At 38.2% G+C, this 105937-nt stretch overlaps 2 protein-coding genes and 1 pseudogene across 3 annotated transcripts; all 3 read left to right on the top strand.

Annotated features, from left to right (window-relative positions):
• The first annotated feature begins 5001 nt into the window (after positions 1-5001).
• Positions 5002-18978, top strand: RWDD2B (RWD domain containing 2B). Its single transcript, XM_054468958.2, has 5 exons — positions 5002-5187; positions 14093-14319; positions 14407-14474; positions 14591-14953; positions 16065-18978. The coding sequence occupies exons 1-5, from the start codon at positions 5121-5123 to the stop codon at positions 16297-16299; spliced, it is 960 nt and encodes a 319-aa protein (XP_054324933.2). The 5' UTR covers positions 5002-5120; the 3' UTR covers positions 16300-18978.
• A 4200-nt stretch (positions 18979-23178) lies between these two features.
• LOC129022684 (large ribosomal subunit protein uL14-like) lies at positions 23179-23778 on the top strand (annotated as a pseudogene).
• Positions 23779-28335: 4557 nt separating this feature from the next.
• LTN1 (listerin E3 ubiquitin protein ligase 1) lies at positions 28336-92844 on the top strand. 2 transcript variants are annotated; one of them, XM_054468957.2, is made up of 30 exons: positions 28336-28568; positions 34457-34660; positions 35153-35251; positions 36464-36694; positions 39025-39077; positions 40088-40268; positions 49586-49759; positions 50288-50478; positions 51433-51568; positions 53848-54657; positions 55122-55163; positions 60289-60478; positions 61305-61544; positions 62468-62621; positions 63533-63677; positions 64061-64247; positions 67618-67777; positions 68728-68832; positions 73362-73504; positions 74685-74820; positions 75021-75165; positions 76364-76577; positions 77066-77303; positions 77638-77712; positions 79570-79756; positions 84256-84427; positions 85619-85839; positions 88284-88478; positions 89652-89819; positions 90468-92844. In XM_054468957.2, the coding sequence occupies exons 1-30, from the start codon at positions 28389-28391 to the stop codon at positions 90528-90530; spliced, it is 5439 nt and encodes a 1812-aa protein (XP_054324932.2). In that variant the 5' UTR covers positions 28336-28388; the 3' UTR covers positions 90531-92844. The 2 variants fall into 2 exon arrangements, with proteins under 2 accessions (XP_054324932.2, XP_063515897.1); XM_063659827.1 differs by lacking the exons at positions 28336-28568; positions 34457-34660; positions 35153-35251; positions 36464-36694; positions 40088-40268.
• Positions 92845-105937: the final 13093 nt, after the last annotated feature.

Genomic DNA, 105937 nt, shown 5'->3' with positions numbered 1-105937 from the left:
GGGGAACGCTTAAATTTGTTTCCCTAATTCTGTCCTGTCGACTTCTAAAACTGAGTACTTAAGTTGTCTTGAATTTACCTTCCTGCACCATGTCAGAATAAAAAACGCAGCGAGTGATTTTTTTTTTTTTTTTGAGAAGGAATATCCCTCTGTCGCCCAGGCTGGAGTGCATTCTTCTGCCTCAGCCTCCCGAGTAGCTGGGACTACAGGCGCACTCCACCACGCCCGGCTAATTTTTGTATTTTTGGTAGAGACGGGGTTTCACCAGTTGGCCAGGCTGGTTTCGAACTCCTGACCTTGTGATCCGCCCGCTTCGGCCTCCCAAAGTGCTGGGATTACAGGCGTGAGCCACCGCACCCGGCCGCGAGAGTGAATTTTTAAAGCAAAACTGAAAGACGGTGTCAGATAAATTGCGGGGGAGGAGGGGATTTTCAAATATTTACTGTTCATTCTTTGAAAATTTGTAAGTGCGAGCCCTGGCGCGGTGGCTTACCCCTGTAATCCCAACACTGGGAGGCCGAGGCGGGTAGATCACCTGAGGTCAGGAGTTCGAGACCAGCCTGGCCAACGTGGTGAAATCCCGTCTCTACTAAAAATACAAAAAATTAGTCGGTCGTGGTGGCGGGCGCCTGTAATCCCAGCTATTCGGGAGGCTAAGGGAGGAGAATCGCTTGAAGTCTGGAGGCAGAGGTTGCAATGAGCCAAGATCACTCCATTGCACTCCAGCCTGGGCAACAAGAGCAAAACTCCCTGTCAAAAAGAAAATATGTAAGTGCACACTTTGTGCCAAGCCTTCCCTCAAATGAATTAAACATAGGCCTCTCTGCCCTGGAGTCTTAGTTTAGTAGAGAAGATAGTAATCGCTACCGTGGGGGTCGGGGGTTGGGGGTCGGGGGAGTTGCAGATAGCTATAGAAAAACAGGTATGTAAACAGGTAATTCACCATAAAAGAACAATTGGTCATAAAATAAATGTCCATCCTTACTAATCAGATAAAAGGAGTTTAAGATGGTGGCATACTAACCACCAGAGTAACATTTGGTTAAATTTGGGGGAAAACTAGCTCTCTTGCTTTTTACTGCTGAGATAATATTTATTTATTTATTTATTTATTTATTTATTTATTTATTTTTTTGAGACCGGGTCGCAGTCTGTTACCCAGGCTGGAGTGCAGTGGCACAACCTCAGCTCACTGCAACCTCCATCTCCCGGGTTGAAGCGATTCTCCTACCTCACCCTCCCCAGTGGCTGGGATTATAGGCACATGCCACCGCACCATACCCAGCTAACTTTTGTATTTTTTGGTAGAGGCAGGGTTTCAGCATATTGGCCAGGCTGGTCTTGAACTCCTGGCCTCAAGTGATCCACCTGCCTCAGCCTCCCAAAATGCTGGATTACAGGCGTAAGCCACCGGACCCAGCTTAGTTTTATCTTTCTCTGTATTCTGACAACATTATGACATTAAAGTCCAAGAGATATTGGGCTGGTCCTTGTTTGGTCTCTGGTGATTTAGATGAGGCAGAACTGAACCCCCACGAATGTATTATCTCAAAAAGTTAGTAGCAGCTACTGTGCAAAGTTCGAAGGCCCAAGTCAAATCCTGGGCATATCCACGGATGTGTGGTAGGGCATAGGCTCCAGCTCTCATGCAAGAAAGAGCAGGAGTGGGATGAGATAATTTTTTAAAGCTTTCTTCTCGAAGCTCCGGAAATGCAGGCTTTTTGCCCCCACCCATTTTAAAACAAAGCCTTAGGGTCATTGTACCACGTGCTTCCTGTCTGAAAGCCTCTTCCCCCTGATCTTCTGGGGTTGGTATCTTATTGTCATTCTGTTCACACCTTATTTTTAATTTACTTATTTTAGAGACAAGGTCTGGCTTTGTAGCCCAGGCTGAAGCGCAGTCATAGTTCACTGTAACCTTGAATTCCTGTGCTCAAGTGATCCTTATGTCTCAGCCTCCCGTAGCTGGTACTGCAAGTGTGTGCCACCTCATCAGCTAACTTTTTTTTTTTTTTTGAAGTCACCGTGTCTCTACAAAAGCCTGCTGCCCAGGCTGGTCTCAAACTCCTGACCTCAAGTGATACTCCAGCCTCAGCCTCCCAAAGCACTAGGATTCCAGGTGTGAGTCACCACATCCAGCCTCTATACATGCCTTAAAAGTCACTTCCTTCCAGTTACAGGGCAATCTAAGTAACATAGTCATCTGATCACTCACATCACCTTACTTTACTTCTCTGCCCAGCAATTATCCACTATCTGGTAATTTTCTTTTTTTTTTTTTTTGAGACAGAGTCTTACTCTGTTGCCCAGGCTGGAGTGCAGTGGTGCAGTTACAGCTCACTGCAGCCTCAACCTCCCAGGCTCAGGCAATTCTCCTACCTCAGCCTCCTGAGTAGCTGGGACTACAGGCCTACAGGCAAACGCCCCTACGCCTGGCTAATTTTTGTGTTTTTTGTAGAGATAGGGGTCTCTCTCTGTTGCCCAAGCTGGTCTCAAACCCTGGGCTCAAGTGATCCTCCTTGGTCTCCCCAAGTGCTGGGATTATAGGAAGTAGCTATCATACCCAGCCATAATTTTCTCTTTTTTTCTTTTTTTTTGAGACACACTTTTGCTCATTGCCCAGGCTGGAGTGCCAATGCCGCAATCTCCGCTCACCGCAACCTCCGCCTCCCAGGTTCAAGCAATTCTCCTGCCTCAGCCTCCCCAGTAGCTAGGATTACCAGCATGCACCAACACGATGTCCAGCTGATTTCTGTATTTTTAGTAGAGACGGGGTTTCTTCATGTTGGTCAGGCTGGTCTTGAACTCCCAACCTCAGGTGATCTGCCCGCCTCGGCCTCCCAAAGTGCTGGGATTACAGGCATGAGCCACCGTGCCCGGCCCATAATTTTCTTTTATTTTTACCTTTATGTTTAGCCCTCTTCATACATACACAGAAATGTGCAAATATAAGCTCTTTGAGAAATGTGACATCTTTGTCTTGTTCGTGGCTATAATTAGTACCTGGAAGTGCCTGGAATATAGTAAGTGCTCGATAAATATTTATTAAAAAGAAAGTCCTGAGTAATAAAATGGTATATAAGAACGTTCACAGCAGCTTTATTTATAATAGCCAAAAAACTGAAGACAGCCCAGGTTTCTATCAAAACAAGAATGGAACTGGTATATTCATATGATGGAATACCACTGAGCAATCAAAAGAAAGTGATACACATGATATCAGATGAAAATATTACCCTGAGTGAAAGAACCCTTACACAAAAATATCTATTGCATGACTCCAACCATATGAAGTTCTAGAACAAGAAAAATAAGTATGGTGGGGGAAAAAATCAGAACAGTGGTTACCTTTGGGGAGGACTGGGTGGGAACTAAGAAAGGGCATGAAAGAACTTTCTAGGGTGATGGTAATGTTCTATACGTTAATATGGCTTGAGTTCCATAGGCGTGTGCATTTAAAAACTGACGTGTGTTTAAGGTATGCATTTCATTTTTACCTTAAAAAATCCTTAATTTGAACTCCAATGATGTGCATTAGAGGTGCTTAGAAGCATACTGTCTGCAGTTTACTTTTAAATGTATGAAAACAGATGGATTGATGAGGTATGTGACAAAGCTGGTAGAGTAAAATTCTGTACTCTCCAGGTCAGTGTTTTTCAACCTCAACACTATCAACATTTTGGACCAGCAAATTCGTTGTTGTCGGGGGATGTCCTGTTCGTTGTAGGAAGTTGAGGAGCATCCCTCTGCTCTACCTACCCCATGCTAATAGCATCCTTCCAGTTGTGACAACCCAAAATGTCTTCAGCCACTGCTAAATAGAGGGGAAATCCATCCTTCCCTTTCTCTTGAGGTCTGCTCCACTGTAAAATTTTCTCGACTTTGCTTTACACTTGAATTTTTTCATAATAAATGTTGGAGGAAAAAATAAATGATGACATTGAAAAACGCTCATGAAACACCATGCAGAAGATGTAGTTTATGAAGACCTACAATACATACTGTCATATTTTTGTTTAAAAAAAAAAGTGGAGGGGAGAGCTAGCAGCGATATTTAGTATTGCTAAATGTCAATGTTTACAAATCTTATCTACGACATTTCTAAAATGAATATTTTAAAGTGTATTGCATATAGTTGGATTGGGAAGAAAAACATTTCCAATTATTCTCCTGTCAGCATCTCCTTCAAACTACCCTTTTATTAACAGGGATAAATATGCATTCCCACGGTTCCTCTCAGCTTGGTTAATGGGCAAGAACACCTAAGATAGCCAAGGCCACCATGCATCCAGGCTCACATCTCCCTAATTGCCCTCCTCCATGATTCAGAGACAAGGAGGATCACCATCGTGTGGGAAGATACTAGAAATGTAGAATTTGGAACCCCACCCCTACCTACGGAATCCTGATCTGCATTTCAACAGGATCCCCGAACTATTCCTAGGCACATTCGAGTTTGAGGAGCATTAACGGACCAATTCTTTGTCCCTGAAAAGTGCCCGTTATAGAGTCAGCCGCTGGGAAATGACAACGGGGTTGGCATGGAGAGGTATTAAGTAGAAAAACTCCGGCCGAGGGCGGTGGCTCAGGCCTGTAATCCCAGCACTTTGGGAGGCCGAGGCCGGCGGATCACCTGAGGTCAGGAGTTCGAGACCAGCCTGGCCAACATGGTGAAACCCCGTTTCTACTGAAAAATACAAAAATTATCTGGGCATGGTGGTGGGCGCCTGTAATCCCAGCTACTCGGGAGGCTGAGGCAGGAGAATCGTTTGAACCCAGGAGGCGGAGGCTGCGGTGAGCCGAGATAGCGCCACTGCACTCCAGCTTGAGGGACAGAGCGAGACTCCGTCTCAAAAAAAAAAAAAAAAAGAAAGAAAGAAGAAGAAAACTGCGACTGAAAAGTACCTAGCAGGGACAACGCATTCCCTACGTCGTTCCAAGTGCAGACACCAACACCGGCGGACGCGGCTCCCGACAGGCGAGCTCCAGCTTCCGGCCCGCGGCCTTGGGCGCGCATGCGCCGCATGCCTTTTTTTTTTTTTTTTTTCCGGTAGGTCGCCAGCTGAGGCGGTTTGTAAGTTTTGGGTCGCAGTATGCTAGAATTTTGAGGCTCCCTTCCGATGAAAATTGAGCTGTCCATGCAGCCATGGAACCCAGGTTACAGCAGTGAGGGGGCCACGGCTCAAGGTGAGTCTCGCCTCAGCTAGCGCCAGTGGTGAGCGCCACGGGGGTTTCCCATGCTGCAGCGCCCAGTGCAACCCTTTGGGAACTTGCCCGGCATCGCGGCCCCGGTTCCCCTCACTGCATGCGCCCATCGGTCGGCTCGGTCCTCGGCGTTGCTTCCCGGCATCTGCAGCCCCAGTCCAGCCGGGGACCTCGCCCCGGGGGCAAGCACGGTGCGAGGGCGGCTGCGTGCTGGGCTTTCTTCCTGAGAGCGTCGTGGCTTAGGTCGCGGGGTACCCTGCTCTGTTCTTCAAAAAAAATCTGCAAGGAAAAGATATTATTCCACTTAGAAATCTCAAGTTTCAGTCTGCGTTCTCTTAAATATATTTTATGTTTTTAAAAAATAATAAAGGCGAGCTCTCACTATGTTACCCAGGCTGATCTTGAACTCCTGGGCTCAAGCAGCCCCCCTTTCTCTGCCTCCCAAAGTGCTGGGATTAAAGGCGTGAGCCACCGCGCCCGGCCACAGTCTATTATCTTACAGCATTCGCTGAAATCTTGAATCATAAAATTATCTTGAGGGTTTTTTGGAAGGACTGAAATCTCTTAAGCGAAAATAATTTGGCAGATAAATGACCTGTGACATCACTCCCGTAGTTGTCCGTTCAAGAGTCCCTCCGTCCCGTTCTTCTTTGCTAATTCCATTTCATCTTCGATACCTCCAATTCAATAGGACCCTCTCCCAACTTTACTCACTCCCTGGGAGACTTTAAACAAATATATAGCTCCAAATAAGTGTTGACTCCCAAGATTATATATCTAGCTGAGTCTCTCGTAGACTTCAAAATTGTATATCTAACTGCCTGCTAGACACCTCTATTTAACAAGTGTCTTAGTAGGCACTTCATTACTTGTGTCTAAAACCAAGCTTCAGCTCTCCATGACCATCAACGTCTAAATAAATGGCACATCCATACTTTCAGTACCTTAAAGCCTTGGAGTCATTCTTCCGTGTCTCATGTAATTCATCTGTAAATCCTGTTGCCTCTGTTCTCTGCATGTATCCAGAACCTGAAGCTCACCAACTTGACCACTATAATCCTATCAAAGCCACCATCCTCTCTCCCTAGTTATTGCAGTGTCTATATCTGGTCACCCCACTTTTCCTTTCACTTTTCTCCATAGCAGCAAGTGTGGGGATCTTCATAAGTCAAACCTCTGTTGTAGCTCTTACATGTCAGTCGGGATAAAATTCAAAATTCTGGCCATGCTTTACTAGTACCAATGTAAACTGCCCCACATTTCCTTACTAAACTCTTCTATTCCCCCTGTCCCCAGCTCACTGTGCTCTGGCCAGCTGCTCTAGCACTCTCCTGCCTCAAGGCCTTTGAACATGCTGTTCGCTTTCCCTCGAACACGCTTGGCCAAAAAAAACCACATGACCTCCTTTTTCAGTTCCTTAAAGTCTCTTCTGTACAGTCACCTTAGGAGAAAGGCCTTACCTGACAACCCTGTGTGCAGTCTCACCCCCTGCTGCCTCATTGTTTCCCTTATCCTTGTTTTCTTCTTCAGGTTTCTTCACAGCAGTTATTCACTGGGTATAAAAATTCTTTTTTGTTTTTTTTTTTGAGACAGTCTCACTCTGTTGCCCTGGCTGGAGTGCAGAGGTATGATCTTGGCTCACTGCAACCTCTGCCTCCCCAGTTCAAGCGATTCTCCTGCCTCAGCCTCCCTAGCAGCTGAGACTACAGGCGTGGGCGACCACACCTGGCTAATTTTTGTATTTTTAATAGAGATGGGGTTTCATCATGTTGGCCAGGCTGGTCTCAAACTCCTGACCTCAGGTGATCCGCCCACCTCGTCCTCCCAAAGTGCTGGGATTACAGGCGTGAGCCACCGCACCTGGGCTGGGCGTATAAATTTGTTTTTGATGTCATGGTATCCTCCCACCAGTAGAGTTGTTTTATTACTTTCATTCATTGTTATCTTAGTGCCAATGCTTGAACATAAGTGCTTGAGAAACATTTGTTGAAATGATGACCAATAATAATAATAGTAATAAGCGGCCGGACACGGTGGCTCATGCCTGTAATCCCAACACTTTGGGAGCCCAGGGTGGGTGGATCATGAGGGCAGGAGTTCGAGACCAGCCTGGCCAACGTGGTGAAACCCCATCTCTACTAAAAAACCCAGAAAACAGAGGTTGTAGTGAGCAGACTCTGCACTCTGGCCTGGGTGACAGAGCTAGACCCTGTCTCAAAAAAAAAAGGTTTTTTTAATTAATAATAATAGTAGCAAGCACGCATATAAAATTTACTCTGTTGCCAGGCACTTTCCACAAATTCTCATCTAATCATCACAGCAACCCTGTCATCCCAGTTATGGAGTTGGGGAGACTAAAGCACAGATAAATTAAGCCACTTGCCTAAGGTCGTGCAGTTGGTAAGTGGCAGAACCAGGAGTTTGCACCTTGGCAATCTGGTAATAGAATCCAAACGCTGGTAACAGAGCCACTCCAACAAAAAACAAAGTAAACCACTTCCTCTAATAACCACCCAAGGAGTTGTTTTTTATGTTTCTCAACTCCAAAACAGACTAGCAAATACATATATGGAATTCCAATAAGTCCAGGGATTTTAAGTATGTATGAGGATTTTGTTTAAAAAAAAAAAGAAGGCCGGGCGCAGTGGCTCATGCCTGTAATCCCAGCACTTTGGGAGGCCAAGGCGGGTGAATCACCTGAGGATGGGAGTTTGAGACTAGCCCAACTAACATGGTGAAACTCCATCTCTACTAAATACAAAAAATTAGCTGGGTGTGGTGGCGCATGCCTGTAATCCTAGCTACCTGGGAGGCTGAGGCAGGAGAATCGCTTGAACCTGGGAGGTGGAGGTTGCAGTGAGCCAAGATCGCACCATTTCACTCCAGCCTGGGCAACAAGAGCGAAACTCCGTCTCAAAAAAATAAATAAATAAAAAATCTGGAAAAAAAAAATGCGATTAAAGGAGGGAGGAATATTTGCATTTCCAACAGTTATTAGAAAAGGAAAACTTCAAATTAAACATGAATAGACATATTAATAAATATATGTTAATATATGTATAAATATTATCAAGACTACCCACCGTCTTTTATGATACTTTAAATGCTTATATTTAAACTACTTAAATTCAGGTGACTACATGGCAAAGCAAGGAATCCTTCTCTGTTCTGTGCAGAGGAGGGCTAATGTCATTTGGCCTAAAAAAACATGTTCTGGAGTCAGACAGAATACTGAACACCCCTCTTGGAAATTCACAGTTTAAGACTCTGAGAAGTCACAAATAAGAATTGTGCCCATATAATCTATTGCCTAATTAGGATTGCTTTTGTCTAGGATAAATACCTAAACCATATGGGGCCGGGCATGGTGGCTCACGCCTCTAATCCCAGCACTTTAGAAGGCCAGGGTAGGTAGATCACCTGAGGTCAGGAGTTTGAGACCAGCCTGGCCAACATGATAAAACCCTTTCTCTACTAAAAATACAAAAAATTAGCTGGGCGTGGTGGCAAACACCTGTAATCCCAGCTATTCGGGAGGCTGAGGCAGGAGAATCACTTGAACCCAGGAGGCGGAGGTTGTGGTGAGCCAAGATTGTGCCATTGCACTCCAGCCTGGGCAACAAGAGCAAAACTCCATCTCAAAAAGAAAAAAAAAAAAAAAAAAGCCTAGGTGTGGCAGCTCACGCCTGTAATCCCAGCACTTTGGGAGGCCAACGCGGGTGGATCACAAGGTCAGGAGTTCGAGACCAGCCTGTCCAACATGGTGAAACCCCGTCTCTACTAAAAATACAAAAATTAGCTGGGCGTAGTGGCGTGCGCCTGTAATCCCAGCTACTCAGGAGGCTGAGGCAGGAGAATTGCTTGAACCTGGGAGGTGGAGGTTGCGATAAGCCAAGATTGCGCCTTTGCACTCCAGCCTGGGTGACAAAGCGAGACTCCCATCTCAAAAAAAAAAAAAAAAAAAAATACGCATCATAATCAAACTTCTGAAAACCAAAGACAATGAAAAATTCTTAAAATTAGTGACAAAAATGAACCTTATCTATAAAGGGAAACAATTCAAATGAGAATGATTTCTCATCAGTAACCAGAGAGGCTAGATGAAGAGGTACAGCATTTTTCAAGTGTTGAAAGTAAATACCTGTTAAGCCAGAATACCATATCCAGTGAAAATATTCTGCAGAAATGAAGGGGAAATCAAGACATTCTAAGATGAAGGAAATCTAGGAGATTTGTCACCGGCAGACCTATCCTAAAAGAATGGTTAAAATAGGTTCTCTAAACAGAAAAGAAATAATAAAAGAATTATTATTAAAGAAATATAATTTAGACCTATTTTATTTTACTTTATTTTATTTTTATTTATTTATTTTTTTTAGAAGGAGTCTTGCTCTGTCGCCCAGGCTGGAGTGCAGTGGCGCTATCTCATCAGCTCACTGCAAGCTCCGCCTCCTGGGTTCACACCATTCTCCTGCCTCAGCCTCCTGAGTAGCTGGGACTACAGGCGCCTGCTACCACGCCCAGCTAATTTTTTGTATTTTTAGTAGAGATGGGGTTTCACCATGTTAGCCAGGATGGTCTCGATCTCCTGACCTCATGATCTGCCCGCCTTGGCCTCCCAAAGTGCTGGGATTACAGGCGTGAGCCACTGCGCCCGGCCATTTAGACCTATTTTAGGACTGTTAAGACTGAGATGCTCTCTGCTGTGGTTTAATGTGTGCCCCAAAGTTCATGTGTTAGAAGCTTTATCCCAAAGCAATAGAGTTGAGAGGTGGGACCTTTCAGAGGTGATTAAGTGATATGCAGGGATATAACAAAAAATGTAACATTCCTGTCATCAGCGTTTCAGAAGGAGAAGAGAAAGAAGGCAGGGTTGAAAAAGTTCCCAAAGAACAGAGCCCTCATGAATGGATTAATGGTGTTACTACAGGAGTGGGTTAGTTATTGTGGGAGTGGGTTCCTGATGAAAGCATGCGTTTGGCCTCTTCATCTCTCTTGCTCTTGCTCTCATTCTCTGTTGCCCTCTGCCTTCCACCATGGGATGACTCAGTAAGAATGCCCTTGCAAAATGCAGGCACCATTCTCTTGGATTTCCTAGCTTCCAGAACAATAAGCCAAATAAATTTCTCTTCATTGTAAACTACCCAGTCTCAGGTAGTCTGTTATAGTGACAGAAAATGAACTAATATAACATCCAATAGAAATATATAGATATAGTTAAATTTACAAATATGGGGCTCGAGAATTTGGAACATCCTAAGAATTTGAGAATTGTGGACATTTAATATTCAATAATACTTGGTACCATGAGACAATAGAGAAGATAAAGACATCCTCAACCAAACCTTAAGGGATGCTAACATTTTAAAGATCTTGCTTGGCAGTAGTATGGTATGGTATATAAATTATACCTCATTAAAGCTGTTAAAAAAAACAACTTTACTGAAGGGAAAATTCTACGTTATAAACATATCGTCTTTTTCTGTATTAATCTTTAATTTCAATGCAATTACCGTTTTTTCTTGTTTTCAAAACTTAACAAAATTATTCTAATGTTTACATGTGAGAAGAGCCAGGAAATACCAAAAAAGAATTCTAGAAAAGAAGAGTGATGGCTATGAAGAGACAGAGTAGGAGCAATTTACTAACCCATCATAGTGATTTCAAGAGTTGAGTATTAGTTAGCTGGATATGGTGGTAGCATGACTGTAGTTCCAGATACTTGGGAGGCTGAGGCAGGAGGATTGCTTGAGCCTAGGAGTTCGAGGCTGCAACGAGCTATAATCACACCACTGCACTCCAGCCTGGGTGACAGAGTGAGACTCTGTCTCAAAAAAAAAAAAAAAAAAAAAAAAGATTATTAGGACATGATGTTATAGACAGATCAATATAACAAAATGGAGAATCCAGAAAAAGACTCAAATACATATAGGCGCTTAACATATGTTGAAAGAAACATTTCAACTGTATTATAAGATATACTGGTAAAAATGGCTAGCTAACTGGAAACAAAAATAAGCTGGAAACTTCCATCACCTTTTAAACTGAAGTATATCCCAAATGGATCAAATATTTAAATGCAGAAATTGAAAATGTATTCCAGATAGAAAATAGAAGATTGTTTTTCTGTTTTTTTTTTTTTTTTTTTTTTTTGAGATGGAGTTTCACTCTTTTTGCCCAGGCTGGAGTGCAATGGCACGATCTCAACTCACTGCAACCTCTGACTCCCAGGTTCCAGTGATTCTGTCTCAGCCTCCCGAGTAGCTGGGATTACAGGTGCCCACCACCTCACCCAGCTAATTTTTGTAAAAAAAAAAGAAGAATTTTAAAATAATCTTGCAGTAGAGAAATCCTTTCTAATCAAGATATTTTAGGCCGGGCATAGTGGCTCATGCCTGTAATCCCAGCACTTTGGGAGGCTGAGGCAAGCAGATCACCTGAGGTGATACAAAAACAAAAAAAAATTGGCCAGGCATGGTGGCATGTGCCTGTAATCTCTCCCCTTGGGAGGCTGAGGCAGGAGAATTGCTTGGACCTGGGAGGCAGAGGTTGCAGTGAGCCGAGATCACGACACTGCACTCCAGCCTAGGCAACAAGAGCGATAACTACATCCCAAAATAAATACATTAACAAATAATAAAATAAAAATATAAAAATTAGCTGGGGGTGGTGGTGGGTGCCTGTAATCTCAGCTACTTGGGAGGCTGAGGCAGGAGAATTGTTTGAGTCCGGGAGGTGGAGGTTGCAGTGAGCTAAGATCACGCCACTGCACTCCATCCTGGGCACAAAGCAAGACTCCGTCTCAAAAAAACAAAAAAACAAACAAAAAAAATAAAACTTGAAACCTGTAAAAGAAGAGATTGATAAAAGGAACTATGATTTAGGTTGTTTATTTGTTTGAGACAGAGTCTTGCTCTGTCACCCAGGCTGGAGTGCAGTGGCATGATCTTGGCTCACTACAACCTCCACCTCTTGGGCTCAAGCAGTCCTCCCACCTGAGCCTCTCAAGTAGCTGGGACTTCAGGCACGCACCAACACACCCGGGTAATTTTGTTGTATTTTTTAGTAGAGACAGGGTTTCGTTATGTTCCCCAGGCTGATCTCGAACTCCTGGACTCAAGCTATCCATCCTCCTCGGCCTCCCAAAGTGCTGGGATTACAGGTGTGAGCCACCGTGCTAGGCCAAAAGGAAGTATGTATTAAGAATTTTCTTTTAAAGAAAAGAAACAGGGGACTGAGTACAATTGTAAACTTCTGTTCTGTATGGCAACTTTCTGGAAAGCAACTTGGCAATATCTATCAAAATTAAAAATGTACATGTTGATACAACAATCCACCTCTGTAAGTTTATTATTGAATACACAGTATTCAGTTTACCATACTATATATATAAAAAGAACTTGCATTACAGGATTGTTCATATTAGTAAAAATGTGGAAACAACCCAAGTGTCCATCAATAGGTAAAGAATTAAATAAGTTATGGCATATCTACCTGATTCAGTATAACAGCCAACAGTTACAAAGAATGAGGTAGACCACTATATGTTGACAGTGAATAGATCTACAAAATATATTTGGTGGGGAGGGAGATAGGAAATAGGAGGAAAAAGTATATATTATCCCCTTTGGATACATTTTAAATATGTATACTGTATATATCTCATATTGTACATACTTATACATTATACCAGCATTTTTCACATATATATATGTATAATGCTTAAAATGTTTTAATGTTAACAGGGGTGACTTAAGCTACAGGACAATTAACATTTATTTTCTCTTTATGTTCCTCTGCTTCTTAAAAACTAATAAATAGGCCAGGCGCAGTGGCTCACGCCTGTAATCCCAGCACTTTGAGAGGCCGAGGCGGGCAGATCATGAGGTCAGGAGATCAAGACCATCCTGGCTAACACGGTGAAACCCCATCTCTACTAAAAATACAAAAAATTAGCCAGGCGTGGTGGTGGGCGCCTGTAGTCCCAGCTACTCGGGAGGCTGAGGCAGGAGAATGGTGTGAACACGCCGAGGTGGAGCTTGCAGTGAGCCGAGATCGCGCCACTGCACTCCAGCCTGGGTGACAGAGCAAGACTCTGTTTCAAAAAAAAAAAAAAAACTAATAAATGCCATGCACAGTGGCTCATACCTGTAATGCTAACTTTGGGAGGCCAAGGCGGAAAGATTGCTTGAGTCCAGGAGGTCGAGACCGGTCTGGACAACATAGCAAGACCTTGTTTCTACAAATAAAAAATGAAGCCAGGCGTGGCAGTGCATACCTGTGGTCCTAGCTACTCAGAAGTCTGAGGTGGGGGGATTGCTTGGGCGTGGGAGGTTGAGGTTGCAGTGAGCGGGGATTATGCCACTGTACTCCAGCTGTGGTGACAGAGCTAGACCCTGTCTCAGAAAAAAACTAATAAAGATTAATATTTATTTAAAAAGAAGAAATTGACTATCCACATAACCAAACTCTCTGACTTACTCTGTTCATTCTAGGTTTCCAGTGTAACCAGTCATATCCTCTCTTCTGGCTACATTATTGATACAGCTTTTTGACTACATAATTGGTTTACTTTGATGAAATTGCCCATTATGGTAGCTCAAAATGTCCACTCAACTATCTAGACACAGAAGAATGTGGTGTCTACTTACTATTAAGAGTTTTTTGTATTTGTTTTTTAATAGATGGTCTCAGTATGTTGCTCAGGCTGGTCTTAGCATAGGACTTAGCATGTTATATCTGAAAGTAGAGTAATAGGGAAAGAGACTAATTAAACTGTACAATTTATGAAGAAACCAAATACAATTTTAGTAAGTACCCATGTTGATGTATTCATTTCTTCCAAGATTGCATATGTAAATTGTCTCTCTTATCTTTACCTCCTTAGAAACTTACACATGTCCAAAAATGATTGAGATAGAGCAGGCGGAGGCCCAGCTTTCCGAGTTAGACCTGCTAGCCAGTATGTTCCCTGGTGAGAATGAGCTCATAGTGAATGACCAGCTGGCTGTAGCAGAACTGAAAGATTGTATTGAAAAGAAGACAATGGAGGGGCGATCTTCAAAAGTCTACTTTACTATCAATATGAACCTGGATGTATCTGAGGAAAAAATGGTAATTCAGTTTTGCTTTTAGAGGGACTGAAACATGTTGAGACTTAAAACATTGGTTAGTGCCCTTTTTCTTCTTCTCTTTAATCAGGCGATGTTTTCTCTGGCCTGTATTCTTCCCTTTAAATACCCGGCAGTTCTGCCTGAAATTACTGTCAGGTACGTTACAGAAGCTCTGGCCAACTTTAGAGGTCAAAATTAATCTGAGAATAAAAGCAATTCTCGAATTTGTTTTCTGTTTCAAGACAATATTTTTCTTGTATCTTTTCTATTAGATCAGCATTATTGAGTAGATCCCAGCAGACTCAGCTGAACACAGATCTGACTGCATTCCTGCAAAAACATTGTCATGGAGATGTTTGTATACTGAATGCCACAGAGTGGGTTAGAGAACACGCCTCTGGCTATGTCAGCAGAGATACTTCATCTTCACCCACTACAGGAAACACAGTCCAGTCAGTTGACCTCATCTTCACAAGACTCTGGATCTACAGCCATCATATCTATAACAAATGCAAAAGAAAGAATATTCTAGAGTGGGCAAAGGAGCTTTCCCTGTCTGGGTTTAGCATGCCTGGAAAACCTGGTGTTGTTTGTGTGGAAGGCCCACAAAGTGCCTGTGAAGAATTCTGGTCAAGGTTTGCTTTTACATATGTATGTGACGTCATGTCAATAATGTTAATACTAAACAAGATATAGTCATGTGCTGCCTAGTGACGTTTTGGTCAACAGTGGACCACACATAAAACAGTGGTGCCATAAGATTATAATGGAGCACATATAGAAACCTGATATATGGCACTTGATCTTCCCACTACTGAATATCAGAGTGATATTCAGTAATGGTGCTGGGACATTTGGTTTTCTATATGAAAAAATATAAATGCAAAAAAAGTACCATCTAGGTTTGTGTAAGTGCACTCTATCGTGGTGGTACAACAACAAAATAGCCTAAAGATACATTTTTCAGAATGTATCCCCGTTGTTAAGCAACACATGACTATTAGAGATGTGGAGATAAGTATGTCCCAGGGGTTGTGTCTTTATGGGGATTCAATCTCAAGTTGATGGATATGGCAGAAATCACATGTAATCAGCATTTTCCCCCTCACCTGACAAGTGCATGTAGGAGACATTCTGTAAATATACACTGAATGAATTGAGCTCCTGCCCAAGACACTCTGACCCCATCCACTTCCATGGATCTGGTCCTTCCCTCATTTTAGTGATGCTGCAAACTGTATACCCTGTGAAGTAAGGAGCTTTCTAGAAGCATTAGAATTGCCACTAGTCTTCTCATTTCTCTACTGATATACTAAATGAATTTCTGAGAAGGTCCATAGTAGTTTGGGATTCAGTAATTCCTACATTTCTAAACTACTGATACAAGGCGGTAGTAAGGGCAACAGATGAGTTCAGGGATGGGATTATGACCAGAATCATATTTGATTAAAATAAATCCCTGTGAGATAAAAGTAGACTTCTTGGACAGGGTGTGATGACTCACACCTGTAATCCCAGCACTTTGGGAGGCTGAGGCCGGAGTATCACTTGCAGCCAGGAGTTTGAAACCAGCATGAGCAACATAGCAAGACCTGCCTCTACTAAATCAATAAGTAAAAGTTATAAACATTTTAAAAAGTAGACTACTTCTAGGAAAAGGCATTGATAAATCTGTTTTATAACTTCTGTTTTAAATGCTCTAGAATATACATTTTGAAAATGTTTACTTTGGAAATTTCTTTTCAGACTCAGAAAATTAAACTGGAAGAGAATTTTAATTCGCCATCAAGAAGACATTCCTTTTGATGGTACAAATGATGAAATGGAAAGACAAAGGAAATTTTCCATTTTTGAAGAAAAAGTGTTCATTGTTAATGGAGCCAGGGGAAACCACATGGACTTTGGTCAGCTCTATCAGTTCTTAAATACCAAAGGATGTGGGGATGTTTTCCAGATGTTCTTTGGTGTAGAAGGACAATGACAGCAAGAGTAGTTGAAAGTATCTTGCCACTGTTGGCCTTTTGATTTTTTTTCCCACTTTTTCTTGAAAGATTAAGTAATTTTATTTTAGTTCCATTCTGGAATGTTGGGGAGTGGGGGACAAGAAAAAATAGTATAGCTGAAAGGCATCTGTTAAAAATGTCATGATTGAAAGCAGAACTGAGTTTCAAATTACAACCTTAAAATTGTTGTTAGATATTTCTTCACATATTGGCTGCCCATTTTGAAAAAGAAATTATCCACAAAGGTAATGTTGGTGCTCCAATTTGCCAGCCATTCCCAACCCCCTTCTCCCTTACCTGCCTTCACTAAAGAACCCAGAAAAGCTAATTGCTCCCCTTTCAGCCTCTGTTGCAACTAACAACTCTCAGTGGCCTCAGGACACAGCTTTGGCCTTGGGAATTCTGGGAAAACTTTTACTTCCTGATTAAAGATACATATGAAGCTAGGCCACCTCCTCCTCCTCTTACTGCCATAAACACCTAAGTGATGACTGGAGCTGGAGGAGTTATTTGAACGATGACAGAAGGAAGGGCCAAGAGAACCACGAAGATGCCAGTTGCCATATTGTTGAGCTGCTGACCCAACACCAGCCGTTGCCTATCTCTAAACGTCTTATGAAATAAAACCAGTTTTGTTTAATTTCTAGGCTTTTTTTTTTTTTTTTTAAACAGACGGAGTCTTGCCCTGTCGCCCAGGCTAGAGTGCAATGGTGCAATCTCCGCTCACTGCAACCTCCACCTCACAAGTTCAAGCGATTCTCCTGCCTCAGCCTCCCAAGTAGCTGAGATTAGAGGTGCCCACCACCATGCCTGGCTAATTTTTGTGTTTTTATTAGAGACAGGGTTTCACCATGTTGGCCAGGCTGGTCTCGAACTCCTGACCTCAGGTGATCCTCCCACCTCGGCTTCCCAATGTGCTGGGATTACAGGCATGAGCCACCGCGCCTGGCCAATTTCTAGGCTTTTTACTAGCAGTTGAAAGCTAGTTTGTCAGAGTTTTTCAGAGCTTTAGTTTTGCATTTACCCCAGCCTTTTGATACACAAATAGGTGAAGTTTTTCTGAAGTGGAGTTTGCAGTTCATCTCTTTTTGTATACTCACGCTCTGCCCCTGCTCCTGGGCTTGCCTCAGACAAGGCTGAGGCATGAGTAGGGCTTAAACTTTTTTAACAAGCCTCAACAATTCATCAAATTGGTAATTTAGAAAATTTGTTTGGCAAATTGTATTCTGACATTTTTTGTTCTGGAAATGGCTTTCTGTACATTTATTTTTGCCAAATTGACCTAGCATTAAATAAACACACCACCCAGTTTTTGACGACCTCCATAAATCAGTTCCAAAAGCATTTATTATTTACTAATTTGCTAGCATGCAGGTTGATACCAGGTGTTGGATATTTCTTGACCAGTCAGACTTGGTTGAGGAATGGGATTGGGGTGAGAGACAATGCATTAAGTTAGTAAAAAGTTGTAGGCAAACTATGCTCATCACAAAATGAATCAGTAAGTAAAAGATAGCATATATTATGTAATACAATGTAGAAATCTGAAGGAATAAAATGGAAGAAGGCAATGTGGATAGATCTTAAATATAAAGGTGGTTAAACATAAATGAGAATCAGAATGGTATTTAAAGCACGGTGCTTGTATTGGAGCTAAATGTTATGTACCTCCCCGGATTTCCTCCCTGCTGCCCTGTCCTATCACCCTGTCAGTTGCCCTGGAAATCCCAGTTCCTCTGCTGCCACCAGACAGCCAGATGGACCAGTTGTGTGTCTAGTTTCTGATTCCTCCAGCGACTAACAGATTTGTATGAAATATCCTACAGAGAATGGAATCTGACATCCCTACCACCAAAGGGGGCAGATGATGCATATATTACTTTAAGCAGCTAAAGTGGCAGCTAAACTGCTAAAACTTTTTCAGTCTCTGTACATTATATTAAAAACCAGATTGCTATGTATAATATGCAGATTTCAAATGTCACATAAACACATAGAATGCAACAGAGCAGTTTTATAAGTTTTCTTTCCTGGGACATCTGTCACATTTAGACGTTTATGATTAAGTCATACTAAGCCAGGGAAGTACAGACTTTCCAATCTTGTGATGACCAACTTCCTTTGAGAATGGATAAATGTAGTTAAATGTTAGAAATGTTAGAGTATAAACAACATAGCTTTCTTAGGTTTCTTTCCCTTTTTTTTTTTTTCTGGAGACAGAATCTGGATCTGTCACGCAGGCTGGAGGGCAGTGGTGCAATCTTGGCTTACTGCAACCTCCACCACCAGGGGTTCAAGCAATTCTTCCACCTCATTCTCCCGAGTAGCTGAGATTATAGGTGTGTGCTACCACGCTCGCTATTTTTTGTATTTTTAGTAGAGACGGGGATTCACTATGTTGTCCAGGCTGGTCTTGAACCTTAGATGATCCACCTGCCTCAGCCTCAAAGTGCTGGAATTACAGGCGTGAGCCACCGTGCCCTGCCCAGTTTCTACCAATGATTATATACTTGATATATAAACATCCTTAAATATAAAATGTTCCGTATGATTGCACATAAAAAATTTGTTCAGCAACGACAATTTGTCAACATATTAATGTAATAAATAGTTTGAACTGGAATCACCTATAAAAAATGATAAATCCTGAAAAGAAACAGTTTCAAGTCAAATTATGTTTAAAAGTTACATTTTCTAAAGAAAACAAATATAGGCGGGGAATATTGGCCACATGCCTTTTTTTTTTTTTTTTTTTTTTTTTTTTGTTCTAAGACGAAGTGTCGCTCTGTAGCCCAGGCTGGAGTGCGAGTGCGGTGGCGTGATCTCGGCTCACCACAACCTCTTCCTCCCAGATTCAAGCAATTCTTCCTCAGCCTCCTTAGCTGGGATTGCCTCCTTAGCCTCCTTAGCTGGGATTGCAGGCGCGCGCCACTGCACCCGGCTAATTTTTTGTATTTTTAGTAGAGACTTAGGTTTCATCATGTTAGCCAGGCTGGTCTTGAACTCCCGACCTCAGGTAATCCGCCCGCCTTGGCCTCCCAAAGTGCTACTTATTTTATTATTATTATTATTGTTATTATTAAGAAAGATGCGTATCAGGGAAACTAAAAAATAACAGACTATGGGTGAAATTCCATAAAAGCGGCAATGCAGCCAAGGTTTAAAGGTATTTAAGGGCAGACGCAGAAATTACGTTCCCGCCCCACCCCCCCAGCGATTATTAGAACTACTTGAGAAAACTAAGTCCATAAAAATTCAGCAAAGGGGCACCACTTAAACACAATCTGCCAATCTGAAGTCATCAGATCGGAGAAGGAATGTAGGTCGTAAAGTCCTTTGCCATCCCTGCGAGGGACAGAGCTGGGCGAGGGAAGATTCCAGATCAGCTTGGAAGTGTCTCCTGGCTGCCTACAGACACTCGGGTATCGCAAGGCTCCCAGGCGCTCTGGGGCTGTCATTGACAGCTAGGCTTTCTCTTGTGACCGCGGCAGCTCCCGAGCACTCGCAGGCCTCACACGCAGCCTAAGAGCGCGGAGTGAAGCGTGCCGTGCTTCGCGCGTGCGCCTTCCTGGGCCGGCGTGACCCGGAAGCACTAGCTTGTAGGTTGCCGGGATGCTGTGAGCACGGGGACTTATGGGCAGGTCGCGTCACTGCAGCTGCGAGCGCTGCGTTTCGGATCTCGGCAGTAGCTTCCGACCCCGGGCTTGAGTCCTAAGCTGCGGACTCGCCTCCAGAGTGGGCATCTCGCAGGCCAGCCAGATGTTGCTTTGGGGCGAAGTTGGACTTTTTGTTTATTTTTTTGTTGTTGACGCTTATTATCTTTTGGAAAAACAGGCATCGATCCCCATTCTCGGGACTTCCCAGATGTTGCTGCAACTGGGGGATTAGAGGAATGGTGCAGCCTGGGACCCGGGTGGTGCCTTCGAAGTCCAGGGTGTTCCTCGATTTTAACCAGGGAATTACCAAAATCGAGGGTTTTTTCCCCACTGGGGCATTCGGCTTTTCGGATTTCGTAAACCTGCTTTCCCTTGTTCCTCCCACCAACAAATTATATATATTATTTATATGTTATATATAACGTATTACATTTATGTATTATATATATGATTACACATAATATGTATCATTATAGGAAGAGTAGAAATAACCGGATTTTAAAGTCACCCACAATCCCGTGTCCAAAAAGACAATATTAAATTTTGGTTTTACATTTTATTTTCTAGTATCTTATTTTTGCATGTGTGTATATGCGGGGTTTTCTTTGAAAAAAAAAAAAAACAAATTAGGCCGGGTGCGGTGGATTACGCCTGTGATCCCACCACTTTGGGAGGCCGAGGTGGGTGGATCACCTGAGGTCAAGAGTTCGAGACCAGCCTGGCCAACATGATGAAACCCTGTCTCTACTAAAAATAGAAAAAATTAGCCAGGTGTGGTGGCAGGCGCCTGTAATCCCAGCTCCTCAGGAGGCTGAGGCAGGAGAATCGCTTGAACCCGGAAGGCAGAGGTTGCAGTGAGCTGAGATCACGCCACTGCACTCTAACCTGGGTGACACAGTGAGACTCCTTCTCAAAAAAAAAAAAAGAAAAGAAAAGAAAAGGTGCAGCAATGACTAGCCTTGTGCATTCATTCTTTTCCCCCATCTTTAACACTTATTTTTTTAACAGAATTATGGACCGACTATAGTTGAAGATGGAAGTTTCGTGGGAAGGGATGATATTCAACATAGTTAACAACCAATATGACCTGATCACCATCCATTGGAATAGCCACATGTCTAGGGCTGGAATGGGGTTTTAGAAGCCTAGTAAATCAGCAATTAACACTTTAGCCAGGAATCAGGGGGAGGTCAGAAACGTCCTAGGGAAACGGCAAGGGCAATGAAAGAACATTTCAGAGGGTATCAGAGAATTTTACTATTTTAACAACCATTTAGTTAAATGGTGTATAATAATCATCAGCCCAATTTAAATGTTTGCTATTGAAAAGATAAGGATTATAATCTGATTATCTTGTCCTGTGAAATTGGAGGAAAACTCATCTGTTGAAATCAAGGAGGAAGGTAGAATGGTCAGAGTTTTGAAGAAGTGTTCAAATAATTAATTGCTGGGAGTCCTAAAACATTACGGAAGTATGGTACATTTGTTGGGCTGTAATGAAGACACAACTAAGGCATGGGATAATTAATTCTTAGTGGTCTAAAGCTTCTGTTGACTAAATTGTTTTCCAGGTAGTGTTCAACTTTTCTCTGGAAAAAAACAACCTGAAAACAAATAATTGGCTTTGTGTAGTGTTTGGTTTCTCCAGATGAATAGGCTGAAGGAGCAGATGTACAAGAGACTTTGTGGTATTGGCAAGAGAGTGATTGACACAAAAGATCATGAACTCTAAAGTGAACAATGAAGGGAGTAAAGAGAAAAGAGTCCTTAGAGTTAGGGAGAATATATAAGGGCCAATGCAAGGTTAAGATTTCCTTGAAGAATGTCTAGGTGGAAACAGTTAAATGAGGAATCTGGCAAGAGAGATTGTGACCCAAGAGTGGGGTGAAATTGGGAAAATTTAAGTATTAATATCAGGATGTGACTGTGGTGTGGTAGATGAAGTGGAATGGAGGAAAAGGATATGAGAGATGAAGATTTTTATAACCGAGAGGCCAAGCAGTGGACAGATATGCCACACGAACCTAATTAGGACTTTAAAAAGACCATCCAGGATGATGTTTGGAATGAGGGTGGAGAGCCAAGTGCTAAGTCTTTAGAGACTAAAAGGGAGTGACCAGGAGGCTGGTAAGAGGACAGATGTCAGAAGGTGTAATCTGTTGACAGCAGCCCGAAAAGAATGATTTATTGTTTTAAGGAAAGTGGAAGCAAAGAGGATCCTATTCTTATCTGCAGACCCCGAGGTAGGTAGGATTTTAGACAATAAACAGCACTCATGAGAGGCTGCTATGGAAGCACTGTCATTAGCTACACTGTAAACACGTGTTGAGAGTGAATATTGGCTAATCACGGAAGCTGCAATTCCAAAGAATATGTGGGAAGAAAGGGCTTTGTAGGGCACATAGGAGTAGGGGTTAGACCAGCAAGAAAGGACACAGTTTTTTGTTTTGTTTTTTTTTTTGAGACGGAGTCTCGCTGTGTCGCCCAGGCTGGAGTGCAGTGGTGCGATCTTGGCTCACTGCAAGCTCCACCTCCTGGGTTCACACCATTCTCCTGCCTCAGCCTCCTGAGTAGCTGGGACTACAGGCGTCCGCCACCATGCCCGGCTAATTTTTTGTATTTTTAGTAGAGACGGGGTTTCACCGTGTTAGCCAGGATGGTCTTGATCTCCTGACCTCGTGATCCACCCACCTCAGCCTCCCAAAGTGCTGGGATTACAGGCATGAGCCACCGTGGAAAGGACACAGTTTTATGTGGTAAGGAAATATATATACATGTATCTGTATCTCCTTCCTGCCTTCTTGACTTCCTGAGTCCAGACTCAGTATTACAGTTTCCTTCCAGATTCCGGAAATCTTTTGTTCATCAGTTTTAATTTTAGTTGTGTTGTTTTTGTCTTCTTCAATGTTTTCATCAATTTTTTTGTGTGTATGTGAATTTGAGAGGGGCTGCTAGAAGATGCTATTTTGAACTGGAAATTCACCTATATATTCCTCTAGTACTATTATGGTTATTTTCTTTTCTTTTAAATCCCTCTGATATAGTTTGGACATTTGTCCCCACCCAAATCTCATGTTGAATTGTGGTGAGTTACAGCTGGTGTATACTGAAATTATTCTTATTGTACATTTATTTTGTAATGTTAGCAAGCTATTATATCTTATTTTCTCAATTGACTCTCTATAGATCTCAGTTGAGAAACAAATGCTCTCCTGGCATATATTACCTATGTAGTGTTGCTGCTATTTAAATAAGAAGTTTGCTTAAAAAAAATTTAAAAATACTTTTTTCCTTCTTTCCAGCGTTCAAGATGTCAAAGCGAGGACATGGTAGGTCCTCTTGGTGTGAAATTCTGGACTTCCTTGGGTCTTCCAGTAGGAGCTGTGATCAACTGTGCTGACAACACAGGAGCCAGAAACCTGTATATCATCTCCGTGAAGGGGATCAAGGGACAGCTGAACAGACTTTCTGCTGCTGGTGTGGGTGACATGGTGATGGCCACAGTCAAGAAGGGCAAACCAGAGCTCAGAAAAATGGAACATCCAGCAGCGGTCATTTGACAATCAAAGTCATACCAGAGAAAAGATGGTGTGTTTCTTTATTTTGAAGATAATGCAGGGGTCATAGTGAATAATAAAGGCAAAATGAAAGGTTCTGCCATTATAAGACCAGTAGCAAAGGAGTATGTAGACTTGTGGCCCCGGATTGTGTCCAAAGCTCGCAGTATTGCATGATTCTCCAGTAGATTAAAAAAAAAAAGAAAAAGAAAAACTTTAAACCCATTAAAAAGTATTTGTACCCCCCCCAAAAAAATACATCTTAATAACAGTTGAAGGTAAAGTACCACTAAGTTTAATAAAGATTAATTAATGCTGAGTTGTTTTGTTTTATTTTGTTTTTGTTTTTGTTTTTGTTTTTTTTTGAGGCAGAGTCTCGCTCTGTTGCCCAGGCTAGAGTGCAGTGGTGTGATCTCGGCTCACTGCAAGCTCTGCCTCCTGGGTTCACGCCATTCTCCTGCCTCAGTCTCCCGAGTAGCTGGGACTACAGGCGCCTGCTACCACGTCTGGCTAATTTTTTGTATTTTTAGTAGAGACGGGGTTTCACCGTGTTAGCCAGGATGGTCTCGATCTCCTGACCTCATGATTTGCCCACGTCAGCCTCCCAAAGTGCTGGGATTACAGGTGTGAGCCACCTCACCCAGCTGAAATATATTTTTAAGCGCTTGATGTCTGATTTTCCTCCTCAGAAACTTGTCTGGATGGGTAAGATTATTTTAACATCAGAGTTCTGTAAGGCATGCCCAATATTTACTTAGGGAAAAAAGGCTATAATTCTGATGTGTAACTCTTAATCTGTGAAAATTAATATTAATAATTATGAATGAAGAAAGGAGAGTTTCAAATCTTTTTTTTTTTTTTTTTTAACTCCCAACCTGATTTCTGAAGAGTTTCTAATCTTGGCCTTAAAAGTATTGACATTTCTTTTTTCTTTTTTTCTTTTGAGACAGAGTCTTGCTCTGTTGCCCAGGCTGGATGTGACCTCAGCTCAGTGCAACCTCTGCATCGTGGGTTCAAGTGATTCTCCTGTCTCAGACTCCTGAGTATGTAGGATTACAGGCACGCACCACCACGCCTGGCTAATTTTTGTATTTTTGGTAGAGACAAGTTTTCACCATGTTGGCCAGGCTGGTCTCGAACTCCTGACGTCAGGTAATCCTCCTGGCTCAGCCTCCCAAAGCGTTGGGATTACAGGCGTGAGCTACTGCACCTAGCCGACATTTCTTGACATAAACTTTTACATTTTGACAAAAATTAAACATTATTTTTAATGTTCTTCTGTCCAAACCTTTTCTGCCTATCACCTACTGTATTGATAGAAACAATTATTTTCTGATTTCTAAAACCTTGTATGAATCAGTTAAAACAAATTTGCGGATATCTACTTTGGCAGGCACTGTTTAGAGTACTATGGAGACAGCCTCACCTTCAAAGGATTTACAGACTTGCTGGAAAATCTAAGCATGAGAAACTGTTAAATCAATGAGACTATTTTCAAGTTCCCAAAGCAGTAATATCCTACTGACTTCTGGGTAAAAAAATAAACCAGTTATAAGTTGATGTCCTAGGAAAATCGAAGAGAGATCTGTGTGGCCTGGAGTAGTTGAGGAACATGGCAAGAGGCATGCATCCCTGTTGCGAAAGGTGGAAAGTCTCATCAGAATACAAGGAAATGAAATCAGGAGATATTTCCAGCAAGAACAGACAAAATTTAGGAAACAATTAGTAAATAGGAGCACAGATGATCATGCCAGTCTTGTCCTTCAAGTTTTTTTTTTTTTTTTCCTGGGTAAGTCTGTACTGAAGTCAGGCTAGATTCTTGACTGTCCTTTCCAAAATCTGTGCTAATCCGACTCACTGTCTCTGTCCCTCTCTCGTCCCCATTTTGAATGTTCTCCCTTTTATTTTGCTTTTCCTAATGTTTTCCAAGCTTTGGGCTTTGGCTTGGAAAGCCTATCTGACTACTCAAGCACATGTAAATCTTCCCCTTCTGTAGCATTTTTGATATGTGACACCCACATTTTCAGTGAATGGCATGATATCTAGTAGTGTTTCCAATGTGTTAAACTGTTTGCAGCTATATTATATAACTCTCGAGAATGAGGACACTACAATTTGTATAACCAATGTACCATGATTTATGTAACCAATGATTTATTTTAAACAAACAATTTAATATTTGTTGAGTTTATTTATTTTTTTTTTTTTTGAGATAGAGTCTTGTTCTGTTGCCCAGGCTGGGGTGCAGTGGCACGATCTTGGCTCACTGCAACCTCTGCCTCCTGGGTTCAAGCAATTCTCCTGCCTCAGCCTCCCGCGTAGCTGGGGTTACAGGTGCGTGCCACCGTGCCTAGCTAGTTTTTGTATTTTTGGTAGAGACGAGGTTTCACCATCGTGGCCAGGCTGGTCTTGAATTCCTGATCTCAAGTGATCCACCCACCTTGGCCTCCCAAAGTGCTGGGATTATAAGCATCAGTCACTGCGCCCAGCCTGAGTTGATTTTTAATTACATAATTAATACATGAAGATGTTGTCCTTGTATAAAACAAAATCTTACAGATAAGGCTTAATTTCCTTTGACTATAACTCATAACGCTAATGTCTTTTCTTGCCACTTTTTCCCACAAAAACTACAATGATCAGACTGGTATGTATTCTTGCAGATCTTTATTCTATTTTTTTTTTTTTTTTTGAGACGGAGTCTCACTTTGTCACCCAGGCTGAAGTGCAGAGGCGCGATCTTGGCTCACTGCAACCTACACTTCCTGTGTTCAAGCAATTCTCCTGCCTCAGCCTCCCTAGTAGCTGGGATTACAGCCGCCTGCCACCATGCCCAGCTAATTTTTGTGTTTTAGTAGCAACGGGGTTTCACCATGTTGGCCAGGCTTGTCTCAAACTCCTCACCTCAAGCAATCCACCCACCTCGGCCTCCCCAAGTGTTGGGATTACAGGTGTGAGCCACCGCACCCGGCCTATTCTCTGTATTTATATAATATATATATGCATATATATATATATATAAAATTGTGTTGTGGGTTTTAAAAACAAATAGTATCATACTGTATATATTACTTGGTATTTGCTTTTTATTTAAGAATGTGTCTTACAATTCTTCCTATGTGTGTACAGATAAACCTTATTCTTCTTAAATGCTGCCTAATAGCTTATTGAATACATATAATTTATTTAGCAGTTCTCCAATATATAAACATAGGTTGCTTACAATTATCTTCCTATTATAAAGTTTTTGTGAACATCCTGTAATATGTCTCTTTGTGTGACTTTTTTCTGAGACAGTCTGCTCCGTCACCCAGGCTGGAGTGCAGTGGCGTGATCTCGGCTCACTGCAACCTTCGCCTCCCGGGTTCAAGACATTCTCGTGCCTCAGCCTTCCAAGTAGCTGGGATTGCAGGCGCCTGCCACCACGCCCAGCTAATTTTCGTATTTTTAGTAGAGATGGGGTTTTGCCATCTTGGCCAGGCTGGTCTCGAACTCCTGACATCAGTCAGGTGATCCACCTGCCTCGGCCTCCCAAAGTGCTGGGATTACAGGCGTGAGCCACCGCACCCGGCTTTTGTGTGCATTTTAAAATCAGGGTCTAGTCAGAAAAACAAATCACATTAGTTATTGACATATTTTAATATGGGAAATTGGTCAAAAGGAATTATAAAAGATAACAGGTAATCACTGCAGGTAGCAGCTACCAGTCCTAGAGTTAGGAAAGGATGGAACAAAAGAGGTGGTTGGAGTCATCAGAACCTAAAAGCTTGAAGGAGGGCCCTGAACACCTTAGTTCAGGCCTATGAAGAATGAAGAGAGGGTGATGGCTGGCTGTTACTGGATCTCTGAAGCACAAAGAAGGGATCCCACGGTGTTGAGGCTCAAACTTCTGAGGAGGTGGCTCAAACATTGGCTATCTCAGGAGCTCAGGGGAGGGGCCGCATGAAGGTAGAATTCAGATCTCTGAGGAGAGCACTGACTGCTGCTGTGATTTCTGAGAGGTGCAATAAGGCTGATTCTGTGATTGTTGGAAAAAGGATGGAGATTAAAACCACCTGCTGGCTAAAGCAATTGCTCCTGCCACTGTAAAAGGCAGCTGCTGCTGGCATGATGCTCACAGAATGGAGCAAGTCCCTTCTTCCTCTTGCCTTTGTTTCCCTCTAGTTCGTCCTGTTGGTGGAATCTAGCAGAAGCCCCCCAGTAACATGGAGTTGAGTATAAAAGGGTGACTGCGTGGACAAGAAACAATAACCAGCACACATTTACTTGTTTCTCTGGTGTGATTCTGAGTCGCACAATCAGTAGGTTACAGGATTTGTACATTTCAAATTTTAAGAGGGACTCCCACATTATCCTCTTTCCTAAACTGCACGTTAACAGTTTCAATATGAATAAAAGGCGACGGGGAGGGGAGATTTAGAGAGAATATTGCCTACAGCAGTAATCAAATTTTAACAAGACTTGGGAATACTGTCAAAATGCAGGATCTGATTCAGGAGTTCTGAGGGGCCCGAGTTGGCTTTTTCTAACAAACGCCCAGGTGATACTGATGATTGCATCATGCTGGAAGTCTAAAACATTCCTATCTTCCCACAGCCTCTACCATAACATTCTAATGCTACCCTTATGTGAAACTGCCCTCTGATGATTCACGCCAGTTTCCTACTCGCTAAGCAAGGAACAAACCTAGCTTCTGAAAACGGGGAGGACAGGATTTGGCGCCACGGGTCCAATGCTTGGCTTCCTATTGGCCAGGAATGACATCACTCAGACAGGCGTGGCTTTAGCTGTGACGTCTCCGGTGGCGGATGGTCAGGGACACAGGGGGAGGCGGGAGCGGAAGTGGGGCAGCAAATGGACAGGGTGGGTGGTGGAAAAGGGCCCGGGGGAAGTTATTACAGGGAGTCCTCTTCCGGCGCCAGAGGCCGGAAGTTGTGTCCCGGACGTGTCAACCGGGGTCTGAGTGCTCAGAGTACAGCTGCAACCGCGACCATGGGCGGGAAGAACAAGCAGCGAACTAAAGGGAACCTGAGGGTGAGCGGGGGTTGGCTCGGCCGACCCGGGAGCCTCGCTTCGAGGCGGCTGGCACCGCCCAGCGCGTTGCTGGAGGGTGTGTGGAGCGCGGCTGTGGGGAGGCGTGTGTTTCCCTGTCGAGTGTGACCTGTCTGTTGTGTGTGCGTCCCTGAGGGCGGTTTGGGTTATCTCTGAGCAGATTGGGGAATCGTGAGAGAAAAGATGTACCATGCCAGAGCTGTCCGCATCCGAGCACACACCCACAATATTCATGAAGAAATGATAATGTGTCAGGTTCACTGGAAGATGATCTGGCCGAGGTAGCGGGTTGGTTGGGGGAGGGCGGCGCTAGGAAGAAGGAGAGTTGGGAGAATGTTAAAGTGAACCTACTGTGGAGGTTACCGCAGATTGTGCCTCTCCTTTGCTACCTACAGTGGCAGCTCCTAAGCTAAAGCTCTTAGGATGGTATATTTGGTTTCTGGACTGCCTGTTACCCCTTTCCATCTGCAGTCCCATCTTCAGCTCCCTCCTCTTGGCTTACTTCATCCAGCCACACTGATCTCTTCACTGTGCCTTGACTACCTGGCCGGCTCCCAGCGCTCTTCAGTTAGGTGGCTCCAAACTTTGCTCTCGACACCTCAGTGAGGTCTCCCATGATCACCCTCTTGTAGCCCTTCCCCACTCCCTGTTCTTCCTACTTTATTTTACTCCATTGTATTTATGACATTTATTGTCTTGGTTCACTAATGTAAGTATTTTGAAAGCAAATGTTTTTATCCTCGGAGCCTAGAACAGACTGGCACCTAATAGACGCTCACTAAGTACTTGTTTAAAGACGACCTTAAAGTGGATTCGTGTAAAACTACACTATGAGGGGTTTTGTAATGGTATTTTTTTATGGCGTTAGATTTATTACAGCACAGTCCAATTTTATGAGAATGCTTTTTTTTTCCTGTTTCTGATATAGTTAATTCTAGTGATTTCAATGTCACCTTTTCTTAAATCTGTCACTTAATCTGTTTTGGAAGATAATAACAGTATTAACAATTATAGCAACCTATTGTGTTACTGTGCTAAGCACTTTACTTGCATCCTCATTTAATGTTTTTTATTTAACAGATTTTCTCAAATGTTTTATAGTTGAAAAGTTCTTATGAGGAAAAGTTGCAAGAATATTAGAACGACATCCCATATACTCTTTACCTACATTCACCAATTGCTAATACTTGGTTGCATTTGCTTTCTCTCTCTTAATTTATGTATTTTTCTGAACTGTATGAGAGTTAGTTGCAGAAGTTGGGACTCTTAACTCCTAAATACATCAGCATGTATAATTACAATACATCCTAAATACATTAGCCGTTCATTACAATGCCATTTTCTAGCCTGCAGCAATTATAATAATGGTTATAGCATGCAGAAACTTTGACTTTTGTGTAATACTGTAATCCAGGATACAGCCTTGTATTTAGACTTCTGTAGTTATCCCAATAATGTTCTTTTTTTCTTTTTCTTTTTTTTTTTTTTTTTTGTAAGACAGGGTCGCTCTGTCTCCAAACCTGGAGTGTAGTGGTATAATCATGGCCCACTGCAGTGTCAACCTCTTGGGCTCAAGCAGTCAGTCCTCCCACCTCAGCCTCCTTAGTAGCTAGGACTCCTGGCTAATCTTTTTTTTTTTTTTCGGGGACAGAGTCTCGCTCTGTTATCCAGGCTGGCGTGCAGAGGTGTGAACTTGGCTCACTGCAATCTCTGCCTCTCGGGTTCAAGTGATCCTCCCAGCTCAGCCTTTCCAGTAGCTAGGACTACAGGTACAGGCCATCACGGCTAGCTGATTTTTGTAGGGACAGAGTTTTGCCATGTTGCCCAGGCTGGGACTTTTTTAAAAAGATAAACTGTTTTAACATTTGAGATTCAGTCAAGGATCACTCATTCCATTTAGTTGCCATTTGGGTTTCTTTGATCTAGACAGTTTCTCAGTACTGTTTAAGCGGGGAGAGGAGTGTCTTTTTTTAACAAAATTTGGAGGAGCCTGGGCCATTTGTTTGATTAATTCAGATTCATCTAGTTGTTTCCTTATGATTAGATTCAGGCTAAACAATTTTGAGAAGGAATTCTTCATAGATGATGAGTCTTTCTCAGTGCATCACACCAGGGGCACTTTGCACCTGTTTGTCCCCTTATTGGTGGTATTTGTTTAATTACTTGGTTAAGGTGTTGTCCATTATAAAGTTATATTTTTCCATTGGCCAATAACAAATAATATGTTAGTTTGAAACTGTGAATGTCCTGCTCTTCCACAAACTTTCACCTAATGGTTTGAGCACCCTTTGATTCTTGCTGGAATCAGTTATTACTATGGTGATTTAAAAACTTATGCTTAATCATGAAAACAACCGAAGTAATGAATTAATTACTCATATCTCATTTTAAATGCGGTGAAACTGAGGTTTAGAGAAATTAACTTGCCTAAGCTCCTGTAGCCAGGAAGTTGTGGAGTTGGGATTTTAACTTTAATGTGGCAAAGTCTTCAATAGAAGACTTTGATACTGGATGTCAGGTATTCAGAGATAATAGATGTCTGCTGTTCTTGAACTGTTAGTTTGATGACATAAACACATATGTAAGCAAATGTTATATTAAAGAATTATGATGCAGGTATTAGAAGAAAGAATGTGGGAGAATGGAAGAGAATGGAGGAAGGCAAGTGTTGCAAACATGAGTTTGAAAGATGAGTAGGAGTTTGTCAGGCAGTGAAAAGAAAGGAAGCGTTTTCAGGTAGAGAGAAAAGGTTGTATAAAGATCAAATTGTGAAAGGCCATCACATAGATAACTTTTTTTTTTTTTTTTTTTTTGAGACGGAGTCTCGGGTCACCGCAACCTCCACCTCCCAGGTTCAAGCAGTTTTGTTGCCTCAGCCTCTGGAGTAGCTGGGATTACAGACGTGCGCCATCACACCCGGCTAATTTTTTGTATTTTTAGTAGAGACAGGGTTTTGCCATGTTGGCCAGGCTGGTCTCAAACTCCTGGCCTGAAGTGATCTGCCCAAAGATACGCTCAGCCTCCTAAAGTGCTGGGATTACAGGTGTGAGCCACCATGCCCTGCCTCAGAGAACTTCGAATTTGGTTTGGTACTAGGGCATGAATGATGGCAAGGTAATTTGGAGAAGGGAGAAGGAAGGGGCAAGGGAAGGAAAGAGTGGCAGGAGATAAGACTGGGAAAAGTTGAGGTTAGATGGTGAAAGGTCTTGTAAGTCTTCCTTGGTTTGGTCTTTGTAGACTCAGGATTTGCCACCACAAATAACTCTAGAAGCTTGGCATGAAAGAGTGTAGACAGAAGTAGGCATAGTACAAAAAAGAAAAGTGCCATAAATAGAATTGTTTCTTAATTTTTATTGAACTATGGGTATAGCACTTAACATACAAAGATCATAAGAGTAACTATATTTTAAATTTAAAGTAGACATTCAAAAAAGATGGTGCATTTAAAAGTAACTTGTTACTTTTAAATTGGAGACGGGAAATTTGATACCTTCTCTTTTGCCCCTAGTTAGCAGTCCTAATTCTGTTATTTCAGCCTCAACTCCTTTAGATTTTAGCAATAATTAGTTTTTTATTCTGTTTCATAATAAAACCATTTACACATGAGATTGTAGAAGATTCTGATATCCTAAAGTCATCATATTTAGTTTTTAGAATTGTAATGCACTAACTACTTCCTTTGTGGTTCTTTATTCATGTACCAATATTGAGAAAGGGGAATTGAATAATTAATATTAATTCATTTTAAGAAACTTAAAAAATAGAGAACAGCTGCTTTGCCTATGGAGTAGCCATTCTTTTATTCTTTTCTTTTTTTTTTTTTTGAAATGGAGTTTCGCTCTTTTTGCCCAGGCTGGAGTGCAATGGCGCGATCTCGACTCACTGCAACCTCTGCCTCCTGGGTTCAAGCAATTCTCCTGCCTCAGACTCCCAAGTAGCTGGGATTAAAGGCATGTGCCACCATGCCTGGCTAATTTTGTATTTTTAGTAGAGATGGGGTTTCACCATATTGGCCAGGCTGGTCTTGAACTCCTGACCTCAGGTAATCTCCCTCCTCAGCCTCCCAAAGTGCTCGGATTACAGACATGAACTACCGCGCCTGACCTATTTTCTTAATAAACTTAATTTCACTTAAAAAAAAAAATAGAGAACCTTTTTTGGAATTAGTCTTAAATGCTACAGGGTGAAAAAAAAAATGTATTGCAGGCCATCATTTTCTTTCCTGTTCACTCAATTCAGTTTAGGAAGTAGGCCAGATTATTCCTTGTCAGATGAATTTTCCAAACACACTTTTGCTAGGTATTAGCAATTTTTTTTTTTTTTTTTTTTTTTTGAGACAGAGCCTCACTCTGTTGCCCTGGGTGGAGTGCAGTGGCACGATCTTGGCTCACTGCAACCTCAGCCTCCCAGGTTCAAGCAATTCTCATGACTCAGCCTCCTGAGTAGGTGGGATTACAGGCACATGCCACCACGCCTGGCTAATTTTTGTGTTTTTAGTAGAGACAGCGTTTTGCCATGTTGCCCAGGCTGGTTTCGAACTCCAGGGCTGAAGTGATCCACCTGCCTTGACCTCCCAAAGTGTTGGGATTATAGGCATGAGCCACCTTGCCTGGCTGGTATGAGCAATTTGTTTTTTTTGTTTGTTTTTTTTTTTTTTGAGATAGAGTCTCGCCCTGTCACCCAGGCTGCCAGGCTGGAGTGCAATGGTGCAATCTTGGCTCATTGCAACCTCCGCCTTCTGGTTCAAGCGATTCTCTTGCCTCAGCCTCCCCAGTAGCTGGGATTACAGGCGTGCGCCACCACGCCCAGTTAATTTTTTGTATCTTTGGTAGAGATGGGGTTTCACCATGTTGGCCAGGCTGGTCTCGAACTCCTGACCTTGTGATCTGCCCGCCTTGGCCTCCCAAAGTGCTGGGATTACAGGTGTGAGCCACTGTGCCCAGCTGGTATGAGCAATTTGAATCACACATTTGAATAACTGTTGGCAAACATCTTTATAGAGAAATAAGAAATAGATGAGTTTAGATGGCTTGTGATGTCAGCTTGGTGGTCAAACTGAAGCATTTTCTGTTTAGATAACAGTAAGTTAATTTCTTTTAGCAGTTCAAATATTTTCTTTCTCTGTATCAACTAACCTCCTTTTAGTAGAAGACTACTATATTGTGTATCAGTCAAATAAACCACTAACTATGATTCAAAACAAAGGAGTCTATATTATAGATTGACTGTTGTATTGATTTTTATGGCTATAATAATGTAATTTTAGCCCAAAGACGTTAGGCTAGGTTTTGGAGTATGTGGAAATGAGTGTATCCACCCTCAAGGAACTCCCAGTCTAGAGGCAGCTATCATTAGACCTGGGCCATTGTGATTGTTTAATAAATATTTGTTCATTTAATGGGTGAATGAAGGGATGGGTTCTATTTATGAGTTAATTTTACATCGTTACATAGTATACATATGTGTATACATACTATTTATATGAAAGTTGGAAATGAAAAATTCATAAAACAGCATTTATGAAAATTTTACCATGTGATACATTCTGATTTTAAAAATTTTAATCAATTTCTTTAAAATTCTGTCATGGTCCATTATATTGATATCATGAGCCACTAATGGATTGTATCCACGGTTTACAAAACATTCTAATGTTTAGGAAACAGAATAATTTCTAGGATCAGTATTGATGGATTCTTGGCAACAAAACCATTAATCTTTGGGGAACCTTGCAATAGATGAAATTTTAGGCTAGGAAAAAAGAAAATAAAATAAAAGCTCATTCTGACCATGGGAATAGCCAAGGAATTACAAAGTTAAGTTTTGAACCCTTTCTGGACTCTGACTTTTTTTCTCCGTAATTTTATCAGCCTTCAAACAGTGGCCGAGCCGCAGAACTCCTTGCCAAAGAACAGGGAACAGTGCCTGGATTTATTGGTTTTGGAACATCTCAGAGTGACCTAGGCTATGTTCCTGCTATTCAAGGAGCTGAAGAAATTGACAGTCTTGTAGATTCTGATTTCCGAATGGTGCTGCGGAAACTTTCAAAGAAAGATGTCACCACAAAATTAAAAGCAAGTTTTCTTGTTTTCATAAAAATTATCAAGAAAATCCCTTTGTTAAAATAAAATGTTATTAGCATGTTTTATGTAAAGAAAAATGAACAATTTATTGCTAAGTTCTTTTATAATTGTACTTTTTTCTGACACAGAGTCTTAAACTTAGTTGATATTTATTTTCTAGGTTGTAAATTAGTTTGTTACACTGAACTTTTTTAAACTGCTTTGGAATTTTGGCTGTATAGTTTTTCCCATTAGGGAATGTAACTTTGACCTTGTAACTGTAAATGAGGTTTTTTTGTTTGTAGATGTTTTATTTTTTAAAAAACAACTGAAGAGTTTCTACCATAGTAGCCTGTGAAAGAGCTCTTCAAACTAGTCTCATATGGCATAAACAGAAATAGTGTATTCTCCTATTACATAAAATAGACAAAGCTTCCAGAACAGAATAATCAATAGCCAGTATTATGGTTGTTAATCCTAATGATGTTAATAACTTACTTTTAGGCTATGCAGGAATTTGGAACCATGTGTACAGAGAGAGACACAGAAACTGTGAAAGGAGTTCTTCCATATTGGCCTAGAATTTTTTGCAAAATTTCACTTGTAAGTATTAAAACTTTGCTAGTTTATTTCTGTTGTATATTTTTTGCTTGGAGTCATGGAGACTCTCAAATTTATAATGTTGATTTTTGGTGAGGGTTATTAAATGTTATGTCAGCATTGTTATGCAGATTGAATTGTTTACACTTGAGAAGAGCGTGGAAATAAAAAAAAGAGATTGAGGCCTGGTATGGTGGCTCATGCCTGTAATCCCAGCACTTTGGGAGGCTGAGGTGGGCAAGATCACTTGAGATCAGGAGTTCGAGACCAGCCTGGCCAACATGGTGAAACCCTGTCTCTACTAAAAGTACAAAAATTAGCCAGGTGTGTTGATGGATGCCTGTAATCCCAGCTACTTGGGAGGCTGAGGCAAGAGAATCGCTTGAACCTGGGGGGCGGAGATTGCAGTGAGCCAAGATTGCACCACTGCACTCCAGCCTGGACAATAGAGCAAGACAATGTCTTTAAAAAAAAAAAAAAAGGGATTGGATTGTGTTGGGTTATGAAGAATATTTAGGAAGTCTGTTTTCAGAAATTAGGTTGTTACTAGAGAATTACCCAGGTGCTTTCCAGTTTTAATAAATTTTGACAATGATTTTATTCCCTGTATATTTGCTGCAGAAGAATGAGAGTGAGTTGCTTAATTATTGAAGACCCAGCTTTTTTTTTTTTTTAATTGAGATGGAGTCTCATTCTGTCACCCAGGCTGGAGTGCAGTGGCGCAATCTCTGTTCACTGCAGCTTCGTCTCCTAGGTTCAAGTGATTCTCCTGCCTCAGCCTCCTGAATAGCTGGGATTACAGGTGTATGCCACCATGCCCTGCTAATTTTTTGAATTTTTAGTAGAGACAGGGTTTCACCATGTTGGCCAGGCTGGTCTTGAACTCCTGACCGCAAATAATCTGCCTGCCTCGGCCACCAAAAGTACTGGGATTATAGGCGTGAGCCACCAGGCTCGGCCTCAAGGCCCAACTTCGAATCTGTCTTGAATACAATCCTATCTCACTGGGAGAAGGGGAGAAAGAAAAATTAATAAATTATTTTACATAGTTTCTGATTTAAAAACCTCCAAATTACTGATTTTAAAAAAATGATTTCAGTTTAGCTTAATACATAGGTGAATTCTTGGTAATGGGTCATTATAGCATATCCAGAAATGTCTGTGATTGTTTTTATGGGCTAGAGCTATTTTAAATCACATTTATATTTTTAATAGGATCATGACCGTCGGGTCCGAGAAGCCACACAACAAGCTTTTGAAAAACTTATCCTTAAAGTAAAGAAACAGTTGGCTCCCTACTTAAAAAGTTTAATGGGATATTGGCTAATGGCTCAGTGTGATACTTACACACCAGCTGCATTTGCAGCAAAAGATGCATTTGAAGCGGCTTTTCCTCCAAGCAAGCAACCTGAAGCCATAGCATTTTGTAAGGATGAAATTACAAGTGTAAGTTCTGGAATCATTCTGAATCTATTTTTTTTTTTTTAAGTATTTAAGGGTTATAAGCATAATGACAGCTCTTTTACTTGGGATTGTAGGGGAATGAGTAAGTATAGTATTTCCAACTGAAGGTTGCCTTTTTAAAATTCTGTTTAGTAAAATAACCATTTTGGATCTTTAACAAAATTAACATTTTGGATTGGATCTTTCTACAGTATTTACATTTTCCATTTTAATTTTGAAGTCTTAATTTATTATATTTTTAAAAAGTAGACATGTTTTATATAATCTAAACAAGTAATACATCTAAAAAAAATCTAAAATTATTTTCTCTCATGTTTCCATATCTATATATATATACAGATCTAACTTAGTGTCTTTTTCTTTTTATTGGCTCTCTGGTATTACTATACATGGATGTACTATAGTTTATTTAACTCTTTTTAGATTAATATACATTTGGATTTTTTTCCAATTTTTATCATAACAAATGCTATTTCAGTAAACATTCTTGAGTAGATCTCTTCATACCCTTGTGGGAGTGATACTTACTAGAACTTCTAGTAAGCATATGTTGGGCCAAAGAATAAGAACATTAAAAATTTTTATAGATAGTGATAACTGGCCCTTCAAAAGGCCAAACAAATTTATACTCCCATTTTCAGATAAAGTTTCTCCACACTGGGCCAACACTTTTGCCATAACTTTCTCATAAAAAGTTACCAGCCATACCTATTTGTGGCTTTCAGTGTGTCTGTTTCTAGTAGTGTCTCATTTCTTCCCCCTTCATTTGCTATTCCCAATATATGGACTAGAAAAACCAGACAACAGAGTTGTTAGAATTATATTGAGAAATAAAAGTAGATGAAGTATAAGTGAGGAGGGAATTGATAATTTTTTGAAAAATCTATGCTTGCATTTATTCCCTTATTTAGTACTCCTATGTTTCCACAACACCCTGTGTATAACCCTACTTAAACATTTCCATCTGACCCTCTCTCCCTGCTTTGCTTCCTCCTTTCAATTAGCCATCCTTCCTGTGGCTCTCCATTACACTTTAAGTTCAAATTTCTTGTCTTGACATACAAGGCTCTGCATGATCTGGTCCCTGCTTACCTATCTAATCTCTTCACCCAGCACTCCCCGACACATTACTTGATTCTAGTACCCCATTTGGGTTCTTCCATTCTTCATTTCTCAGGTGTACCAAGCGTGTTTTTCTAGAGAGAGTGTTTGTAGCTTTAATCATATGCTCAAATGGAGTTTTCTAACCCATCTGTAACATAAGAATCATTGGTTGATTTAAAATGCCAAGTTATAAATGTTACAAGAGTGAAGTGTCATGAGTTTGGACACTAAGAGCTTTAGGAAATGGATTTTGAGACAACTAATTTGGCTCTTCATAGGCTTTAAAAAAATAAATTTGTTCTTGGCTTTGTCATGGATGGATAACTAATCATTGAACATGTGGATTATTTCTTCCATTTTATTTTCCTTTTAGTTGGCTATGTTACAGTTCATTACAGCTATTGGCATTGAACTGTCTCTAGTTCCAAACCCATGTATTAGAGAGGAGTTAGGCAAATGAAAATCAAAATGTCACCATTATGATAGTATATCATACTGTCTATAAGACATGGGCTCTGGGTCACACCATTGGTTCTAGACCCACTCTGCCATCAGCTAGCAACTAGGTATGTGACCTTGGGCAAGTTTCTGTGCCTTCATTTCGTATCTATAAAGCAGGAATTAACTTGTACTTCATGGAGTTTTGAGGATTAATTTAGTTAATGCCTAAAATGTGCTCAAAGCAATACCTGGCACATGCAAAAGCTCAATAAGTGTTAGTTATTTTTATTTCTGATAAAGCAGTTACTGGAACAGTGGACTCCCTTGCACTGCACCCCAGGAGGAAACAGACTTCCCCATATTTGAAAACCTCATACCTTCCTCTGTGATGGAGCAGAGCACAATGTATGGTGTTCTTTGTGGGCAAGCAGGCTTACAGAAAGAGGGGAGAGGAAAGCAGAGCCTAATTTCTCTCCCAGATTCACATTCACTTCATTGCTGTGTGCAAGAGAAATGGAGGAACAAGTGGTCAGGAGTATTTATAGGTGCGTGGGGAAGAAGTATCTAAAGCAGCTAACCTTGGGAATTGATAGGAAAAGGAAAATTGGTAAAATTCAAACCTTTCAGTTTTGCTATTTGATTCTGCTCTTAGGTAAGATGAGGTTTATGGGGATTTTTAAAAATGGATTTTATTTAACTAGGCTCTGTCTGTTCACCATTGACAGTTCAGTAAAACCAAAGGCTTTGGTATTTTCCCCCCTTTGTAGGTGCTGCAGGATCATCTTATAAAAGAAACACCTGATACACTCAGTGACCCACAGTAAGTTGTATTGTTTCATTGTAACTCATGTTAAGGATTTGTTTCACTCATAAGTAATCAGATGATTTCAATGTGACGTTTTGTTTTTTTTTTGAGACAGAGTCTCACTCTGTCACCCAGGCTGGATTGCAGTGGCGCAGTCTCAGCTCACTGCAACCTCCAGCTTCTGGGTTCAAGTGATTCTCATGCCTAAGCCTCTCAAGTAGCTGGGATTACAGGCATGCACCACTACACTTGGCTAATTTTTTTGTATTTTTTATAGAGACGGGGTTTCACCATGTTGGTCAGGCTAGTCTCGAACTCGTGACCTCAGGTTATCCACCCGCCTCAGCCTCCCAAAGTGTTGGCATTCCAAGCATGAGCCACTGGGCCTGGCCCAGTGTGACATTTTTAAAAAGAAGGAATAATATATGTAGAGATGAAAATAACATAATGCTATATGTGAGATGCCGTATTAAGTGCTTTTACTTGCAAGTTGTCCTGCTATTTAACTTGAATTACCTGGGAGCTACGCATTTGGTTGTATTAGAAAGAGATGTTTTTATATGTTTCCTGCTTTACTTTTTGACAGTTGTAGGAGGAAGTAGTTTAAGGTCTGGTTGAACATAGTTGAAGAATATAAATAGTTCTGTTGAAAGAGTAATAAAGTATTTTGTTTACTTCTATATTCTAATTAAAATTTTAAGAGTCCTTGAGGGAAAATAGTCTTAGATGGCTTGATATCCATTCCCTGGGATCACCCTTGTACATGCTACTGAGAGCGGTATACTTTCTCACTTATTGCAAGCCTTGGCTTTTCATCTACTTTCACCTTGCATTAGTAGTAAAGTATGTGATTAAATTTCTTTGTATGTTTACATTTTGAGGGGCGTTGGCACAGGGGAAATAGAAGATAGAAATAAAGCAACTTTGGTAGATATTTAATGATAAAACGTTTTAAATAGAACCACCAGATATATAGTTGGGCTAATTCTAAATTTTTTAATATATTTATTTTGTTTTATATCAAGAACTGTTCCAGAGGAAGAAAGAGAAGCTAAATTCTACCGGGTTGTAACTTGTTCCTTATTGGCATTAAAGAAATTGCTTTGCCTTTTACCTGATAATGAGCTTTATTCTCTGGAGGAGAAATTTAAGTCTCTTTTATCACAGAATAAGTTTTGGAAGTATGGAAAACACAGTGTACCTCAGGTATATTAATCTTTTTTATCTTAAGACATTTCTCTGATTCCTTACCCCCATCTTCTTAGTTTATGTTTTATGTGTATTGTTTATACTTAGAACTCTGCAAGCACATCTCAGTGGTAGGCTATTCATTTACTGAATTACCTCTCTTACTAGAATGTTACTCTGTTTTTACTTTTTTATTTAGTTTGGGCCTCAGATTTAGAATTATCAGTATGAATTACCATACTCCTTTGTTCATAGCACCTTAAAATTGGTGTGTGCAAGTCTCTTTTCATTTAATTAATTTATTTTTTCCCTTTTGTCTATCTCTCCATTCTCTACTTTCACTGGCTGACTGGTCTGCTATGTTTAATATATGTGCTTTTGTTTGTGCAGTTGATTATCATCATTCTTAGTAGCTACTTTCTATAAACTCATCATGAATACTGACTTAGTGAATGCTGAGGCATTGCCCTTACGGGAAATACAGGGTTAGGTTCTTGTGAGCTTCTATTCACAGCATTTTTGTCAGTTGATAACTGACATGACCAGTACATAACCTTGTTTTATGTGTGTTTCTGTTTAAAGACACCTTTTTTCATAGCTATTGTTGATTCATTAGCATTAAACTCACGGCCAACAGCACTAAAACTCATGCCTGGATAAAGCCTATCTAACTCATATTTTCTTTGTAAGGCACATCATAGCGTTCTTGTGCTTAGACACAATAGACAGCACTTCAGTGCTGCTGCTTGGAGGCCATTTAAAACATGAAATCACCAATCAAAAGCACAAAAATTTGAAAAAATACTGTGAAAAGGACACTTGTTTACAGTATGAGAGCTGAAATAAGGGAATGTTGCCTTGTTCAACCTCAGCTGGGAATGTGCACGTGGGTGACTCAGATATTTTGCCATTCTATGCATGTCCACAAATGACTGCAAGACACTGCAAGTTTTTTGTTTATTTTTCCAGATGGAGTTTCGCTCTTGTCACCCAGGCTGGAGTGCAATGGTGCGATCTAGGCTCACTGCAACCTCAGCTTCCTGGGTTTGAGTGATTCTTCTGCCTCAGCCTTCCAAGTAGCTGGGATTACAGGTGCCCGCCACCATGCCTGGCTAATTTTTTAATATTTTTAGTAGAGACAGGGTTTCACCATGTTGGCCAGGCTGGTCTCAAACTCCTGACCTCAGATGATCCACCCACCTCGGCCTCCCAAAGTGCTGGGATTACAGGTGTGAGCCACCGCACCCGGCCTAAGACACTGCAAGTTTTGTTTTTGGGGTTACAGATAAATTTTAGCAAGTAGGTGAACTGGCAAACATGGGATTTGTGAGGATTGACTGTATTTTTGAAAAATGTGCTTTTGTATGTGCTTGAGTTTTTAATTCACATAAATGATACTGTTATATTTTATTCCATTTATTACTTTTTCTTTATTGCTTTTTCAAAAAAGATCCCTCATGTTCCTGTATGTACATCTGACCCATGACTTCTACCTGCCTTGTAGTATTCAGAAGTTTGCATGTACCTGTTCATTTAACCTGCCCATTCCTCCAGTGATAGATCCTGATTGCCTCCAACTCCTTGCCTTCACAAGTAATGCAGCAATGAACATCTTCATTCATGTGTCCTTGGATCTTAAGAAATTATCTGAATTGCTGAGTCAGTGAAGTGTGTGCATACCTAATTTCCTAAAATAGTGCCAGATTGCTCTCCTGAATGGCTGCATTACTCTAGACTCAACCATCAATACATGATGACTCCTATACTGCATAACCTTATATTCTAGCCATCACTAGGCAGCATTCAGCTGCTACCACATAATCTTATATTCTAGCCTTCAGTAGGCAACATTCAGCTACTTAGTTTTTCATCAGCCTAATAGGAATTCAGGTGATATCTCTCTTTAATTGGAATTACTTTCCTTATTGGTGATTTTGCATCTCTTCAAGAATTTTTAGCGTTTTTGTTTTTGTGTTTCTTGTTCATTTTTCCTTTTTTGGAGTTCTCTTTTTCTTTTTATGCAGGAGTCCCTTTTATAATTTAAATATTAGTCTTTTTGTCTTTTTAAAAAATTCTAATCTCATGACAGATTATCTTTTGTCATTTTTAGGCAATGCAAAAAAGCTCCCATTCTGTCACCTCTCCCATGTGTCTTATGTCAGAAAGAAATCTTAATTTTCATGTGATCAAAGTCACTGATTTTTGCCTTATGAAGGCTATTCCCACCTTTAAGTCATAAAGATATTCTTATATTTTGAATTTTTTAGCTTTGTAGTTGTAGGCTTTATATGCAGTTTTAACTTTCATATAAAATCTTTACTTCATCAATAATCTACCTTTTCATTTGGTGTTAAGTATAGATCTGGTTACATTTTTCTTCATATATGGTGAGTCAGTTTTCCTAACATTACCTAGTAAACTGTTTATTTTTTTTCCCTGTTGATCTGTGGTCATGCCATTACAAGACATTAAGTTCTTATATATTGCTGGGCACAGTGGCTTATGCCAGTAATCCCAGAACTTTGGGAGGCCAAGGCAGGTGGGTCACTTGAGCCCATGAGTTCCAAACCAGCCTGGACAACATGGCAAGACCCTGTCTCTACAAAAAAATAATTAAAAAATTAGTTGAGTGTGGTGGCACACCCCTATTGTCCCAGCTACTTGGAGACTGAGGTAGGAGGATCGCTTGATCCCAGGAAGTCAAGGCTGCAGCGAGCCATGATTGTGCCACTGCACTCCAGCCTGGGGGAAGAGCAGGAACCTATTTAAAAAAAAAAAAATCATACATTCAGAAATTTGCCCTAAATTATGTTCTGATGCATTGGTCTCTGTTTCTTGTTATACCAGTGCCACTGTCAGTATGACATTATGATATGTCTTTTTTTTTTTTGAGACAGAGTCTTACTCTGTCACCTAGGCTGAAGTGCAGTGGCACGATCTCAGCTCACTGCAACCTCTACCTCCCAGGTTCAAGCAATTCTCCTGCCTCAGCCTCCCGAGTAGCTGGCATTACAGGTGCCCGCCACCACACCTGGCTAATTTTTGTATTTTTTAGTAGAGACGGGGTTTTGTCATGTTGGCCAGGCTGTTTTCTTGAGACAGAATTTCACTTGGTCACTCGGACTGGAATATAGTGGCACAATCTCAACTCACTGCAACCTCCGCCTCCCGGGTTCAAGCTGTTCTCCTGCCTCAACCTCCTGCGTAGCTGGGATTAGAGGCGCCTGTCACCATGCCCAGATAATTTATGTATTTTTACTAGAAACAGAGTTTCACCATGTTGGGCAGGCTGGTCTCGAACTCCTGACCTCAGGTGATCTGCCCGCCTCAACCTCCCATTTGGGATTACAGGCATGAGCCACTGTGCCTGGCCTTATGATATGTCCTAATACCTGCTCAGGTTAGTCACATTTTTTGGGTTGTATTTTTTTTTTTTTTTTTTTGAGATGGAGTCTCACTCTGTTGCCCAGGCTGGAATGCAGCAGCACGATCTCAGCTCACTGCAACCTCCACCTCCTGGGTTCAAGTGAGTCTCCTGCCTCAGCCTCTCGAGTAGCTGGGATTACAGGTGCCTGCCACCACGTCCAGCTAATTTTTGTATTTTTAGTAGAGACAGGGTTTTGGCGTGTTGGCCAGACTGGTCTCGACCTCCTGACCTCAGGTGATCCACCTGCCTCGGCCTCCCAAAGTGCTGGGATTACATGCATGAACCACTGCGCCTGGCCAGAACTTTATTCTTTCATAAAAATTTCAGTAAATTTGGGCTGAGCGTGGTGGCTCATGCTTGTAATTCCAGACCTTTGGGAGGCCAAGGTGGGAGGATGACTTGAGGCCAGGAGTTTGAGACCAGCCTGCGTGACATAGTTAGACCCCATCTAAAAAATGTAAAAAAATTAGCTGGACACAGTGGGGAGTGCTAGTAGTCCTAAGTACTTGGGAAGTTGTGGTGGGAGGGTCACTTGGGTCTGGGAGATTGAGGCTGCAGTGAGCTTTGATTGCACTGCCACTGCACTCCAGCCTAGGCAAACAGAGTGAGATCCTGCCGCAAGAAAACAAATTCCAGTACATTTATTGAATTTCTCAAAAAAGTCTAACTAGAATTTTAATTGGGGTTGTACTCAATTTATAGACCAATATGGAGAAACTTGCTTTCTTTATGTTGTTGAGTCTTCCTATCCATGAACTTCTCATCTCTTTCAATTTTGTTTTTGTGTTTTTTTTTTTTTTGAGACAGAGTCTCACTTTGTTACCCACGCTGGAGTGCCATGGTGTGATCTTGGCTCACTGCAACCTCTGCCTCTTGGGTTCAAGTGATTTTCCTGCCTCAGCCTCCGAAGTAGCTGGAATTACAAGTGTGTGCCACCATGCCCAGCTAATTTTTGTATTTTTAATAGAGACAGGGTCTCACTGTGTTGGCCAAGCTGGTCTTGAACTCCTGACCTCAAATGATCCACCAGGCTTGGCCTCCCAAAGTGCTGGGAATACAGGTGTGAGCCACCATGCCCGGCCTCTCTCAATTTATTTGGGTACTTTAAAATATCCTACAACAATTCTAAAAAAATCAACTTTATTGAAGTATAATTTGCACACAGTCCTATAAAATGCAGCCATTTTTACAGTTTAAGTTTTGACAGATGTATACACCTGTCTACATGTATATATACCCATATAACCACTACAATAAAGAAATATAACTTTTTTACCCAAAATGCGTTCCTTTTGTCCTTCCAAGTCATCCTCTGCCTTTATCCCAGGCAGTCATTGATTTGCCTCCCATCGCTACAGATTAGGTTCGTCTTTTCTATGCTTTCATATAAATGGAACTAGACATTACTCTCTATCTAGCTTCTTTTGCTTAGTGTAATGTTTTAAGATTCATTCATGTTGTTGCATATATCAGCAGTCCATTTTATTGTTTAGTTTCATATAGTTTTCGTGTGAACATATGTTTTTATCTTTCTTGAGTAAGGAGAGGAATTGATATGTCATATGGTAAGTACACATTTATAGGAAGCTACCAAGATGTTTTCTAAAGTTGTAGTACTCCTACCAGCAATGTGTGAGATTTTTGCTCCATATCCTCATGTTTCATATTGTCAGCCATTTTAATTTAGGTCATTCTCCTGGGTGTGAGATCAGGGATTGCAATAGCGCGTGTGTCAAATCTGGCATATCTGTTTTTGTTTTTTTCATCCGCATGAACACGAGGGAAACATCTATTTTTGTAAATAGTTTTATGTATTATCCATGACTACTTTACTTCTACAAAGCAGAGCTAAGTAGTTGCAACAGAGACGACATGGCCTGCAAACCCTAATATATTTACTCTGTATTTCTTTATGGAAAATGTTTACTGGCCTCTGGAATAGAGGTTTCTCATTGTGGTTTTAATTTGCACTTCCCTGATGACTAATGATGTTGAATATCTTTTAATATGTTTATGGGCCATTTGTATATCTTCTTTTTGGAGGTGTCTCTTGTAATCTTTTGCTTATTTTTTATTTCATATATTTTTTATTCCTAGAACTTCCACTTGGTTTTTTATATTTTCTGTTTCTTAGATGAAATTGTCTATTTTTTCCCCATTCATCCTCATTGTATTTTCCTTTACCTTATTGAGTATAGTTTTAATAGCTTTTTAAAATGCATGTCTGATAACATCTGGGTCATCTTGGGGTTGACATCAGTTAACTGTCTTATCCCTTATGATGAGACCACATTTTTGTGGCTCTTGGTATGTTGAGTAATTTAAGATTGTATACTGGACATTGTGAATGTTATGTTTTGGAGACTGGATTATTTTATATTCATCCAAATGGTATTTTTTTTTTGTTAGCAGGCAGTTAACTTGATTAGACCCATACCAAACCATTATGCCTGTGGTGGGAAATGGCTTAGCTCTCAGTTCATTTCTTGTTTTAGCTTTAAGCTGCTTCTAGTTTACTTGAGGCCAGGGGTTCAAGACCAGCCTGCGCAACATAGTTAGACTCATATCTCTAAAAAAAATTTAAAAATTAGCTGGGCGTGGTGGAGTGCACATGCATGGTTCAGAGATAAGCTGTAGATTTAGGCTGTTAAAATACAGAATATAGGGGTTCCTTTCTGTGGCCGTCTCCTTTCTAGAGTCCCCCATCACTCTCCTGCATCATCCCGCATTATCCTGGCCTTCTTTCCTGGTTCTTCTAGTTCCTCTGGCCAGAAAGATGTCAGTCTTTCTACTGAAGTTGTAGCTGGTCCTCTGCCTTTGTGATGGCGAGCACAGCCACGTTTGGGCAAAGCTGCAAAAATTGGGATCTCAATCTACATGGATCACTTACTCCCAGTATGATTCTCTTCTAAAATGCATCTGTATTTCAGTCTCCAGTGTCCTCAGGTAGTTGTTTTTTGTGTGGGTTTTACCCACAGAGCCTCCTTTTAGGAGGATTGATATATTGGGCTCTCACTCATCCATACTTTTTGGTCCATTTTAAAATTGCAGTTTGGTTATTTTTGAGTTGCAAGTGTGCTGTATTTATCCTGAGTAGAAGTATGTGTCAGATAAAAGTATGATGAATGATTTCTTCCAGTATGTGGCTTGCCTTTTAATTTCATTAGTGTTTTTGAAGAGTAGATGTTTTAATTTTGATGAAGCTTAATTGATCATTTTTCTTTTATGGTTGTGCTTTTGATGTCTTATTTTTTATTTTTATTATTTGAATGGCCAGTTAATAGATTGATGTCTTATCTAAGAAATCTTTGCCTAAGTTTGCAAAGATTTTCTATATTTTATTTTAGAAGTTTTATAGGTTAGCTCCATGTAGTGGATTTAGAGGTTTTTTTTGCATATAAACTGAAGGTGAGAGTCAAAATTAATTTTTTGGTTATGTAGTATTCAGTTGCTAAAAGACTATCCCATCCTTACTCTGGCATCTTTGTCACAATTCACTTGACTGTATATGTACAACTTTAATTTTAGACTCTGTTCTGTCCATTGATCTGTATGTCTATCCTTACACCCAATACCATGCGCTTGATTATGAATGTTTTATATTGTGTTGAAAACTTCCAACTTTGTTCTTTTTCGAAATTCTTTTGGTTATCTTAGGTCTTTTGCATTCTAGAATAATGTTTTACAATCTGCTCAGTCCTTATGGTTTTTGTTTCTTTCATGAATGAATGCTTGATTTCTAAGCAAAGCAGAATTTTCTTGATTTTTCTGATGTTTTATGATCAAAGTTTCTCAGTATAGCTAGAAGTTTGCTGTCTTTATAAATGTCATGTCTTTTAAAATACTTTGCTAACTTGATTTGGTAATATTTTATATAAAATATACATAAAATATTTTGTGGGGTTAGATATGTATGTATTTTTAAATCTCACAAAATATTATACTCTCAATCTTTGTTTAGATTTGCCTATATATTTGCCCTCATTCTTTTTTTTTGAGACAGTGTCTTGCTTTGTCACCCAGGCTGGAGTGCAGTGGTTCAATCTGGGCTCATTGCAACCTCCGCCTTCCAGATTCAAGTGATTTTTGTGCCTCAGCCGCCCAAATCCTGGGATTACAAGCATGTGCCACCATGCCTGGCTAATTTTTGTATTTTTAGTAGAGATGGGGTTTTGCTATGTTGGCCAGCCCGGTCTTGAACTCCTGGCCTTAAGTGATCTGCCCGCCTCAGCCTCCCAAAGTTCTGGGATTACAGATGTGAGCCACCGTGCCCAGCCTTCATCCTCATTCTTGAAAGAGATATTTGCTGAGTATCGGATTGTATGTTGGTAGTTATTTTTGTGTTGAAGATACTATTCCATGTCTTCTGATTAAATTATTGCTGTCAAAATTAACTATCAGTCTTACTGTCCTTCTTTTGAAGGTAGTTTATCTTTCTCCTTGGGCTACTTTTAAGATCTTCTCCTTGTGTTTTCCCAGTTGCATAATGTGTCTTTGTGTGGATTTCCTTTATGTATCCTGCTTGGGATTTGTTGGGCTTTTTGAATCTTTGACTTGGTGTATTTCATTGGCTCTGTAAAATTCTCGGCTATTATCTCTAGGTATTTCCTTCCTCATTCTTCTCTTGTTTTGGGATTCTGATTAAATAGATATTAAACCTCACTGTATCCTCTATGTCTGTTACGTTTTCTTTGTTGTTTTTCGTCTTTTTGTCTCTCCATGATGCTTTGCGGATAATTTCTTTTGCTCGGTCTTCTAGTTCACTGATTCTCTCTTATTTGTATCTAACCTCCAGCTGTCTTAGTCCATTCAGGCTACTTTAACAAAATGCCATCAGCCTTCCATATTTGCAGATTCTGCATATGTGGATTCAATCAACTGTAGATGAGGAACCCGTGGATATGGAGGGCCGACTGTATTATGCCATTTTATGTCAGGGACATTTTATGTAATTCCTGAGAATTTGGTATATGTGTGGGAGTGGGAGGGTGGGATGTCCTTGATCCAATCCCCTGCAGGTACCAAGGGATAAACTGTACCTTAGATGGAGTAATTTGTAAATAATAAAAATTTATTTCTCACGGTTCTATAGGCTGGAAATTTCAAGATCAAGGTGCCAGCAGATTCAGTGTCTGGTGAGGGTTGCTTTCTCTGTTTCAAAGGTGGCTCTTTTTTGCTGTGTCCTCACATGGCAGAAGGAGTAAATGTGGTCTCTCATACCCTTTTGTAAGGGCCCTCTGATCCTATTCATGAGGGTAGTGCTCTCAAGACCTAATCATCTCCTAGAGTCCTCGATTCTTAATACTATCACAGTGGTGATTAAGTTTCAACATATTAATTTTGGAGGGAGACATTCAGACCATTGCACTGTTCTTAAACTATGAGTTGAGCTTTAAATTTTAATTATTTTTAGTTTAGTAATTGTGCTTGATATTCTTCAGATCTGCTCTGCTTTTTCCAGGATCCTTTTTCCTACAAGTTTTTTAAAACTTTTGTTCCTTTAAATATAATAAGCATTGTATTATAGAATTTGTGACTGATCATTCTAAGATTTAAAGTCTCAGATCTTTTATTTCTCCTGATTATTGCTCATGGTGTCATATTTTCTGTTTGTTTGGCTATAATGGAGGCCCCAAATGAAGGCTTCTGCTACTAAAGAGGATTTGTGTTTGCTTCAGTCAAAGAAAGAGAAAGTTGAATTAATTCTTTCAGCCTTCACTTTTGCCTTGGTAATTCCTTATGCCTTTTCAGCCATTTCATACTCTTTAAGATTTTAAAAAGTATTTTTTCTAGCTATTTTAGTTTTCTTAGTGGGAGGGTTAGTGTGAATAATCTACTATTACCATAAATTAAAAATCTTATCAAGTTTTACTAGGTTTTAATTTAATTCAGCTTTGCATTCTTTTAGATTCGCTCAGCTTATTTTGAGTTAGTTTCTGCATTGTGCCAGCGCATTCCACAGTTGATGAAAGAGGAAGCATCCAAAGTGAGCCCATCAGTTCTACTTAGCATTGATGACAGTGACCCAATTGTCTGCCCAGCTCTCTGGGAAGCTGTACTCTATACACTTACAACTATTGAGGTATGTAAGAGAGGCACATTTAGTACACTGAGGAATGAACCTATGAGATAAGAATATCCAAAACTTACTGGGAAAATGCTTTCTTGGAAATAAAATAATCTAAACTTGGCATGAATCTGAAAGTGACTAAAATGGCATAGAGTTTTTATTTTATTTTGTTGTGCCAGTATTAATTATTCTTTAAACCTTATGTGGCCTAGTGCAGTCATCATATCTGAATTTTATATTTAAGATGAAATATAATTAAGATTGAAATATAATTGTCTCTTTTAGAAAGCAGCTTTTATAGAAATAGAAGTTAAATAATTATTTCTAATCAATACTGTCTTGTAAGCATGTCGAATATATGATCATTATATGTAATACATTTATAATTTCAGTTTTAGTTTTTAATGGTGGTGAAAGATTTTAGCTTTTTTTAGGTAAAATACTTGGTTTTTCTTTTTGAGAGCCTATATGTTTTCTCTTTTAATTGAGAAAAGTATGTTTATGATCACTAATTACTACTATAATCTTTTGTTTGGTTAGGACTGTTGGCTTCATGTAAATGCAAAAAAGAGTGTGTTTCCCAAGCTCTCAACTGTGATTCGTGAAGGTGGTCGGGGTCTAGCTACTGTCATATATCCTTACCTTCTGCCATTCATCAGCAAGCTCCCTCAGTCCATCACAAATCCAAAGTTGCATTTCTTCAAAAATTTCCTCACGTCTCTAGTTGCTGGGTAAGTAATTGAAATTTTTGATTTTTAAAACAAAACAGGTTTTCTTGTTTTTGTACTCATTTTCTTTCTTACTTAAATTTCTCCAAGTTGTTTTACTATTCATTAAATACTTTTAAAGTTTTCAGAGAATTACAATTGGTATTTTTTTCTTGAGTACATTCAAGACTTTAGTGGTAGCACACAGCAGGAAGTTAGATAAATAAGGTAAAGCTCCTAGTTGGAAATAGGTCAACTAGGCTATTTTTCAAATTGGCCATTTTTTTAACAGCAGAATGCGCTAACCAATTGCACCACAGACACATGTAGCCATTTTTTATTTTTTATGTTGATAAATACAAATGTCTAAATGCAGAAAATTAGCCAGTGAAATTTTGAAAACATCCACAATTTTAACTACTATAGATGTTTAAATTCACACTTAAAAAAACTGTTTCAGTACATTTGTTGAACTTAGAAGATACATCATTTTATTAATGATTACAAATTTTTTTTACTACACCATTATTTTTATTTGGTTAATAAGTTATCTCGAATTTGCAGGTGGATTGGTCCATGACTAGAAAATTAATATCTCGGCTAGGCGTGGTGCTTCACAGCTGTAATCCTAGCACAGGCCAAAGTGGGAGGATTGCTTGAGGCCAGGAGTTCAAGACCAGCCTGGTCAAGATAATAAGACCCTATTTCTAAAAAAAAAAAAAAAAAAGAAGAAGAAGAAAAAGGAAATATTCTCTTATTTTTATACTGATACATTTTTTGAAAAACTTCTTCAAATTTTTTAAGTTCATATTCTCATTGGGCTATATGTATTTTTGTTGGTATTTAATTTGTAGTTTAAGAAACTGCTTTAAAAATGTTTCTTCTGTCATGATGCCTTTTTGAGGTCTTTATTTTGATAATTCTGAGTTCTTATTTCTTCTTCATGAAAGAGTAATCCAGTTATTAATTATTTCTTAGGCTGTCAACAGAGAGAACTAAAACCAGCTCTTCAGAGTCCTCGGCAGTAATATCTGCTTTTTTTGAATGCTTACGTTTTATAATGCAGCAAAACTTAGGTGAGGAAGAGATTGAACAGATGCTCATCAATGATCAGGTATCTATAATGTAAAAGTCGTCAGTGTCTTTGCATACTGATTATATAGGATCAAGTTCATTGTGTCTTATTGCCATTTTCAGTAATAAGCCTTCCTTGTAAACATTTTATTTTTATAATTTACTAATTGAGTAATGTGTATTTCTGACCAGATAAGTAAAAATTCTGTACTCTCAGTTGCTAGCATGGTATGATACCTAAGAGACTAATCAATGTCTGGATGCAAAAATCCCTTTTTTTTTTTGAGACAAAGTTTTGCTCTTTGTTGCCCAGGCTGGAGTATAATGACGCGATCTCGGCTCACTGCAACCTCTGCCTCCCGGGTTCAAGCTATTCTCCTTCCTCAGCCTCCCAAGTAGCTGGGATTACAGGCACCCGCCACCACCCCCAGCTAATTTTTGTATTTTTAGTAGAAACGGCGTTTCACCATGTTGGCCAGGCTGGTCGAGAACTCCTGACCTCAGGTGATCTACCCGCCTCGGCTTCACAAAGTGCTGGGATTACAGGCGTGAGCCACCGCGCCCGGCCTGTAAAAACCCTGTTTTAGAAAGATATAATGCAGGTTGGGCGTTGTGGCTCACGCCTGTAATCCCAGCACTTTGGGAGGCCGAGGTGGGTGGATCACATGAGGTTGGGGGTTCAAGACCAGCCTGACCAACATGGAGAAACCCCATCTCTACTAAAAATACAAAATTAGCCAGGTGTGGTGGTGCATGCCTGTAATCCCAGCTACTCAGGAGGCTGGAGAATTGCTTGAACCTGGGAGATGGAGGTTGCAGTGAGCTGAAATTGTGCCGTTGCACTCCAGCCTGGTCAACAAGAGCGAAACTCCATCTCAGGAAAAAAAAAAAAAAAAAAAAGATGTAATGCAAAGCAGAATTTTGAAGTTGCTATTTATGGTCTTTTGTAGTAAGTTTAAATAAATCATGAAGCAATCATCTTGTTAATTCTAAAATACTCAAATTATGCTTTGTGAAAATTTGGCTTGGCTTTTAGAACCAGAGATGAGAGAAGGTTATGGAATATGGTTCTTTACAGTAGGAAATTAGTGAGATTATAGAAGCCCAGATCTTAGGATGTCTCTACCCTTATTTTTGTAATTTAGGAAATAGGATTCCGCACTCTGTGAGTCCTAGGTATCTTTCATATTGACTGATAATCTCATATCTTAGATTTGCCTGTGGTTAAGGCAGAAAAGCAAAACACTTAAATCCAGAAGATGCAAAGAAAACTAGATTGTTAATGACCAAGAATCCCAGTCAGTTTTATCATGAAAAAGGAATAATTGAGGTGAAATCATTAAGCTCTTGTATGATATGAAAGGGATCTTTAGGTTAACTTTTTCAGAGTTCTAGGGGAAAATTTATGTTTTTCAGTTATTAAATATGAAATTTTATAGTGTTTTACAAATACTTTGTTTAAATTTTATTTCTCTTGAAAATTGAACTTTTATATTTTTTACCTTCTGTGAGTGGAAAAAACAGTTTTTCCTCTACTCTCACATCATAGTAATCAACACAGAAGACTTCTGTGACCAAATATGTGGAGATTTCTCCCCACCCAGCAAGCAGTCAGTTTTGCAGCAGATACCAGCTATGTGTCCTCCAATTCAATTCAGATCTCACTGGCTTAGGACTCAGTCCCACAAGACCGCTCCCCACTTCTGATGCCAATCGCAAGCCCCAGGCTGTTTTACCTGGGCTTCGGACCAACCAGCTGTACATCTAAATCAGGGATCCCATGACCCCCTCCTGGGGTTTGCTTAATTTGCTAGACTGGCTCACAGAACTCAGAGAAACAATTTACCAGTTTATTATAAATGATATTACAAAGGATACAAATGAAGAAATGCACAGGGTGAGATACGGGAAGGGGTGAAGAACTTCCACGCCCTCCCTGGGTGCGCTACCCTCCAGGAACCTCCACATGTTCAGCTATCTGAAAGCTCCCTGAATGCTGTCTTTCTTGCATTTTTGTGGAGGCTTCATTACTAGGCATGAATGATTAAGTAATTGCCACTGGTGATCAGCTTAACCTTTAGCTGCCTTTCTATCCCTGGAGGTTGGGGAGGTATTGAAAGTTCTAGCCCTTTAATCCTGACTTGGTCTTTCTGGTGATCAGCCCCCATCCTGCTATATAGGTGCTGCCAGCCATCAGTCAGCCCATTAGCTTACAAAATGATATCACTTTGGAGATTCCAAGGATTTTAGAGTTGTGTGCCAGGAGATGGGGGTTGAAGACCAAATATATATTTTATGATATTCTACCTTTTCTTTCAGTTGATCCCTTTTATTGATGCAGTTCTCAAAGACCCAGGGTTGCAACATGGGCAGCTATTTCACCATTTAGCAGAAACTCTAAGTTCCTGGGAAGCCAAAGCAGACATGGAAAAAGATGAAAAAACAGCTCACAACTTGGAGAATGTACTGATACATTTCTGGGAAAGACTGTCAGATATCTGTGTCGCGAAAATCAATGAGCCAGAAGCAGATGTTGAGTCCGTTTTGGGTGTATCTAACCTATTACAGGTGCTTCAGAAGCCAAAGAGCTCATTGAAATCAAATAAAAAAAAAAATGGTAAGGTTAGATTTGCTGATGAGATACTTGAAAGCAATAAAGAGAATGAAAAATGTGTATCTTCAAAAGGAGAGAACATTGAAGGCTGGGAATTAACAACTGAACCTTCTCTCACTCATAATTCTGCAGGCCTTTTGTCTCCTCTAAGGAAAAAACCTTTGGAAGACTTAGTCTGTAAACTCGCAGATATAAGTATTAATTATGTCAATGAACGAAAGTCAGAGCAACATCTAAAGTTTCTTTCTACTCTGCTTGACTCCTTTTCTTCAAGCCGAGTATTTAAAATGCTACTTGGTGATGAAAAACAGAGTATTGTCCAAGCCAAACCTCTTGAAATAGCCAAGCTTGCACAAAAAAATCCTGCGGTGCAGTTTTTATACCAGAAACTGATAGGTTGGCTAAATGAAGATCAAAGGAAGGATTTTGGTTTCCTAGTGGACATTTTGTACAGTGCTCTCCAGTGCTGTGACAATGATATGGAAAGAAAAAAAGTCTTGGATGATCTAACCAAGGTATTCCTGTTGTATATCTTTTCAAACTATTTTAATAATAGATGAGTAGAATGAGCCTGCATATTGTTGTCTGGTTGTTTCTTCACTGTGAGTGTCAATTTTAGGACAAGCAATATATTCTTGATCATGATTTGGGAAGTATCTAGGGCTGCTGGGTAGATGTTCAGCAGTACCAGGGTGACAAATACTTGTAATTAAAAGGTGAATTCTTTTAATCTGTACATTTAAAAAGTTGGATAAGTACATTTTAGTTTTGTATTGGTTACATGGGTACTTCATTTACTTTTTAAAAGTTTTAGCTGGGCATGTTGGCGCATGCATGTGGTCCCAGCTACTCAGGAGGTTGAGGTGAGACATTGGCTTGAGCCCATGAGTTCTAGACTAGCCTGGGCAACATAGCAAAACCCCATCTCAAACAAAAAGTTGTTCTAGCAGATTGTTTCTAACTCTTTTTTTTTTTTCAGGTGGACTTGAAATGGAATTCTCTTCTTAAGATTATTGAAAAGGTATCTTAGGGATTTTTTTTCTTTTTTTTTTGTATTTATGGGAATAGAAATATTATAACCATAGTCCTATTCACACAATAAATATGGTCAGATAGTCAGGTTCTGTGTTAGAGAACTTCCTCATTATTGTAACTTTCTTCCTATAATGTGGGAAGATATTTGTTCTTTTCCTTTCCTGTAGTAGTATTTTTCTGGTTAGTAATATTAGGGAAAAATGAACAGGCTCTGGAAAATCCAGTGTTTCTTTCCTAGAAGGTAACAAAGGCAGATTTAAACATTTTTTTATCTTTTAATTAAAGCTACAACTTTCTGCTCTTATCCTAGTTACTTTTTCTACTGCAGAAATGGATTGGTGGTTCTAGCTTTGGGTAGAACACATGAGAAAATTAAGTTTTCTCTACTCTGGAACACTATGTATGATTGCCACTGACTAAGAAAATTAGTGGTAAGAATAATGAAAAGAAATGAAAGAACATAAACAATTTACAAATTTTCAAAACGGCTTAAGTATTCTTTCCTAATGAGGATGTAAATGTTATAACTAACACTTTTCCAACTGTAGTGATGTTATGACTAGCTACCTGAAATTCTTACTCCTTTTTAAAGCATTTTCAAATTATTTTTCTGTTTTCATAGCTAACTCTTGAATTTGCAAGTTTTTTTCTATTTTTTAAATTGTAGTAAACACATAGCATGAAATTTGCCATCTTAACCGTTTCTAAATGTACAGTTCAGTAGCATCAAGTATATTTACATCGTTGTGCAGTTTCCATAACTTAATTCATCTTGCAAAACTGAAACCCTGTATCCATTAAACAGTAACTCCCCACTTTCCCCATAGTTTTATTTTTACAAAATAAATACAGAATATTTATTATTTTTCAATGAGGAATATGACTTATCAGGCACACTATTTGCCTTAGTTTACCTGGTGCCTTCTCTCCCTGTAGCCAAGTTACATGAAGAGCTAAATTATCAGAAAGCTCCTTGATAAGCCTTGATTCAGAGCAGGGGGTGCAAATAATTTGATAAGAGTAGACTAATGTATCCATTTCCAACTTAGGAATGTACCTGCCATGAAGTGCAAATACTCACATCTGTGTGGAAGAAAATCCTCTTCCTGAGCAGTGATTGGAAGTTCCTAGCCAGTGTTTGCTGCCTGCGCTTCCATGACTCACTAGCCTCCTCATCTCCTTACAGCTAGGCAGCTTCTTTCATTAGATATGTTCATACTGGCATATCTCAGAGACATCGTAAGTTCAGTTCCAGACCACAGCAATAAAGCAAGTTACACAAGTATTTTGGATTGCCAGTGCATATAAAAGTTATGTGTACACTATAGTCTATTAAGTGTGCAATAACATCATATCTGAAAACCAATGTACATATCTTAATTTAAAATTACTTTATTGCTAAACAGTGCTAATGATCATCTGAGCCTTCAGCGAGTTGTAATCATTTTGCTGATGGAGAGTCTTGCCTCGATGTTCATGGCTGCTGACTGACCAGGGTGGTGGTATCTGAAGGCTGGAGTGGCTGTGACAATTTCTTAAAATAAGGGCAACAGTGCAGTTTGCTGCATTGATTGACTCTTCCTTTCATGAAAGATTTCTCTGTAGCATATGATGCTGTTTGATAGCATTTTACCCAAAGAAGAACTTCTTTCAAAATTGGAGTCAATCATTTCAAACCCTGCCACTGCTGTATCATCTAAGTTTATGTAATATTCTAAATCATTTGTGGTCATGTCAACAATGTTCATGGCATTTCACCAGGAGTAGATTCCACCTCAAGAAACCACTTTCTTATCCGTAAGAAGGAACTCCTCATCCATCCACATTTTATTATGAGATTGCAGCATTTCAGTCACATCTTGAGGCTTCCTGTCTCATTCTAGTTCTTTGCCTCTTTCCTCCACATCTGCAGTTACTTCCTACACTAAAGTCTTGAACCTCTCAAAGTCATCCATGAGGGTTGGAATCAACTTCTCAACTCCTATTAATGTTGCTATTTTAGCCTTTTCTCGTGGTTCATGAATGTCTTAATGGCATCTAAAATGGTGAGTTTTTTCCAGAAGGTTTTCAATGGATTTTGCCCAGATCCATCAGAGGAATCACTGTCTATGGCTGCTATAGCTTAATGAAATGTATTTCTTAAATATTAAGACTTGAAAGTTAAAATTACTCTGATTCATGGGCTGCAGAATGGATGTTGTGTTAGCAGGCATGAAAACAACATTAATTTCCTTGTACATCTCCATCAGAGGTCTTGGGTTACCCAGGTGCATTGTCAATGAGTAGTAATATTTAGAAAGGCATTTTTTTTCTTTTTTTCCTTCGTTTTTCCAACAGTGGGCTTAAGATATTCAATAAACCACGCTATAAACGTGCTGTAATTTAGTCCTTGTTATTCCGCTTATAGAGCACAGGCAAAGTAGATTTAGCATAAGGTTAAGAACCCTAGGATTTTTAAAATGAGAAATGAGCATTGGCTTCAACTTAAAGTTACCAGCTATATTAGCCCCTAACGAGAGTCAGCCAGTCCTTTGAAACTTGGAAGCCAGGCATTGACTTCTTGCTACCTATGAGAGTCTTAGATGGCATCTTCTTCTAATATGTGACTGTTTTACCTCCACTGAAAATCTGTTTAGTGTAGCCACCTTCATTATTGATCTTAGCTAGATCTTCTGTATAACATGCTGCAGCTTCTACATCAGCACTTGCTGCTTCACCTTGTACTTTTGTATTGTGGAGATGGTTTCTTCTTTTAAACCTCATGAACCACCCTTTGCTAGCATCAGTCTTTTCTTGTGCAGCTTCCTCACCTCTCAGCCTTCATAGAATTAAAGAGAATTAGGGCCTTGCTCTGGATTCAGTTTTGGCTTAACGGAATGTTGTGGCTCGTTTGATCTTCTTTCTGGACCACTAAAACTTTGTCCATATCAGCAGTAAGTCTGTGTCACTTTCTATTACTCTTGGGCTCACAGGAGTGGCACTTTTAATTTCCTTCAATAACTTTTCCTTTGCATTCACAACTTGGCTGTTTGGCACAAGAGGCCTAGTTTTCCACCTCTCTTGGCTTTCAACATGCCTTCCTTGCTAAGCTTCATCATTTCCAGCTTTTGATTTAAAGTGAGAGATGTGTGACTCTTCCTTCCACTTGAACATTTAGAGGCCATTGTAGTGTTATTAATTGGCCCAATTTCAGCATTGTTGTATCTAAGGGAATAGGGAGGCCTAAGGACAGAGAAGAGAGATTAGGGAATGGTCGGTCAGCGGGGCAGTCAGAACACACACACAATATTTGTTGACTAAGTTTGCCCTCTTATATGGCAATGGTTTGTGGCACCCCCAAACATTACAATCGTAACATCAAAAGTCACTGATTGCAGATCACTATAACAGACATAATAATGAAAAAGTTTGAAATATTGTGAGAATTACCAAAATGTGACACAGAAACACAAAATGAGCATATATTGTTGTAAAATGGTGCCAATAAACTTGCTCAATGCAGAGTTGCCACAAATCTTCAATTTTTAAAATTGCAGCATTTCCAAAGTGCAATAAATATTAAGCCCAATAAAATGAGGTATGCCTGTACATTATGTTGAATTTCTTATCTTGCTAACTCGAGAGGCATTTTATTCAGAAGTTTATTTTGTTTACCAGGATTCTGCAGAATAGATTGGTTTTACTTGGCAAACTACACTGGTAAAGCAGGTATCACAGCCATCTAAACTCTAAAGTAGTTTTTCTTGTTTTATGGAACCTTAATACTTTATGAGCAGAGTCTTAAAATCATCTTTTTTTTTTTTTTTTTGAGACAGAGGCTCACTGTGTTGCCCAGCAGGCTGGAGTGCAATTGCAACATCTCGGCTCACTGCAACTTCTGCCTCCCGGGTTCAAGTGATTCTGCTGCCTCAGCCTCCCGAGTAGCTGGGATTATAGGCACCTGCCACCATGCCCAGCTAATTTTTGAATTTTTAGTAGAGACAAGGTTTCACTGTGTTGGTTGGTCAGGCTGGTCTTAAAGTCATCTTTTTAAAAAACCATCAATTAAAAAACAGATTTGAGTTTTGGAACCAGAAAAGGACCTTAGAGTTTTTCTAAGTTAATCTTTCCAACTTTCAAATTAGGAGATAGGCCCACGTTGATTAAAAGATTTGTCCAAGGTCATAGGCTAGTTAGTGATAAAGCTTGGACTAAAATATAAGCTCTGGTTACCTACAATTTTTAAATAAAAGGATAAAGTTTTCCAAGCACTTCCCAATCTGCACTTGGATTTTTTTTTTTCTTCCAGATTGCTTTGAAATGAACCAAGTTGCAAATTCCTTACTTCTCAGCCCTTAAAGCAAAAGAAGCTCTGGGAACATGGATCAGCATGCTTTAGGGGTGGATTTACAGTTTTTTTTTTCTTGCTTCCCCACCTCATGAAAATAAGTTGCTGTCAGATATCTGGCCCTAGTAACTCTATATCAGAGAATTTGGGGAAATAAATCCCATTGTTCATATTGAAGTAATTTACCATTATTATACATTAATTGTTCTTTAATTTTAGCAAAATTAATGAACAAAAATTTATAGAGCATTTATAAATCTATCTTCAAAGTTTATTCATTATTCATTGAACATATCTACAGTGTTGATAGCAGGTATCAAAGAAGTTTAAGACAGTCTCTACTCTCAAGGAACTTACAATCTCATTGGAAAGACAAGATATACACAGATGAAACATTTAAATAATTATACAATCCAGTAAGTGCTTTAGAAATTCAGAGAAAAGCAGTGATCATTGTGGGCTGGAGTGGATGGGGAGACTCCATAAAGTAGGTGGGATTTGTACTGATTTTCAAAGAATGGATGGGATTTAAGTTAAAAAAAAAAAGGGGGTGGGGGAATATTTATGGCTGGGAAGGTAGCATAGCAAAGCATGGAAATGAACATCATCCAGGCTTAGTGGGGAACAGGGAGGATACCAGTCTTCCTAGAACTTCAGGAGGAGGAGGAGGGGGGATAGAATTGGATCCATGATAACGAAGAGATAGTAATATGGTACAAGTAATATTTTGGACAGAGAGTATTTGATCTTGCTGTTAATCTTTGCTTTAATTTTATGGTTTTAGGCGTGTTCTAGTTCAGATAAACATGCTTTAGTAACTCCTTGGCTCAAAGGCGATATCCTTGGTGAGAAATTGGTCAACTTGGCAGATTGTCTTTGTAATGAGGACTTGGAATCCAGGGTATCTTCAGAATCTCACTTCTCAGAAAGATGGACTCTTCTAAGCTTGGTATTATCCCAACATGTTAAAAATGGTAGGACAAATATGGCTTTTGTTTTCTAATGGGGAATAATCCATTTCACCTTTGTGGGGGATTCCATGGGGCTCAGCTTACGTGTTATTGGTTGAAAATAACAGGACTTATTCATTCAAATTTTTTTTTTCTTTTTTTTTTTTTTTTTTTTTGAGACTGAGTCTCCCTTTGTCATCTAGGCTGGAGTGCAGTGGTGTGATCTTGGCTTACAACATCTGGGTTCAAGTGATTCTTGTGCCTCAGCTTCCCAAGTAGTTGGGACTACAGGTGCATGCCACCATGCCTGGCTAAATTTTATATTTTTAGTAGAGACGGGGTTTCGCTGTGTTGGCCAGGCTGGTCTCGAACTCCTCACCTCAGGTGATCTGTCTGCCTCAGCCTCCCAAAGTGCTGGGATTACAGGCGTGAGCCGCTGCGCCCAGCTCATTTACATATCTTAATATTGTAAGCACCCTAATTGTTTATTAATCTTCATACCATGACTTGGAAGATATTTAATATTTTTAGTTCTATATCCTAAACTTTTTTTTTTTTTTAACTCATATGAAGTTGACTCATGGCTTAAAGCGTTTTCAGTGTAGCAAACTTGCTCACCCTAACTGTGTAGACCATTTCTGTTTTCTACTTAATTTAAAACTGCCTTTTTTTACCTGAGGGCCTTTATGTGTGAGAGAATGTGTTGATTTGTTGATAAAATTTTGTCTAATACATAAACACCATTTTAAAATCCAGGAAAGACCCATAGAATTATTAATCCAAAGTAAGATATTTAAAAATACACATTAATATTTTTATTTTTTGTCTGTTTGAACCTTTTTTTCTCTAGATTACTTGATTGGAGACATATATGTTGAAAGAATCATTGTTAAACTTCATGAAACTTTATTCAAAACAAAGAAATTATCAGAAGCTGAAAGTAGTGACTCATCAGTGTCTTTTATCTGTGATGTGGCCTATAACTATTTCAGCTCAGCGAAAGGATGCTTGCTAATGCCATCATCTGAAGATTTATTATTAACTCTCTTTCAGTTATGTGCTCAGAGCAAAGAAAAAACACATTTGCCAGGTAATAGCCTACTGCTCAAATGTTTTGTTGGGAATCTCCGGCTCTGACCTTCATAGTGAGTGTAAGTGCCCAGGCTTTATTAATTGAATCATAATGTGTTTGAAAGTTTAAAGCATTTTGGGTAAAGGGCTACAGTCGTAAACACTTTCAGCTTGAGAAAGCAAGTTAAAGATGTACGTAGATGTTATTTCTAAAGATCTTCACTTGATATTCAGAGAAATTTGGAATGAGCCATAATTGGTTAGGTAGAATCTTAGTCCATTCAGCAGTTCTGGCATGTTCCTTAATTTCTTGATGTCTTAGTTTCCTCATTTGTAAAAAGGGGATAAAAATATCCTTTTATTATAGTAAAAACATTCAATCTTTGGTGTATATCAAAATAGAATTGAGATTATCTTTTTAAGGACTATATTCTTGCCTTATATGCTAATTCAGACTTATTTGTGAAAGGAACATAAAAAAATACTATCTATAGAGAGCTCTCCTCCTCCGACCCTTCATTCTTTCCTTTCTTTTTTTCTTTCCTTCTTCCTTCCTCTTTCTCTCTCTCTTTCTTTTTTTTCTGCCCATCATTGGCTACCAACCCTTTCTTAAATACTAACTTCTGTATTTGGAAAAGGTGTAATAATTTTTTTTTTTAAATGTCTCCAAAAGGACAACTCTTGTAAATAAGTTCAAGCATAAAAAATGTAACTTTAAAAATCTTACCACTTTACATTTATATGATACGCGCTAGCTTGTATGATTGCATGTTTATGGCACTTGCTTTGTTTGGCAATTGAATTTTGAAGGGCAATTTAAAATTTGTCTTTTTTAAATGGTATTTTAAAAAATCTCAGATCTGTAGAGTTGTTTCAAACATTTTGTGCTGATTAGAGTTAATTCAGTGAGATTACAAATTCCTGTTGACATCTTGATTTTAGATTTTCTTATCTGTAAACTGAAAAATACTTGGCTCTCTGGTGTAAATTTATTGGTTCATCAAACTGACAGTTCATATAAAGAGAGTACCTTCCTACATTTGTCTGCTCTGTGGCTGAAGAACCAAGTTCAGGCTTCATCTTTGGATATCAACAGGTAACCTTTTTTGAGCTTGGTTTCAGTGTCTCTTTTATACTTGAACAGTGTCCTTAAATTAGATTCCATGATCAGTGTGAATGCCTATGAAAAATGACTTGTAGGGCTCGTCCCTATAATCCCAGCTACTCAGTAGGCTGAGGTGGGAGGATCAGTTGAGACCTCCAGGAGTTCAAGACCAGCCTGAGCAACATAGTGAGATGCCATCTCTTAAAAAAAACAGAAGTGAAAAGTGACTTGTTAGGTAACAAATCTATAGGACTCTTATGAAAAGATCCAAACAAATTTTTCCAAAACCATTTTGTTTCAATGACCATCCATTTAAACTGCCAGTTAATGGAAGGATAATTTGCTATAACATACCTTCTGGACTCATAACTTATAGACAGTAAAGTGATGGTGATACTATCCTTTGTCATAGGCTGGTGTGCATTGTAGCCTCTCATGGTCACCATATATACTGATTGTTCCTGGTTATTTATTTTTGGGGGACAGGTAGGCAGTGTTTTAAGATGTTGAATTGCAAGTATATTTTACATCTCATACCTAAATCCATGTAATAAAGGAGAAGAGAGAATGCATTTAGAGGATATTGGGTTTAGGTAAAATAGTGCTGCATTTCATAAGGTAGCTATATTTCTGAAATACCTGGTCTGAAATAGGTCAGGTCCTCTACATTCTGAGATAGATAGGAAGCAACACTAGATTTCAAATGATAAATATTGGATTACCTCCCCAGTTTGACTGTGTTATGTTGGTGTGTCATCGGTGCAGGAACATCACTTACCTCTTTTTATTTTCATCATTTCTTTTTGTTCAGGTGAGCTATTATAGGGTATTTAATATGTATTGGGGTATTCAAACTAGTCATAGCGTAACTACAACAGTTAAGTTCTCTGCATTATTTTTAGTCTCCAAGTCCTCTTGTCTGCTGTTGATGATTTACTAAATACACTTCTAGAGAGTGAAGATTCTTATCTTATGGGAGTTTATATTGGAAGTGTAATGCCAAACGACAGTGAATGGGAAAAGATGAGGCAGTCTCTTCCTATGCAGGTATTTTTGAAATTGAAGAGTACATATCTCATTCTGAAGTTTGGATTTCATGCAAGCTTGAATAATTTTATTTTGGGGAAGAAAAACATAAATAAAATGAATATTTTGCTTTGCTTTGATGTCTTTGTATGCTCATATACTGGATGTTTGGTTTTTGTAAGACACCATTTGACAGTGGCAGTGGCCATAGTACAAAGACTTAAGACCTAGTTCTGTACATAAGGAGTCTTAAAGAAATACACATGTTGATAATTTCCTGTAAAAGAAAACAAACTTCTAGGTTTCTGTGGTTTTGGTAATAAATAGTCTCACAACTTCATTTTTGTTCAGTCTCAATTGCTTACATAATAAATAATTTTGTATATAACGTATTCTTTTCACAGTGGTTACATAGACCTCTTTTAGAGGGAAGATTGAGTTTGAATTATGAATGTTTCAAAACAGATTTTAAGGAACAGGACATAAAGACACTTCCCAGCCATTTGTGTACTTCAGCATTATTGAGCAAAATGATCTTAATTGCACTGAGAAAGGAAACAGTCTTAGAAAATAATGAGCTTGAGAAAATAAGTAAGTATATATGAGTATTTACATATAACATAATACATGAATGAATATAATTTTGAAATAATCTTGATTGTACTGCAATTTAAATCTTTAATTCAAGAATCTTCAGCTTTCTTTTTCCTATTTTAATGATAAGAACCTTGAAGTTACTTAAGTGGTGAATGTGAAATTGCAAATTAGATACAAATATATTGGAATCTTGCTATAATCTTGTTAACTGTGGATCATAATTTGGTGTTAGCTACTCAGGCTGTCATGACATCAATATAAACAGATCCTGTGGCACATACCCTAAAGAAAATGGGTGAGGCTTTGGTGTTTTATCAAGGATTCAGAATTTTCTGTTGATTAAAAAAAAAATTGTTACCTGATAATTTTACATATTTATGGGGTACATGTGATATTTTGATATATACATAGAATGTGTAGTGATCAAATCAGGCTAAGTAGGATATCCATCACCTCAAACATTTGTCATTTCTTTGTGTTGAGAACATTTCAAATCTTCTAGTTATTTTGAAATATAAATCATTGTTAACTATGGTCATCCTACCGTGTTATTGAATACTAGGTCTTATATCTTCTCTCTAACTGTATTTTGGTACCCATTCACCGACCTCTCTTCATCCCCTGCTCTCCCTGACCCTTCTCAGGGTAACCATCAGTCTACTTTACTACTCTATCTTCATGAGATCCACTTTTTTAGCTCCCATATACAAATTAGAACATGTGATGTTTGTCTTTCCGTGCATGGTTTATTTCATTTAGCATGATGATGTCCAGTTTCATCCATGTTGCTGCAAATGACAGTATTTCATTCTTTTTTTTTTTTTTTGAGACAGAGTCTTGCTCTGTTGCCCAGGCTGGAGTGCTGTGGCGTGATCTCAGCTCACCACAACCTCTGCTTCCCAGGTTCAAGTGATTCTCCTGCCTCAACCTCCCGAGTAGATGGGACTACAGGCGCACGCCACCATGCCCGGCTAATTTTTGTATTTTTAGTAGACATGGGGTTTCACTATGTTGGTCAGGCTGGTCTTAAACTCCTGACCTCATGATCCGCCCGTCTCAGCCTCCCAAAGTGCTGGGATTATAGAAGTGAGCTACCGTGCCCAGCCTCATTCTTTTTTTAATGGCTGAATAGTATTCCATTGTGCATACGTACCGCATTTTATGTATCCATTCATTCATTGATGGACACTTAGGTTGATTTCATATCTCAGCTATTGTGAATAGTGCTGCAGCAAATATGGGGGTGCAGATATACCTTTGATATACTGATTTTCTAAATAATGGGATTGCTGGATTGTGTGATAGTTCTATTTTTAGTTTTTTGAAACACTTCCATATCGTTTTCCAAAATGGCTTTACTAATTTGCATTTCTACCAACAGTATATAAGTTCCTGTTTCTCTGCATTCTTGCCAGCATTTGTTATTTTTTGTCTTTTTTTTTTAGAGATGGGGTGTTACTATGTTGCCCAGACTGGTCTTTATCCTGGGCTCAAGCAATCCTCTTGCCTCAGCCTCCCAAAGTGCTGCGATTACAGGCAGTGCCACCATGCCCAGCTTATTTCTTACCTTTTTGACAAGAGGCATTCTAACTGAGGTTTTGATTTACATTTCCCTGATGATTACTAATATTGAGCATGGGATTTTTTTTTTCCTTTCTTGCCGTTGAGTTGAGTTCCTTATATATTCCTTATTTTAGCCCCTTGTTGGATAAATAGTTTGCAGATATTTTCTCCCATTCTACAGATTGTCTCTTCACTTTGTTGATTGTTTCTTTTGCTGTGCAGAAAGCTTTTAGTTTAATATAGTCCTATTTGCCTGTTTTTGTTGCCTTCGCTTTTGAAGTCTTAGCCATAAAAATATTTGCCTAGACCAATGTCCTATAGCATTCCTCGATGCTTTCTAGTTGTTTTATATAGTTTCAGTTCTTATGTTTAAGTCTCTAATCCATTTTGAGTTGATCTTTTTAGATGGTGAGAGATAGAGGTCTATTTTCACTTTTCTACATATGAATATTGAGTTTTCCTAGCACAATTTCTTGAAGAGGATGTCCTTTCCCCAATATATGTTCTTGGCATTTTTGTTGAAGACTTTGTCAGTTGGCTGCAAATATGTGGATTTATTTCTGGGTTCTCTAGTTCTGTTCCATTGATCTGTGTGTGTCTGCTTTTATACAAATACCATGTGGTTTTGATTCCAATGGTTTTGAATACTTTTGTATTTCATCAGGCTCTAATTTTTTTTCTGGCAAGTGGATGTTCAAATGTTGAACCCTAAGAGGACTTAGGGCCTCAGCAGATTTCCCTGTTTCAACAAATGGTTTAGAATTATAGGTGGTGGAGTGACTTTTACAAGATGGTATTAAAGGTAGAGAATTTGCAGAAACCCTGTATCAGTCTTGTTTGTAAGCCCTCAACTGTAACACAGTTACTAGAAGGGGGAATATATGCTCTGTGGAAGAAAGTTGAAACACCTCTTTTGGGCAGCCACCTTCACATTTAGTTAAGGGAAAGGAAATAAGCCTGTAGTTTAACATTGCTCACAGAGTGAATCTGTGCAAATCCAAAACTAGTAAGTAGAGTAATAATTTTTTGTGTTACTAATTACAAACTGGCAATATTATTTCTTTAATTTTTCCGAGCTCATTAGTCAGATATTATTGTTGTTTTTGTTACCATGACTTGATTAGAGCTGCTTAGCTGGTAAGTGTAGGATTAGATTTTGAACCAGGTCGCAATGCTTCTGACTCCAAAATCTATACATGGCTTTATAAAAGGGAGTTGTGACTGTGTATTAGAAACCTATGATATGCCAGGCTTCATGATAGATACTTGGCCATTTAATTATCACAGCAGTCCTGTGAGGTAGTTTGTAGTATCCTAATTGATAACTATTTATATAGCTTGAGAGAGAGATGCAGATTTGAATCCACCCCAATCTGTAATTGAGGCCTCATGTTCTTTTACTGTATCATACTGTCTCCCATTTCTCCCATTTGCCATGACCTTCTCACCTCAGGTCTTGGGTCCCTTAGTTGTTTTTCCTGTCTGGAACTTTTTACCAATAGTGCCAAAATGGTAGGAAGATTCTTTCAGTATCTCTAGTAACTTAGGTTCTTGTCACATTCTTAACTAATCAGAAAAGAGACCAAGTAAAATTTGGGAAAAGGGTGGTATTTTGTATCAGACAAATATTCTCAGTTTTCATTATCCTTGAACATCTCAAAGCAGATTTGAAAAATCAGTTCATAGGTGTTTTGAGATGAGTGGGCACAACAGTGTTAGAAAACAAGGTGGAGAAGTGAAAATAATTGAAGGGTTTGTTCACAAAATACTTTTGATAATTTAGTGCTGTCTCTTCTTTTAGTTGCAGAACTGCTTTATTCACTGCAGTGGTGTGAAGAATTAGATAACCCACCTATTTTTCTAACTGGATTTTGTGAAATGCTTCAAAAAATGAATATTACGTATGATAACTTACGTGTACTTGGTAATACGTCGGGCCTTTTGCAGCTGTTATTTAATAGGTAAGAATCTCTTTCAATTTCTGTTTTTAAAATGACGATGCTACTTCTTTATGGCTTTGCCTTCTGTAAGAGGTAACCCTACTTCATGCTAATGTTTCAGACAGGATTGATCTAAATAATTCCTATTCTTAATAATAAATAGTTTATGAATTCTAAATACTTGATTTAACCTTCTCAGGGGAAGATATTTGTATTCTGCCTGTCTTATTAAATCCGTAAATACATACAGGGGTCAGATGACGAAAAAGAAGTAGAAGCTTGTAGAGGTTGTTTTGATTTATCTGTGACTCATCCTCCCAGTGCTCTCAGATTCATCCTTTATCTTACACGTTGTTATAGGTATGTCTTAATGTTATGACCACAAAGCCCTCTTCCCTAGATTAGGAAGGCAGGTATGAAAACAGTCCTTGTAGAGGTTGTAGTAGTAAGATGTTTAGCTTTTTGAAATTACCGTATTGAACTGTTTTCTCTTTAAGAGTTTATCACTTGCCGATAGTATTTTGAGTATGCTTTGCTGTATCAGAGGACCCAGGCTTCCTTTTCAATCCCATTCTACTTAGTTGACACTCACAACTTTCCTCAGAACCAAAGAACCTCTTTGATCAACTTAAGCCTGCCTAGGTGTCCTCTGGGAGATGTCTTTTTCCCAGCTACAGCCTCTGGTCTTCAAGCCTAAACTCTAAGATCATCTCCCCTATTGGGACTGAAGAGACTGTGGAGTTGCCTAGGGATGAGAGCTCAATACCAGCTGTGAAGGAGTGCTGAAAGCCTAAACTCTCAGTTCTTTGGATAATTACTGGCAGTTGCTTGGGTGCAAAGTCTTAGGTGAATTGATGCCATCACAAGGTGCTTTATTTAATTCTGTAAAAGGAATCCAGCTAGCCAGTGTTTAAACATTTTATTCAGTACACTTTCAAAATGGAATATAATTTTTTTCTTTCCTTTTTCAGGTCCAGAGAACATGGCACACTGTGGTCTCTTATTGTTGCTAAGTTGATCCTTTCCCGAAGCATTTCATCTGATGAAGTAAAACCACATTATAAGAGAAAAGAAAGGTATTCTTATTTAAAATGTTTTTACTTTGTAATTTACTGTAATTGGTCACCTTGGCAACCCCTAATTCATGAATAATTTCTAATGAATCAAGAAAACAGGTTTAGGAAATGAAGAAATTAAAGACTTCAAGGCAAATTAAATTGTTTTAGGTTAGGGACATACCTTTGAATTTATTTATTTATTTATTTTGAGACAGGGTCTCACTCTGTTGCCCAGGCTGGAGTTCAGTGGTGCGAACATGGCTCACTGTAGCCTCAACCTCCTGTGGTCAAGTGATCCTCCCACCACACCCTCCTGAGTAACTGGGACCACAGGTGTGCACTACCACACCTGGCTAATTTTTTAATTTTGTAGGGATGGTGTCTTGCCATGTTGCCCAGGCTGGTCTTCAATTCCTGGGCTCAAGCAGTCCTGCTGCCTCAGCCTCCCAAAGGCCTGGAATTACAGGTGTGAGCCACCATGTCTGGCCGACACCTTTTTTTTAAAGTAAGTAGTTTTAACTCTATAGCCTTTTGTTGTAGAATTTTATACTGTACTTTTTTTTTTTTTTTAAGCCAACAGCATTTCATGAACTTGTTTTCTTTTCCCCAGAAATCTTTCTGATAGAAATCTTTTCTTTTGCCCTTTTCTAATACTCTTTTTCCGTCACTTTATTTGCTATATGGAAGTGATAGGGAAAGTTACTCTTCTCTTAAATAACATCATCCTATTGAAATATGTTCTAGAAATGTAACAAATGTGTTCTGTTCTTAAGACAAAGAAGTAGATTGTGGGTTTGGGTGTGCTGGTGAAGCTCAGCATTCAAATTACTTAGCTGAGATTTACCAAGAGGCATTTTGAATTTACTGATTTACCAAGAAGAATTCTGAAATGATAGATACATATTCTGGCATAGTAGAATTCTAAATTAAATTTTGGCTGTTTTTTATCTTAAAAGTTTTTAAAAACTTTTTATTTTGAGGTAATTGTAGATTCACATGAATGTGTAAGAAGTAATACAAAGAATAAAAATCATACATCTACCCAGTGGTACTGTTTTGCATAATTTTAGCATAGTATTACAACCAAGGAAAAGGGCATTGATACAGTCAGCTGACTTAGTTTACATGCACATGTTTGTGTATGTTTGTGTGTGTGAGATAGAGTGTGTGTGTGTTCTATGTAGCTCACATCTGTGGCCACCACCACAGTCAAGTCCAGAACAGTTTCCTTATCAGGATCCCTTGTGTTATCCATACATAGCCTCAGCCACCCCGCTTCCCATTGTCCTAATCTCTAGCAACCACTAATCTGTTCTCTCTCTTTGTAATTACGTCATTTAAGAATATTTTATAGATGGAATTTGCCGGGTGTGGAGGCTTATGCCTGTAATCCCAGCACTTTGGAAGGCTGAAGTGAGAGGACAGCTTGAGCCCGGGAGTTCGAGACCAGCCTGGGCAACATGGCAAAACATCTCTACAAAAAATACAAAAATTAGCTAGGTGTGGTGGTATGCACCTGTAGTTGCAGCTACTCAGGAGGCTGAGGTGGGAGGATCACCTGAGCTCAGGAGGTGGAGGTTGCAGAGAGCAGAGATCACGCCACTGTACTCCAGCCTGGGCAACAGAATGAGACCCAGTCTCAAAACAGGACAAAAAACAATATTATATAAATGGAATCATACTGTATGTAACTTTTTGACATTAGCTTTTTTAGCATAATTAACTTTTTTTTCTGATTAGAAAAGGAATATGGAATTAGCTAAAGAACTGTTGGAACTAATTACTAAGGAGATGGATGTATACTTACCACACAAAAATGAATAGCTTTCTTATTCACCCATAGCAATCAATTTAAAAAATGGTATGAGAGAAAAAGAAGATTCCATTCACAATGACAACAAAAACTATAAATACTTAGAAATAAATTTAACAAAAAATTACAATTATAAAACTTGAATAAAGATCACAAAAGAAGGTGGGAAGATAAATTGTCAAAATGGTTGTGTCAGTCTATAATTTCAGTGCAATCTCAAAATTTCAGCAGTTTTTGAAAAACTTAGTAAACTGTTCTGAACATAGTATACATTTGAAGGAAAAAGTTCTCAAAAATAAGAAATTTTTGAAAAAAATGTAAGAGACTGCATGCCAAGTATAAAATATATTATTGAATTATAGTAATTAAGCAGTATGAAATTGAAGAGTAGACCAATCAGTGGATACAGTCCAGAAACCTATCCACACATATATGTGAATTTAGTTTTTAATATAGGTGGCATTTCAAATCAGTGTGGTGAGTAAATAATAATGATAGGAAAATTGGTCGTGTGTTTGGAAGAAAAATACTGAGACCTTCTCCTTTACATTTTATGTAAATATATATATATATTTGATTCTGTAAAAATGAAAACTTCTTGCAACCTAAGTGCCCATCAGTGGATAAATGGATAAATAAAAGTGTGGTATAACCATATAATGGAATATTATTCAGCCTTAAAAGGGAAACAAATTCTGACATGCTACAGTCTGTATGAACCTTGAGGACATTATGCTGAGTGAAATAAGCCAGTTACAAAAAGGCAGATACTCTATATATAGAGTAGTCAGATTCATAGGGATAGAAAGTAGAAGGTGATTGACAGGGGCCGAGGGTGAGAGAGGAATGGAGCATTCGTGTTAGTGGGTAGAGTTTCAGTTTTGCAGAATGAAGAGTTCTGGAGATTAGCTGCACAATATTTTGAATGTACTTAACACTGCAGAACTCTACACTTAAAAATGGCTAATACATAAATTTTATGTGTATTTTATGACAGTTAAGATTTTTTATATCGTGTTTCTGAAAGATGAAAACTGTGACAAAATATGAAGATTACAGGGACAAATGACAAAATGGGAGATGACATTTGCAAATCAACAAAAAATATCTGTAATATGTAGATAGTTTATATAAATCAGTAAAACCCTCCAAATTGAAAAATTTATCAAAGACTTAAAGAGGCAATTCATAGATGAAATGGTCAAAGGTAGCTCAATACTGAAATGTGAAATATGAAAGGATTTGCCTTACTAATAATGACAGAAGTACAAATTAAGAGCAATGGTTTTATCCACTATATTGCCAAGAATCAAAAAGGTTCATTAAATGTGCAGCTAAACAGTCACACCTGTGCATATTTGGTGAACATGTAAATTGATTATGCGTTTTCAGAAGCAATTTGAAATCACCAACATATAATACATTCAAATCCTTTGAGCTTTCAATTCCACTTCTAGGAATTTAGCCTAAAGAGGTATTTATACATACGCAGAATAATATCTTCTTAAGGATATTTATTGCAGCATTATGTGTGAGGGCAAAAATTTAGGGGTGGGGAAGAAACCTAAATGTTCACTGATAGGGAAATAGTTAAACAATGATACATCCATAGTATGGAGTTTTAGGTAGATTTTGTTCATTTTTGTTATGTAGCTTTAAAACAGAATAATTTATATGTTCTGACAGAAAGTATATGTAAGTGGTAAATGATAGAACAGTATGTTTAGTGTCATCCTTTTTATGTGAATAAAACCCAACTATATATATATGCGTAAATACGAATATCAGTTCAAAGAAAGGACACACAGGCCTGTAATCACAGCACTTTGGGAGGCCAAGGCGGGTGGATCACCTGAGGTCAGGAGTTCACGACCAGCCTGACTAAGATGGTGAAACCCCATCTCCACTAAATACAAAAAAAAAGTTAGCCGGATGTGGTGGTGCATGCCTGTAATCCGAGCTACTTGGGAGGCTGAGACAGGAGAATCACTTGTACCTGGGAGGCAGAGGTTGCAATGAGCTGAGATCGTGCATTGCACGCCAGCCTGGGCAACGAGAGTGAAACTCCGTCTCAAAAAAAAAAAGAAAGGACACACAACTGGTACTATTTATTTAAGTTGAATCAATTGACTCTTTTTTTTTTTTTTTTGAGACAGAGTCTTGCGCTATCGCCAGGGCTGGAGTGCAGTGGCGCGATCTCAGCTCACTGCAACCTCTGCCTCCCAGGTGCAAGCGATTCTCCTGCCTCAGCCTCCTGAGTAGCTGGGATTACAGGCGCCTGCCACCACACCCGGCTGATTTTTTGTATATTTAGTAGAGATGGGGTATCACTATGTTCGCCAGGCTGGTCTCAAACACCTGACCTCATGATCCGCCCTCCTCAGCCTCCCAAAATGTTGGGATTACAGGCATTAGCCACCGTGCCCGGCAATTGACTCTTTTTTTTTAAAAGAGAACATAATGTCATGTGGCTAGTATAATTTTAAAAAATCATATATGGGGAAAAGTTATATATGCTTATTTTAAAAATTTATGCAGAAAAGAGAAAAGGAGCAAAAAAAAAAAAACCAATTTCATCAAGTCAGCACTTGTTAAATCTATCATAGTTTCTTTTTATGTAATTATATGTGATAGAATTATTCATCTATCTTTTTCAATAGTCCAAATAAAAGAAATATATAAAATAACTGTATGTTTGGAAGAAATCTAACTTGTGTTTTTTTTCTTTAAACAGTTTTTTCCCACTAACTGAAGGCAATTTGCATACCATTCAAAGTCTATGTCCATTTTTGTCAAAAGAAGAAAAGAAAGAATTTAGTGCTCAATGTATACCTGCTCTTTTGGGCTGGACTAAGAAAGATCTTTGCAGCACTAATGGTTAGTTGCTTGATAATAAATATTTCATTAATTTAATTATTGCTTGAGATGAAGAACTGTTTCTAATATATAAGACCATATCTAGCAGAGGTAAATTGAATTACAGCTGATTTGTTCTGAGATTATATGGATGAGTGTCGTTAGACAGTGGCTGTTACCATTTTACAGTACAAAAATGCTGGGCCTTAAGGGAAGACTTACACCCAGAAATACCTTCTAAGCATTTCTTTTCTATCTATAGCTTTTTAAAGCTGTGCCTCATTTCTCCCTAGCCAATCAATGATTGAACATATAAAGGCAAAAATAGCATCTGTTGTATTTAAAACACTGCACTTTTCATTTGTTTGTTAATTGAATAAACATTTATGAGCACCTGCTACATGGTAGTTCCTGTTGTAGAGAAGACAAACATAAAGTTGTATCATGTGATAACCGATGTAGCAAAAAGATGTACTATGTATAGAAGTGGCAGAAAGGAAGGAGTTTCCACTCTGCTTTGAGGGTGTTAGTGGCAATTTCACAAAGAGAAATATTTCTACTGGGTGTTGAAGGATAAATAGTTTTCCATATGGACATAGTTGGGGAAGGGCATTCCAGGTACACAAAAACATACAAGGGTACAGATTGTTCATTTTGGCTGGTATGTAAGATAGAAGGTTGGGGACAGAGGGTGTTAAGATACACCAGTGGATGGATTTTGAGGAATGGTAGAGATTCTAAAGAGTGGGTCCACATCAGAGTTTACCACATATAATAGCTGCTATTGAGTGAATGAATGTATAAATTATGAAACAGTATGTTCTATTTTCCATTTGCTGTTTCCAGCTACTCTGTAGCTGTAGGTTTCTTTTTTTTATTTGAATGACGAGTTTGCTGAATATGTCCTGCACTTAAGAAACCAAAACAAAAACAGCATAAGTCAGTTTAAATTACAGTATCATTCACTCTTTCCCCTCCCCCAAATTCTCTATTGTGTGCTAGGTGCTGGGTATGGAGACAGGGTCTCTGCCCTTTGGAGCTTATAAGCTGATTTGTTGACTCTTACATAAAAGTCATTTTTAGAGTTCTTAACCTGAACACTTCTCAAGAAAGTTTTTTACTTCTCAAAGTGGACTTTTTTTTTAATAGTAGCGATATAGTTCTTAAAAATTTTTAATTTTTATTTTGAATTTTACTTTAGGAGGTTTTGGACATCTTGCCATTTTCAATTCTTGTCTGCAAACCAAAAGTATAGATGATGGAGAGCTATTACATGGAATATTAAAAATCATAATATCCTGGAAGAAAGAGCATGAAGATATTTTTCTTTTCAGTTGGTAGGTGATACTTTATACTACATTTTTCTTTCAGTATACAATTCAGACAAAGATTACGTATCTGTGTCACAATTTTGTAGAGTAATTATGGTAGACATTTAAGTCAGTTATAAATATGTAAGATTTAAAGTAGCATATTTTCTAATTGAATGTCAATATAATTATTCTTTTATTGTCATTTGTTTTTATCTTTATCGCAGTAATCTATCAGAAGCAAGTCCAGAGGTACTGGGTGTAAATATAGAAATAATCCGATTTCTTTCCCTATTTCTGAAATATTGCTCATCCCCTTTGGCAGAGAGTGAGTGGGACTTCATCATGTGCTCCATGTTGGCTTGGTTGGAGGTAAATTAACCCGATATGTCATCACCTCTTGTGGGTCTTTGTACATACTTTTGCATCAGAACTATTTACTAATCTCATTCTTTAAGTGATGATTGTAATTGGTTCCTTTGTATAATTTAAAACACTTTATAGATGTTCTTCTTACCAGCTACTATTTGACAGAATAGTAAAGTGATAGATTTTTAATGACTACCAGCATCATTCAGTGACCAAATCTCCCGTTATTAAAATGCCTTCTCCATTAGCTTATTATAATATTTGCAGCACAGCCCTTTCAGGTTTTATGTTAATGACAATTATTTTGGTCTTTTTTGGTTATAATTAGATTATTTCTAACACATACTGTGTGAATATTGTGAGAGTAATGCATTAAATAGTAGCAGATTCAGAGGGAATTAGTGTAATTTTATGACCCAAAGCAACCAGAGGTATATTACTTGTGGGCTCCAAGGCAGCGAGTCAGTCAGGGTTGAATTGGTCTGAATCTCTGCTTTGCTTGCTATTAGCTATGTGACTTAGAGTTTTAAACTTAAACTATTTGAGACTCAGTTTTCTTTTTTTTTTTTTAATTTGAGATAGAGTCTCGCTCTGTTGCTTAGGCTGGAGTGCAGTGGTGCGATCTTGGCTCACTGCAACCTCCGCCTTCTGAGTTCAAGCAATTCTTGTGCCTCAGCCTCCCACGTAGCAGGATTACAGATGCCCACCAGCATGCCCGACTAATTTTTATATTTTTGGTAGAGATACGGTTTCACCATTTTGGCCAGGCTGGTCTTAAACTCCTGCCCTCGTGTGATCCACTTGCCTCAGCCTCCCAAAGTGTTGGGATTACAGGCATGAGCCACTGTGCCTGGCTGATTTTCTTATTTTAAAATAATAACTTACAACTTGTAGGGCTACTGAGAAGATTATAAATGTGTATTTAATGTGTCTGACTTAGTGTTTTCTTCCATAGATTAGAAATTAAAAAGGGTATTTAAGAATAAATTGTTTATTAATGATTCTAATTCATGGTATTTGATTTTGAAGAAAAAAGTTATTTTGATGTAAAATTTTTATGTTTCTCCTGAGACTACACACTTCAACTGCTTTTCGTTTTAAAATTCAAAGAAATGAAAGAGGGGCTTTTCTTTATATTGGCTTTATTTGTAGTGTTCTGGTAGAAGTCTGTTTACCTATTTCATTTTTGTTGTTTTTTCAGACAACAAGTGAGAATCAGGCATTGTATTCTATTCCACTTGTGCAGCTGTTTGCCTGTGTCAGCTGTGATTTGTCCTGTGACCTCAGTGCTTTCTTTGATTCCACAACTCTGGATACCATTGGCAATCTTCCTGTAAATCTAATCAGTGAATGGAAAGAATTTTTTTCCCAAGGCATCCACAGTTTGCTTTTACCTATTTTGGTGACTGTTACAGGCAAGTGAAAAAGGGAATAATAATGAGATTGATTCATTGGAAATGACTTACTGAAAAATTCAAAACCAAAAATTTTGATGTTTAAATCAAATAATACTAAATAGTAAAAGAAAAAGCCAGAAGAGAAAGCTTGGCTTCTCAGAAGCATCATCTATGCTTTACTTTACAGACAAAAATTGAAAAATGGCAAGGTATCCAATGACTGTTGCAAATTAAAATAATAATAATTCAGATAACATGAGTGGATGATGTGAATAGAACCTCGCTATTAAACATTTGCTTTCTTTTTAGATAAGGATCAGATAAAAATCATTAAAACAGTTGAGATTAACTGGAATATATATTCAGTTCATGTTTCTAGTTAAGACTGCTTTATTGTTTATGTCTAGTTTTTATTTCATTTTCTTAAATGACATTTGATTGTGAATCATTTAAGCTATACTAACTTACTTTTGAGACGTGCATGTTTCTTTCCTTTTTGTCATTAGGAGAAAACAAAGATGTGTCTGAAACATCCTTTCAGAATGCAATGCTGAAACCCATGTGTGAAACATTAACTTATATCTCAAAGGAACAGCTCTTGAGTCACAAACTTCCTGCAAGATTAGTTGCTGACCAAAAAACAAACTTACCAGAATATCTCCAGACTTTGTTAAATACATTGGCCCCATTACTCCTCTTCAGAGCTAGGCCTGTGCAAATTGCTGTTTATCATATGCTATACAAGTAAGAATTCATCCAATTGAATCAATATTACAGTGGTCTAAAAAAATAGAATATATGCTTAGTTTTTACTTTTAATTATTTAAAAAAGTAAAATTTTTAAAAGAAGGAGATCTGACTGCTTCACTTATAGGGACCCTAAGTTGCCTCCATCTTTTAGGTTATTGTTCTCTATACACAATTTATATTTCAATAGTCCTGGCTATAGTAGTTATTTTAGAGAAAACTCATTAAAACATTTACTCATTATAAAATAAGTATTGGTCTTTCTGCTCTTGAGCATGACTTAATAAACAGTTTAATATCACATATTTAAAAATAATGTTCTAATTTCTAGATTGATGCCTGAATTACCACAATATGATCAGGATAATCTAAAGTCATATGGAGATGAAGAAGAAGAGCCAGCCCTGTAAGGTTTTTTTTAAATAATTTGTTTTATTAAATTCTTATAATCCATCTCACTTATAATATCTTTAGAGGACTGAAGCAGCACAGAAGCTATGAATTAGAGTTATATTCATTCTACAGATAGATCTTTTTAGTTGTCTATAAGATATAAATGAAATATAGATTTCACCCAAAAGATTGTCTCTCTCTCTTAATTGTTCTTAAATCACATTTTCCGTTTGCTACTGTTCAGTAAAACTGTCTTTGGCCATATGGTGGCTGTGGAAAGAGTGTATCGGTTCAAATATTTATTGAGCGTCCACTTTGTGCAGAGTATTAATTAAATGCTGAGGGGAGTATGCAGTGTTTAGTGAGCACTTTCTTTTTCTTAAGGAATTTATCTGATACAGATGATACTGTAGCATTATAGAAAATATAGTATATGATAAGTGCTAAGAAAAAGGATAGATAACTTTTTTTTAAAGGTCAGTTAGGCCTATATAAGATAGCATGTTATGAGGGCACAATTAATGTACATCAGGAAGGGAAGACTTTCTTTTGAGGAAGAGGCATTTAAACTGGACCTTTAAGGTTAGGTAGCATTTCTGCAGGACGGGAAAGACAATGTAAGTTAAGAGAACATATGTACAAAGGCACTGAGTCATGAATATGAGGATATGCTTGGAGAATATGAGTAGTTACCACTTAATGTATAGTTTTATTGATAATATCTTTCTTTACTAGAATGTAAGTTCTGTGAGGGCAGGAATTTCTCTCTCTCATTTCTGAGAGAGAAATAGGCTAGAATGCTATAGGCCAGAATGCTTCCTGGCCTATAATGAATGGCCTTAAACATGACTTTTTTGGGGGGATTCAGTCATTACTTGGTAGGAGATAGGGCGCCACCAGCTGATTCTGACACTAGTGTGAAACATGAATTGTAAGAAGCAAGCAGAGGTGGAGGTGATTGCAGAAGTTAAATGACAATGCATGGAGGGCAATGTGAAAAGTGGAGAGATTTTGGAGCTGGTATTTTATAAGATCTAGTGACTATCAGTATGGAATATAGAAGGCTGGGTACATGAGATGGAGGTGTTGAAGGAAAAGACCTAAGAGCAGAAGTTTGGAGAGGGCCTGTGCTTGTGGGCTGGGAGAAGGAAGCCACAAGGGAAGAACCATCACAGAAGTAAAAGGAGAGAACCAGGCTAGAGTATCATGGAGAAGAGGGTTAAGTATTTTACTTTTTGAGAATCTCATAGGTTCCCCTGAAAGTATAAATGAGTAGAGTAGTTCAATAAAGAAGAAAATTAACTTACATTGTTGTGAATTAATCTGAATGGTACATTTATTTTCCTAAAAAGATACAATATGATTTTTTAAACAGGCACATAATTATTTTCTGTGTTTATCTGATTAATAGTATCATTGTGATATTTCTTAATAGTACTAAGTAGATAATATGCAATAAAATAGAAACTAGAATGAAGTGACAAAGTTCGAAGTCTTAATCTTCACTTTATCTTTTATAAGATGATAAAAGGCCTGGTGGGATTTAGAATCCCTAACAGTTTCCCCTACTAACTGAAAGACTTTGGACTCATCATTTGGCTTCTCTGGGTGTGTGATTTTTTTTCACTTATAAAACAGAAAATTGAAAGAGACGTTTTCTAAAAATGTCTTTCCTTCAAGTGCTATGTCTTTTTTATTTTACTGTTATGTGAGATTAGGAGTTAAAATTGGCTCAATAGAGGGGAATTTTTAAAACGTTTTTTGGAAAACAGAGAAATTTTTCTAAAATGCTTGACGTTTACAAGTACTGTCAATTTGTTAAGGAATGAATTATAAAGAAAACTTGTGGTGTTTAATCATTGATTCTTAGGTCACCACCAGCACCACTGATGTCTCTTCTTAGCACTCAAGAGGACTTACTAGAAAATGTTTTGGGGTGTATTCCTGTTGGACAGATAGTTACTATTAAACCACTGAGTGAAGACTTCTGTTATGTTCTGGGATACCTTCTCACTTGGAAATTAATACTAACTTTCTTCAAAGCTGCGTCATCACAGGTAAATAAATATGTGACAACTTTCCATAGTTCAGTCCTAATATGCTTCTGATACTGTTCTAAATACCTTCCTTTCAGTTTAATAAAAGGGAAATCCTTATGTTTTAATCTCATCTTTTAAAATTTATTTTATTTTATGTATTTGAGACAGGGTCTCACTCTGTTGCCTGTGCTGGAATGCAGTGGCACAATCTCGGCTCACTGCAACCTCTGCCTCCTATGCTCAAGCGATCTTCTCACTAAGTACCTGGGACTACAGGTGCAAGCCACCATGCCTGGCTAATTTTTATATTTTTGTAGAGATGGGGTTTCACCGTGTTGCCCAGACTGGTCTCAAACTCCTGAGCTCAAGCGATCCACCCACCTTGGCCTCCCAAAATGCTGGGATTACAGGCATGAGCCACTGCCCCCAGCCTAATCTCATTTTATCCAGCTAACTTCAATCTGCTTAATAAGTTTACTCCTGTCCCTTATACCTTACCCTCCAAGCAAAAGTAATTACTCTGATAGGTGGCCAGATCAACTTTTTTCTAACTGAATGTAGTCACCAGGTTCTTTTATTTTAGGAAATAATGTTTATATAATTTAATTTTGTACTATCATAGTAATGATTTCAAAATAATTGGATCTTGTGTTTTTTGTTTTTTTTGGGAGGGAGTCAATTTTTCACTCTGTTGTGGAGATTTAACTTAATACATCATCGGAAATTTACCTCACTTGAAAATCACTGTTTGGAGAGAGATCTGTGAAACATTACCTATGTAATAATTCAAACTGTTACCTAAGTGGTGAAAAATCTGAAATATTTTGTCCAAATTATTCTAGGAGCCACTAGATGTCTCTGTTGTCTCATGTTTAGGAAGTAAGACCTTGTCCAAGAAGAAACTGGAAAGATCTCTCTAGTTTTTCTTTTAGAAGGATCCCCACTTGTGGATAGTTTGAGCTGGGGAAGTGGAGGTTGCAGTGAGCTGAGATCATGCCACTGCACTCAAGACTGGGCGACAGAGCCAGACCCTGTCTCAAAAAGAACAAGGAAGATCCAAATCTCTGTCAATCTTTGATTGAATTAACCTAGTAAAATATGTGCCTTCTTTTGACAGGTCAGTACAAAAAGATTTAGTTTATCACTTAGTGTGATTAAGTATTCATGGCATTCATTTCCAATGTGACTTTTTGGAATTTTTAAATTATAATTTATGTTGTTGCTCATAACCTATACCCTGGTACAAAGATATCAGTTTTTGCATCTTTGCATTTTATATCTATGGGGAAAAGTCAAATCACAGAAGCAGCATTGATCTAGTTGTTAAATAGATTAGTTTTCTCTTTAGGCCTGTCACTTCTTTTTGTGACTTAAGCTAGTTTTATTTGCTGATGATATATTTCAAGAGCTCCTTATTTGGCTTTTACATCAATTTCTTAAAATATTGTTGATCATTAAAAAATAGCAGCAGATTGAGGCATTTGTGTATAAGAATTTTGTTCTCATTTTATGTTCAGAAATTAGGAAAATGGCCATGCATCACCTTTTTCATTAAGCTGGGATTGGGTTAGGGTGCAAATTACACGGCAGCATTTATTATTATTGAGTCTGAAACTTGAACTGAGCTGTGGGCAGATAAACCAGAATAACCCACTAAGAAATACTAATTAGATGAATCCTGAAATAAACAGAATTTTTCTTCGGAAAACTTTAAATGTTCCTAAATCATGGGTTAACTTTTTTCTCAAAAAAACTAGCAAATCACATTGAACTGGAAAAAGTTGTATATCTACATGTGTATGTTTATGTGTCTGTTTTATAAAGCTTTACTGAGATATTGCACATAGCATAAAATTTACCCACGTAGCATACACAGTTGGTGTTTTTAATATGTAGTCATCCCTTGCTATCTGCCGGGGATTGTTTCCAGGCTCCCTCCTATGACCCCCACCCCAGCGAATACTCAAGTTCCTTCTATAAAATGGCATATAGTATCTGCATCTAACCTATGCACATCTTCCTGTACACTACTTAAAATCACCTCTAGATTAGTTATCACTGATACAATGTAAATGCTATTGAAATAGTTGCTATACTGGATTAAAGTTTTAGTATTTTTATTGTTTTATTGGTTTTTTTAAATCACTTTTTTTGCCCCTCAAATATTTTCAATCTGCGATAGGTTGAATTCTCAGATGTGGAACCCATGGAAGTGGAGGGCTGACTGTATTCACAGAGTTGTGCAACTGTTACCACTATATAATTTTAGAACATTTTCAACATCCCATTGTAATTGATAGCAATCACTTCCCATTTCCTCTCAAACCCCACAGCTCCTGACAACCATTAAACTGTGTTTTGTCTCTGTGCATCTGCCTGTTCTGGACATTTCACATATCTGGTCTTTTGTGTCTGGCTTTTATCTTAGTATATTATTTTCAAGATTTGTCAAATTGAAGCATGTATCATAAGTATTGCATTTATTTTTGTGGCTGAATAATACTCCATTTTGTAGATCTATCACATTTTGTTTATCTGTTTATCCATGAATGGACATTTAGGTTGTTTCCTTTTTTTTTTGGCTATTGTAAATAAAGCTGCTGTGAACATTCATGTATAAGCTTTTGTGTTGAAATATGTTTTCATTTCACTTGTGTTGTATACCTTGGAGTGGGATTGCTGGGTCATGTATGTGTGTTTTTTAAAGTCCATTGATATTGGTGATTAATTTTTTTAAAATCTCCAGCTTTTTATTTTGAAAAATTAAACAATGAAGTTGGAAGAATAATTCAATGAAAAATCACATACTCTTTTAGATAAAAAAGTTACATACATCTTTTAACATATTGCTACATTTGCACATACTTTCTCTGTATTTACTTTTTTCTTCTGATCTACCTAAAAGTAAGTTGCAGACATTATGATGCTTTACCAAAAGTATTTAAGCATATATCTCCTAAGATCACGGACATGTTTCTACATAAGCGTAATTTTTATACTCAAGAAATTTAATTTTGGTGCAATACTATCTAATTTTTATTTAGATACTTTCAGTTGTCCTAGTAATATCTTTATAGTTTTATTTTCTTCTCTATTGAAGATCCAATCAAGAATCATGTTTGTATTTGCTTGTTATATTTCTTTAGTTTCTTTAACCTATAATTTCTATACCTTTCTTTTCTTTCTTGTCATTGTTTTGGCCAGCTGTTTTTAGCCTGTCATACAATGTGAATTTGTCTGATCGTTTCCTCTTTAGATTGTGGTTAATTTTCAGCAACAGTACTTACTGCACAAGTTGTTATGTGTTCTCAGTGTCTTACCTCAGGAGCCATATAATGTCATTGTGTTCTTTTACAGGTTGAGTATCCCTTATCCAAAATGCTTGGGACAAGTAGTGTTTCTGATTTCAGATTTTTTCAGATTCTGGAATATTTTTGTTACACTTACTGGTTGAGCATCCCAGATCCGAAAATCTGAAATGCTCCAGGAGCATTTCCTTTAAGCATCATGTTGGTGCTCAACAAGTTTTAGATTATGGAGCATTTTGGATTTTGGAGTTTCAGATTTGGGATGTTCATCCTTCATTAGTGATGTTAAGTTTGATGATAAGAGCATATTTTAAAAATCAATTCCAAATCCTATGACTTGATCCTCGTACTTAAGTATTCATAGTGTTCAGAAAATGCTATATTTTACACAAAGAAAGGATAAATGCTTGAGGTGATGAATACCCCACTTGCCCTATTACATATTATATGCCTATAAAATACCTTATATGCCCCATAAATATCTACTGTGTACCCACAAAAATTAAAAATACAAAATTTTAAAAAAGAAAACGAAAATGATATCTTTGTACTGTGAGGAGATATGTGATATAGTAGAAGAAATTATCTTAAAACCAATACAGATACCAAAGAACTGCAAAGTCAATGTGGAAAATGCAAGCTGCATTATGGAGGGAAAGCAGGAGTTGTGAAGCACAGGTCTCACACAGATACCTGCAGTGCTCCCACTGGTGGCTCGTTTTTCTGTTTTTAAAAGAGAAGCCAGAAGTCCATATTTTTATGTGAAATTTCCTGATTGAAAAAACAACTCTGAGAAGACCCCCATGACATTTTGGACCACTAGTGTGTGCTCTCTGTCGTAAAGGGATGTCGGAGTTTTTGATACAGGGTGAGGTCAGCCATAAAAGTGGGATTAGTTTTAAGCAGGAATTTGAAAGGTTAAGGACAATGGTGTGGAAGGAATGTATGGAAGATTTGGGAGGAGAGTGAGGGAGTCATCTGTGGGAATGGTGAATAGATTTTCTTGTCTCAGACATTCTAAGCCAAGGTGAGTGTATTGTAATACAGGAAGACAATTTGAGAAATATATTAGAAATGTGTTACAATAATGAGGGGATAGAATGTCTGCTAGTTTATGAGGAAAGGAAATTTGTTACACTTTGAGTTGTTCTTTTATACCAATTGTCTTGATGTATTTAGTTTACTAACAAATTCTTTGCTCTCCACCAGCTTCGGGCTCTGTATTCGATGTATCTTCGGAAAACAAAGAGCTTGAATAAATTGCTCTATCACCTCTTCAGGCTTATGCCAGAAAATCCAACCTATGCAGAGACAGCAATTGAGGTCCCAAATAAGGACCCTAAAACATTCTTTACTGAGGAGCTCCAGCTGAGTATTAGAGGTCAGTAAGATATGTGTTTATGTTCTTTCTTGGACACTAGATTCAGACTAGGTTGAATTAAACTTTTCCCTGAGAATGTGGAGAATAACCCCAAAGGTGGGTCCTGGCTATGAGAATGTTGAAATTGACCATTTTCCATATTTCTCTGAATAGGATGAATAATTAGTTTTTACCCATAAGACTGTGAGGAATTTAATACATTTTTGAAGCTTAGTGTGGTGAGACTATTAACTTTTGACTCTGTAAACAAATATTTCTTACGTGATAACATTTTATAGGCATATAAATAAGGGGAAATAAAGTTGAATAACATTTATTTCATTCTGGGAGCTCACATGTGAGCTGAGAGGATAGATATGCATGTATCTGGTTGTACTACATTATTGGAAACAATTTACTAAGAATGTGAATTTTTTAAATGCCTTGGAGATCTGAGGATGGACTGCATCTTGTGAGTATTGAGTTGGGTATTCCGAGACTTCTGCACAGCAGTTCAGCGAGCTCTGGGGAAAGTAAAGGAGGCCAAACTCCTTTTCATAATTTATAACAGCAAGCATCTTTAATTTTTCCTTCTTTTCAAAATATGTGTATTCTATTTTATTTGTGGTCTTCATGTTAAATACAGAAATCTGTTTCTAGGTAGATTTTTCAGTGTCAATTGGGATTTTCACTTTTTTTTTTTTTGAAATGGAGTCTCGCTCTGTCGCCCAGGCTGGAGTGCAGTGGTGCGATCTCGGCTCACTGCAAGCTCTGCCTGCCGGGTTCACGCCATTCTGCCTCAGCCTCCCAAGTAGCTGGGACTACAGGCACCCGTCACCACGTCCACCTAATTTTTTGTATTTTTAGTAGAGACGGGGTTTCACCGTTTTAGCCAGGATGGTCTTGATCTCCTGACCTCATGATCCACCCACCTCGGCCTCCCAAAGTGCTGGGATTACAGGTGTGAGCCACTGCGCCCAGCGGGATTGTCACTTTAAAAAAAAATTCTTTTGCCATTCTTATGGTTCATTTTGAATGTGTGGAAAGATGCTCATACTCCAGAGTTCTGGTTTCTCTGGTATGTTTGTTTTATGAGCTATAGCTCTATTGTTGAGAAATTAAGGATCACTTTCTAAAGAAAATACTAATATTAGTCTGTTATTCTATATAAAGAAATATATGTTACTAATCAATAATTTGTTTTTTCCTCAGAAACAACAACGCTTCCATACCACATTCCACACTTGGCTTGTTCAGTCTATCATATGACATTAAAAGACTTGCCTGCCATGGTTAGGTTGTGGTGGAATAGCAGTGAGAAGCGTGTTTTCAATATTGTGGATAGATTTACAAGCAAGTATGTCAGCAGTGTTCTTTCTTTTCAAGAAATATCTTCTGTACAAACAAGTACACAACTATTTAATGGCATGACGGTTAGTATTGTCTTGACTTTCTCTAGAAAAGTTGTTTTAATATTGGGTATGTCTGTCATTGTTAATATCATAACAGACTGTAGCTCTTAACTCAATTTATAGAAACTGGCGGCCAGGAGTCGTGGCTCTTGCCTTAATCCCAACACTTTGGGAGGCCAAGGTGGGAGGATCACTTGAGCCCAGGAGTTCAAGACCAGCCTATTTTATTTTCTAATTTGTGTGTCAAATCTCAACATTACTTCATGCGTGGATTGAAACAGTGGTATAATTTCATTCACACACTGTATTAGTCTATTCTCAGATTGCTATAAATGCCTGAGACTGGGTAATTTATAAAGAAAAGAGGTTTAGGCTGGGTGCAGTGGCTCATGCCTGTAATCCCAACACTTTGGGAGGCTGAGGTGGGTGGATCACTTGAGGTCAGGAATTTGAAACCAGCCTGGGCAACATGGTGAAACCCCATCTCTACTAAAAAAATATAAAAATTAGCCATGCGTGGTGGCGGGCACCAGTAATCCCAGCTACTCAGAAACTTACAATCATGGCGGAAGGCAAACAGGAGTCAGCACTTCACATGGCCAGAGCAGGAGGGAGAGAGGCGGAGAGGTATCACACAATTTTAAACAACCAGATCTCATGACAACTCACTCACTATCACGAGACTAGCACCCGCGGGAAATCCATCCCCATGATCCAGTCACTTCCCACCAGGCCCCACTTCCAACATTTGGGATTATAATTCAGCATAAGATTTGGGCAGGGATACAGATCCAAACCGTTTCACCCACCAAATAGTTTTTGAGCATTCATTAGTTCATTCAAAATCTGTACTGGAATACTTACAGATGCCAAGCACTGTGTTCCAGTCACCAAGGATATGAACAATTTAGTAGGACCAGATTCTTGTCCTGTAATAACATACAGTCTAATAAAGGGAAAAGAGCGAGACTGATAATGATTTTTGCATTGGAAAGTAGCATATTAAGAGAAAGAGTGCCTCGTGATCTGAGTGGGAAAGATTCATCTGGCTGAGGGGATTAAGTGAGATTTTATGGAAGAAAATCACTTGGAGGTGGGCAGGATTTTGTTATGGGGAAAATGAAGGGAAAGGCGTTTACAATAAAGAAAATAGACCGAGTGTGGTGGCTCACGCCTGTAATCCCAACACTTTGGGAGGCTGAGGTGGGTGGGCAGACCACCTGAGCTCGGGAGCTCAAGACCAGCCTGGCCAACATGGAGAAACCTCATCTCTACTAAAAATACAAAATTAGCCGGGTGTGGTGGCGCGTGCCTGTAATCCCAGCTACTTGGGAGGCTGAGGTAGGAGAATCTTTTGAACCTGGGAGGCGGAGGTTGCAGTGAGCCGAGATCACGCCGTTGCACTCCAGCCTGGGCAACAAGAGTGAAACTCTATCTCAAAAAAAAAAAAAAAAAATAGAGAGAAAATAGTATTGCAAAAGCAAAAAGCACAGAAGTGAGAATGTCATTTCAGTCGTTGCCCAAGAAATGATAAATAATGCAGTACTCCAACTCTAATAATGCATAGGAGTCCCAAGGGTGAATAGACTCAACAGTGAATTAGAGGTATGTTGGGAAGGACCTCATATAACAGTCTAAAGTGGTACAATTCCGCCACTGAACATTTTTCATTCGGGCAGTAGCACGATCAGAGTTATAATCTTTGAAATTGCTCCGACCACAATCTATAGCATGATCTGTTGGCAAACAGTTTGGATTCAAATGAATGGTTAGAGGAGACTATTGGGGTAGACGTGAGCAAAGGACTAAGGCATGGGTGAGGCAGTAGCAGTGGGAATATAAAAGTAGGGATGTGAGAGATTTTGTGCTAGTGATTTAGTTAATATCTAGGATGAGGTAGAAGCAGAAATTTAAAATGATGCTATCATGATTTTTTAGCCTGGAAGTAGGAAATTCAGAAGATGAAGTTTGTAAAAGATGATAATGTATGTGTTTTATGTTGAGTTTGCAATGTTGGTTTGAAAACCAAACAAATAACTATAAATGTTCTGGCAGTTGATGGTTGGCTCCAAAGCTCAGGAGGATAATATGGTAGAGGAAGACTTGTTAGACGTAGAAGTGACATTCGATACTCTGGATGTAGAAGAGAAGGCATAATAACCCATTCTGTCACTTACCTATTCAAGGTTTATTGAACTATTATGTGACAAGCCTAATATAATAAAACTTTTTTATGAGCAATTAATTTCTTTTAAAACAAACTTTGAATATCACAAAATCACTGTAAAAATATACCAGGCAGGTATTTAAATGTATTTCTTAATTATCTCATGTCAGATAAGTGAATGTATTTACCTGCGTTGTCCTTGAATGAAGTCTTTAGCTTTTAATAGTCAACCTATCAAAATGTTTTCTGGTTGAAAGAAAGAAATTTGGCAAACAAAATATCCTTTGTTGTATTGCAGGTTAAAGCTAGAGCTACTACTCGAGAGGTAATGGCTACTTATACTATTGAGGACATAGTTATTGAACTTATAATACAACTGCCTTCAAATTATCCACTGGGTTCAATAACAGTAGAAAGCGGGAAAAGAGTAGGAGTAGCTGTTCAGCAGTGGCGGAACTGGATGCTGCAGTTAAGCACTTACCTCACCCATCAGGTAAGTTTCTGTTTACACATTTGGCTTTACAAACTTGAAAAAGATGATCTATTTAAAAGGGCATTTAAACATAAAATATATCTTTTCTGCTTAAGATAAAAGTAGATATTAAACTTCCTTGGATAAATACAGATATATGCCTAAATGGATTAAACCTGCCTTTCTGTTTTAATTGTTAAGGTTCTGTAATTTATTTTCTGGTGTTTGAGAGGGATTGACTTTATTTCATTAACACTGTAGAAGATATAGAACAGTACATGGTATTAACGAAATTGTTTCAGAGAGGATCTTTTGAAAGATACTGGACAGATGAATGCCTTCTGAGCTACTTTCACTTTTATTCTTACATTTCAACTCCTCTTTGGTTAGAGAAGTCCCAGGACTCTCAAAGACCTTTGACCTCTAAACACATTTTAAATCTTCAGTTCTGTTTGCACACTGTGTATCTCAGGCATTCTACAATAAAGAAAAACTTTTTTTTTTTTTTTATTGGAGTTTTTGCTCTTGTTGCCCAGGCTGAAGTGCAATGGCATGATCTCAGCTCACTGCAACCTCTGCCTCCCGGTTCAAGCGATTCTGCTGCCTCAGCTTCCAGAGTAGCTGGGATTACAGGCACCTGCCACCACACCTGGCTAATTGTTTGTATTTTTAGTAGAGATGGGGTTTCACTATGTTGGCCATGGTGGTCAATGAACTCCCGACCTCAAGTGATCTACCCACCTTGGCCTCCCAAAGTGCTGGGATTACAGGCTTTACCTACCGCTCCCGGCCAAGAAAAACTATTTTAAAACAAATATGGTCACCAATTATTGTAGAGCTGGAACAAATCATTTGAGATAATTTCATCATTTTCAGTTAAACATTAGAACTAACCTAAATGATTTAATTATTAAGAGAGTTTTATCAAGCAATAAGCTTAAGACTATAACACTTTCAAGTATTGGTCCAGAAGCCTTTAAAGTATGTCTTTAATGGAGAAAAATTACATCTGGTTCCGAAAACTTGGGAGGTTATTTTAAAAACCAACATTCATAAAAGTTAGGAGACATGAACATAGCCAAGCAGATTCTCTTCTTTCAGAATTGTAATTCAACTTTAAAATTTGTGAAATTGAATAAAAATAAAATTGGTGGTCATCAGTGTGTAGTGACTTATTTTTCTTCTTGTTAACAGAATGGAAGTATTATGGAAGGCTTAGCTTTGTGGAAAAATAATGTAGACAAACGTTTTGAGGGTGTTGAAGATTGCATGATCTGTTTCTCAGTCATTCACGGTTTCAACTATTCCCTTCCCAAAAAAGCCTGTAGAACATGCAAGAAAAAATTCCATTCAGCCTGCTTGGTAAGTCTAAAGAGAAATTAACTTACCTATATTTTATGTATTTTATACACATACACACACACACACACACAGACATGCACACACACACACAGACTTACACAATGTCTAACTTTGGAAGAGAAAATGTATGTTAAACTTAATTGTAGCTAATGGGAGATATATTAAAAAGTGATTTTTTTAAATCTGCAAAAGATAATTAGCAGTTTACCGAGACTGGTAGAATCAAGGCCCTCTAATAAATGGGTATTTCCAGTGACCTTTTACCACTCAAGAAGTAGAAGGTCTTCCGAGATCTAGACCGTGAAGGAGACTGCAGGAGTCGGTACGGGAAGCCATCTGGCATTAGAGCCCTGTGCTCTTTTTAAACATACTGAAAAAGAAGTTGCCATTTGTTCATTTGTTTCACAGGAGATTTCTTATATCTTAGTGATTGTGTGCATGAGCCTAAGTAGAAAGAACTTAGTGTAGCTATCGGAAGTAATACTCATTTGTGTTGATTTTAGAGATACAGAAAGAGCAAAAATTTTAGTATTCTTCCCTTTTCACTTTATCATTTGAAGCTTACTTTAGATGTATATGTACTTTATGATGTATGTTAGAGGAGAACTTGAAAAGTTCTTTTAGTATTTAAAACCTTTTCTTTTTCAGTATAAATGGTTTACATCTAGCAACAAATCTACTTGTCCACTGTGTCGTGAGACGTTTTTCTGAGATTTTTTTCATTGGAAGGGATCCCTGAAGTACATCAAGCAAAGGCATTGGATTTGGATCCATCTGAAAGTGTGGATGTGGGGAAGCCAGTGAGCATTACTTTTAAATAGGACCTTCTCTGGAAAATTATTTTGGTTAATGTAATAATCCTAAAATCAGGTTTACTTAACTTTAGATTACTTTGTAAATGTTTGGAAACTTTCTTTTACAAAAGAATATTACATATTTGAGAGAAAATATTTCTATTAATGGTTTAATCTCTTTGTATATTTAAAAATAAATATGAAAAACCCCTAAATTACAGAATTGGAATTTGTGAAAAGATTGCACAACTATATTATTGATAAACCCATTCCGTTTGTTGATCTGTGTTTTAGATAGTCCAAGTGAAGCAAAACGAACTGAGAGAGCTGATTTACATCTATAGATATTTTAAGCCTTATTTATTAGTTATGACAATAAATTAGTATTCTGATATTTGTAGATTATTTTAATGAAAAAAATGACACTAAGCTATTAATACGGCTTGTCTTAAGATATCTGGAGGCATGCTCTGAAATCCTATATAAAAGAGTTTAAACTGAACTTTAAGGTGCCTCCATTTATCAAAGGTTATGAAACTCAGAAAATTAAATTCTTGAGCTGACCTTTTTGCTTGTGGGAGAATTATTTCTATATATTAGTGAAATTTGAATTGTAAACTTGTCAGTGAATTTATTACTCTGTTTGAGCGAGTCTCTAGAGGGTGAGAATTTGAGAGAAATAGTAATTTGGTTATTTCATTCATGAAGCAGAGTGGTAGTTATCCTTCTATTGAGAGGGAAGAAATAAATGAGTATTACTGAAACTTAAAGATCAGTGGAAAAAAAACATTTAAAAATGTTGTAGGAGACTTTCAATTTTGGAAGCAAACTTAGCTATTCTTACCAGCCAAAGTTACACTAAATAAGAGACTTGGGGGAGCAAATGTTTTTCAGCCTTCAGAAATGAAAGTTAAGGATTTTAGCACTAAGTAAAATTCAGTATAATAGGCTGAAGTGGAGTAAGTGAAAACCCGCCTTTTGCCACTCTTAAAAATTGTGCCCAAAATATAAAAGTGTGGAAGTTTAGAACTTGGAATAATTTTATTGCAATCTTCCATTACATGGAAATAGCATATCTAATATCTAGGTTACTTGAGAGACCAGCTAATCATCTCTGTTGCACATGCTTAATTGGCAAAAAGCAATTCATGATAAATAAAATTACTGCTTTCCATCTACTGGGTAAAATGACTATTGAAATAGTATGAATGTGGTCAGAGGATTATAGTTGAGAGTGAAGTACTATGTGTGAGTTATAGATCTCTCGAATTATATTTATAGATGCAGTGTCCTGCCCAGTTTTGTTTGCCTCCTACATTTTTCTGTAAAATATTTATTGTCTTCTAGCCTTGAGACTCTGAGGGTCAGTAAGTGAAGTACAGATAGCAAAATTTTACTACCTCGTTAACCCTTTTCTTAAAATATTCTCTATCTTTCTATGTCTCTCTCTGACATAGTAATCCCAAAGGATTGTGTTACTCCCGTGAAAAGTTATTACTTTTCCTTTAAAAATGGTTTTATAATAAGACTGTTTAAAATCTTTCCAGTATTGGTACATCTTGGCTTCTGGCCCAAACCTCAAGCAGAAAAGAAAATGGAATAATGGAGCATTGTTTTTCCACGTTAGTATTAGGGCATCAGATTCTTGGTGAAACACTATAATTAAGTAGCTATAATTAAATAACTGTTCTTCATACTTAGGACTCTTAATACATTTCTTTAAGACTTGTAAGTATAATTGTAAAGCTTGTTAACTGTTTATGTACTAAAGAAAAAGCTTTACAAGATAAGACTGAAATTCAGAATACCACATTCAAATTTTATCTGTACAGTGTTGACAACTCTAACAAAAAGGATTACAGCCCTTAAAATTTTAGCTTAAGGACATTTTAAAATTGCATGAGATTAGTAAAGTTATTAATTTAAAACCCCAAAGTAAATTGCAAATTTTAAAATTTATTTTTGACTCTTTTATCACATGCTCCAATGTATGTACATAAGTTTCTGTGGCTTAAATAATATGTTGTTATTTGCTACATTTTTGTGGTGCAAGTAATTAATGTTATTATTTGATTGTTATACCATATGTGCCCATTAAAATTCTTTTTAATTAAAAATATTTCAAATATACGGAAAAATAATAATATAAATGCCCTTGTACCCTTCACATACTATTTTGCCATATTTGCTTCTGATTTTTAAATAAATAAAATGTTACTCTTTTGTACTTCTCCCTGGCGCCATTCTCCTCCTTCTTTCCCTAGAGCTAAGGTACTATTCTGAAGTTGGTGTGACTCCTTCCTGTTTAAGATTTTATACTTTACCATGTGTTTTTATCCAGAAACAATGTATAATAGTTAACAAAAATTATGTTAGTGGTTTTACTGTATGTAATCTTTTGTAACCTGATTTTCCACTTAACATAATGCTGTTCAGTGTCTTATCAGTTTACTTACCAGTTCCCTTACTAAAGATTGTTTAAATTGTTAATTTTTTTGCCATTTTGAACAGTGCTGCAAGTGTACATTCTTGATCATGTCACCTCATGCAGATGTGCTAGATATTCTGGACATATGTCTAAAAATGGAATTTCAGCCCGGCACGGTGGCTCACGCCTGTAATCCCAGCACTTTAGGAGGCCAAGGTGGGAAGATCACCTGAGGTCAGGAGTTCGAGACCAGCCTGGCCAACATGGTGAAACCCCATCTCTACTAAAAGTAAAAAAAAAATTAGCCAGGCATGGTGGTGTGCACCTATAATCCCAGCTACTTAGGGAGGTTGAGGCAAGAGGATTGCTTGAACCCGGGAATTGGAGGTTGCAGTGAGCCCAGATTGTGGCACTGCACTCCACCTTGGGCAACAGAGCAAGCAAGACTCAGTCTGAAAAAAAAAACAAAATACATATATATATATATATATATATATATATATATATATATATATATAAATAAAAATGGAGTTTCAGGTAGTAGGATGTGTATACTCTGTCACTTTAGATGTTATCAAATTGCCCTCCAAAGTGATATGCAAGTTTGCTCTCCCAACTGCAGTTTAAGAGAATTCTGGTTTTCCTATCTTGTCACCAACACTTAGTCTTATCAGAATTTTTAAGTTCTGCAGTCTGAAAGCTATGAGATAGTAGCTCTTTGTTTTAACTTATATTTCCTTAAGAAGCCTAGCTTCATTTCATATATTGGTCATTATTTGACAGATTTTTGTCCATAATCTATACCTATTTTTCTGCTAGGTTACTTGTATTCTTGCTGATCATAATGCTTTAGCTCATAGGACTTCTAATATGTGGCTTGTCTTTAACATTTTCTGTGACTGTCTTTAATCTCACAGAATTTTTTGGTTAAATTTAATCAGACCTTTTTTTTTCTTTTATGATTGAGCCTTTTTTATGTTAGGTTTTAAAATTTTGTTATTTAACTGAGGTTTAAAAAATTCCGTTATATTTTGTTAAAAGTTTTAAATTTCAAAATGTGCCTAATTTACCTGGCATTAATTTTTTTTTTTTTAATTTTACTTTAAGTTCTGGGATACATGTGCAGATGTGCAGATTCATTACATAGGCATACATGTGCCATGGTGGTTTGCTGCACCTGTCTACCCGTCATCTAGGTTTTAAGCCCCACATGCATTAGGTATTTGTCCTAATGCTGTACCTCCCCTTGCCCCCAACCCCCCAACAGGCCCCAGTGTGTGATGTTCCCCTCCCTGTGTCCACGTGTTCTCATTGTTCAACTCCCACTTATGAGTGAGAACATGTGGTGTTTGGTTTTCTGTTCCTGTGTTAGTTTGCTGAGAATGGTGGCTTCCAGCTTCATCCATGTCCCTGCGAAGGACACAAACTCATTCTTTTTTATGGCTGCATTGTATTCCTTGGTGTATTTGTGCCACATTTTCTTTATACAGTCTGTCATTGATGGGCATTAGGGTTGGTTCCAAGTCTTTGCTATTGTAAATAGTGCTACAATAAACATACATGTGCATGTGTCTTTATAGTAGAATGATTTATAATCCTTTGGGTATATACCAAGTAATGGGATTGCTGGGTCAAATGGTATTTCGTGTTCTACATCCTTGAGGAATCGCCACACTGTTTTCCACAGTGATTGAGCTAATTTACATTCCCACTAACAGTGTAAAAGCGTTCCTATTTCTCCACAGCCTTGCTAGCCTCGATTGTTTCTTGACTTTTTAATAATCACCATCTGACTGGCGTGAGATGGTATCTCATTGTGGTTTTGATTTGCATTTCTCTAATGATCAGCAATGTTGAGCTTTTTTTCAAATGTTTTTTGGCCACATAAATGTCTTCTTTTGAGAAGTGTCTGTTCATATCCTTTGTCCACTTTTTGATGGGATTGTTTTTTCTTGTAAATTTAAGTTCCTTGTAGCTTCTAGATATTAGAGCTTTGTCAGATGGGTAGATTGCAAAAATTTTCTTCCATTCTGTAGGTTGCCTGTTAACTCTGATGACAGTTTCTTTTGCTGTGCAGAAGCTCTTTGATTTAACTAGATCCCGTTTGTCAATTTTGGCTTTTGTTGCAGTTGCTTTTGGTGTTTTCGTCATGAAGTCTTTGCACATGCCTGTGTCCTGAATGGTATTCCTAGGTTTTCTTCTAGGGTTTTTATGGTTTTGAGTTTTACATTTAAATCTTTAATCTATCTTGAGTTAATTTTTGTATAAGGTGTAAGGAAGGAATCCAGTTTCAGTTTTCTGCGTATGGCTAGCCAATTCTCCCAGCACTATTTATTAAATAGGGAATCCTTTCCCCATTGCTTGTTTTTGTCCTGTTTGTCAAAGATCAGATGGTTATAGATGTGTGGTGTTATTTCTGAGGTCTCTATTCTGTTCCATTGAAGACCACAATTTTCTAAAGTATGCCTTTAAAATGTACAATCATTTCTATCCAGTGTGATAATTTTTCTTCTTAATTGTAATATTTAGTTCATTTATATAATGTAATTACTAAGATAGTTTATAATTCGTTTTCTAATTGTATTCCATTTCTCTTTTTTATTTCTATTTTCCCCTCCTATTAGTTTCTTTTCTTTCACATCATAAAATATATTATTTAAGGTTATCCTAGAGATTCCAACATTAATACTTGACTTATCAACATCTCATATAAATTCTTTTTGTCACTTCCTGGAAAATTCAAAGTACACACCCTTCATCCCAGCACTTTGGGAGACCAAGGCAGGAGGATCACTTGAGCTCAAGAGTTCAAGACCAGGTCAGGCAATGTGGCAAAACCCCATCTCTACAAAAGAAAATACAAAAATTAGCCAGGCATGGTGGTGTGCACCTGTAGTCCCAGCTACTTGGGAGGCTGAGATGGGAGGATTGCTTGAGTCTGGGAGGTCAAGGCTGCAGTGAGCTGAGATCATGCCACTGCACTCCAGCCTGGGTGACAGTGGGAGACCCTATCTCAAAAATAAAAAATTCAAGGACCTTAGAATAACTTCAGTACTATTATTATTATTATTATTAATATTATTATTATTATCATATTTTGTGATCAAGTCTCATTCTGTCACCCAGGCTGGAGTGCAGTGGGGTGAACTCGGCTCACTGCAACCTCCACTTCCTCGATTCAAGTGATTCTCTTGCCTCAGCCTCCCAAGTAGCTGGGATTACAGGCGTGTGCTACCACGCATGGCAAAATTTTGTATTTTTAGTAAAGACAGGATTTCGCCATGTTGGCCAGGCTGGTCTCGAACTCCTGACCTCAAGTGATCTTCCTGCCTTGGCCTCTGAAAGTTCTGGAATTACAGGCATGAACCACGATGTCCGCCCCAGTACTATTATTTTTTATACTGTTGTTTAAATGCCACAGGACATTATTATTGTTTTATGAATCTATATATTCATTTATATTCTTCTTCACATTTATCCTTTTTATATTTCTTCATTCCATTTTGCATCTGGTAATTCTTTCATCATCTTGGCAGTATTACTCCTTTGTCTTTTGGAGTTCTACTGTTTCTGTTGCAAAGTCATCTGTGAGTCTTATTCCTTTTAAGAAAATGTGTACCCTACCCCACTCTACCCCCAGCTGCTTTTATTTTCCCTTTGTTTTGGGTTTTAAACAGTTTTACTATGATGTCTCTAGGTGAATCTGTGATTTGGTGTCTTTCATTATTTTTGGAAAATTCTCAGGCATGATCTCTTCTTATATCACTTTTGCCCCAGTTGTCTCTTTCCTAGCCTACTCAGTTAGGGCTTTTCACCATTAGCCATACGTGTGTTAGATTCTTTTCTGTTTTGTTGTTTTATTCGTTTTTTCTCTTCATGCTCATTCTGGATTTGTATTGACCTATTTCGTAATTCACTGAACTTCTCTTCAGCTATGTGTAAGCTGTCATTTAACTCATTTACTGTGTTCTTAATTTCAGTTCTATTATTTTTAATTTCTACAAGTTCCATTTAATTATTTTTACTGATTTGGACCCTCTGCTGAAATTCATCATCTTGTACATTTTCTAGAGCATATTAATTACAGTTACTTAGAAGTAATTTGGAAGCCCATGCTTGATAATTCTTAATACAGTTTCCACTTTTCTATTTTCAGTCATTTGGTCTTATCTTTTAGTATGGTCAATAATTTTTGTCTGAATGCCTGACATGTGAATGAAAAATTATTGAGTTGATGACATTAACTCTTGATACTATCTTTTTTTTCACAGACAGTTTTCTTTTTGCTTCTAGCAAACAGTTTGGATAAGATCAGATCAGTGTGGCAATTAGCTGATTAAACAGCTGAGCTTTAGTCCTTTTGAGGGTTGGTATATTTACTTTTCATTCAAGGTTCTTTCACCTTGATTGATCCTGAACTTGTTTTTGTATTCCCAGACATGTAAGACAGCCTAAAATTCTGCTCACCTTTTCAACCTCTGGGCTTCGGTTTTCTGCTCATTATTTCCCACTATTTAGCTTCTTAGCCTTAGGCTACTGCTTATGAATTGGCAGTTGCCTCAAGGGGAAAACAGGTGTTAAATGTCATTCTCACCTTTGCACTTCCCTTTTGGACATGGTCTTGACCCTTCAATTTCTTACTGCCTTGGTGGCTCTCTTGTTTAAGCGAATATCCTCATCTATGTTTCTGTATCTGTAAGTGTATCTAATTTTTGAGTAGAGTCACTGGCCTGATAAAAGTATATTCTAGCCAAAATAAGAGAAGTCCCCACAATTTGTTTAATGACAAAAGCTCCACTAGAGAGAAGCAGTTACCTAGATAAGTCTTAGAATGTCAATTCCATTCTTTCTCTTTGCTTTTTATGGATAACTTATAACCTTTATAGCAATCATATATGCACATACAATGTTTTGGTATCCCTGCTTGAGCACTTTTGGAAAACCTTTACCATCTGTGCCTTAAATCCATGTAGAGCTTGTGAACACAAAATATCTGAGACAGGTCTCAGTCAATTTAGGAAGTTTATTTTGCCAAAGTTAAGGATGTGCCCATGGCACAGCCTCAGGAAGTCCTGAGACACATGCCCAAGGTGTTTGGGGGTACAGTTTGCTTTTATGCATTTTAGGGAGACATGAGACATCTATGTGTAAGATGTACATTAGTTCAGTCCGGTAAGGCAGGACAACTGCTGGTAAGTGGCCCCGTTAGAAGTAGATAAGAGGCAAAATGTTGCATTCTTTTAAGTCCTAGATCAGCCTTCCACTGAATACACAATTTAGTCTGGTTCAGTGGATCTGCATTTTCCCAGAAACAATAGGAGAGAGGAAGCAATCAGATATGCATTCGTTTCAGGTGAGCCTCAGAGGGATGACTTTGAATAGAAGGGGAGGCAGGTTTGCCCTAAGCAGTTCCCATCTTGGCTTTTCCCTTTAGCTTAGTGATTTTGGGGTCCCAAGATTTATTTTACTTTCATGAGCTTTTATATGCATTCACCAACTCAAGCTTAGCTGCACAGAGGCTGGGATGTGAAAGCAATGGTTAAGTCAGCTGTGGATCGCACATGCCCTTTCTATCTGATCTCTTCAAACCAGGATACCATCTGGCTTGGTTCAGAAACTTTCACTGTGTATTTTAGTTTGAATTTAACTTTTTTTTTTTAACCTTGGATACTTTGGCAGACTTTATGACTATTTTAATTCACAAGAGACTCACCTTAAGAGATATTATAATATTCAATTTATTGCAGGGCAAGAAAACATAAACAAGTTTTCTTTGGCCAAATCCTCACCATTGTCTTTATTGTTAAGACTAGGACACCCTTTAAAAGGGCTTCCTGACTAAGTAATGATTGCCTTTCACTTCACTGTACACCCCTCCACTCTCCAGATAAGTTCATCAGTTTAACTTCAGCCAATATGCACAAGTGAATGCACCTTAATTCATTAGCAGAAATACTAATTGATATACATTTATTCTTAAATCCTAGATGCAGTATGTACCTTTATATCTAAAACAGGGGTTAGCACAATAGTGCACACCAAGACATTTCAAGAGGTACTTGTGCAAGGAGAATTTTAACACATTTTCATTTCCTCCACTTCCTCGGTACTCTTTCCAAAATTTGATCTTCCCATTTATATACCTGTCTCAGACTGCTTCTCTTTTCCCACCTGCCCTTTCACGTATGTCCTTCTTTTTTAAAAGAAAGGCATACTTTTCACCCTTCTTTCTCAGTTTCACCATTGTCAAGGCGGGAAAAGCAAAACAAAAAAACACTTGGAGTATATACAGGTCATTTGAAAATGTGTTGAGAAAGAGACTCCAATAATGGCTAACCCTTTTTTGCAACTCACTGGTTTTCAGTTATTTGCTTTCAATAAAATTAAAGAAAAGCTTAGGCAGGCTTTCAGCCATTAAATCATTAAAATTTATTTCATTTTTGACATACTACTAAAAAAATTGATGGATGCAGTGGCACTGAGTGACAAAGAATTGAGTTATTACAAATCTCCATTCTCTGGATAAAGAAAATGTACCTCTGCACAGTGGAGTGCTATTCAGCCGTAAAAAAGAATGAGATTCTGTCATTTGCAACAACATGGATGGAACCGGATGTTATTATGCTAAGTGAATTAAGCCAGGCATAGGAAGGCAAACATTGCATATTCTCACTTATTTGTGGGATCTAAAAATCAAAACAATTGAACTCATGGACATAGGGAGTAGAAGGATGGTTACCAGAGACTGAGAAGGGTAATGGCACAGGGGGCGGGGTGGGGGGTGGAGGTGGGGATGATTCATAAGTACAAAAAAATAGAATGAATAAAACCTAGTATTTGATAGCACAGCAAGGTGACTATAGTCAATAATAATTTAATTGTACAAGTTAAAATAACTAGAGGAATATAATTGTAACACAAAGGATAAATGCTTGTGGGGATGGATATCCCATTTTATATGATGTGATTATTACACATTGCTTGCTTGTATCAAAACATTTCATGTACCCCATAAATATATACACTCATGTACCCATGAAAATTAAAAGTTAAAACAAAAACAGAACAAAATGACATTCTCATCTATTTGTTTTACATTAGCAGTGATCTCATCTATAGATAGGAAAAATGGGAATATAATTTGTGTTGACTGCTATGTCATGCTAGTTGTAAATAATATATACCCACGGAAAGATGAACTAAAAAAAAAAACAACACTACAAATTGGTCTTGATTCTCAGATGAATTTCAGGTAAGATTTTTAATGTTTTATGTTTAATACTTGAGTGTAAAAATATTCATGTTTGTGATATCTACTGCATTCTAATAGTTATTGTAATAATTTAGAAAAAAGTTATTTTTAATACTTATAGCCTTTTAGTCACAGGAAATTTTTTAAATTTCAGTTTATGTTTGTTGCAGAGAAGTACCTTAGGAGATAAATATTTTAAGCAGTAAAATATACTATAATTCTGTGAGGAAAGCAAAATATATACAAAGATCCAGTGAATGATGTTTAATGTCTCACTGTTGAAGAGCTTGTTTATGTATTATGTTGATAATGGTGGGAATCAAATTACCATGGTACTTAGATTCTATTAGATACATTTAAAAGAATGATATAAAAGTTTTTATTTTTGAAAATGTAAATATTTACAGTATACCGCTGGAAATTATCTTATTTGCACTTAAATTTATGATGATAAATGTTAGTTATCAACTTAAAAATACATGAAAGTGTACATACTTTCTTCAATTTTATTTAGAGGTATGCAGGTGATAAAGTTTGAAGATACTCTTCTGGCAAATATGGTAAGTGAAAGTTTAGCAGGTTCCCAGACCAGAGTTAAACACACCAGCAGATCTTTATTGACTGTCTTATAGAAATTTAAAAATATCTCTCAACTTTAGATTTGGTGTTAGGGAATCTATCATGAATAGAATCTCACACTGTCTTGCAGGTGAGCCAACCAAGTCCTAATGCTAGAAATGTTGAAAAAACTGCCTTACTCCTTGGGTGAGATCTTCCAGAGACTCTGTTGCTAGGAATCTAGCCATTGTTGGAAAAAAGGGAGAAATGAAATAGAAATTCTATGTAATCAAAGCCTAATTCTTCCCTAGTAATAGAACTGACAGCTTTTACAAAGTGAAAAGATTACATTTTCTATCACGGAAAGAATGTATTATTAAAAGTGGTTTTCTAGCTGTTTGTCACAAGATTATAATTAAATAGTTACATTTTTGGAAAGCACTTTCCTTCATTTAACATCTCCTTATCCCAATACATACTCCCTCTCGTGCCTGCATAACATGAGCTTTGTCATAGTCTGCTTGACAGTTTTGAAGACAGTGCCTATGAATTTCACATCTTATTTTGTTTTCTTGTCTTAGCCGGGAAGACTTCTTAGTAAGCAGTTACCTTTGTCTTTTGATTGACTTTAAAATGGAATATTTTAAGTCATTAAATGTGATGTACCCCAGCTTTGAGCTACTTCCACTATATTAGGTTAGGAAGTTTCTATTTGCTTATATTTTTAAGTCCTGAGTGGATGATGAGTTTTATAAAATGCTTTTCCTACATCTATTAAGATGGCAAGTGTTTCCCCCCTCCCCTCCTTCTCTCTATTACAGTGGATTACATAATTTTGAACCATTCTTGCATTCTGGGATAAATCCAAATTGGTCATGATCAGTAGTATTACTAATAATATACTTGTAGATTTAAAATATTTTATTTTTCAAATTTTGAATCTTCATTTACAAATAAACTATAATTTTTCTTGTTCTGTATATTCATGAGATTAATTTTCAATATATTCATAATTTTTTGTTTTTTGTCATTTTGTTTTCATTTTTTGAAATAAATGTCTACATGTACTTCATGTGATTATTGTTTTCTCCCTTCCATACTCTATTCCTTGGAAATGAACCACTAAGTCCATCTCACACTCAAGTGCTAGAGAAGTAGACTTTACTTTTTGGACAGAGAGGTGTCAAAGAATGTGTGGACATGCTTAAAATCCCCACAATGCAGGTAATGCATGTACAGATTATATGCTAAATACGGTGTTCTTTCTAACTTAAGAAAGTTATAATGCCAAAATGAATTTGAAATTGATTGTGATGTCTATATAATTTATTACTTTATCCAAAGTCTGATACTTTGTCAATCAAAACAGCTTTGTAGTTATCAATTTACACACAGATATTTCATACTAATGGAGGTATAGAACACTTAAAACAAGCTGCACTCTAGCCTGGGCGACAGGGTGAGACTGTTAAAAAAAAAAATTCTGATTGGGTGTGGTGGCATGTGCCTGTAGTTCCAGCTACCCAGGAGGCTAAGGCAGGAGGACAGCTTGAGACCAGGAGATCAAGGCTATAGTGTGCTATAATAGTGCCTGTGAATAGCCACTGCACTCCAACCTGGGCAACACAACAAGATTCCATCTCTTAAAAAAAAAAAAAGGCATCTGACCACATCGATCCTAAAGTCCACTGGTCATGCCTTTTTTCGGGTGGCTGACAATATAGCTCTCCTTTTCAGAGCAGGGGGTTGGGGGCTGTCTGTCTCCTTTACAGCACAGCTTTAATTTTCTTTTTTCTTCCTTCATTCATCTGCATTTGGGTTTACACCTCTTGCCATCAGGAGTGTCCAGTAGCTTTGGTACCGCCACAGATAATATGGTGTCAGAATAGGCAGAAAAGAAGCACCCCTTCCTCAGTCATCAATGGACAAGGACAGCACCCTTTTTGGGGACCATTGAATCACTGTGACTGGGTCCATTGCCATCACTGGGTGACATGCAGATGATACTTATAGCTTGAGAAGTGGTAACATCAATGAACTGGCACATGCTCAATATGAAGGAGGAAAATAAAAAATATATAAAAGAAGGAATGGGCCTGTGATGTAAGTTAAAATTATAGCTTACATTTTAAGTTCTCACTAAATTACCTTTTTAACCATGAGTATTAGGCTAGGTGATCTCTAAGTTCTCTTCTAGTTTTATAATTTCTCGGGCTAGGTGATCTCTAAGTTCTCTTCTAGTTTTACAATTTCTCTTTATTTTAGGCCAGGTGCGGTGGTTCATGCCTGTAATCCCTACTTTGGTAGGCCTAGGTGGGTGGATCACTTGAGGTCAGGAGTGCAAGACCAGCCTGGCCAACATGGTGAAACCCCATCTCTAATAAAAATACAAAGAAAAAAAAATTAGCCCCACATGGTGGCGCACCCCTATAATTCCAGCTACTCGTGTGGCTAAGGCAGGAGAATCATTTGAACTCAGAGGTTGCAGTGAGCCGAGTTCACGCCACTGCACTCCATCTAGCCCGGGTGACAGAGTGAGACGACTCCATGTCAAAAAACAAAACAAAACAAAAACAAAAACTTCCTCTATTTTATTCCAGCTCTAGAGTTATGGTATTTCTTTATCATATATTGCTTTATAAATCAAACTATAAAGTCTTTAGAAACCATAGCTGTGCCTCAGACATGCCTTCACCTCCCATAGAATCTATGTTTCTATACACAGAAGATTTTGTCATACACACTGATTGATCGCCCAGTATTTTAGTCTCTGGATTTCTCCATATTCACTTAATTATTTCAATAATTGACATTACCCACAACCAACCAAAGGTGATAGTTCTGGCAAATGGAAGCATGAGAGTGCTATTTCTTACCGACATTCATTTACCCTTTACATGTAAAGCATTCATTTATCCTCTTCATTTGTTCAGCACTGGCAGTTCCATCTATTTTACAAGACTTTTTGCAGTTATTATACCTATTCATAATTATTCCTGGCATATGTTGCTTAATGATGGAGATATGTTCTGAGAAATGTGACATTAGACCATTTTGTCATTGTGCAAATATCATAGAGTATACTTACACAAACATTGATGGTATAGGTATACATATATATTTAATTTCTACATATTTTTCATATGGAAAACCAAATGTCTCAGAACCTTAACTGAATTATCGGTCATTTCCCCTACTTAATCTGCAGTGCCAATATCAAGTGTTATATATCAGGTTTCTATTTATGTTCTATTATAATCTTATGGGACCATTGTCTTAAATGCGGTCATTGTTGGCTGAAACATCATTATTCGGCACATGACTGTACTTGGGTTAAATAATTGTTTTGGCTACAAGACTTGGCACAGAGGAATTTCTGGGGAATAATAATCAACTGCAAGAAACTGGTTACCCAAAACAAGCTGGTCATTAATTTTGTTGAAATGTCAAAAGCTCATATCTGAAAAGGGTGGGCAAAATAAGCAAATAGGTAACTTTTAACAGGTAGTACACTCCTACTGCTGCTCACATGAAGACATTAATAAATGTTCCCAATCCAACCAAAATAGCTTCTTAGCATTCCATCCAATAGAGCCAGGAATCTTTATTAGCTTCTGAGAAGCTCTCACATCCAGAAACTATTTGAAGTGTTTCCACCTGACTTAGGATTTATTAGATTTTCTAGTTTAGTTTTTCGTGTTAGTTTTTTGGGGGGTTTTACGATTTTGGTTTTTGGGTTTGTTTGGTTTTCATTTTTGTTTTGGTGTCACATAAGTATTTCAATTTTGCACAACAATGTTATGGACTAGAAAGGGAATTTGCAACAGGTGATTCAAGTTATGGTCTTGGTAATTCCAGACAGAAGCTATTGACCTGGAAGAAGTCACTGACCCCCTGGTACTTTTTGGGAAAATAGGAATAATAACCTTCCACTCCAGAAAAATATTATAAACTCTGATGACATGAAGAATGTTTACATATTTGTCTTCCTTGGAATACACCTTGTAAAGGCATAATGTTATTTCTAAAAGCTGTATTTTCAGAGGCAAAGTCTTGCACTTATGTTACCAGTTAAGTCTCTGAGGATAATTAAGTTTATTACAAACACACTGCTAGAGACACAGGCCACTAAGATTCTAGTGAAGTCACAGATGCAAATCAAAAACTGCAGATAGCAAGTTAATGGTTGGAGTGCTGGTGTGTACAGCATAAGGCTTGATGGGTAAGTTTAATTTCTACAACAAACATATTCTAACAAATATAATTTTCCTTAACATAATAAGAAAATATAATTTTTTTTAACCAACAAAGAAGGATGGCAAGCACACAGGTTGCTTTACACAGCCACATGTAAAGTCAGAACATCCAAAATTAGGTCAGCGGTCTTTAGAACTATTAAATCAAATCTCTTATGATTACAGCAAAGCTCTTTTCCATTTGTAACAAACAAACTTGGAAAAAACTCAATTACAAATAGAAACTAGCTATGGATAGATATAATTTAAATTTTATGACAACTCGTTCTTCATTAAACTGCTGCCACTCGCAGCTGCTAGATTCAGTTATAATTTCTAATTAGGGCTGAATTAAGCATGAGGGTTATAATTTTCTATTGCCAACCTGTACGCCAATAATAATAATTGTTATAACAACAACGATAATACCAAAAGTAGGTAACACTTATGGAGTGCTTACAATGTGCGAAGATTTTAACTAAATATTTTATTTAATCCCCAGAACTACCCTATGAGGTGGGTACTATTGTGATATTCATTCAACAAATGAGAAAATGACAGTTAAAAGACGTTAAGGGCCGGGCATGGTGGCTCACCTGTAATTCCAGCATTTTGGAAGGCTGAGGCAGAGGATCGCCTAAGTTCAGGAATTTGAGACCAGCCTGGGCAACATAGTGAGGCCTTGTCTCTACAAAAAATTTTTAAAATTAGCTGGGCATGGCAGTGGCTTGCCTATAGTCCCAGCTACTCTGGAGGCTGAGGTGTGAGGATGTCTTGAGCCCAGGAGTTCAAGGCTGGGGTGAGCTATGATCAAGCCACTGCACTTCAGCCTGGGTAACAGAGTAAGATCC

This window comes from Pongo pygmaeus, chromosome 22 (genome assembly GCF_028885625.2).
Source record: "Pongo pygmaeus isolate AG05252 chromosome 22, NHGRI_mPonPyg2-v2.0_pri, whole genome shotgun sequence".
NCBI classification, from domain to species: Eukaryota; Metazoa; Chordata; class Mammalia; order Primates; family Hominidae; genus Pongo; species Pongo pygmaeus.
Note: the sequence above shows the minus strand (reverse complement) of the source record. Positions and strands in the feature narration are given on the sequence as shown.

Excerpts from the sequence above, each read along its gene's own strand:
- RWDD2B (XM_054468958.2), top strand. The coding sequence starts at position 5,121 with ATGAAAATTGAGCTGTCCATGCAGCCATGGAACCCAGGTTACAGCAGT. Across the intron at positions 5,188-14,092 it reads TGAGGGGGCCACGGCTCAAG|AAACTTACACATGTCCAAAA; the intron begins GTGAGTCTCGCC and ends TTACCTCCTTAG. Across the intron at positions 14,475-14,590 it reads CTGCCTGAAATTACTGTCAG|ATCAGCATTATTGAGTAGAT; the intron begins GTACGTTACAGA and ends CTTTTCTATTAG.
- LTN1 (XM_054468957.2), top strand. The coding sequence starts at position 28,389 with ATGGACAGGGTGGGTGGTGGAAAAGGGCCCGGGGGAAGTTATTACAGG. Across the intron at positions 67,778-68,727 it reads TTGCAGCTGTTATTTAATAG|GTCCAGAGAACATGGCACAC; the intron begins GTAAGAATCTCT and ends TTCCTTTTTCAG. Across the intron at positions 77,304-77,637 it reads GTTTATCATATGCTATACAA|ATTGATGCCTGAATTACCAC; the intron begins GTAAGAATTCAT and ends TCTAATTTCTAG.